The sequence below is a fragment of the Pleurodeles waltl genome, chromosome 6 (genome assembly GCF_031143425.1).
Source record: "Pleurodeles waltl isolate 20211129_DDA chromosome 6, aPleWal1.hap1.20221129, whole genome shotgun sequence".
Lineage (NCBI taxonomy): Eukaryota > Metazoa > Chordata > Amphibia > Caudata > Salamandridae > Pleurodeles > Pleurodeles waltl.
Genome location: NC_090445.1, coordinates 1,453,120,312 through 1,453,264,490, shown reverse-complemented (window position 1 = coordinate 1,453,264,490; position 144,179 = coordinate 1,453,120,312). Strand labels below are relative to the sequence as shown.

At 45.8% G+C, this 144,179-nt stretch overlaps 1 protein-coding gene and 1 long non-coding RNA gene across 2 annotated transcripts; both read left to right on the top strand.

The window, feature by feature from the left end:
* Positions 1–61,216: 61,216 nt before the first annotated feature.
* On the top strand, positions 61,217–130,743 carry LOC138300966 (uncharacterized). Its single transcript, XR_011205047.1, has 3 exons — positions 61,217–61,483; positions 71,283–71,379; positions 130,472–130,743. It is a non-coding gene; the product is annotated as an uncharacterized lncRNA (long non-coding RNA).
* Positions 61,482–64,236, top strand: ADO (2-aminoethanethiol dioxygenase). The gene has a single exon (XM_069240907.1). It carries the CDS (start codon positions 61,578–61,580, stop codon positions 62,385–62,387), a length of 810 nt encoding a protein of 269 aa, XP_069097008.1. The 5' UTR covers positions 61,482–61,577; the 3' UTR covers positions 62,388–64,236.
* Positions 130,744–144,179: the final 13,436 nt, after the last annotated feature.

Below are 144,179 nucleotides of genomic sequence, written 5' to 3'. Positions count from 1 at the left end.
CTTGGCCAGTACCGTTGCCATCGTCTCCTGGGAGTGGTGGTATGCTCCCATGATAGAGGAGAGGGCCTCGTGGAGAGTGGGTTCCCTTGGCCTGTCCGCCCCCTGTTGCACAGCAGCCCTCCCAGTTCCCCTGTGTTCCTGGGCCTCCGTTCCCTGGACCGTGTGCCCACTGCCACTGCCCCCAGGTCCCTGTTGTTGTTGGGGTGGTGGGTTATCCTGGGTTCCCTGTAGTGGTGGACACACAGCTGATTGACGTGTCCTGGGGACGGAGGTATGGGCCCGCTGGGTGGGTGCTGTGGGTGTTTCCAGAGGGGGGAAGGTCTGTGGTGGCCTGTGCCTGTGTGAGGGGAACCGACTGTCCCGAGGCCCACGATGGTCCGGGCTGGTCATCTAGATCCAGGTGGACAGAGGTGCTGTCATCACTGTGGGCCTCTTCTGTGGGTGGAGTGGACATGTCTGGACCCTCCTGTCTGGTGACATTGGGTAGTGGTCCTGCAACGGTGGAAAGGCATGATTATTGCATCTGTGTGTGTCATGGTGTGCAATGGGTGGGTTACTGTGTACCCCAGTGGTGGCATTCCTGTGTGGGAGCTTGTGTGATGATGGTTTAGGGGGGTGAATGGGTATGTGCAGTGGGCATGCTTTAGGGATGGGAATCCATGCGTTGTTGTTCCATGCAGGGCTTGGAGTTGGGATGTGTGGTTTGTGATATTGGTACATTTGTGAGGAGTTGGAGTGATAGGGGTGGGGGCGAGGGTGGGGGTATGTGATAGCATGCAGGTAGGGTGGGGGATGTAATAGTTAAGATTTGACTTACCAGAGTCCATTCCTCCACCGACCCCTGCGAGGCCCTCAGGATGCAGAATCGGCAAGACCTGCTCCTCCCATGTTGTTAGTTGTGGGGGAGGAGGTGGGGGTCCGCCGCCAGTCCGCTGAACCGCCGGGTGGTGTCTTGAACGCACCTTCCCCCGTAGGTCGTTCCACCTCTTCCTGATGTCCTCCCGATTTCTTGGGTGTTGTCCCACTGCGTTGACCCTGTCGACTATTCTTTGCCATAGCTCCATTTTCCTTGCAATGGAGGTGTGCTGCATCTGTGAGCCAAATAGCTGTGGCTCTACCCGGACGATTTCCTCCACCATGACCCTGAGCTCCTCCTCCGAGAACCTGGGGTGTCTTTGCCGTGCCATGGGGTGGTGTAGGTGATGTGTGGGGTGGTGTGTGTGGTGATAAGTGTGATGATATGTAGTGGTGTGTAGTGTGAGGTGCCTGGAAGTTACGTGGGTGATGGTGTTGTGTGCCTGTGGATGCTAGTTTGTTGATGGTGGTGTCACTCTCTGGCCTTCTCTCTGTAATTGTGGTCATAGGGGTTTGTGGGTAATGTGGGTGTGTGTTTTATATTGTATTGGGTGTGTGGGAGTGGTGTGTGTATCAGGTGTGTGTATTTCGAATTGTCCAATGTGGCTGTGTTTTGGAGATGTGTGTGTATTTTGAGTGCGGCGGTGTGTACCGCCAATGGAATACCGCGGTTGAAAGACCACCGCGTGGATTCGTGGGTCGTGATAGTGTGAGCGTATTTTTGTTGGCGTGATGGTGGAGGTTTTGTTTTCGCCAGTTTATCACTGACCTTTGGTGTGGCGGACTTGTGTGGGTGTCTGAATTTTGTCGGATTCCGAGATGTGGGTCATAATAGCTGTGGCGGAATTCCGCGGCGGTGTGTTGGCGGTCTTCTGCACGGCGGTAAGCGGCTTTTACCGCCAATGTTGTAATGACCACCATAGTTCTCTGCTTCCTCACTATGACCAAAAACGTATGATTCAAATCTCAACTTCTCAAACTTTACACAAATGTGACAACACTGTTCTTTAGCCATTCAAATGTAAGTGTTTCGACCATGCTCTGTTGTTGCTACTTAGGTTCAAACTTATAGAAGATGTATATGGTCACAGCAGACAACCTATCAGAGATGTCCATTGTCCCTACTGCTACCAGCCCACTGCAAATGCTTGTACAAGTAACTGCATGCTGGAAATTGCTAAACTAACTAACTACTTGCCCATCACATTTCTGAACAAGAACAATGTGTTTGTGTAAACTTACTTCAGCTCAGAATACCCTTATTTACATTTTAAGTTCATCCAATCCGCTACAGAGTATGACAAAACACTGAAACCGTAACTACTTAGTCAGCGAGAGAGAAATTCTTATTCTTCATTCAAATAGTTCCCTTAGAGGCACTAGGGGAAGCAATTGAACCCTTTAAAGAATTAGGGTACTTAAATGGGACATGTTAGAAATGGGGTCTTTGGTTGACAGTCAGGTTACCCCCTGTTCAAGCAAGGACCCTCACTCTAGTTAGGATAAAAGAGAATCACCCTCAGCTAACCCCTGCTTACCCCTTGGTAGCTTGGCAGAGCAGTAGGCTTAACCTCAGAGTGCTGGGCATAAAGTATTTGTACCAACACACACAGTAACTTAATGAAAACACTACAAAATGACACAACACCAGTTTAGAAAAATAGGAAATATTTATCTAGACAAAACAAGACCAAAACGACAAAAATCCAACATACACAAGTCAAGTTATGATTTTTAAAAGGTTTCAAATAAAAAGAGTCTTTAGGTCGTTGTAACAACCCACTAGCGCTGCTAGCGTGAAAATGTACCTGGTTTGCGGCAAAAATAACCCCGCACGGGCGGTGTGCGTCGAAAATAACCCGGCACGGGTATATGCGTTGAAAACAGCTCGGCTCGGCGAGGCGCGTCGAAAAAGCCAGCCACGCGACGGTCCGAAGTCCCGCGGCGCTGATTGCGATCTCTCAGCCTTCGTCAGCGATGCTGCGCGTCGTTTCTCCTGCTCCGGGCGTCGATTCTCCGGTCGCGTTTCCAGCGGCGTCGTTTCTCAGCTGCGGAGCCGGCGTCGCGTCGTTTTCTCAGCCGCGATCGGATTCGCGTCGATCTTTTCTCCGCACGGTGCGCGGTGCGTGTATTTTTGTCCTTAGGCTGCCAGCCTCTCCTTTCAGGGTCCCAGGAACTGGAAGGGCACCACAGAGCAGAGTAGGGGTCTCTCCAGAGACTCCAGGTGCTGGCAGGAAGAAGTCTTTGCTATCCCTGAGACTTCAATAACAGGAGGCAAGCTCTACATCAAGCCCTTGGAGATTTCTTCTTCAAGATGGAAGGCACACAAAGTCCAGTCTTTGCCCTCTTACTCTGGCAGAAGCAGCACTGCAGGAAAGCTCCACAAAGCACAGTCACAGGCAGGGCAGCACTTGTTCCTCAGCGATCAGCTCTTCTCCAGGCAGAGGTTCCCCTTGATTCCAGAAGTGTTTCTAAAGTTTGTAAGTTTGGGTGCCCTTCTTATACCCATTTTAGTCTTTGAAGTCACCTTCCTTCAAAGGGGACTCACACCTTCTTGTGAAATCCTGCCTTGCCCAGGCAAGGCATCAGACACACACCAGGGGGCTGGAGACAGCATTGTCAGAGGCAGGCACAGTCCTTTCAGATGAGAGTGACCACTCCACCCCTCCCTCCTAGCAGAGATGGCTAATCAGGAATGCAGATCACACCCCAGCTCCCTTTGTGTCACTGTCTGGTGTGAGGTGAAAAACAACCCAACTGTCAACTGACCCAGACAGGGAATCCACAAACAAGGCAGAGTCACAGAATGGTTTAAGCAAGAAAATGCTCACTTTCTAAAAGTGGCATTTCCAAACTCACAATCTCAAAATCAACTTTACTAAAAGATGCATTTTTAAATTGTGAGTTCAGGGATCCCAAACTCCACCTGTCCATCTCTTCTCTAGGGGAATCTACACTTTAATCATATTTAAAGGTAGCCCCCATATTATCCTATGAGAGAGAGACAGACCTTGCAACAGTGAAAACGAAATTGGCAGTATTTCACTGTCAGGACATATAAACCACATTACTATATGTCCTACCTTATCCATACACTGCACCCTGCCCTTGGGGCTACCTAGGGCATACCTTAGGGGTGCCTTACATGTAAGGAAAGGGAAGGTTTAGGCCTGGCAAGTGGGTACACTTGCCAAGTCGACTTTACAGTGTAAAAATACACACACAGACACTGCAGTGGCAGGTCTGAGACATGATTACAGAGCTACTTATGTGGGTGGCACAACCAGTGCTGCAGGCCCACTAGTAGCATTTGATTTACAGGCCCTGGCACCTCTAGTGCACATTACTAGGGACTTACTAGTAATTCAAATATGCCAATCATGGATGAACCACTTACATATAATTTAAACAGGAGCACTTGCACTTTAGCACTGGTTAGCAGTGGTAAAGTGCCCAGAGTAACAAAAACAGCAAAATCAGAGTCCAGCACACATCAACAACCTGGGGAACAGAGGCAAAAAGTTAAGGGAGACCACGCCAAGGATGAAAAGTCTAACACGTGTCCCCCCCAGCTAAAAGTGGGGAGCAACTACCCAACCTCATGGGAGTTCTCATCACTAAGGCGGAAGAACCTGGACAGACCATCAGCATTGGCGTGTTCTGTACCGGGTCGATGTTCCACCGTAAAGTCCATCCCCTGTAGGGAAATGGACCACCTCAACAGTTTTGGGTTCTCACCCCTCATCTGCATTAACCATCTGAGGGGTCTGTGGTCGGTCTGAACTCGGAAGTGAGTCCCAAACAAGTAGGGTCTTAGCTTCTTCAGTGCCCAGACCACAGCAAACGCTTCACGTTCTATGGCACTCCACCTACGTTCCCTGGGTAGTAACCTCCTGCTAATGAAGGCTACGGGTTGATCTAGGCCCTCTTCATTCAGCTGTGAGAGTACTGCTCCAATACCATGCTCTGAGGCGTCTGTCTGTACAACAAACTCCGTGGAGTAGTCAGGTGCCTTCAGCACAGGTGCTGTGCACATGGCAGCCTTCAGGGCATCAAAAGCGTTCTGGCAAGCCTCTGTCCAGATCACTTTCTTGGGTTGCTTCTTAGAAGTCAACTCAGTTAAGGGGGTAACAATGGTACCATATCCCTTAACGAACCTCCTATAGTATCCTGTGAGACCTAAAAAGGCTCTCACTTCAGTCTGGGTCTTGGGAGGCTCCCAAGCCAGAATCGTGTCAATCTTAGGCTGTAGGGGTGCCACCTGGCCACTCCCCACCTGGTGTCCTAAGTACACAACAGAACCCTGCCCTATTTGGCACTTGCTCGCCTTAATAGTGAGGCCTGCCTTCTGCAGGGCCTCTAACACTCTCCAGAGGTGTTGCAGGTGTTCCTCCCATGTGGAACTAAACACAGCAATGTCATCCAGGTAGGCGGCACTGAACTCATCCAGTCCTGCCAACACCTGGTTGACCAACCTCTGAAAGGTGGCAGGGGCATTCTTCATCCCAAAGGGCATCACATTGAAGTGGAAGTGCCCATCGGGGGTAGAGAATGCTGACCTCTCCTTTGCCCCTTCAGTTAAGGCAATCTGCCAGTACCCAGATGTTAAATCAAACGTACTGAGGTACTTGGCAGCTCCTAACCGATCAATGAGCTCATCAGCTCGGGGGATGGGGTGTGCGTCAGTCTTGCTGACCGCATTGAGACCCCGGTAGTCCACACAGAACCTAAGTTCTGGAGTGGCACCAGGAGCAGTAGCCTTTGGGACCAAGACCACTGGGCTGGCCCAAGGACTGCTGGAGTGCTCAATAACCCTTAGGGCTAACATTTTGGAGACTTCCTCCTTAATGCAAGCCCTCACCCTGTCAGTCACCCTGTAAACCTTATGTTTAACAGGTGTACTGTCCCCAGTGTCCACATCATGTGTGCACAGGTGTGTGACTCCTGGGATCAGGGAAAACAGTGAGGCGAACTGTCCCAGCACGTGGCGACAGTCCCTCTGCTGTTCCTCAGTCAGGGAGGGGGAGAGGATCACTCCCTCCACAGACCCATCTTTCTCTCCTGCAGACAGGAGGTCAGGAAGAGGCTCACTCTCTTCCTCCACCCCGTCATCTGTCGCTAGGAGCATGGATAGCTCAGTTCGCTCAAAGTGGGGTTTGAGGCGGTTGACATGTAGGACCCTCAAGGGGTTCCTGGGGGATTGCAAGTCTACCAGATAGGTGACCTCGCTCTTTCTTTCCACCACCTCAAAAGGCCCAGTCCACTTATCTTGGAGAGCCCTAGGCTCTACTGGTGCCATGACCCACACTTTTTGTCCAGGCTGAAACTCAACCAGAGTGGCATTCTGGTCGTACCACCGTTTCATGTCCTCCTGGCTTGCTTCCAGGTTCTCCTGAGCGAGACGCCTGAAGCGGGCAGTCTGGTTTCTTAGTGCCAGCATGTAGCTAAATACATCCTGGGGTGGTTTACTAGGAGCTTTCTCCAAAGCCTCCTTCACCAGACTGAGCGGTCCCCTCACAGGGTGGCCATAGATGAGCTCAAAGGGGCTAAAGCCAAGTCCCTTTTGAGGCACCTCCCTGTAAGCGAACAGAAGGCATGGCAAGAGGACGTCCCACTTACGCCTCAAGGGCTCTGACAGGCCCTGAATCATGCCTTTCAAGGTGCGGTTGAATCTCTCAACCAGACCGTTACTTTGGGGGTGGTAAGGGGTGGTGAACTTGTAGGTTACCCCACACACCTTCCACAGAGACTTCATATAAGTGGATATGAAGTTTGTACCCCTATCAGATACTACCTCCTTGGGGAACCCCATGCGGGTAAAAACCCCCATCAAGGCACGTCCCACCACGGGGGCGGTGACCGTCCTTAGAGGAATAGCTTCTGGGTACCGTGTGGCATGGTCCACCAAGACCAGGATGAACCTGTTGCCCAGGGCTGTCTTGGGATCCAGAGGCCCCACAATGTCAATTCCTACCCTTTCAAAGGGAGTACTGACTACCGGTAAAGGTTGGAGGGGAGCTTTGCATTTCCCCCCACTCTTGCCACTTGCCTGACAAGTCTGACAAGATCTACAATAAGCAGCTGACTGCTTGTTCATCAAGGGCCAGTAAAAGTGGGAGACAAGCCTCTTGTAGGTCTTGTCCTGCCCTAGATGTCCTGCCAAAGGCACATCATGAGCCAAACCCAGTAGGAAGGTCCTGAAGCCCTGGGGTACCACCAGCATACGAGCTGACCCCGGCTCAGGAACCTTAGGCTCACTATACAGGAGGCCATCCTCCCAGTAAATCAGGTGAGTACCTGGCGCTCCGCCAGCCGCCTGGGCTGCAGCCTGCTGCCGCAGTCCCTCAAGAGTAGGGCATTCCTTCTGCGCTGTGCAGAATACTTCCCTGGTGGGTCCCCCTTCCTGCTGCCACTGCGACAGCTCAGGGACCTCCCCCAGTTCAGCCACCTGTTCCCCTGTAGGTTCCGGGGCATCACCCTCAGGCTCTGCCTCCTCCCGGACCGTGGGAACTTCTGGGGCGGGTTTCCCGCGCCTCCTGCCTTTCCTCTTCTTGGCGGTCCCCTGGGCCACTGTTTCAGGCTCCAGGGGCTCTTGACTACCCTGATTGGCTGCCATAGACCGGGTGGATACGCATACCCACCCAGGCAGACCCAACATCTCCAAGTGAGACCTGTGTTCCACCTCCTTCCAAGGGGAATCCTCCAGGTCGTTGCCTAGCAAACAATCAACAGGCATGGTTGGACTCACAGCGACTTTCCAGGAACCTGAGACCCCCCCCCATTCAAAGGGAACCTGCGCCACTCTGCAGAGGCGCTCAGAGTTGTCTACTGCAACTACTTGGTGAAGTACCCGGGGATCAATCTGCTCTTCAGACACCAGGTGACTCCTCACTGTAGTCACACTGGCTCCTGTGTCTCTCAGAGCCTCCACCCTCTGTCCATTGATGGTCACCCATTGCCTGTACTTCTTAGTGTTATCAGGCACTAGGTTTCTCTGGACCATCTCACTGTCCCCTAGTGAGACAAGGGTCATTTCTGCTGGTTCCCACCCACCTGAAACCAACTCCTCCCCAAGCGCTACACTGGCCAAACCCTGGGACGGTGCACCAGTGGGTGCCGGTGTACTTTTGGGGCATTTGGGGTCCCCCCTCACATGACCCACCTGGTCACATGAATAGCACTTACGTAGGGGACCACCTGCCATTGGCTTCCCTTTGGAGAACCATGGCCTCTTTTCACTGGGGGGTTGGGAATCCTTACCCTGGGAATCAGTTTGGGGCCCTTTAGAGAACTCATCCTGTTTGCCCTTACCCCCCCCTTTCTTCTGAGAGGGACCCTGCCCACCCTTGGCGTGGTCTCCCCCATACCTCTTTTGGACCCTGGTGCTCTCCCAGCGGTCCGCTTCCTGTGCAAGCTTCCTGGGGTCAGTCAGCTTGCTGTCAATGAGGTGCTGGCGCAGCTCTGGAAAACATAAACTGTACAAGTGCTCCCAAGCAATTAAATTGTAAAGCCCCTCATACGTGTTTACCTTACTGCCCTTCACCCAACCATCCAGTGACCTGCAACAAGAATCAACACATTCCAACCATGTTTGGGATTCCTTTCTCTTGTAGGATCTAAACTTCTCTTTGTACTGCTCAGGGGTGAGACCATACCTGGTAAGTAAGGCCTCCTTCATGGCAGGGTAGGTGAGACTCTGAGCATCCCCTAAGGCCGTCAGTGTGTCCCTCCCCTCTGCCTCAAAATGCTTCCACAGGGCTGCCCCCCAACGAGCTTCAGGGACCAGGTTCATGTGGAGAGCTGATTCATAACCCTTGAACCACAAGTAGATATCATCCTCCCTCTTATAATCCCTCACAAGGTCTTTTGGGATGTGTACCCTTCTCTCAGGCTGCACTGTAGAATTGCTGCCACCATCCCTACTGGACTGGCTTCTATGATCTATCTCTTTCAAGCTAAGCTCATGAGCCATTGTTATCTTCTTCTCCTCAAGGGCTAGCCTTCTCTGCTCCAATTGGTACTCCCTTTCTGCCTGTCTGTCCTGTAACTCTTCAGGTGTCAGACCCTTGGAGGATACACTGCTACTTGCCCTAGAGATTCTCCCCTGAGACATAGCAGGCCCACCCACTACATCAGTGTGAGTGACTTGCAACTCCTCTTCCCCCTCTGGCTCCTCCTCTGTGTGCCCCTCAGCTGCTTTGGCTGCCACCCAGGCCCTCAGCGCCTTTTGCAGCTCATCCTTCTTGGATGAGCTCTCAATGGGACAGCCAACATTCCTACAAAACTGCTTCAACTGAGCCACCTTGTAGCTCTCCAATTTCTCCAACTCAAAAGCAGTTTCAGCTAGGGCATCTCCAGACTGAGACATGATGAGAGGTTAAAAAAATATGCACAGTTCCAAAAACAGAAAAGCAAGTTCTCAAATGAAGTTTCAGCAAAGTCAATCCCGGGATCAGTGAAAAAAAGAAACTGAATGCAGAGAAAAACAGTCCAAGTAAAAAAACAAAAATCACAAGACTAGTAGTATGTGGTCACGTAGTGGTCTGAGATCAAAACAGTAGTGTACACTTAATTACTGTATGTCAAGTACAAATACAAGTCCAAATCCCGACCGCTGGTCACCAATCTTAGAAATGGGGTCTTTGGTTGACAGTCAGGTTACCCCCTGTTCAAGCAAGGACCCTCACTCTAGTTAGGATAAAAGAGAATCACCCTCAGCTAACCCCTGCTTACCCCCTTGGTAGCTTGGCAGAGCAGTAGGCTTAACCTCAGAGTGCTGGGCATAAAGTATTTGTACCAACACACACAGTAACTTAATGAAAACACTACAAAATGACACAACACCAGTTTAGAAAAATAGGAAATATTTATCTAGACAAAACAAGACCAAAACGACAAAAATCCAACATACACAAGTCAAGTTATGATTTTTAAAAGGTTTCAAATAAAAAGAGTCTTTAGGTCGTTGTAACAACCCACTAGCGCTGCTAGCGTGAAAATGTACCTGGTTTGCGGCAAAAATAACCCCGCACGGGCGGTGTGCGTCGAAAATAACCCGGCACGGGTATATGCGTTGAAAACAGCTCGGCTCGGCGAGGCGCGTCGAAAAAGCCAGCCACGCGACGGTCCGAAGTCCCGCGGCGCTGATTGCGATCTCTCAGCCTTCGTCAGCGATGCTGCGCGTCGTTTCTCCTGCTCCGGGCGTCGATTCTCCGGTCGCGTTTCCAGCGGCGTCGTTTCTCAGCTGCGGAGCCGGCGTCGCGTCGTTTTCTCAGCCGCGATCGGATTCGCGTCGATCTTTTCTCCGCACGGTGCGCGGTGCGTGTATTTTTGTCCTTAGGCTGCCAGCCTCTCCTTTCAGGGTCCCAGGAACTGGAAGGGCACCACAGAGCAGAGTAGGGGTCTCTCCAGAGACTCCAGGTGCTGGCAGGAAGAAGTCTTTGCTATCCCTGAGACTTCAATAACAGGAGGCAAGCTCTACATCAAGCCCTTGGAGATTTCTTCTTCAAGATGGAAGGCACACAAAGTCCAGTCTTTGCCCTCTTACTCTGGCAGAAGCAGCACTGCAGGAAAGCTCCACAAAGCACAGTCACAGGCAGGGCAGCACTTGTTCCTCAGCGATCAGCTCTTCTCCAGGCAGAGGTTCCCCTTGATTCCAGAAGTGTTTCTAAAGTTTGTAAGTTTGGGTGCCCTTCTTATACCCATTTTAGTCTTTGAAGTCACCTTCCTTCAAAGGGGACTCACACCTTCTTGTGAAATCCTGCCTTGCCCAGGCAAGGCATCAGACACACACCAGGGGGCTGGAGACAGCATTGTCAGAGGCAGGCACAGTCCTTTCAGATGAGAGTGACCACTCCACCCCTCCCTCCTAGCAGAGATGGCTAATCAGGAATGCAGATCACACCCCAGCTCCCTTTGTGTCACTGTCTGGTGTGAGGTGAAAAACAACCCAACTGTCAACTGACCCAGACAGGGAATCCACAAACAAGGCAGAGTCACAGAATGGTTTAAGCAAGAAAATGCTCACTTTCTAAAAGTGGCATTTCCAAACTCACAATCTCAAAATCAACTTTACTAAAAGATGCATTTTTAAATTGTGAGTTCAGGGATCCCAAACTCCACCTGTCCATCTCTTCTCTAGGGGAATCTACACTTTAATCATATTTAAAGGTAGCCCCCATATTATCCTATGAGAGAGAGACAGACCTTGCAACAGTGAAAACGAAATTGGCAGTATTTCACTGTCAGGACATATAAACCACATTACTATATGTCCTACCTTATCCATACACTGCACCCTGCCCTTGGGGCTACCTAGGGCATACCTTAGGGGTGCCTTACATGTAAGGAAAGGGAAGGTTTAGGCCTGGCAAGTGGGTACACTTGCCAAGTCGACTTTACAGTGTAAAAATACACACACAGACACTGCAGTGGCAGGTCTGAGACATGATTACAGAGCTACTTATGTGGGTGGCACAACCAGTGCTGCAGGCCCACTGGTAGCATTTGATTTACAGGCCCTGGCACCTCTAGTGCACATTACTAGGGACTTACTAGTAATTCAAATATGCCAATCATGGATGAACCACTTACATATAATTTAAACAGGAGCACTTGCACTTTAGCACTGGTTAGCAGTGGTAAAGTGCCCAGAGTAACAAAAACAGCAAAATCAGAGTCCAGCACACATCAACAACCTGGGGAACAGAGGCAAAAAGTTAAGGGAGACCACGCCAAGGATGAAAAGTCTAACAGGACAATACAAAGCAAAGCAGGTGAGGTATAGGAAGTGACTAGTTACATGAGCAGAGAAGGAAAGGTTTTCTTTAAGGAGGTCCAGAAATAATATGAGTGGGTGCTATGAGATCCACAAGAAATTGCTATATCCAGCTATGCTTGGGTACTAGAATGATCAACTCCAAGACAATAAATCGTTCTTTTGAGGTGCTGTGGGTAGAAAGAGCCTGTGTGTGTATGACCTTGTTGCACTGCCACCGTTATTTATCTACAGGGTCGCAGCAAGGATGACACCCACAAGCACCTTTAGGATGCTGGCTAATAAGTTGTTGGCTTCATCAAGATGGTACAGGAATGATGCTATTATGACAGCTCTGAAGTCTGCTTCTAGTAAAATTGCCCCCACGCTGTGAAGTAGGTGAGAACAGCACATAGAAGACCTTCAGATGTAGCAGAGTATTGTGAGTAAAATTATGGTGGTTAATGTTCTTGTAGGATCGGAGGACTCCAATGGCTAGAAATAAAGACAGAAAGACACTAGTGACCAGCTGAGAGTATTGGGGAATGCCACCAGACACAAAGTCATGGATTTGAATCCTAAGAACTCTTCTGAATGAAGTGGGATATGTTTTTCAGATAAGACAAGAACCACTGCAGAACAATTCCTCTGAATCCCATTCTTATATTTATAGTTTAGTGGGGCCTATTGGTTCATGGTGTCAAATACTGTACAAAGAACAAGTTGGAGGAGGCGACAGATGTACTTTTAGGCAATCTAAAGTGAATGATCAATCACTTGTTTTTTGTGCAGCATTGTGACTGAGATCAGGGTGGTGTCTTTAAGAAAAGCACAGCTCTCGTTTCTCGTTGTGCAGCTGCTAGGAAGCTATGGGTCTCTTAATTATAGTTACCAGGAATGGCACGTGGTTGATTGGACAGTGGTTTCCAGGGTCTAGGATCTATTGTGGTAAAGGGCCAGTAGTAACACAAGCTCCCTTTTTGTGGAATGTACATTTACCCAATTTCATCCTACATAACATTCTCACCTAGAAACATAAATGTCACATAAAAACCCTCCAAGGCTCCTCTACTGTCTTGGGCGTTATTGAGTCCACCTATCATCCTACGGAGCTTGCAACGCTTTCTATCCCCAAAAAGCACAGCTCTGCATTTTAATGCAATGAACATCCATTGCAGTCTCCTCAACCACAGTGACAGCTTTTTAAAACACATGCCATGTTTCACTGAAATAGGGAAGTTTCACATGAACTGATCTGTGTTCTTCTGCAAATGAGTTTAAGCCGTTTTCTAATACCAACAAAGTAACTTAAAAGTGTGTTGTAGAATATCACTCAAACGTTTCATCCTTGTGCTGACAGATGGTCACCAACACCCTGCAAATTGACTCAACATAATAATATACACTGCTATCATTCAGCAAATTAAATTCCTAGTTTACCCACTGGGCTCAACACTCAACATGTTTATATTATCCTAACAATGAGAAATGAGAGGATGTAAGATCCTCTTCAATTCACTTGTACTGAGTACAATGAAAGCGGGACAAATAGTAAACATGCATGGAAATGTACAGTTGTGGTCGTCCTAGAACATTTATTTTTTCTTCTCCAGTAAACACATTTTAATATAAAACTTAGTAGTGGTGCTCAGAATGTAACACGGAGATTAAGTGATTTGCCTAAAATCATACACCTTTGCTTTTGAGGATGATATCACAATTACAATCAAGACCTGATTCAAAACCCAGTAGTTTAGCACTGTGGCCACATCTTTTCCCTCTAGGCTTGCATCTTCATTTGTTACAGTATTACAATTGCTTCAATGGAAGAAAATAAAACTTGAACTCATACAACGCATTCTGCTGTCAAAGTTGCGGCAAGGACTGAAAAACGTGTTGTGACCAAATTAATAGACATGGCGATCTTTTATTCTGCTCCTCCCATTTCTGTATTCCTTTACTTCCCTTTACAGTTTTTTGCCTATGCCTTAATTCTTCTTGATTGCCTTTCTCTTCTCCCTTTATCCCAAACCTAAGCTAATCTCCTGATTCCAATTAAAACGAACTAGGATCCACTACAGGGACGTCACACAGATATTTACAATGGACTGTACTGGGACATGTAGTGTTAATGTTTTTTTTCTTTTAAAATGCTGTTACATGAAAGTAAGGAAGTTGATGCATAATCGTTGGCTCTGCTAGCGCAGGTGTTTTAATGAATATTATTAATGAGGGTTAATGTATTTTGAATAATAAGTTTATGTAGAAAAAATAATAACGTAGCAAAATAATGCACGCATCTGAAAATGTGATTACGAAGAATGGACACCAATGTTAATGAAATGTACTAATCAATGATTTGATAATATGACATTTTGAATATATGTTTGAATAATGTAGTAATATGTCATACTGAGGGTTATGCAATAAGCTTTAGCTTTATTAATTGTAGTCCTTAACAAGTGACTTGGCCTACTTGCTAGGCCTCATGTAAAAGCTATATTTCTTAGCGTTTAATAAAATAGCTGACTAAGAAAGTTAAACTGTGAATTTCTATTGTAATGCTTAAGCTTTTCGTGTGAATCAACTGCTAGGAGATAATGTTCTTGCTAAAGCAACATTTTATTTGTAATGTGTGTGAGACTGTCTTTCTCAGGACAAGAACAATGAAGATACTGACTAGAATAGAAGCTGCAACAAGATTGTTACCTGACAAGCCGGATGATGAGGACATCGCAAGACGAACCAATCAACGATATATGAACGGAGAAATATTAGAATTCATAGATTTGGGATATTAGTTTTATTGGACAGAGTGCGATCATACGATTAATTGACCAATAGAGATTTGGGGTAGTTTAGGTAACTTTGGCTCAACGACACTGCACAGAGGGAAGAGACTAATTTAGAGAGAAGGCAGTTTTCTACCCATTTTTCCTGCCAAGAGGTTACCACTTCCTTATGTGTCTTGACAAGAGATGTGCTTAACTTTAATGCTTAAAGACTTTGCCTTTCTTAAATTCTGATGCTGAATCCTGATGCTTTGCTGATCGACTGATGTCCTGAGGACGAAGACGGTTTCTGCTTTGCTGATCCACCCTGAGGATAGTTATATATGAATTGTGATTATTATGCATATTTGCTTTTTCTTTCTAGGTACCACTTCGCTGTTTTGACAGAGCCATAGTTAGATGTTTTCCAAATTTGTGTTACTAAATTGTTTTGCATGAAGCCCAACATGCTGATGCTAATCTGATGTTAGTTAAGGATTCTCACTAATGACTTATGATAACAGGGACTAATGCTTGGTGAATTTCTCTGCTAGACTTCATGTATGTTATCACACTGACACAGTTGACTTTGATATTGATTTTCACCATAACCTTAGAATGTGTTGTCGTTCAAGCTTTGATTAGATTACGTTTGAACTGCCAGTGTTGTTTCTGTACGTTTCATTTGAGTTTGAGATTAATCTACATGACTTTAGCATTGTTAATATAGGGAAATAAACATTCTAAACTTTTACTAAAGGAGTAGTTATTCATGACTGAAAGGTCATGGTGCACGACAATTACTGACTCCATTAAAAGTTGATTACTAGTGATTATTGATTATTGTGTATTCATTATTGATTATTGTTAGAAATTGGGTCTTTGGTTGGCAGTCAGGTTACCCTCTGTCCAAGCAAGGACCCTCACTCTAGTCAGGGTAAGTCACACACAAACCAAATTATCCTGTGCCCACCCTCTGGTAGCTTGGCATTGAGCAGTCAGGCTTAACTTAGAAGGCAACATGTAAAGTATTTGTGCAATAAATCATACAATACCACCATATAGCACCACAAAAATACACCACACAGTGTTTAGAAAAATATATAATATTTATCTGTTAAGATGCAGATCAAAACGATTAAAATGCAATAAGTATATGTTGAGATATCACTGAAAAGTTATATAAAGTGTCTTAAGGCTTTTAAAAGCAAAAAAAGTCTCTTTCAAGCACAAAGTACCTGGTTTGCATGAAAAATCTCCGCAAAGAACCGGAGAGGAGGAGATGCGTGGAAAAAAAGGGGGGGGGTCGATTTCTCGGGCTGCACATGGCGATGCATCGTTTAGCTTTCATGCAGGGACTGCTGTGCGTCGATTTCCGGCGCTCGGTCATGGATCCTCTTCGGGTTGCGGGGTTTTCAGGCGCCCTGGGGACGATACGTGGATTTCCAGCGTGGCAGGACGACGTCACAGGAGCTACGTCGATCCGGTAGGCGTTGGGTCAAATATGCAGAGTCCTAAAACCAGCAAAAACAGTGTCCAAAAAGTGGAAGGAGGCAGGCAAAAAGTTAGGGGTGACCACCCTAAGGCTGTCAGGTCTAACAATTAGATTGTAAGGCACAGAAGGATTTAAGTGCAGATAAATGCCCACTTTCTAAAAGTGGCAGGTGAAGTTGGATTTAATATTAGTATTTTTTCAATATTGGCCTTGAGGGGCTGCACCTTGCCACCACCTACTAGGTGTCCCAAGTACACCACGGAACCCTGCCAATCTGGCACTTACTGGCCTTGATGGTCAGGCCTGCCTGTTGCAGGGCCTGAAGCACCACTTTGAGGTGGAGCAGGTGTTCCTCCCAGCTGTCACTGTAGACAGCAATGTCGTCCAGGTAGGCTGCGCAGAAGGAATCCTTGACAGCTAGGACCCGTTGACCAACCGTTGGAAGGTAGCGGAGGCATTTTTCAACCCAAAGGGCTTCACCCAGAATTGATAATGGCCCTCAGGTGTGGAAAATGCAGATCTCTCTTTAGCCCCCTCAATTAAGGCGATCTGCCAGTACCCTGATGTGAGATCAAAAGTATTGTGGAATTTGGCAGCGTCTAGCCTGTCAACTAGCTCATCAGCTCGGGGGATAGAATGAGCATCAGTCCGTGTGACTAGGGGCCAGATGTAGGAAAGTTTTGCGAGTCGCAAATGGCCCGAATCGCTATTTGCGACTGTGCAAAATCAGAAATGGGATGCAAAAACCCCATTTCCGACTTGCAAAAAGCGATGCGAGCTGTTAGCGACTCGCAAAATGAGCGACCCCATTTTGCGACCCGCAAATAGCAAGTCGCAATTTGCGAGTCGCAAACCATATGCAATTGCAACTCGCAAATTGCGACTAGTCGCAAAAAGCCCATTTTGCACTTGCAATTTACCACTAACTCAGAGCAGGTGGTAACCATAACCAAAGTATAAAAGGAGACCCAGAAGGCATCTGGGTTACTCAAGATGGCGGAGATATACCTGATAGCAGTGAGGAGGAGAGTACACGCAGCCCAGCAGAGGAGGAGGAGGGGCCACAGACAGGAGAAGATATATAGAACAAGGCAGACCCTTTTTCAGCAAACTGAGGAAGAGATATACGATAAATACCGCCTTAGCAGCGCAGCCATACTAGAATTAATTGATTTACTAAAACCACAGCTAGAACACCAGACTCTGCGCGGCTGCGCCATCCCTACGCGTGTGCAAGTGCTATGCTCACTGCACCTCTTGGCCTCAGGAAGCTATCAGGGGGTCATTGCTGTGGCAGGTGGGGTATCTCAAAGTGCAGTGTCAAGATTCCTCAGGGCATTCCTAGATGCCATACTCACACACAGGTCTCACTTCATATACCTACCCAGGAATGAGGCAGAAATCAACAGCACCAAGCTGGACTTTTACCGGATTGCCAACTTTCCCCATGTCATAGGATGTGTAGATGGGACACATATTCAAATATGCCCCCCTGCAAACCTGGAACATCTTTTCCGCAACAGAACGTGTACCCACTCACTCAATATTCAGGTTGTTTGTGACGCCCATTATGTCATCACTGACATTGTAGCTCAGTTTCCAGGCAGTACCCATGACTCCTACATTTTTAGGCACAGTGGGATACACCAACGCCTGGAACGTGGGGAGTTTGGAGACGGATACCTCCTAGGTAGAGCTGCATACACCTCGTAGACATGCAGACAGGTCACTGTGCACACCAACCAGGACTTTCTAACAGTGTAATGTTTGTGCCCAACAGGTGACAGTGCATATGCTCTACGGCCATGGATTATGACTCCGTTCTTAACACCCAGCAATGAATGTGAGAGGCGATACAACAATGCACATAAGAGGACCAGGAACCTTATCGAACGCACCTTTGGATTACTGAAAGCAAGATTCAGATGCCTCCACCGCAGTGGAGGTGCCATCCAGCATACCCCCATTACAGCATTCAAAATTGTGGTCGCATGCGCGATCCTTCACAATATAGCCACCCGACGTGGGCTATCTCTCACCCCTGCAGATCCTGAGGATGAAGAGCAAGAGCAACCACATCGCCATCATGGGGATCGGAGTATAGCTAATCAAGGCAGACTGAGACGGGAACACATCGCAAACCAATACTTTGGAAGGTACGTGTCAACTCCAACCATACTCACCTATTGACCAAAAACTCCATTTGTTAAGTGGAACAAAAAACTATTTAATTTGTGCAGAAATACAACTATTTACAAATAATAACTGTTCATGGTCATGTAAATGCAAACCATGCATGGGGCACATTGATGTCATGTGCCACATCATCAGGGACAGGGTTATGTCTATGTCCTACGGCGGCCCCTGCCAGCCTGGCTGGTCCCTGGTGGTTCTGCAGTGCTCTGCCTGGTACTCCCACTCCGGAGCACACTAGTGTCACTGGCAGGGACACTGCTCACTGTAGAGCCCTCCTCGCTGTCCTGGGGTGTGTCCCCTGTGCCCCTCGACAGATGTCGTGCCTCCATTAAGTCAATCACGTGTGTGATACGGCCCAGGCCCCTAGCCACATCTCCAGCAAAATGGCTCATTTCGACCTGGAGGCCAACTGTCCTTCTCGACAGGCCAGTGGTGTTCACAGTCAGTCTGCCGATTGATGTGGCCATCCTGTCAAGCCTCTGTAGGAGCTGACGGTCCCTGCGCCGCCCACCCTCGCCCTGTGCCAGTAGTACTGCCACTAGATCCCTAATGGACAGGGCTAGGTCCCCAGTGTTTGTGGCAATAACGTCAATTCTGGAATTTAGAAGCTGCATGCTGGCCTCGTTGTTTCTGACAAAGCGGTGCAGCACACCACTAATCCGCCCTAATATATTGTTTTGCAGGCGCTGACCACGCAGCAGCTGTGCCTCACTGTTGGTGGTAGGTTGACGGCCGGACGCAGCCTGCAGCCCTGATCTCCTGTACCTGCGTCGCCTGCGCAGCGGTGGCTGCCCTGTGTGCTCAACTGTGCCACTCCTGCCTGTTGCTGGCGCAGCCTGCTGGAACACAGTTGCAGCAGGTGTGGACATAACAGGGATTTGTTGGTCGTGCAGATGGGAGTGGTGGCGGCTCCTGTGCTATCCTCATGGGGCTGGCTGCTGTGGGTTGTGGTGGTGTCTTGTGGGAGACCTGTGGGACATGGGGAACACACTGTCAGTGTCTACTATCTGTTGCACACTTCCTAATAAACATTTGCCTATGAACTGCCTACTTGACTACATTTCCCATAATGCATAATTCTGGTGTTTGCAACCCTGAAATGGAGCTATCTTGGTTGAGCATGCCCCTGTGTACATGGTGGGTGGGGGTATGGCATTGATAGGGGTACAGGCATATCACATGGTACTCACCGGTTGATGTAGTGGGCTCAGAGGTGTCCAGATCTCCAAAATCCTGACACTGCCTCCTGCTCCAGGGTCTCCTCCACCCTTTCTTCCAGGGGTGTGGGTGGTGGTACTGATGATGGTCCCCCTCCTGTGCCTCTCATCTCCGGAGCCTTTCAGCCACCCTCTCCTTGGTCCGGGAGCAGAGGTCATACCACAGTTTTTTAATCTCTTCCACACTCCTGTCGCTCACCCCCAGGGAGTTGATTTTTTCCTGGATCTCCTGCCAGAGTTGTCTTTTGGTGGCTTCTGGCACATTGAGGGCTGCCTTTCCAAATAGTTCATCATAGTGCTGACAGCATTCGTCTGTCAGCAACTCCAGCTCCTTCTCTGAAAATTTTAGTTTTCTTTTTCTAGGAGTTTCTTCCATTGCAGCTGCTGTTCCTCCTGTGTGCAGTTCAGCAGTTTAAAATGGGTGTGGTCCTCCCTCCTCCCAGGTGTATTAGTTAACTTCCTGGCTGTGATGTCATCATCATGTGCCAGGAAGTGTTTCCAGAGTGTTCTGGAGTGGTTTCTGGAGTGTTCTGCAGCACCTGCAATCAATTTACATGGTACTCGCAATTTGCGAAACCCACTCGCAAATTGCGAGTTTGTTTTTTGCACGGTTGCAAAAAGTGACCTCGCAAACAGCGGACTCGCTCTCTGCGTTGCGACTCCGGGTGCGAGTCGCAATTTCTACACTGACATTGTACCTGCATTTCTATTAGCGACACGCAATTTACGAGTCGCACTTACTCGCAAATTGTGAGTCGCTAATTTTTTCGTACCTACATCTGGCCCTGAGTTGAGACCCCAGGAGTCCACGCAGAACCAGACTTCTGGCTTGGCACCGGGTGCAGCAGCCTCGGGTACCAGCACCACAGGGATGGCCCAGGGACTACTGGATTTCTCAATAACTCCTAGAGCCAGCATCTTGGAGACTTCGGGCCAGATGTAGCAAAGGGTTTTTCCCATTCTGTGTCAATGGGAAAATGTGTTCGTACATATGGCCCTTCCTCCTTGATGCTGGCCTTCACCTTATCTGACAACCTGTAAATGTTGTTCTTTACAGGGGGACTGTCTCCTGTGTCAATATCATGGACACACAGGTGTGTGAGTCCAGGGGTGAGGGAAAACAAGGAGGAGTACTGTTCCAGTAACTGGTAGCAGTCCCCTCTCTGGTCTAGGGTCAGGGTTTCAGAGAGAATGACACCCTCCACTGACCCATCACCTTCCTTGGCAGAGAGGAGGTCGGGGAGAGGTTCACTCTCTTCCTCTACACCATCATCTGTCACCAGAAGCATGTTGAACTCCGTCCTCTCAAAGTGAGGCTTCAGTCGGTTGACATGGAGCACCCCTATGGGGTTCCTGGGGGTTTGGAGATCCACTAGGTAAGTGGCCTTCCCTTTCCGCTCCTTCACTTCAAACGGGCCAGACCAGCAGTCCTGGAGAGCTCTAGGCTCTACTGGCTCCATTACCCACACATTGTCTCCATGTTGAAACTCCACCAGGGTGACGTTCTGGTCATACCAGCGTTTCATTACCTTTTGACGGGCCTCAAGGTTACTTTGTCCATTTTCCAAAAGCGGTGCATCTGGTTGCAGAGAGCCAGCATGTAGCTGACCACATCCTGAGGGGGTGCCTTGGGAACTTTCTCCCACCCCTCCTTGACAATGCTTAAGGGCCCCCTGAGAGGGTACCCATAGAGAAGCTCAAAGGGACTGAACCCCACCCCGTCTGGGGTACTTCTCTGTAAGCAAAGAGAAGGTATGGTAGGAGGATGTCCCACTTATGCCTCAGGGCCTCAGGTAGGCCTGTGATCATGCCTTTCAAGGTCTTGTTAAATCTCTCCACAAGACCATTAGATTGGGGGTGATAGGGTGTGGAGAACTTGTAGGTCACACTACATGCATCCCACATGGACTTCATGTATGCAGACATGAAGTTAGTGCCTCTGTCAGACACAATCTCCTTTGGGAATCCCACACAGGTAAATATCCCCATTAAAGTTCTGGTCACCACCGGTGAAGTTACGGTCTTGAGAGGGATTGCCTCTGGGTAACGGGTGGCATGGTCCACCAAAACCAGGAAAAACCTGTTGCCTAGGGCAGTTTTGGGGTCCAATGGACCAACAACGTAGATGCCCACCCTTTCAAAGGGGGTGCCAATGACCGGGAATGGGATCAGGGGGGCTCTTAGCTTTTTCCCTGTTTTCCCACTGGCCTGGCAGGTAGGACAGGACCTACAGAAAGCATCTGAGTTTGTCCTCATCCGGGGCCAATAGAAGTGGGTGACAAGCCTGGCAAAGGTCTTGTCTTGCCCCAAATGTCCTGCCAGGGGAATGTCGTGAGCCAGACCCAGTAGGAAGGTCCGGTAACTGGGGGACCACCAGTGCACGCGCTGCCCCAATGGCCGGAACCTTAGGCTCACAGTAATGGAGATCATTCTCCTAATATATAAGGTGATCGCCAGAGGCTTCACCTGCTGCCTGGGCTGAGGCCTGTTGCCTCAAGCCCTCAAGAGTGGGACACTCTTTCTGCGCCTTGCAGAATTCCTCCCTGGTGGGCCCATTCTCAACTTGCCAGCCAGCAAGCTCAGTTAGGTCACCTAGGGCGGCAATGTCTTCCCCAGTTGGCACGGGGGCCTCCTCCGTGGGAGCTCCGTCAACCACCGTGGGAACTGCTGGGACTGGTTTCCCACGCCCCTTCCCCTCTTCTTGCCAGCTGTCTGGGCCATTGTTCCAGGCTCCAGACACCCTTGACTTCCCTCCCGGGCAGCCATGGACCCATTAAGGCAATCCCAACATCTCCAAGTAAGACCTTAGCTCTACCTCCTTCCAGGTAGTGTGCTCAAGGTCGATGCCTAACAGACAATCTACAGGCATGACAGGACTCACAGCTACTTTTAGAGTACCAGAACCCCCCCCCCCCACTCAAAGGGAACCAGAGCTACCGGTAGGTGGCTCTCACGATTGTCGGTGACTATGACTTGGTGGAATGTATTTGGGAGGACCTGCTCTGCTGACACCAGCTGACCCCTGACAGTGGTCATGCTGGCTCCTGTGTCACGCAGAGCCTCCACCCTTTGCCCACTGATGGTGACCCACTGCTTGTACTTGGAAGTATTGGCGGGCATATGGGCGTTTGGCACCCCAGGGACACTAGGGTTACCTCTATCTGCTCCCCAAAATTATCTGGGACCACCTCCTCCCCAAGCGCTACACTAGCAAACCCAGGTGTCTGCCCTCCTTTGGGGGGCTGTGCCCTCTTGGAACACTTGGAGTCGCCCTCAGAGTGCCCATAGTTATTAAACTCTGCACATTGGGGTACAAACCTCCCCGTCTTATGGTCAACGAACCCTCTCCTTTTGGAATCAGACCGGGACTGGTTACCACTATTCCCTTGGGAACAGTTTTGGGGGCCGTTTGAGAACTCCTTGTTTTGAAGTTTTCCTCCTCCCTCTTTCTTCTGATGAGAAACCCTGACCACCTTTGTGGGTGCCCCCCCCCACCCCCAGATACCTTTCTGGACACTCTGGTGCCAGTCCAGAGGTCCGCGTCCTCAGCTAGCTTCCTGGGATCAGTCAGCTTACTGTCTACTAGGTGCTGGTGCAACTCTGTAAAACAAGTACTGAGCATATGCTCTCTCAGAATCAAATTATACAATCCTGGTAATCATTTACTTTGCAGCCCACACCCATCCATTCAGTGACTTACTGGAAAAGTCAAAGAAATCTACCCATGTTTGTGTGGACTGTTTGGTGCTGTCCCTGAACCTCTGACGGTACTTCTCAGGGGTCAGCCCAAACTTGGCAAGTAAAATGGCTTTCATGTGTGAGTATGTGTTTTGATCCTTTGGGTCCAATGTGAGGAGTGTGTTCCTCCCAATTGCTGGCACATACCCTCACATAACTGTACCCCATTGCTCTTCAGGAACCCTGTGAGCCCTTCGTGCAACTTCATAAGCATCTAGCAGCCGTTTATCAATGTCATCTTCCACCACAAAACTGGACACCACATTTTTGGGTATACGAACCTTCTTTTCTCCAGCAGGTCCTGCATGTATGCTACACCAATTACTGCTGGACTCAGACTGCTTCTCCTTAAGATCCAGCTCCGTGAGACTCAGTTCATGAGCCAACAAAAGCTTCTTTTCAGCCAAGGCTCTCTCAGCTGCAGCCTCAGCTCTCCTCTCCTCTGCCACTTTTTGAACTTTTCTTTCCTCTGCCTCCATGTTTAACTTTGCCATTTGCAATTGCAATTCTCTCTCCTCCCTCCTTTCCTCTGCGGTCAGGCCATGGCTAGAGACACTGCTCCCTGGTTTGGCAGGGGGCACAATTACAGTGGTAACTTCCCCCACTACTGGCAAGAAATCCTCTGAGGGGCCATCCTCTGGACCCTCAATGTCAACATCTTCCTCTGAATGGGCTTCTGCCCAGGCCCACAGCGCCTTTTGAAATTCCTCCTTTCTGGAGGCGCCTTAAGTGGGTACTCCCATCTCTTGTAGAACCCCTTCCACTGTTTGACAGTATATGTCTCCAGCTTGGCTAGGTCAAAATCTTCAACTCCTGCTTGAGACCCAGCCAAAGACATGTTGAATGAGGATTTAGTTAAAACCCAGGCAGAAAAACGTAATTGCAGAAAAAGGAAAAAATCAAGTTGACCTTCAACTGTGGGCAGGTAGTGAATACTTAGCTACCGTATGTCAATGCACAAATACAAGTCCTATCCTCACCGCTGATCACCAATGTTAGAAATGGGGTCTTTGATTGGCAGTCAGGTTACCCCCTGTCTAAGCAAGGACCCTCACTCTAGTCAGGGTAAGTCACACACAATCCAAATTATCCTGTGTGCACCCTCTGGTAGCTTGGCACTGAGCAGTCAGGCTTAACTTAGAAGGCAATGTGTAAAGTATTTGTGCAATAAATCATACAATACCACCATATAGCACCACATGAATACACCACACAGTGTTTAGAAAGATATATAATATTTATCTGATAAGATGCATGTCAAAACGATTAAAATGCAATAAGTATATGTTGATATATCACTGAAAAGTGATATAAAGAGTCTTAAGTCTTTTAAAAGCAAACAAAATCTCTTTCAAGAACAAAGTAACTGGTTTGTGTGAAAAATCTCCGCAAAGAACCGCAAAGGAGGAGATGCGTGGAAACAAAGGGGCGATGCGTCATTTAGTTTTCATGCAGGGACGGCTATGCGTCGATTTCTGGCGCTCGGTCTTGGATACTCTTCGGGTTGTGGGGTTTTCAGACGCCCTAGGGACGATGCGTGGATTTCTGGCACTGGCAGGACAAAGTCACAGGAGCTGCGTCGATCTGGTGGGTGTTGCGTTGAATTTTCTACTGCACGGCAGGCGCTGCGTCGATTCCCTTCTGGAAGTCGGGCTGCGTCATTCCGGCTTGGCTGTGCATCGATCCGGTGAGGCCGTGCATCGAATTTCTGGTTGCTACGCTGGCACTGCGTTAATCTTCTCGTTGTGAAGTCGGGCTGCGTCGTTCCAGTTCGGCGTGCAGTGATATTTTCACTGCAGTGAAGGCTGTGCGTCGTTTCTGGCAGGCTGTACGTTGAATTTCGCCTCACAAGGGGCCCTTCTTGTAGAGATTAAGGCCCTCATTCCAACCCTGGCGGTCTATGACTGCCAGGGTGGAGGGCAACGGAAGCACCGCCAACAGGCTGGCGGTGCTTCCAGGGCCATTCTGACCGCAGCGGTAAAGCCACGGTCAGAAAAGGGGAACCGGCGGTTTCCCGCCGGTTTTCCCCTGGCCCAGGGAATCCTGCTTGCAGCGCCGCCATGGGGATTCCGATCCCCCTTCCCGCCAGCCTGTTTCTGGCGGTTTACACCGCCAGAACCAGGATGGCGGGAACGGGTGTCGTGGGGCCCCTGGGGGCCCCTGCACTGCCCATGCCCCTAACAGGGCCCCATGAAGATTTTCACTGTCTGCTTTGCAGACAGTGAAAATCGCGACGGGTGCTACTGCACCAGTCGCACCCCTGCAACACCGCCGGCTCCATTCGGAGCCGGCTTCTATGTTGCAGGGGCTTTCCCGCTGGGCCGGCGGGCGGCCTTTTGGCGGTCGCCCGCCGGCCCAGCGGGAAAGCCAGAATGGCATCCGCGGTCTCCTGACCGCAGAGCTGCTATTCGGCGGTGACCGCATGGCGGGCGGCGACCGCCGCCCGCCGCGGTCAGAATGACCGCCTAAGTCTTTTTGGTCCGGAGACTTCAGGGAACAGGAGGCAAGCTCTACCCAAGCCCTTGGAGAGCACTTCTTCACCACAGCCAGAAAGCAGCAAAGCAACAGGGCAACAGCAAGGCAGCAGTCCTTCACAGAAAGCAGACAGGTGAGTTCTTTGAGCAGCCCGGCAGGTCTTCTTGACAGGATGCAGGTTCTGGTTCAGGTTCTCTTCTCCAGGAAGTGTCTGAGTTGGTAGGGGCAGAGGTCTTGTTTAAATACCCAAATGTGCCTTTGAAGTGGGAGAGACTTCAAAGAGTGGCTTAGAAGTGCACAAGGTCCCCTTTCAATTAAATCCTGTCTGCCAGGATCCCAGTAGGGGATGTGGCAGTCCTTTCTTTGAGGGCAGGCTACTCTCCTTTGACATGCAAGTGTCAGGCCCTCCACCCTTCCAGCCCAGGAAGACCCATTCAAAACGCAGATGTATGCAAGTGATACTGAGTAGCCTGTGTTTAGGGTGTGTCTGAGTGAATGCACAAGGGAGCTGTCGCTGAACCTAGCCAGACATGGATTGTAAGGCACAGAAGGATTTAAGTGCAGAGAAATGCCCACTTTCTAAAAGTGGCAGGTGAAGTTGGATTTAATATTACTATTTTCTCAATATTGGCCTGGAGGGGCTGCACCTTGCCACCACCTACTAGGTGTCCCAAGTACAACACGGAACCCTGCCCAATCCGGCACTGTCTGGCCTTGATGGTCACGCGTGCCTGTTGCATGGCCTGAAGCACCACTTTGAGGTGGAGCAGGTGTTCCTCATAGCTGTCACTGTAGACGGCAATGTCGTCCAGGTAGGCAGCGCAGAAGGCATCCTTGACAGCTAGGACCCCGTTGACCAACCGTTGGAAGGTAGCAGAGGCATTTTTCAACCCAAAGGGCATCACCCGCAATGGATAATGGCCCTCAGGTGTGGAAAATGCAGATCTCTCTTTAGGCCCCTCAATCAGGGCGATCTGCCAGTACCCTTAAGTGAGATCAAAAGTACTGTAGTGTGGTTAGTTTTATGTATCCTTTGCGCATTAGCTTCAGACTTTAGGCCTTTGTGCACTTTGCCCTGGATGTATTTTTATTCATTTGCTTGCAGCTTAGAGCCTCTGTGCACTTTGCTCTACATGCTTTTTATTAGGCTTCGTATTGTTATTTTTCAAATAGCCAGTTCTACTGTCTTGTTTTATATTCATATCACACTGTTTAGCCTACTTCAGCACTGGAGTTCTCCATAACACATTCCTGTTCACTCTGTGCTTCAGTCAAGGATACAGTCTGGTACATTGCCGATAGACGTGGTAGGAGTTTAGTCTTTGGCATTCCTGCGTAGGGACATTTTGTGATCACGCTGACATGTTAGTTATAAAAACACTTCCTTGTCCCAATACACGCAAGAGGGAGATTCCGACCAGGGAACCACAACTAGACGCTGACTGCCTCGTTGCAGATGCTGAACCAAGATCACAGGCCTTTGCTCAGGTATGAGGGCTGATGTCTCCCCAGGGATTCAGAAAGGCAAGTTAGAAGCTTAACATGTTGTGCTCGAAATAGACCAAGCAGAGGGAGAGTAGAAACTATTAGACACCATGATAGCTTTGTTCTTATGTTTTACTCTCCTGGTGACTATTTCAATCCTACTGTGTTGTATGGTTCTGGTTATTGCAGCTCACGGCTTATTATCTAAAATGCAGTCGTTTTATTAAAACATTATATAAAACTTATACTGCCTTTGTCATTTGTATATGAGATCATACTGTAAATGAGAGAGTTGGTTTGGATCTGAGTGACCACGACTTCCCTGAGAAGTTCCAAAGATGTCATGCGCTCGGCTGCCCAATCATCTCTTCCCCTTGGGAGAAATGAGGCACTGCTAGTTAGCCGGAGCAAAAACCGGATTTAGGGTGACAGAGTTCCTTACACGTGGAGACTCAGTCCCCACACTGTGATCGATCCTGCTGCCTAGAAATCCAGAAGTCTCATTTAGGATAATGAGAGCCCACGCGACATGGCGCCGCCAACGATTGGTCTGGCTCTAATTTATAGGTCCGGCTGACTCTCTCGGTCTCATATATATATTGACTCCTCGGTTCCGTAAGCGGAGACGTCCGTGGGGCTGAGGGTTTCCGCCACCACGGGATAGGTACATCCTATTACTTAGTGGTTGGTTGTTCAAGCTTGAACTTTGAAAGGAAAACCCGATATTGGTGTGCCTTCTCTGACCTAGTGCTGTTTTTTTACAAATGGCGAATCCTAACGGTACTTAGTGAATATAGCAATCAATATGCGACAACCGCTCACAGGACATCTGGTGGCACATGGCCTGACGGTCCAGGGGGGTCCGGTCACTTTTGTGGTGGACGCCCATGCAGCCTATAGAACAGAACTTTTTTATTCTTGGGTCGTATTTCCAGCAGTTGTTGGGGGTACAAACACTTTTCACGAATACACTGTTGCGAATGTCCCTGGACAGTACAGGGCATATGCATACTTAGAGATACCTTTATCTTATCAAGAACACCATAATTGGCTTGATGGCGCCCTCCCACACACAGTAGCACAGGTAAGATTAGGTCCACTGAGTAATGATGGTCCGACCTGGCCTTTATTGGCTACTTACACACCATATCCTGCGGTTGCTAACTTGGCAGTGGCTGACGTTCGTCGTTTATATATAGACTTGGCAACTACATACAGAAGACTGGTTCAGTTCGTAATGCAGGCATTAACCTCTTAAGTGCGGGCGTCGGCCACTGGCCGACGCCCACACACCCTCCCTGGTGCGGGTCACGACCAGTGGCCGACACCAGGAAGGGCATTAATAAATCCTCGGTTGCGTCGCACCCGAGGATTTATTTTTTTTGTTTTTTTTTCCCCCCCGGGAGACACGGAAGCTACCGTGTCTCCCCCCGCCCCCCACCAGCCCCTTTGTGACGTCAGCGCGCCCCGAGGCGCGCTGACGTTGCAAAGGTGTTTTCCCCATGAAAGCAGGAAGCAGCCTTGCGGCCGCTTCCTGCTTTCATGGGGGAAACGGCCTTTTACACGTTCGGGAAGGCCTCGTAAGAAAGGGGAGAGTCTCCCCTTTCTTAAGAGGCCTTCCTGAAAGTGTTTCCTGGCCCCCGATCGCAGCACAGCTGCGACCGGGGGCCAGGAAACACTTTCAGGAAGGCCTCGTAAGAAAGGGGAGAGTCTCCCCTTTCTTATGAGGCCTTCTGAAACGGTTTCCTGGCCCCCGATCGCAGCACAGCTGCGATCGGGGGCCAGGAAACCCCACTAGACACCAGGGATTTCACTTTTGGGGGGCGGCCCCCCCCGGAAAACGGGGCAGGGTCACCCCCTGTGGGGGCAATTTTTTTTTTAGATGTTGTAGGGTTTCCCTGGGGGCCATTTTGGCCCCCAAGGAAACCATACAACAACTAAAAAAATATATATGTATATATCTATATATATATATCTATGTAGATAGATATATCTAGGTACATGGATATATCTATAGATATATCTATGTAGATATATATTTATATATATATATATATATAGGTAGATCTGTATCAAAGAGATTTATAAAGCGCGCTACTCACCTGTGGGGGTCTCAAGGCGCTGGTGTGGGGACGGGGGGAGGGAAAGGGGCTAGGAGGTTCACTGTTCAAAAAGCCAGGTTTTGAGGCCCTTCCTGAAAAGAAGTAGGTTTTGGGTCTTGCGAATGTGGGTTGTGAGTGCGTTCCATGTTTTGGGTGCAATGTAGGAGAAGGATCTGCCCCCGGTGGTGGTGTGTTTGATGCGGGGGTCAGAGGCGAGAGAGAGGTCAGCTGAACGGACGTTTCGTGTGGGGGTGTGGAAGGTGACTCTCGTTGAGGTAGGCAGGGCCTGTGTTGTGGAGTGATTTGTGTGTGAGGATGAGGATCTTGAAGGTGATCCTTTTGTCAATGGGGAGCCAGTGGAGGGATTTGAGGTGTGGAGAGATGTGTTCGTGTCGGTGGAGGTCGAGGATGAGTCGTGCTGCTGAGTTCTGGATGCGTGTAGTTTGCACTTGAGTTTTAGAGTGGTGCCGGCGTAGAGGGCGTTTCTGTAATCAAGCCTGCTGCTGATGAGTGCGTGAGTGACAGTTTTTCTGGTCTCTGTGGGGATCCATTTGAATGTTTTTCAGTATACGGAGTTTGTTGAAGCATGAGGAGGTAAGAGCGTTGATTTGTTGGGTCATAGAGAGGGAGGAGTCTAGGATGATGCTGAGGTTGCGTGCGTAGTTGGCGGGGGTGGGTGCAGGGCCTAGCGTGGTGGGCCACCATGGGGGGTCCCAGGTTTTTTTGGTGAGGGCCAAAGAGGATTATTTCGGTTTTGCTTGAGTTGAGTTTCAGGTGGTTGGCTGTCATATATACATCACTTTTGTCAATATGTGTGTGGTTTCCCTGGGGGGAAAAGGGTCCGACTTGTCTAGTGGCAGTTTTAGTGCCATAAAGAAGCGCAGAAGGTTTATATGCCTACTGCAAAGAGCACATCTGTATTTTATGTAAATAGCTGAGTACATTAGTAAAGTCTATGGAGAGATGAAGGGCACTTTTGCTGGGTGGTAATGAGGGAATCCGAGGAGGAGGGAGTGGGAGCACCAATAATGATTGTTGGACTGGGCGCAGGAGGTGCTAAAGACTGTGACGAATGGTATGTGACAAGGTGTTTTTTGAGTGTCTTGAAAGTACGTGCTGATTGAGGGAAGAAGCGCAGGTAAGGTGGCCTCTACTGTTGCACGTATCTCACACACACCATCGATTTTGTGACTGTCTACGTAGGCTAGTGTTTTAGAGCAACAGTTTAGCCAATAGCAGAGATGGCATCTTGATGGATGACTGCTGCCTGCACTCGGGTTATAGAGGACCGCTCTGACATAGGATCAGAGACTGAGACATCAGATACTGAGACAGCATCTGGGGGATAGGACAATGGCGCAGACTCTGGGAGTGATTTTTCAGTCAGAGAAGTCCCATTCGAAAACTCCTCTTCCAGTACATTATGAGGGAGGTGATGAGGACAGTCCTGCTGTCCCTTCGCAAGCTGTTCGTGCAACTGGGTAATAGTGGGTTAGGCCAACCCAGAGAGCAGGTGAATGCGGCGGCAAGCAGAGAGAGAGTGCTCTCTTGGGAGCTCACCAATTTAGTTCAGCCCCAAATTCCACCACCCAAATCATATTGTGGAGACATCAAAATTGTCTATGGCAAAACAAACTGGTTTTGTAAGGCAGGCACCTGTGTTTTTGGTCCTGGATTCGGCGGCCATATAGAGAAACACACTAAACCCAAACATTTCTGGAAACTAGACATTCGGGGGAGTCCACAGAGGTGTGACTTGTGTGGATTCCCCAAAGTTTTCTTACCCAGAATACCCTGCAAAGCTGAAATGTTGAAAAAAAACTCTATTTTTCTCACATTTCTGTCACACAAACTACAGGAATATGCTGGGATCCACAACATTCCTACCACCCAGTGACTCCTCACCTGTCCTGATAAAAACACTACCCCACTTGAGTGCCTACACCTAGTGCCTGTGTCAGGAATGGATCACCCCAGGGTCAACAGCTGCCTCACGTAAGGACCAACATTGACCGTTGTGTGATCTATTCCTGTCGCGGGCACCAGGCCTAACCACACAAGTGAGGTATCATATTTATCGGGAGACTTGGGGGAACGCTGGGTGGAAGGAAATTTGTGGCTCCCCTCAGATTCCAGAACTTTCTGTCACCGAAATGTGTGGAAAACGTGGTATTTTAGCCACATTTTGAGGTTTGCAAAGGATTCTGGGTAACAGAACCTGGTCCGAGCCCCACAAGTCACCTCATCTTGGATTCCCCTGGGTTTCTAGTTTTCAAAAATGTGCTGGTTTGCTAGGTTTCCCCAGGTGCCGGCTGAGCTAGAGGCCAAAATCCACAGGTAGGCACTGTTTTCTATGAAAACATTTGATGTGTCCACGTTCTGTTTTGGGGCATTTCCTGTCGCGGGCGCTAGGCCTACCCACACAAGTGAGGTATAATTTTTATCGGGAGACTTAGGGGAACGCCGGGTGGAAGGAAATTTGTGGCTCCTCTCAGATTCCAGAACTTTCTGTCACCGAAATGTGAGGAAAACTTGTTTTTTTGGCCACTTTTTGAGGTTTGCAAAGGATTCTGGGTAACAGAACCTGGTCCGAGCCCCGCAAGTCACCCCTCCTTGGATTCCCCTAGGTCTCTAGTTTTCAGAAATGCACAGGTTTGGTAGGTTTCCCTATGTGCCGGCTGAGCTAGAGGCCAAAATCTACAGGTAGGCACTTCTCAAAAAACACCTCTGTTTTCTTCCAAAAATTTGGATGTGTCCACGTTGCGCTTTGGGGCGTTTCCTGTTGCGGGCGCTAGGCCTACCCACACAAGTGAGGTATCATTTTTATCGGGAGACTTGGGGGAACGCCGGGTGGAAGAAAATTTGTGGCTCCTCTCAGATTCAAGAACTTTCTGTCACCGAAATGTGAGGAAAACTTGTTTTTTTAGCCACTTTTTGAGGTTTGCAAAGGATCCTGGGTAACAGAACCTGGTCCGAGCCCCGCGAGTCACCCCTCCTTGGATTGCCCTAGGTCTCTAGTTTTCAGAAATGCACAGGTTTGGTAGGTTTCCCTAGGTGCCGGCTGAGCTAGAGGCCAAAATCTACGGGTAGGCACTTCTCAAAAAACACCTCTGTTTTCTTCCAAAAATTTGGATGTGTCCACGTTGCGCTTTGGGGCGTTTCCTGTCGCGGGCGCTAGGCCTACCCACACAAGTGAGGTATCTTTTTTATCGGGAGACTTGGGGGAACGCCGGGTGGAAGGAAATTTGTGGCTCCTCTCAGATTCCAGAACTTTCTGTCACCGAAATGTGAGGAAAACTTGTTTTTTTAGCCACTTTTTGAGGTTTGCAAAGGATTCTGGGTAACAGAACCTGGTCCGAGCCCCGCGAGTCACCCCTCCTTGGATTGCCCTAGGTCTCTAGTTTTCAGAAATGCACAGGTTTGGTAGGTTTCCCTAGGTGCCGGCTGAGCTAGAGGCCAAAATCTACAGGTAGGCACTTCTCCAAAAACACCTCTGTTTTCTTCCAAAAATTTGGATGTGTCCACGTTGCGCTTTGGGGCGTTTCCTGTCGCGGGCGCTAGGCCTACCCACACAAGTGAGGTATCATTTTTATCGGGAGACTTGGGGGAACGCCGGGTGGAAGGAAATTTGTGGCTCCTCTCAGATTCCAGAACTTTCTGTCACCGAAATGTGAGGAAAACTTGTTTTTTTAGCCACTTTTTGAGGTTTGCAAAGGATTCTGGGTAACAGAACCTGGTCCGAGCCCCGCGAGTCACCCCTCCTTGGATTGCCCTAGGTCTCTAGTTTTCAGAAATGCACAGGTTTGGTAGGTTTCCCTAGGTGCCGGCTGAGCTAGAGGCCAAAATCTACAGGTAGGCACTTCTCAAAAAACACCTCTGTTTTCTTCCAAAAATTTGGATGTGTCCACGTTGCGCTTTGGGGCGTTTCCTGTCGCGGGCGCTAGGCCTACCCACACAAGTGAGGTATCATTTTTATCGGGAGACTTGGGGGAACGCCGGGTGGAAGGAAATTTGTGGCTCCTCTCAGATTCCAGAACTTTCTGTCACCGAAATGTGAGGAAAACTTGTTTTTTTAGCCACTTTTTGAGGTTTGCAAAGGATTCTGGGTAACAGAACCTGGTCCGAGCCCCGCGAGTCACCCCTCCTTGGATTGCTCTAGGTCTCTAGTTTTCAGAAATGCACAGGTTTGGTAGGTTTCCCTAGGTGCCGGCTGAGCTAGAGGCCAAAATCTACAGGTAGGCACTTCTCAAAAAACACCTCTGTTTTCTTCCAAAAATGTGGATGTGTCCACGTTGCGCTTTGGGGCGTTTCCTGTCGCGGGCGCTAGGCCTACCCACACAAGTGAGGTATAATTTTTATCGGGAGACTTGGGGGAACGCCAGGTGGAAGGAAATTTGTGGCTCCTCTCAGATTCCAGAACTTTCTGTCACCGAAATGTGAGGAAAACTTGTTTTTTTAGCCACTTTTTGAGGTTTGCAAAGGATTCTGGGTAACAGAACCTGGTCCGAGCCCCGCGAGTCACCCCTCCTTGGATTGCCCTAGGTCTCTAGTTTTCAGAAATGCACAGGTTTGGTAGGTTTCCCTATGTGCCGGCTGAGCTAGAGGCCAAAATCTACAGGTAGGCACTTTGGAAAAAACAGCTGTGTTTTCTATAAAAAAAATAGGATGTGTCCATGTTGTGTTTTGGGGCATTTCCTGTCGCGGGCACTAGGCCTACCCACACAAGTGAGGTATCATTTTTATCGGGAGACTTGGGGGAACACAGAATAGCAAAACAAGTGTTATTGCCCCTTATCTTTCTCTAAATTTTTTCCTTCCAAATATAAGAAAGTGTGTAAAAAAGACGTCTATTTGAGAAATGCCCTGCAATTCACATGCTAGTATGGGCACCTCGGAATTCAGCGATGTGCAAATAACCACTGCTCCTCAAAACCTTATCTTGATCCCATTTTGGAAATGCAAAGGTTTTCTTGATACCTCTTTTTCACTCTTCATATTTCAGCAAATGAATTGCTGTATACCCAGTATAGAATGAAAACCAACTGCAGGGCGCAACTCATTTATTGGCTCTGGGTACCTAGGGTTCTTGATGAACTTACAAGCCCTTTATATCCCCGCAACCAGAAGAGTCCAGCAGACAAAACGGTATATTGCTTTCAGAAATCTGACATCGCAGGAAAAAGTTACAGAGTAAAACATAAAGAAAAATGGCTGTTGTTTTCAGCTCAATTTCAATATTTTTTTATTTCAGCTGTTATTTTCTGTAGGAAAACCTTGTAGGATCTACACAAATGACCCCTTGCTGAATTCAGAATGTTGTCTAGTTTTCAGAAATGTTTAGCATTCCGGGATCCAGCATTGGTTTCACACCCATTCCTGTCACTAACTGGAAGGAGGCTGAAAGCACCAAATATAGTAGAAATGGGGTATGTCCCAGTAAAATGGCAAATTTGTGTTGAAAAATTTGGTTTTCTGATTCAAGTCTGCCCGTTCCTGAAAGGTGGGAAGATAGTGATTTCAGCACCAGAAACCCTTTGTTGATGGCATTTTCAGGGAAAAAACCACAAGCCTTCTTCGGCAGCCCTTTTTTACAATTTTTTTGGAAAAAACTAAATTTTCACTGTATTTTGGCTATTTTCTTGGTCTCCTCCAGGGGAAACCACCAACTCTGGGTACCATTAGAATCCGTAGGATGTTGGAAAAAAAGGACGCAAATTTGGCGTGGTTAGCTTATGTGGACAAAAAGTTATGAAGCCCTAAGCGCGAACTACCCCAAATAGCCAAAAAAGGGCTCAGCACTGGGGGGGGAAAGGCCCAGCAGCTAAGGGGTTAAATACTAATGCAGCGCGTGCTGCTCCGGCGCATCCACAGGCGGTGGTTCCGGGTATCAATCCGGCCACTGTACACTCAGTTATGGGTAAAGTACCGGCTAAACGTGAGGAAACTCCATTTTGGCTGGCGCAAAAAATTAATACGCTGGAAGCAGTATTTCCCCATACGGGACCTCAGGATAAACATAGAATATTGACGATGTGTTTACCGTATGGGATGGTTCCTCCGGTGGACCTTTGTAATACCTGGGGCACGGTGTTTGCCGCGCTCTACACTACGGCACGCCGTACACCGACATTAGTTAATTTAGCGGAAGTGCTTAAACAAATTCAAGATGAATATGGGGCTGCCCCGCTTTAGATTAGGGCATGCAGTTAATGGGCAATTTTGCCGCAGTTTCTTCTATTATTTTGAGTAATCTCAAAGGAGAGGCAGTAGCGCTAGCAGTACGAATGCGTCTTCGGGACGTTCCGCAGATTAATCAAGAGCGGGAACTCCCGGGAATAATTGCAGAAACATATTCTAGTATTGGTCGTGATAGCCTAGGGGCTAGACCGCAAAAACCCCAATTACAGGGTAAAAATAATAAAGACAATGCTAAACAACAGCAACCTGAGGGTACTAAAAAGCGCTGGGAAAAGAAACAGCAAACACCTAAGAAAGATGGGGGACAGTCTCCGCAACCAGAGACCCCGCAGAATAGGTATAATCTCAGGAATAGGAATAATTTGAAGACGCCTGAAAGATATCAATATACTGATACACGCCAATCTCGTTCCTTTCAGGACTCCTCAGAGAAGAGAAGTGAGAGAGGTAGGCGGTCAGAGCGGAGAACGGAGTACGTGAAACCAAGACAGGATTCACAACGCTCAACGGATGTTTCTATTAAACAAGAAGAGAAACCGCTGCAACAAAAACAGCAATTTAAAAAGAAGAAAGTGGCAGCAGTCTCAGTTAGACATGCCGCTCAAGAAGAGAGTTCTCTTGACGAACAAGACATGGGCGTTGGCACTGTTAGACAGCGCGGCAGAGGTCACAATAGTTTGCCGGAGTCTTCTAGAGCATCTGGAGGTGAAAGCAACTGATGACTTCATACAAGTCGAAACGGCAGATATGCGAGTCTCTGATCCTGATAGAGTATATCAAGTGACTCTGCAATTAGAAGGGGACATTGACCGCATTATACACGCCATCTTTTGGGACCATGTGGTAAAATCATATGATGTTCTGCTGTCCGAACAAGATTGGCCGCCTGACTTTGTTCGCGACTGTCCAGTGGGGGAAGAGGTTATTGCACCTTCCTTCTCACCACTTGTTCCGGGAGAACTAGCGGAGTCCTATAGTAAATTATGGGCTCTTGCACAGGCCCCCGCTCTATATAGAAATAATGTGGGGTGGGATAGACAATCACCTTATCATGTAATTCCAATAAAGGGCGACCTCAGCCGCAGCCGCAGTATCCTATCAAATTTGAAGCAAGGGCATTGGTTAGGAATATTCTTACACATTTGGAGTACCAGGGTGTAATTGAGCCCTGTGTTTCGCCGATGAATAATCCCTTATTTCCGGTTGCTAAACCGGACCATTCATATAGGATAGTGGTGGATTACAGACATTTAAATAGTCATACACGCACATATGCAATACAGAATTCACATAGCGCAGCGCTTATGAATAATATAGTGCGTAAAAAATACAAAACAACGTTAGATATCTCAAATTGATTTTTCTGCCAAAATACAGCGCCCGAAAGTTGGGACTATACCAGTTTCAGTGCGTTTGGCTCTCAGAAAAAGTTTTGTCGTTTACCTCAGAGGTATAAGAATAGCCCAGGACTGTTTTCGGCTCGTGTAACTGAAATTCTGCACGAGTTGGACCCTGAAGCTTTATCATATGTTGATGACATATATCTGACAGACGATGAGATTCTGCAACATCGAAAGCGTGTATCGCGCATTGTTGTGGGGTTTGCTGAAATTGGCTATAAGTTTAATTTTAAGAAATCGAAGATTGCCTTCCTCAGCGTCATTTTCCTGGGATATGAGTTGTCGAGTGAGGGCAAGAGCTTGGCGCCACATTTTTGGGAGAAATGTGCTCAATTGCAGCCTCCTAATACGGTTCGGAAGCTCCAGTCATTGTTGGGGTTTCTGAATTTTGGCAGAACTTACATTCCTGAATATGCTACCCGTATAAAACCCTTATACGAGTTGATTCGCCCGAATTTTTCTAGTAGATTTTGGACGATTGAGCATACACATATCCTACGAGATTTGCAGACTGATCTCTTAGCAGTTAAACACTTACACACACGGGACAATAAGACACATTTAGTCATCAGGGTGATACCTGGGGCTGTTGGATTTACATATGTCACCTTTAATGAGGGTGAGACAGTCCCGATTGCATACAAGTCCCACTTGTATTCTGCTGCAGAACAACGATTTGCGCAAACTGAGAAAATACTCACTGCCGTACAGATGGCTGTGATTAAAGAAAGACCTCTTGCCCAGGGCCAACGCATTATTGTCGTTTCCCCGATTCCGGCCTTAGAGGCTGTTACAAAAGCGAGTGTCCCTAATTCGAAAGCTTTACAGCCGCGATGGATACAATGGGCTACGCCTTTGACAGCCACTGATGTCGATTACATATTTGACCCTAAACTGCAGACTCAAGAATTTCTTCAATATGAAATGGAGTACCCAGTTCCTGCTGGCACATTGCCTATTGACCAATATCAGGTGGTCATGTATACCGATGGCTCTGCGCAACCAGCGGTTGGGACTAAACAACAGTATTCTGCTGCATGTGCGGTGGTGAGCGGCACTATGGAGTGGGAGGTGTTCTGCCCCCGACATACTTATACTAAAACCTTGGGAGATTGCACGGCACAGCTGGCTGAGCTCAAAGCTCTATTGTTAGCGTTGGAGCACGCGGATCCGGCGATTTTAACTTTGCTGGTCTGTGACTCCTACTACTGTGTTCAGTCTTTCAATGAATATCTACACTATTGGAAGTTGAATGGGTTCAGAGATTCTAAGGGCAACACCATTAAACACAAATTTTTGTGGGGTAAGGTTGCGGATCTGAAAGAGACGCTTCCTAAGGTCCATGTTGTGCATACACTTGGACACCAGCGCGTTGGGATACACGTTGCTGGGAATACTTTGGCTGATGAAGCCGCGAAGTCGGCAGTGGCTGTTGCCACTGTGGCCGCAGTGACTCGTTTGAGTTCCAAACCAGACACAGAGATTTCGGCTGCCAAAGCTACGGCTGATGGGACGCCATTTCCTAAAGGATTTCCTTCTAAGTATCGTTACTGCTTGAGTAGTGCGTTCAATGCTGTTGTTAATATTCCAGGCATTGGTGTACGTGATTTACCAAATAAAATTGAGAGACCTCGATTAATTTCTGCAGCACATGAGGGGGCGGCATCTGCACATGCTGGTGTGGCTGCCACTATTTCGCTTTTACAGGCTTGTTACTGGTGGCCTGGTCTCTATAAAGGGACAAAGCAATATGTCCTTTGTTGTGATGTTTGTCAACAGATTAAAGCTTCGTCGGCTAGACGCCCGCAGCAGACGCCCCTTCTAATTTCAAACAAACCTTTACAGTGTGTGTACTTGGATCATTGTGGTCCGTTGACCCCAGACAGTGCATACAAATATATCTTGGTTGCTGTAGATTCGTGCTCCAGATTTGTGTGGGTCTGGCCACAACGCTCGGCTGACGCTCGGACTGTTATTAAAGATTTGCGCATCTTTGTCGATACATTTGCAGTTGCGGCTTTTCATTCGGACCAGGGCCCTGATTTTGCCTCTAAGGCATTCAGGGACACCATGGCTTCGTTGGGGGTCCAACTACAATTCTCGTCTCCATTTCATCCCGAGGGAAATTCTGTTGTGGAGCGTTTAAATCGTGATTTAAAGCAATCCTTAACGGCCAGGTTTATAGGTACGGGTCGTAGTTGGCTAGCCCACCTGTATGGAGTACAAAGAGCACTTAATAACTTGCCTAGAAGGTCACTGGGGGGTCGTACTTCATATGAGTGCCTGTTTGGAACACAAATGTATGTTCCCGATCTAGATGGTCCTGGTGTGGAGGCGGCAGATACGCCCTTTGACATAAATGATCGTGTCACTGTTTTGCAGGATTTACAACAATTCCGTGAAGATAACTCTTCTGCAAGTGCTGCCTCATCAGGAATTAAGGATGAGCCAGTAACTCCTACTGGTTGGATACCCAGGATTGGGGATCTAGTGCGTGAAAAGGTCGCAGTAAAGAAAGAATTTGGTCCTTCTTATCGAGCACCTGTCCCTGTGTTAGGGGTTAGCGGCACGAGAACCGTGATTTTACCGCCGCTACAAGGGGCCAAAGGAAATCGCTTTGTTTCCATTGATAATGTCAAGTTACAACATGTGGCCGATTCTGCACAGCAGACCAAGAGGGACACCCAGTAGTTCCGGAATCCCTCTCACTACTGGGGAAGAAAGTCCCGCTGCAGGTGATTTACACCGACGCTGTTTCCTCTCCGAGCTTGGGGAGGGTGGAAGATGATCTTGCGATTGTTCCACAGACGATTAATTTGGAATCTTTTGATCAAGTTGCTGTACGTTCTACTGATGTTTCTGAACATGTGGTTTATAGTGTGCCAAGGCGAGAGCCTCCATCTGCTTCTTTGTTCACAGTTGCACCTTTTGCAAGAACTGCCTCTGGCTGCTTCAACGACACTGATGATGCAGTGTCCGGCTCCTCGTCCTCGATGTCTTCAGTCCGAGGTCCACGTAAGCTGCTGTGTTGGCTTAAACGCACATATTTTGTTTTTCCTTGGAACTATTTGTGGCTTTTTATGGCTGTTATGACTCTTTTTTTGTGGTTGGGATTTGTGGTTACTTTTTTTCTAGTAATACATGGTCATTTTCTTCCTGAACGATCTGATATTGAGCACGTGGAGACTGTGTTAAAACCACATTTTTCGTCTCATATGGTTCGAAGAGACTTGTCCAATGTAAACATTTCTGCAATACCGATTCCAGATGGGATTGTGTGGGATAAAGTAATGTTTGATATATATGGTCCCACTGAATTAATTCAAATACCGTATGTCCTCAAGTTATCAATGAATGATATTGTTATACCAGGCATTGTTTCTGATAATTGGGATGTGAAGACAGTAGATTCTATTCTGACAGACTTGCAATATTATACTGTCTATGACAATGAAGATGTTTACCTATTTAGAGATAATCATGGTGACATGTTTTGCTACAACTATTATGGACACTACTTTATTCATAAAGCAAGTCGACCTAAGTCCATATTTGATTATGTGCAATGGGAACATTGCCCAACTCCTCCACAGGGGAGTTCAAAAACGTATTATGATAAATTTGCATACTTTTCTGGGAATAATCAACAAAATGCTAAGTCTTATTATTTTAAAGTTACTCCGTATGCTAATAAGCAAATGTTATTGACCGATACTAAATTACTATATTCAAATTTGTTTGTGTCTAAACTTTCGGTTGAGGGGTATGAATATTGGTTTAAGACTGTTGATTTGAAAAGTGTCTGGGGAACGAAAAATTGGCAAATGCAGGGCAGGGACACATTATTTAGAGCATGTATTATCCCTGTGCAGATGATTTTCCTCAATGACACGGTACAACAGACTAGCTGTTTGGGCTTGGCAACGATTAGAGAGTTAAATTTGCCTAGTATACCTGTCCCTTCCAAATTGAACAATTGGCAGTGATATGTTAATGCTACGTTTAGTGAGTTTACACACTGGGTCCAGAATGGTACGCTTAACACTTCATTGGTATATCCGGGCGGGTGGTTATTATGGCCTGTAGACACTAATAAGTGTCATCAACGTTTTGTCACCTCTTCAGGGGGGTTCAGGACTAGTAGGGTAGACCCTCGTTACATTTCACCAGAACATGCTGATATCATAACTACATACAGCGTGGGAAAGCTTTGTCAGCAATGGTTGAAGTCGTCCACGCTGGATGCAGTTAAATCACATCTCACGTTACTGTCTAATGATACTGACTTACAAGATTTTTTGTCAGGACCTAAGGTACCACAGAAGAAACGATTTTTATACGAAGTATATAATGAGATTTGGAAGCTTTCACAGCAGGAGGCAGCGTCCCGGTTGAGGCAAATTGATCAGGAAAACCTGATGCAGGCTTTGTCTGTTGTAGATAATGGCATGCATACCCTTTCTGACCGTGTTTACACAATTGACAGCATCGTTTCCTCTGCTATAGACATTATTAAATCAGATATGTCTTCTTTTTATCATGGGCAGGGTCAGACGCGGTCCATCATGCAGCTGGGTTGGACTCTTCAGACCTTGAAGGCAGGTCGCGTTCCGTGGCAGCACATTCGTGCCAGAGAGATCTTTGTCTCCTTTAATTTAACTCATCAACAACAGCTGATGGCTAAAAAGGAAGCAACGTATGTCATGTTGAATATAGAAAAATTGGAAAAACTGCCTTTCACGGTTGCTGAGATTCCGTCAGCTGAGTGCTTGATTCATGGGGTAATTAATCTGCCTATCTCCACTCTGCAATTTACTTCTTGTTTGAGGCACATTCCGGTGGGTAGATATGAACGGTTGGGAGACAGTTACATACACGAGGTGTGGGAGCTTCCCTTTCTATACAGATGCATTAATGGTTTGAGGGAGGTTTTTCTTAGCGGTAGTGAATGCGAAACTTCTGTCAGCCATTCCATGGTTTGTAAACAGCTGTCCTTGCACGGAGCGTGTAACGCTTCGATTGCTAACTTATCTTGTTATCTGAAGGGAGTTCCAGTCCCGGTTATTAAAAACACTTTCCAGGTGCTTTCTAACGGCAGTTACATTGTTCTTAACAGCGAACGCTGCTGTGGCATGCGTGCCGGAATAGTTTACGTTGTCGTTGTCACCAAGGCTGTTACGTGCTGCGGGAATGTGTTGTTTCCCCCGACTCAAATTAGGGAGGGAGAGGACATCTGGCCTCATATTGCTACTTCCAAGGTTAATTTCGACAAGTGGAGTCGACTGAAGGCTTTATTGTTTCAAAAGCATGTGGCCCTTACATCTGCTAGCGAGACCTACGCACTACAGGTGGCAAGGTCATCAGCGGAAATACAGTCCCTTTTGAATACTAACTTTCCGAGTCACTTTGTTGAACTTGTGGGACGTATATTTAATGCGTCTAGCACTGCTGGAATTGCACATTTTTTCAAAGCTGTTGGTTTTGGTTTTGCTCACACCTTCTCTTCCATATTCGGTTTAATACCTTCGGCTATACACTCTATTTTCGGAAGCATTTTTGGGGGTTTCCCGATTACTTTGGCTTTATTGGCTGGAGTCTTGCTATTGCTGCTGTTCTTCCGCAATGGCTGTCCCGCCACGGCGAGATCCTATATTGCTGCTCCCGTCAGCGCAACTGTGTCATGAACGCATGATGCAGCATTTTGGAGCGACACTCCTGGGACATTTGGAGTGTGATTGGTCTCTGTCATTCCGACCAGTTTTGGATTGTGTGCAACCCGTGTTTCTGTGCCTTTGGTGCTCGTTTGAACATTCACTGGCTTTCTGTCTCTCACTGCAGCGCCCTCCAGTAGTCGATACTGATCTGTTGATGTTCCCGATTAGGGCTCATTCCCAGACTTGTGCACTACGGTTGCGTTTGCTTCGTGAGTCAGTTTATGAGATTCCTTTCCTGGAGGAAGATGGTATTGTCTCATTCATAGGCCCTGCACGGCGTGCCACCCTGAATGGTTTTGGGGCTTTGGAACACACCTGCTCCATGGTACTTTGTGGTGGGGATCTTCCGATATTGACATATATCGAAGTGGAGGAGCTCCTGCTTTCTATTGCTTCTGTCTGACAATTGGATTATTATTATTTTTTTCCTCGAAAATTGACATTATATTGTATTTGGCTTTATCGTCACATGCTTCCCAAATTTATGACTTTGTTGTCCTCTGACCTTGTCGAAATATATATATTTTTAGGTATTGTTTATATCTGGGGCATATCTTTTATATTATTGGAACCACTTGCTACCGACAAGGGGAGGGTGTAGTGTGGTTAGTTTTATGTATCCTTTGCGCATTAGCTTCAGGCTTTAGGCCTTTGTGCACTTTGCCCTGGATGTATTTTTATTCATTTGCTTGCAGCTTAGAACCTCTGTGCACTTTGCTCTACATGCTTTTTATTAGGCTTCGTACTGTTATTTTTCAAATAGCCAGTTCTACGGTCTTGTTTTATATTCATATCACACTGTTTAGCCTACTTCAGCACTGGAGTTCTCCATAACACATTCCTGTTCACTCTGTGCTTCAGTCAAGGATACAGTCTGGTACATTGCGGATAGACGTGGTAGGAGTTTAGTCTTTGGCATTCCTGGGTAGGGACATTTTGTGATCACGCTGACATGTTAGTTATAAAAACACTTCCTTGTCCCAATACACGCAAGAGGGAGATTCCGACCAGGGAACCACAACTAGATGCTGACTGCCTCGTTGCAGATGCTGAACCAAGCTCACAGCCCTTTGCTCAGGTATGAGGGCTGATGTCTCCCCAGGGATTCAGAAAGGCAAGTTAGAAGCTTAACATGTTGTGCTCGAAATAGACCAAGCAGAGGGAGAGTAGAAACTATTAGACACCATGATAGCTTTGTTCTTATGTTTTACTCTCCTGGTGACTATTTCAATCCTACTGTGTTGTATGGTTCTGGTTATTGCAGCTCACGCCTTATTATCTAAAATGCAGTCGTTTTATTAAAACATTATATAAAACTTATACTGCCTTTGTAATTTGTATATGAGATCATACTGTAAATGAGAGAGTTGGTTTGGATCTGAGTAACCACGACTTCCCTGAGAAGTTCCAAAGATGTCATGCGCTCGGCTGCCCAATCATCTCTTCCCCTTGGGAGAAATGAGGCACTGCCTAAATCCGGCAAAAACCGGATTTAGGGTGACAGAGTTCCTTACACGTGGGTCCGACTCAGTCCCCCACACTGTGATCGATCCTGCTGCGTAGAAATCCAGTAGTCTCATTTAGGATAATGAGAGCCCACGCGACAGTACTGAGGAATTTGGCAGCGCCTAGACTGTCAACGAGCTTATCAGCTCAGGGATGGGGTGAGCATCAGTCCATGTGACTGAGTTGAGACCCCGGTAGTCCACGCAGAACCGGAGTTCTGGCTTGGCACCCGGTGCAGCAGCCTCGGGTACCAGCACCACAGGGTTGTTTTTGGTTTTGGTTTTTATTAGTGCTCACAATATTTTGCATTAGTTTGTGTGAATTGGAGAGAAGGAGGACAAGCCACAAGACTTTGTCAGTCGCAGTACGTGTGAGTGTGACGTTATTGGAGCTGAGCTAGGATAGGTTGGTTAGTGAGAAGGGTCGCATGGATTGGCAGCCGTCCGGGAGAGGCAATTGGTTGAGATTGTAGGTGAAAGGAATCTTGGGATTAAAAGTCACTTCCTGATTTGATTTTGAATAACAAAAACAGAGAAAAGATTACGTTTTTCAAAGCGTTAAAAAGTGCTCTAAGGGGAGATACGTATATTACAACGAGTGTGGGTGAGGCTACACCACCAGAAGGCACACCAGCTTACATTGTATAAGGAAGAGAAGGTTGTCGCGCCATGTCTTTGGCTAAAGTGATGGTGCAAATTGACAGAGAAAGATGGGAACTTAGCATTTCCTACAAATGGGACGTTCAATTTGAGGGTTTTGGAGCATTTGCAGATGGTGCTATATGAATCGAAGCCCCTTCCAAGACCAGCACAGTATGAGGCATTAGCGATTTGGGAGCTAGCAGCTAGACAGCAACACCAACTGAATTTTGAGATGAGGATGAGAAAGGCAGAAAAGACTCTAGCGGAGGCTAGATAGGACTGTGTTCAGAAAGCATGAGAATAGAGACTTTGCAGGGGATTAAGTTGTTTCCGGCAAATGCAGGAGAATGAGAAGGAAGGAAAGAAAGCTACTAGGAAGACTAACAGAAGTCCGTCCGGGAGTAAGGAGGTTAGAAAGTCTTCAACCACAGAGGAGGAATTGGTCATGATGAATTTATTACAGAGTTATTGAGAGATCGACCACCACCATATACAGTGCATGAGAATGGTCCAAGTACCAGTGTTGATCCGACAGCTCTGACGCAAGTTAATGGGACAGTGAGTCTGGTGCAGGTTAATGCTAGCCTGACACCGAAAATGGTCCAAAGTGGTCCTAATGTACCTACCACTCTTGTAGTGCAGACCCAGATGCAACCGCCACAGGTGCAGAGAATTTATCCTGATGTGACCATTATGGAAACGACTTTGAATTTAGTGGTGCCAACGGAGCAGGTCTTCTCGTGACCGATACTTGTTCAGACAGAGCCGACTTCGATTTTGCTGCCCCAAGTACAGCCGCAGGTAATGCCAAGATTTACTCCAGTGACAGGGACACTGTCAGATATGACTCAGATGATGAATCAAAATATGGGAGTTACTCTCCCACAGAGCGTAGGAGCCAGAACAGCCCCAGATGCTATATCGCTACCTATTACTGTTGGTCCAGCGGTACCATTATTGGCACAGAAGAAACCGACTGTAGGTGGACAAGGAGCAATGTCCCAAAACCTCATGAGGGGAGGACATAATGAACACCTCCAGGTAGTCTCTCCTGCAGGACAGACTTTTGACGGATCAAGATCATTGCTAGACCTTAGTCCATTAGTTGCACTCCCAGATATGGTGACAGGGCCAAACGTTAGCCAGAGTTTGAAATTATTGATACCACAGACTCCGAATGCAGTTGCACAGCAGGTGCCACCGGTCCAAGCAAGTAACATTTTGTTACAAGGTTTGACAGCTCAGCAGTTGACTGAATGATTAGACAAGCTGAATACCTCACAGAGTGCCCCTAAAAGAGAGAAGCATTTGAATTATACTAGGCTAGACATAGAAGCGGGTGAACTCATTGAGGGAACGATGGGAGTGAATAGGTTAGAATCCTACACAGAGGCAGGGTTGAGATACTTGTGCCCAAAGATTACAAGAGAGGTGAGCAATGAGCATCAGAGATTAGCAGACTTGGCAGAGAAGTATGGCATAGAAATAGAGAAAACAAAGCATTTGAAAAGGAGTTACAGATTTGATTGTGAGGCAAAAGATTTTGAACACATGAGATTTGCCGGAATGAAGGCGCACCTTAAGGAATTGCTTCAATGTGCTCAGACCTGGGGAGTATTAGACAAATGGGAAGGCAGGTGGGTAAAGAAAAGAGACAAGAGAAAAAGAGATTCTTTGGAGCTGACTGAAAATGTGCAGCAGAATAAAGATCCAGTAAAGGTTTTACCAATGAGAGAGATTCCAGGGGTGAATTTTGTTCACGTCCCTTGGAGCAGAAGTGCCATTCTGTCATTTTCAAATGATTATCCAAAACTGAGAAAAAGGCCAGTAGAATGGTATCAGCAGGCCGACAGGTTTGTGAAATTTGTGAAGTGTTTGTGGGAAGACATGAACACATTACTAGAGATAGGGGTTCCAGCTGACCTGTGGATCGGGTGCAAGAGGAGTCCAGATTGGCCAACAAGTGAACCGGAACGAGAGAAGAATACAGGTGCACCGTCTCCTGAAGTAATGAAATATTACTATAAGGTGATTGAGTTTCTGAAATTGAAAATTTCGCCCAAACATATTGATTGGCAGGGGATTGACAGGACAGTTAAGGAAGAAAAGGACTCGATACATGTGAATGATGAGAGATTGTTGCAGCCATTCAAGCATTACAGTGGTACAGAAACAATCGAGGTGAAAGACATGCTTCATTTTGTGTTCATATTTGTGGAGGGACTGAGACCTGAAATTAGCCAGATGAGTAAGAGTCATTTGATTTGCTGGTAAGCAAAACCGATTGATGAGGTGTTGCAGTATGCGAAATACTGTAGAGGTAAAATTGAGTTGAAGCAGAAAAAGTTGAAAGAGAAGGTGATGGTGATACAGATTAAAGCAGCTCAAACAAGAGTGCAGGGGAATTTTTTGCAGCAGTTACCACAGCAGCAGCAGGGAAACATGATGTTTCAGCCTCAGATGAGAGGTAGAGGTCGTGGAGGCAATATGAATCGCGGTCCAGAATTGAATACTGTAGTGGTTCAGAATGATATGCAGGGAATGAAGAAGCTATTGCCATGTCACATTTGCGAAGCTGTTGGACATTGGAAACGGGAGTGTCCAATGATGGTGCGGAAGGTGTAGTTCAGCAGAGTAACTACATCAATTAATTCCAGAATGTGAGAGGACCAAGAGTGAGGGGTCCTAATCCAAATGTTCAGAATAATGTGAATCAAGTTCAGAATTTCCAGCCCATGCAGCAGGTACAAATGCCCCGTGCACAAAAGTCACAGTTGCAGCTGATGCAACAGCAGGGTCCCATGGAACCTAGACAGCAAATTCAAATTCCTCAAGCCCCGATGGAGCAGCAACAGATGATGCTTTCTCAACAGGTCACAGGTCAGAAGCATAACAAAAGTAATAACACAGTGCACCCGTGTGTGCTTGCGACCTCCTTAGAAGTAGATCAAAGATGACCCTATGTGAAGGGAAAATTTATAGGTCACAAGGTTTTGTTCTTGGTTGAAACAGGAGCTACACGCTCTACAGTGAGAAATGCAGAAGTCCCAAATTTGCCCCTTTCAGGTAGAACAGTACAGATTGTGGGAGTAGCAAACTAGTATTTGACAAACCTGATTACAGATCCAGTTCAACTTGAGATTGGCAACTTTCAGGGATTGCATAAATTTGTAGTCTGAGATTCAAGTCCGGTATCCCTACTGGGATGAGACTTGTTATGTAAAACAAGGTGTTTGATTACTTACTCAAATGATGGAATTGAGATTCAGACGAATAGTGATGATGAAGAAGAACAAGCCCCAAAAATAGAGTGTGAAACTACAAATGAGGAGTATCCTCTGAATTTTTCCCGATGTTCGCAGTGAAAGAGCTTAATCCTGACTTGCAGGGAACGGTTAAGGAGAAGGTGTGGGATCTGAAAGGAAAAGAAGTAGGTTTTATAAAGGGAGTGGAGCCAGTCAAGGTTACTGTGAAGCTGAATTCATTTTTTCCTCAACTTCCACAGTACCACATGCCGCAAGATGTCCTTATGAAAGAGGTTCAGATAATTGCAGATTTTGTAAAACAAGGGGGTTTGAAAGAAGTATTGAGCAGTCCATGTAACTCACCAATAATGGGGTTAAAGAAGCCCTGTGGGAAGGTGCGGATTGTTCAGAATTTGAGAAAAATAAATGAAATTGTGGTCAAATGTTGTCCCGTGGTGCCAAATCCAGCTGTGATAATGTTCCAGATCCCATGTGATGCCGAGTGGTTCACTGTTATCGATTTGTTACAAGCATTCTTTTCTGTGCCTCTTCATGAGGTTAGTCAATATCTCTTTTGTTTCAAATTCCTGGATCGAGTTTATTGCTGGTGCAGAATTCCTCAAGGATTTTCGAAGTCACCTTCCATATTCAATCATATCTTGAAAAAGAATTTGGAGTCATTGGAATTGCCTTTCCAATAGACATTGGTGCAGTACATTGATGACTTACTAAGTGCATCCAAGACAAGGGATGAGTGTAAGTATGATACGATTGCCCTGTTGAACCATTTAGGAAAGAATGGTCACAAAGTGTCACCGCTGAAATTGCAGTACTGTCAGAAAGCAGTGAAATATTTGGGTCAACAGATTGAGAAGGGTTCAAGAAAGATATCCAGAGAAAGAATTACAACCATATTGCAGATAAATCCCCTGACTACACAGAGAGATGTCAGGATGTTTTTGGGAATGGTGGGTTATTGTCGCCAATGGATTAAAAAATGTTCAGTCATTTCAAGACCACTACAGAAGCTGACTCATAAGGAAGTCACTGATCCCATAGTGTTCGAACAGGATGAAATGATAGCGTTCACTGAATTGAGAGAGACTTTGTGAGGGGCTCCAGCATTGGGTATGCCTGACTACATGAAACTTTTCACATTGTTTTGTCATTAGCGTGATGCATGTTCTTTGTCTGTCTTGACTCAGGTCTATGGAGGTGTAAACCACCCAGTAGCATATTTTTCAGCTACTTTGGACCCAGTTGCACCAGCCTTACCGGGTCGTTTGCGCGCAGTTGCCGCAGTTGGTCAGAGCCTTACACAGTGTGAGGGTATTGTGATGGAACATCCTCTGACTGTAATGGTTCCTCACTCTATTGTGATTCTACTCACAAGAACGAAAACCCAATATTAATTGGGTGCAAGGTTGACTAGATATGAAATGAGTATTCTAGGATCACCAAATGTGTAATTGAAAAGATGTACAGTGCTGAACCTGGCAACCTTACTTCCAAGTGAAAATGCTGAAATTTAAAAGGAGGAAGATGTTGAGCATGATTGTCTTGAAGTAACTGATTTATGCACAAAACCGAGACCTGACATTAAAGATACCCGATTGGAGGGTAATGACCAAATTATCTTTGTCGATGGTTCTTGTCTGAGAGACAATACAGGGACACTGGGTGCAGGATATGCTGTGTACACAATTACAGGTACCTTAGAAGCTTCTTGGCTTTAAGGAGTGTATTCTGCCCAAGTAGCGGAACTGGTAGCGCTTACTAGAGCGTGCCATGTCCCTGCTCAGCTGAGAGTTACAATCTATACGGATAGCCAGTATGGATTAGGAACAGTCCATGATTTTGGTCAGCTGTGGTCACAGAGAGGTTTCCTGACCTCTTCTGGTTCACCAGTGAGAAATGGTGAGAGAATAAAAGAGTTTTTACATGCTATTCAAATGCCTGAAAAGATTGCTGTGGTGAAATGCAGTGCACATCTGAAGTTGCAGGACTATGTGTCATTGGGAAATGGATATGTGGATCAAGTCACAAGGTTTTGCGCATTGAACTTTATATCGTTCAAAGACAACTGGGAACTGTTACCCGAAGAAGACGAAACTTGTACAAGCTATGTATTGAAAATATTTGACACTTTGGAAGAATTAAAAGCGTTGCAGAATAATGTTGACAGGGAGGAAAAACGTTCATGGAGCAAAATGAAATGTGTGCAAAGACAAGATGAATTGTGGGTTTCAGAAGAGGGTCAATTGGTTTTACTAAATAGCCTGTGGTCTCAAATGGCAAGGTACTATCATGGCCAAGCACATATTGGGAGGGATGCACTGGTTCGTTTGTTCAAACATGATTGGTTTAACCCAAAGTTTAGAAAAGTTGCTGAAGCAGTTTGCCATTTATGTGTCATTTTCCAACAACTAAATACAGGGAAAGGGACAGTGGTTACTTTGAGCCACATTGGAAGAGCAGGAGGTCCATTCAGCAGAATGCAAATGGATTTTATTGAGATGCCAGTGTGTGGAGGTTTAATATATGTGTTGGTGCTTGTTTGTATCTTTAGTCACTGGATTGAAGCTTACCCTACACGAAGGGAACTAATACCGCGTTTCGTATTTCCGATCTCTTTAGAATCAGATAGGGGAAGTCACTTCAACAATGAAGTAATTAATTTACTGTGTGCAGCATTGAACATTGAGCAAAAGTTGCATTGTAGTTACCGTCCTGAAGCATCAGGACTAGTGGAACAGATGAATGGTACATTGAAGTCAAGAGTTGCAAAGATGTGTGCGTCAACAAATTTGAAATGGCCTGACACATTGCCTTTAGTGTTGATGTCAATGAGAAACACACCTGACAGGAAGACAGGATTGTCGCCACATGAGACCCTCATGGGCAGAGCAATGAGATTACCAGCGGTGCTAGCAAATGCACTTGTCAACAATACAGATGATATGGTGTTGGATTACTGCAAAGGTCTGGCTGATGTGGTTCGCTCTTTTTCTCAGCAAGTGGAGGCCACCACACTGCCACCGATCCATGACCCAGGACACAACCTGAGAGCTGGGGACTGGGTTGTGGTCCGAAAGCACAAGAAAAAGACGTGTTTGGAGCCTCGTTGGAAGGGACCTTACCAGGTAGTTTTGACAACTACCACAGCTGTGTAGCGTGCTGGAATTCCGAACTGGATTCATGAAAGCCATACGAAGAAAGTGGCGTGTACACTGGATCATGAAGAAGCATTGTTTAGAGTACCAACAACAGCAAGACAAGTCTCAGGGCTGGAAGGAGAACAAAGAGAAACTGAGACCAGATCTGAGCTCGTAAGGACGGTTCAGTCACTCCTGTGAGAGACAAGGGAGGAGACCTCCAGGAGGGCGACAGGAGAGCCTATCTCAATTGAGGCAGCAGGACAGCCTACTCAGAGGAGGGCATTCCCAGAAGCAGACGATCTTGAATGGCAAACAGAGCAACTGCCAGACCAGAAGGGGAAGGAGTCGAGGAGGATCAAAGTCACTGTGATCTGACTCCTCCTGAACCGGTTGCAGGTCCGTCAACAGAAAACACCACAGAACAAGGAGGAGGCAAGAGAACACTGACAAAGGGTCCACTGAAAGGAGATAAGCGGCCGGAGTCACAGGTGGAGAAAGGGAAAGAAGTGGTTGTTGAACCAACAATCGAAAAAGAAATAGATACCACAAGGAGAGAAGATCTAAGGGAAGGAGAGCGGAATGGTGATCGAAAATTTAAAAGAAAGAGAATAACAAGTCGAAGATACGCATGTCCTGAATGGGTGTATGCAACTACGAACGAATGGCAGCAGGAGTTCATGTCTTTTTGTTTTGATAGAGAAGTTCCGGGTCAGTATTTTGGCACGTGAAGGAAGCTACAGAACTGAACTGTTAAAATGATCTGAGTGAAATCTTTGAGAAAGAAACAGTTGAAAATAACCGGAAGAGACATTGATAACCTGACTTGACTTTTGAAACCTGATTTTGACAAAGCTACTAACCGATTTGACAAGGGATCCTGGAAATGAAACTGAACTGCTGAAAGAAGAGTTGTCTATTTTTGATTTTTGCTGCAAGTTTTTCTAAATTTCTTCTGCTTTCTGATTCTTTACAGATCATGAGCAACATTAGTCAATAAGGTAGAGATACTAGGCGCCGTAAATATATGAGCATTGGTTTGGCGATTATATGTGGGACATTGTTTGTGGTGTTGATTGTGGGTATGTCTGTTCTTGATAAGAGAAAAGCCAACCATACTTGCTTTTGAGACAACTACTGCACTAACGTCATTAGAGAAGTTTAGGTTCAATGAGAAATATTTGCATGAGGATACTAATGAGCAGGGATAACTTTCTTCTAATGTTTTTAATCGCTTATTGAGTGAATATGTTGAGACAAGGGATGCGAAGAATTGTTATGTGTGTACGCAGATTCCTTTGTCAGTCGTGGAAGGAGTAACCTATCTTAGTCTGCCTTTAACCTACGGGATAAGTTGTAGTCTGTTACTAACAAGATTTTATAACCAGGAGTACATCCTGTACTTTTATTCTAATTATGATGTAGTGTTTTCATTTGTTCCTATAATTAGATATTGGAGTAGAGTAGCTAAGGTTAATGACATAGTAATAGTTAGAGGTTTGTTTGAACCGACATTGACATTTGGCACAGCTTATGCACACCACAGTAATTTGACATGCTTGCTTACACCTTTAGAGAAAGCTTATTAGATCACACAGATGACAGGAGAAAGGCCCTAAAAGAGAAATTAGAAAAAGGCTTAGAGAAAAGGACTTACAAGAATGATTATGCTTATAGTGCAATTAAGACGCTAGGAAAATTAGCTTTAGATGCACAACACGTAGGGAAACATTGTATATACAGGCCTAAATTGCACACTGACACTTTATTTGTGGGAACGAGTGAATGTAGGCATGTGTTTTTGTTTCAGAGTAAATGGACATTTATGTTGAATGGAAAGGACCCTGCAATTCCAGGGACTTACTACATCTGTGGTCTTAATGCGTATTACCGTCTTCCAAGAGGATGGTATGGAACATGTTATTTGGGGATAGTTTTCCTAAAGATTTATCAAATGGAGGATATGAAAAGGTTTCCGAAAGTGACTGAATTACATCATAAGAGACAGAAGAGGGAGTCCTCTTACTATAGTGGGAGATATATTTGGAGCAGTGATTCCTTCAGTGGGAGTCATTCTGAATTTGATAAAGATTCGAAAGTTGTCTACTATTGTGGATAACATGCTGACAAATTTTTCAGGAGCCATAGTCCTGATCAATACTGAATTATCTGCTGATAGAGCTATGACTCTTCAAAATCGTCTAGCGCTGACATTCTTTTAGCGAAGGATGGCAGAGTCTGTAGAATGATTACTTCTAGGCATTGTTGTTCATATATACCTTTATAACAGTAAAGAGATAAGAGACTTAGGGCCAGATGTAGGAAAAAATCAAATTGCGACTTGCAATTTGCGAGTCTGTGCGACTTCCAAATTGCAAGTCGCAATTTGACATGCAGAAAGGTGTCTCAGACACCTTCTGCAACTCGCAATGGGGTCGCAAAGACCCACCTCATAAATATTTATGAGGTGGGTCGCAGTTTGCGACCCCATTGCGAGTATAGGCACTCGCTAACATGGAGGCCTGCTGACGTCAGCAGGCCTCCATGTTAGCGACCTGCCTTTTAAATAAAGGTTTTTTTTTTTTTTGAAGTGCAGCCCGTTTTCCTCACAGGAAAACGAGCTGCATTTCAAAAACATCCGAAACCTTTTGTTTCGGTTTTTTCAGGGCAGGGAGTGGTCCCTTGGACCACTCCCTGCCCTGAAAAAATAATTTGGGGTCCATTCACAAAGGGGAAGGGGTCCCATGGGGACCCCTTCCCGTTTGCGAGTGGGTTACCATCCACTTCAAGTGGATGGTAACTGCGACTCCATTTGCGACCGCGTACGCGGTCGCAAATGGAGTTGCATACCACTCCGACTCACAAATAGGAAGGGAACACCCCTTCCTATTTGCGAGTCGCAAATGCATATTGCGAGTCGGTAACGACTCGCAATATGCATTTGTGCATTGCAAACCCACGTTTGCGAGTCGCAAACGGCGATTTTCGCCGTTTGCGACTCGCAAAAGGGTTGCTACATCTGGCCCTTACTTACTAATCTGACTAATGCAAGTGCTGATTTGAAAGAATTGAAAGAACCAGGGGCCAGATGTAGCAAAGTGTTTGCGCCTCGCAAACGGCAAAAATCGCCGTTTGCGAGGCGCAAAAGCCACTTTGCCATTCAGAAATGCATTTTGCGAGTCGGCTCCGACTCGCAAAATGCATTTCCGACTCGCAAATAGGAAGGGGTGTTCCCTTCCTATTTGCGACTTGCAGTGGGATGCAATTCCATTTGCGACCGCGTACGCAGTCGCAAATGGAGTCGCAGTTACCATCCACTTCAAGTGGATGGTAACCCACTCGCAAATTGGAAGGGGTCCCCATGGGACCCCTTCCAGTTTGTGACTCGACCCCAAATTATTTTTTCAGGGCAGGGAGTGGTCCAAGGGACCACTCCCTGCCCTGAAAAAAAAACGAAACTAAAGGTTTCGGGTTTTTTGAAGTGCAGCTCGTTTTCCTGTTAGGAAAACGGGCTACACTTCAAAAAAAAAAAACTGCTTTATTGAAAAGCAGGTCACGAACATGGAGGTCTGCTGACGACAGCAGGCCTCCATGTTAGCGAGTGCCTATACTCGCAATGGGGCCGCAATTTGCGACCCACCTCATGAATATTCATGAGGTGGGTCATTGCGACCCCATTGCGAGTCGCAGTCGGTGTCTGAGACACCGTACTGCATAGCAATTTGCGACTTGCAAATTGCGAGTCGCAGGGACTCGCAATTTGCAAGTCGCAAATTGCCGACTTGCTACATCTGGCCCCAGGTGTTTGGGAAAAGGTTGGCAAGGGGTTTGCTTCAGTGGGAAATTGGCTCAGCAACATTTGGAATCGGATTCTATTGAAAATCTTGCAAGGGATATTAATTGTAGTGGTTTGTCTATTGGGAATATGGGGATTGTGTAAATTAAGCAAAAGGATTAAATTGAAAAGGTCAAAGAATAATCAGAGGAGGGAAGAAAAGAAAAGGGAAAAATTGTATAGGGAAAATTCAAAGGGGAAACAAAAGTATGAAGGGATTGAATTGACAGACTTTTAGATGGTGCGAAAATTTGTGGGTAACAGTGTGACGACATGTTTAGTCATCAAAGGAGGGATTGGTAGTGCAGGTGTTTTAATTAGGATAATTAATGAGTGTTTGTGTATTTTGAATAATAGGTTTATGTAGAAAAAGTAATAACGTAGCAAAATAATGTGTGCATTTGAAAATGTGATTACGAAGAATGGCTACCAATGTTAACAAAATGTACTAATCATTGATTTAATGATATGAAATGTTGAATATATGTTTGAATAATGTAGTAATGTGTCATATTGAGGGTTATTCAATATGCTTTAGTTTTATTAATTGTAGGCCTTCACCTAACAAGTGTGTTGGCCTACTTGCTAGGCCTCATGTAAAAGCTGAATTTCTTAGCGTTTAATAAAATAGCTGACTAAGAAAGTTAAACTGTGAATTTCTATTGTATTGCTTAAATGTGCTCATAACTGAAGCTTTTCGTGTGAACTGATTGCTAGGAGATGATGTTCTTGCTAAAGCAACATTATTATGTAATGTGTGTGAGACTAACTTTTCCAGGACAAGACCAATTAAGATACTGACTAGAGTAGAAGCTGCAACAATATTGTTACCTGACAAGCCGGATGATGAGGGCATCGCAAGACGAATTAATCAATGATATGTGAACGGAGAAATATTAGAATTCATAGATTTGGAATATTAGTTTTATTGGGCAGAGTGTGATCATACGATTAATTGACCAATAGGGATTTGGAGGTAGTTTAGGTAACTTTGACTTAACGACACTGCACAGAGAGAAGAGACTCATTCTGAGAGAAGACAGCATACTGCCCATTCTTCAGGACCGAGAGGTAACTACTTCCTTATACGTCTTGACAATAGATGTGCTCAACTTTAATGCTTAAAGACTTTGCATTTCTTTACCCCTTCGCTGCCAGGCCTTTTTTGGCTATTTGGGGCACTTCGCGCTTAGGCCCTCATAACTTTTTGTCCACCTAAGCTACCCAAGCCAAATTTGCGTCCTTTTTTTCCAACATCCTATGGATTCTATAGGTACCCAGACTTTGTGGGTTCCCCTGAAAGAGACCAAGAAATTAGCCAAAATACAGCGAAAAATTCATTTTTTTTAAAACAAATGGGGAAAAAGGGCTGCAGAAGAATGTTTGTGTTTTTTTCCCCTGAAAATGGCATCAAAAAGGGTTTGTGGTGCTAAAATCACCAGCATCCCAGCTTTCAAGAACAGGCGGGGTTTAATCAGAAAACCTAATTTTTCAACACAATTTTGGCATTTTACTGGGACATAACCCAGTTTTAAAAATTTTTGTGCTTTCAGCCTCCTTCCAGTTAGTGACAGAAATAGGTGTGAAATCAATTCTGGATTCCAGAAAGCTTTTTAAACACTTCTGAAAAGTAGACAAACTTCTGAATTCAGCAAGGGGTAATTTGTGTAGATCCTACAAGGTTTTCCTGCAGAAAATAACAGCTGAAATAAAAAAAATATTGAAATTGAGATGAAACAAACAGCCATTTTTCTCAATGTTTTACTCTGTAACTTTTTCCTGCAATGTCAGATTTTTTAAAGCAATATACCGTGCTGTCTGCTGGACTCTTCTAATTGCGGGGATATATAGGGTTTGTAGGTTCATCAAGAACCCTAGGTACCCAGAGCCAATAAATGAGCTGCACCTTGCAATGGGTTTTCATTCTTTACCGGGTATACACTAATTAATTTGCTGAAATATAAAGAGCGAAAAATAGGTATGAAGAAAACGTATGTATTTCCAAAATGGGCACAAGATAAGGTGTTGAGAAGCAGTGGTTATTTGGACATCTATAAATTCTTGGGTGCTCATACAAGCAGGTGAATTAAAGGGCATTTCTCAAATAGACGTCTTTTTTACACACTGTCTTACATTTGGAAGGGAGAAATGAAGAGAAAGACCAGGGGCAATAACACTTGTTTTGCTATTCTGTGTTCCCTCAAGTCTCAGAATAAATAGTTTTACCTCACATGCGTGGGAACGCCTAATGCTTGTGACAGGAAACGCAACATGGATACATCACATTTTTACATTGAAATCTGATGTGTTTTTTGCAAAGTGCCTAGCTGTAGATTTTGGCCTCTAGCTCAGTCTGCACCATGGGATACCTACCAAAAATGCACATTTCTGAAAACTAGACACTTAGGGGATTCCAAGATGGGGTGACTTGTTGGGCTCTCATCACGTTCTGTTACCCAGAATCCTTTGCAAACCTCAGAATTTGGCCAAAAAAAACACTTTTCCCTCACATTTTGGTGACAGAAAGATCTGGAATCTGAGAGAAGCCACAAATTCCCTTCCACCCATCATTTCCCCAAGTCTCCCGATAAAAATGATACCTCACTTGTGTGGGTACGCCTAGCGCCCGGGACAGGAAATGCCTGAAAACACAACGTGGACACATCACATTTTCCCAAAGAAAACAGCTGTTTTTTGGAAAGTGCCTAGCTGTGGATTTTTGCCTCTAGCTCAGCCGGCACCAAAGGAAACCTACCAAACCTGTGCATTTTTGAAAAATAGACACCTAGGGGAATCCAAGATGGGGTGACATTACCCAGAATCCTTTGCAAACCTCAAAATTTGGCCATAAAAAACACTTTTTCCACACATTTCGGTGACAGAAAGTTCTGGAATCTGAGAGGAGCCACAAATCTCCTGCCACCTAGCGTTCCCCCAAGTCTCCCAATAAAAATGGTATCTCACTTGTGTGGGTAGACCTAGCGCCCGAGACAGGAAATGCCCTACAACACCACATAGACACATCACATTCTCTCAAAGAAAACAGTCCTGATTTTTGCAAATGCCTAGCTGAGGGTTTTGGTCTCTAGCTCTGCCGGCACCTAGGGAAACCTACCAAACCTGCGCATTTTTGTAAACTAGATACCTAGGGGAATCCAGGATGGGTTGACCAGTGGGGCTCGCACAGGTTCTGTTACCCAGAATCCTTTGCAAACCTCAAAATTGGGCCATAAAAACACTTTTTCCTCACATTTTGCTGACAGAAAATTCTGGAATCTGAGAGGAGCCACAAATTTCCTTCACCCAGCGTTCCCCCAAGTCTCCCGATAAAAATGGTACCTCACTTGTGTGGGTAGGCCTAGCGCCAGTCACAAGAAATGCCCCAAAACACTATGTGGACATATCACATTTTCCCAAAGAAAACAGAGCAGTTTTTTGCAAAGTGCCAAGCTGTGGATTTTGGCTTCTAGCTCAGCCAGCACCTAGGGAAACCTACCAAACCTGTGCATTTCTGTAAACTAGATACCTAGGGGAATCAAGGATTGGGTGACTTGAGGGGCTCTCACCACGTTCTGTAACCCAGAATCCTTTGCAAACATCACAATTTGGCAAAAAAAAACTTTTTCCTCAAATTTCTGTGACAGAAAGCTCTGGAATCTGATAGGAGTCACAAATATTCCTTCCACCCATCGTTCCCCCTAGTCTCCTAAAAAAATGGTACCTTACTAGTGTGGGTAGGCCTAGTGCCCAAGAAAGGAAATGCCCCAAACATGTTGAAATTGAGGGGGAACCAAAGCGGGTCCAGAAGGGCAATTTGAAAAAAAAAAACATTTTTAGGCTGACAAGTGCAGCAGAATTTTTATCGGTATAAATGAGACAAAGCTGGATGGTAGGAATTTTGAGGATTCCTGCAGATTCCGGAAGGTTCCATCACAAAAATGTGGGAAAAATGTGTGATTTCCAGGTTTGCAGGGCATTGTGGGTAAGAAAATGGTGCGGTGTGCATGTGAAGCACACCACCCTGGAATCACCCAGATGTTTACTTTTCAGATGTGTCTAGGTCTTGTGGATTTTTCTACATGGCAGCGTCGCAAAGTCTAAAAAGTGCAGCCCTCACCATTCCAAGTGGGACGATTTTGATAGTTAGACAAGCTCTCATGGCCCAAATGTAAAACCAAAACCCAAAATAATCAAATGTCCTCTTGCTCGCCGTGGGATAACATGTTTTAGTGTGCGGGGGGAGAGCTGAAAGACTCTTACCCCCTTAAGGTGGTGTGGGGGCAAAACCAGGCCCATACTGGTTGGTAGCCACCACCCCACTATTTCTTTTTTTTTTTATTCCCTGGCATCTAGTACAATTTTTGCCCCCCTGGGTGTGGATAGGGGGGAATTACCCCATCTGCCCACTAGTGGGCAGAACAACTTTGGCCCCATTTATTTATTCTGGAAAAAAAATATTGCCTGGTCTCTGGTGGGCTTTCTATCCCCCTTGGGGCCAGATGAGCCTTCCAAGAATAGGCCGATCTGCCCCCAAGGGGGGCAGAATTGGCCAACAGTAATGTGCCCCTATGGAGAGCGGCCCTTTCCCAAGGGGCTGCCCCCCAAACAAAATACACATATACACACACACACCAATCCGTGGTGCCTAAGTGGTTTCTGCCTCACCCACCTGGGGAGATCGGCCTAAAAGAAATAGGACGATCTTCCCCCAAGGGGAGCAGAAATGGCCTAAAATAAATGTGCCCCCCAGGGGAGCGACCCTTGCCTAAGGGGTCACTCCTGTTGCGTGAAAATGACGCAAAAAAAATCCCTGGTGCCTAGTGGTTTCTGCCCCCATTGGGGGCAGATCGGCCTAATAAAAAGAGGCCGGTCTGCCGCCAAGGGGGGGGGCAGAAATGGCATAAAATAAATTTGCCCCACAGGGGAACGACCCTTGCCTAAGGGGTCACTCCCTGTGCGTAAAACTGACGCAAAAAAAAAAATCCCTGGTGTCTAATGGTTTCTGCCCACCTTGGGGGCAGATTTCCCTAACAAAAAGTAGGCTGATCTGCCCCCAAGGGGGGCAGAAATGGCCTAAAGACAATTTGCCCCCCAGGGGAGCGACCCTTGCCTAATGGGTCACTGCCCACATATAAACAAAATAAAATAAACACACAAAAAAATCCCTAGTGTCTAGGATTTCCTGCCACCCCTGGGGGCAGATCAGCCTAATTACAATAGGCCGATCTTCCCCCAAGGGGGGCAGAAATGGCTTACAACAAGTTTGCCTTCCCAGGGGAGCGACCTTTGCCTAAGGGGTCGCTTCCCTCACGTGAAACTGACAAAAAAAATCCCTGGTCTCTAGGGGCAGATTGGCATAATAAAAATACAATTTGTCCTTCTGGGGAGCAGCTCTTGCCCAAGGGGCCGCTCCCCTCATTCAATTACAACAACAAAAACTCCCTGGTGTCTAGTGGGCATTTCTGCTGCCCAAACGCATTGCGATCAGGCAGCAGAAATATAGAGGGAGACATGAAAGAAGAGGAAAGGACTTTCCTCTCCTTTCATGCCTCTCTTGCCCCCTCCACATGATCGGAGGAGAAATTAATTTGCATTTCTCCTCCGATCCGCAGAGGGGCAGGCCTCAGTGATGAAGTCAGCACACGATTGCGCGCTGACATCATCAAATGCCACAGGGGCGTCAGGGGGGTGGGGGTGGGGGTGGAAGGGGAACATTATTTGTTGATTACTAATGATTATTGATTATTGTGTATTGATTATATACTGGATCTATGGTAAGAACATCTTACTTGCGAGTCAAAAGTTTCATCTACCTATTTGCGTCCCCTTGTAAATTTACTTATTAAGGTCAGACGCGCTAACACCTCTGGGTCCTGACATACAATTTAGAGTGTGACACTGTATGTGATTCTGTGGCTTCGCTTGAGCATTCTGTTTAGGTCAGTTTGCTGTGGGCAGTAGAACTGTAGGGACGGGTTTCCTGTATATGGAGATCTTGCATTAAAGAATATATAATCTTAATTCTGGGCCGGTGGATTTACTTTGTGTACTCAAGAAAAAGGAACATAACAACAACAAAGTAAAAAAAAACACGTCAAACATAGTCTAGGATATTCCTTAAGGATTTTAAATTAAATAGATGAGTTTTACGAAAACTGTTTTAAAAAACATTTACTGGTTCAGTCAGAAACTTAAATCAAGAAAAGGCGGCCGGTATCTTAATTGGAGAGAGATGGTAACACTACTTGCGAATAGGAATTATAATCCAAACCACAACAAAATGTATGCTGGTCAAATTGAAACACAGGTGAAAATCCCTGCAGGGAGAGAAGAAAAAACTGACCAATTGACGTCTGTGGTTCCATCCCTTGATCACGCAGGGCGCGGACGTACGAACTGCGCGATGCATCATGGGACTGCTAGTTCTCATTACCCCGCTACGGAGAGCGATACAGAAGTGCTGTCTCTCAACGTACAAAAACAATTTTTTAGTCTTCTGTAAATTAGTTTAGAAAAAGTATAATGCGCAGTAGGATCCTGGTAAAGGTCGGTCTCAAGAACTGATGTTCTGTCAACACTCAAACATTTTGCAAGAATTACACGTCCCATGATGCTCGGGTTGCGTTTCATCACGCGCCTGCGCGAAGGGGCGCGCGGTGCGGTGGCGACGTGAGTTTGCAATTAACAAGAATGGATCCGGTAAGGACTGAACGATGCGGGGTTGATGTTGTCCCTGTAATGTGTTAGCCTTACGACGGCGTACCTGCTTAGGAGGCCGTCCAAGTTCTGGCCTATGCCGACTCACAGGGGTGCGAGGAAGATGCCACGGGATAACATGGTCTCCCTCATACAGAAGATCGCACGGCAGGCCCGGCTCACATTCTCTGGCGCAACAGCGGCGGCACCCTCAGCGGGCAGCAAGACCTTCTCTGACAACCTGAGCCAGCTGAAGAACCTGGTGAACCAGTTGCGGGTCGAGGACCTGCAGATCACGCCCCGGAGCTGCAACGGCGGCGTCCAGCCGGCCGCACCGCACAGCCCCCCCGTCACCTACATGCACATCTGCGAGACGGAGAGCTTCAGCATGGGCGTCTTCCTGTTGCAGAGCGGTCAGGCGTGCATCCCGCTGCATGACCACCCTGGCATGCACGGTATGATCAAGGTGCTATACGGCACGCTCAGCATCCGTGGTTTCGACCGCCTGCAGGAGGTACCCGGGGCCACGTCGCCCCCGCCATTCAGCCCGCCCCTGCAGCCCTTCCAGCGGGACGCGCTACGCCGAGCCCTGCGCCGTTCATTCGGCCTCTTCGGCCCCACCAGCCCTCCCTGCCTGCTCAGTCCGCACAGGGACAACCTGCACCAGATCAGCGCTTTGGACGGGCCTGCTGCTTTTCTCGACATTCTAGCGCCACCTTATGACCCCGAGGACGGGCGCGACTGCCACTACTATCAGCTGCTGCAGCCAGCCTCCACTGAGCCCAGCGCCCAGGCAGGCAAGGAGGATGAGGGTGAGAGCCGCGAGGTGTGGCTACTGGAGGTCCCCCAGCCGGCTGACTTCTGGTGTGGAGGAGAACCTTACCCGGGGCCCAGCGTGACACTCTGAGAGCATTGGTGCCCCGTGAGCGCCACCCAGGAAAGCAGGGGGAGGGGGGCACAGCCCTGCATGACTGGTATATCTTGTACATTGACAGATCTGTGCACCCAGACCTCACTGTGCGGACACACAACCCTCGGAGAGCCCCATCCGTCCAGCTTAGATTGTCAAAGTTACGAGGCAGGATGTAGCTCCTCATTACTCTTCGGCGCCGGATGTGTGACCCAGAACTGACTTGTTTATCAGTTATAGCTCTTACAAGAAAGTTACCGGTTAATGTAGTAGAAAGGTCTGTTCCATGATTTGGAGGTGACCAAAGCAGTAAAGTTTTAAGCCTGCAGCTGCCTCAGCCTTGTTATTCATTTGCTTTATAAATGCACTTGATTTTTGACAGCTGTGCGTCCTTGACATAGTTTTCGGTTCTATTTTTTTTTAGCTTGGGTGAAACGCGCATAATAAAGCATTCACTCTACAGTGAGTCTGTTGTATGCCTCCCCCCCCCTTCTCTTTTCCTAAAATCTCAAAGTCTGCCGCTGTTGAAATATATATATTTTTTTTTTTTTACCTTAATGCTTTTGTAACTCACCACGCGCCATTTAAAGTCGTGTATTATCTGACACCTAATCACATGTTCTAGTTCTCCATTTCCATTACATCGATTTCCTCCGTGGCTGATCTGCCAGAAGCCACCCCCTCCCCGTCTGCAGAAACCACTTACAAAGGTGTTTCCTTTGCGGCTGGCTGCCTTTTGTTCATTTTATTAAGTGCAGACAGGTAAAAACACAATTTTGACCTTTACTGATTTTTACTTTGACAATGGACGAATGGGATATGAAACCAGCGATTAACTGCTTGTTTTCATCGTTCAAGGACGTTCATGTGTATTATTTAAAATGTAATGATGAAATCTTTCCATGCCATATTAGAAATCGGGATTGCTTTTCATACGTTAAACGAATGTGTTCTTCGAAAGCCTGTTTAGTGGAATGAGTGGCAGATAAAGGCTTTGCTCTTTGCTACAACACGTATAACTCATTAATAAGAAAAAAACCACTTTGTTTAACGCAAGCAATCCCCGTTATAAACACTGGCCGCAAAGAAAATACAGTTGTTTGGTGAATACTTAAAATGGATCTCGGACTATTGGCCGTGGCTGTTCTGTTCCGTTTGCTTTGGGGTTTGATCTGTCACTGCGGCTTCTACGCTTGTCAAACGTTCTTTTATCCAGAGGCGGTTCATGGGAAGCAGAGGGTGAACGTGCTAGCCATCTTCTGTTTAAGGCTGACAGAGGTTGAAATGATTCGATCAACCAGTAGAAAAGGATTTGAACTGTTGACATAGATTAATGTTTCAGATTTCTCTAAAGGGCCCTTATGTTAAACACGTATATCATTCTAGCCGGTTGGTTATGGGAGCGCAAGGCCTTTCAAGGAGGGAGCTTGATTGTCGATATCCTGGTTTCATAGGTTCAACTCTTAGATATATATATATTTTTTTTGACTATCTCTGCCTTCACCCCAGTACTTTCCAGTCTCAGATCGAACTGTTTAACATTCTCCAACCCTCAAACGACCTGTTGCAAATTTGGAGCAGCCTTTAAATAGGGCTATGTTAGAGGGCGTTGTGCAGTTCTCAGTGCAAAGGAGTCGAGTTGGTTGTCACACCCAAGGTACAGCAGCTGTCAGAATGCGGATCCTGTAATTGGAAAACTGTCTTGACTGTTGCTGTGAAAAATGCATTTTCTTTGCATAATATGAGGTTGTTAGCATATATTGATGATTTATATATCGTTATAAATGGGTGAAAATGCTCATAAGCATCTGGTATTTCAAGATAATAAAACAATTGATCAGTCCAAGTGTCTCGTGTCCCTAAGCAACTGAAGACCTACGCATTCGATTACTTTACCTAGAAGTAACAGTTCCTTTAATTTCCTTCAAAAGAAATTTGTGTTCGACGGTAGAAAACAATTTGCAGAATCCAGTAATGGTTTCACAATTGACTTCCACTTAGCAGCACAGGCAAATAAGATTTCACAGGGCCATCTGCTCATAATGTTCTTTGTCATACACTACTCTGGGACGGGGAAGTTACAGTGAGGCTTTAATTTAAATAATATAGATTTTAACCAGTTGTACACATTATTAATCACACTGGTATATTAGCAGTTGAAAACAAGAACATTAAACTTAAAGTATGGCAATAAGGTCCTATCGTGCTATAACTTGCCCCACACCAGTAATCTGATTTGGCACAAAGGGGTTTGTGTGGCTAACTGCAAGCGAAGAATATGCCTTCTCTCAAAACCCAAAGTTTATGGAGCTCTCGAGGCTGTGTAGCAAAATTTGGGTGGAGGTGATCAATAGCTTTAAAAAAATAAAATACATATTTTACAAACCATACAGGTCTTGTCCAATGTTGGTTCGCAAAGTTAGATTTGCCCTCAGCCATCCCTAGCATAAGGCCTCATTTTTTGGTTGAAGGCGGTACCCCATGGTCCCACTAGAAAAGACTCCATCTCATTGCTGTGGTGGAGAAACTGTCCCTACCACCACACCATTATAAACTTGGGTGGGAGTATTTATTTTATCTGATTTGTAAGACCAAAGTTAATACGTGCCTGCTTAGTTTTTTTTTTGTATGTGAGACCAGAAATGCGATCTCCCCAGTGAAAAGCGAGTACAGGCTGTTTCCTCGTTTCAGGCATAGCAGTGTGCAAGCGCTGCTTTTCCGATGTGTTGGTATCTATGTGGGCTTTTAACCACGCCCATCACTTTCACTGGTTTATGGGCTTGCCTTTCAAAAATCCTTTGACATTGGTAAATGCTTTACGTATGTCACGCCTTTTTTGACTACCTTGGGACTAACCCTGTTACATAGATAATTGCACGTTTGCCGATATGTTTGACTGCAAGCGAACTTCTTTTTCCTTTTGTCTCCTTCGCGCTCATGGTGGCCGTGGCACTTTGAATTGACATGAGTATGTCAACTGTTCTACTTAAAATTTTCAATTTATGTGGTAAGAAAAGTACAGATAGGAGCTAAAAACTCTAATAGCTCTAACTCGAGCAAACACGAGACCCATTGCATTGCAAATGCTTGTTGTGGCTAGGCCACACACAAGTTGTGTGCGCAGACATCTAAGAACTTTCTCTGTTAAGAAAAGAGGTGATGTGCACACATACATATATATATATATATATATATATATATATATATATATATATAATATATATTTTTTTTAATTTTTATTTCTGTTGTGATTTCATTTTATGTATTTATTTTAACCAGCCTTGCTTTTTTTAAAAGATAAACTGTCGTTCAAGATGTGAGAAATATGCCCCCGCAAATAAGAAAAACAAAGAAAGGCTTTGTGTGTTTCATTTGATTCTTTATTAAAATAATCTGCTTCTTTGGTAAGAACCCCATAGACCAGGTCAACACCAGATATCTTTACAGTGTTAAAAAAAAAAACCTTCATTTGGGTGCTTTTCGGTCATCAAGTACCTTTTTATTAGTGAGCATAGTTATGATATACTTGCTCCTTTTTGGACAGGCATTTTGTATCCGTCTGCAGATGACTGCTACTTTTGGCTGTGAAGGGGTGAAGCTTGAAATATAGTGATATTTGTTTCACCAGTTACCAAGGGCTCTCAGCACATTAGTTGCCATGCTTTTATTCTGCACCTCTCATTTGCTCAGTTACATCACACTAATGGATGAGGGAAGTTGCCCTTATTTGATAAAGTTGGCCTTTACTATACTATATTAGTCATGCCAAAGGCAGAAAAAATGTCAATTATGTGTCGTGTTTACCATATGCATGCACTCGAGCTCACAGCCATGCTTATGGTAACCACCAAGGCCAGATATGCAACACTTGGCCACTGCAATATGCAGTCATTACGGGGTGCCGAATAGTTGCATTGAATGGTGCTCCTAGGCATTCAGCTAGTTTTTCAAAATGCCACTGCATCAAACATTAGCCAACTGTTTGGATTCTTTGATAATCACAAACAGTAGTACTTTACTGATAGACTAGTTGGATCTCAAGTGCAGATTTGGGGGTGCATCATTTTATTTTCATGGTACTGAGATGTAACTTTCAATGTAATCTTAGTGTGGAATTTACTGTGGCCCCGTGGACTGACTCATGACTTATTTTCATTAGAATAAAAAAGCAACAGCTGTTTCAAAACCTCAAAAGACAAGATGAGCAGCACGCAGGGAGGTTTCCATAGTGCTCAGAGAAGTATACACAGATAGTGTTTCAAAGAGCTGTGAAGGTTGTCTATATTGGCCCATATTAAGGAAAAGCCCAAAATTACAAATTCCCACTTTATCATGGCCGGTCCTCTATCCATGTCTGTGGCACATACAACTCATGTCACCACATCTTTGGTAGCTGGTGTTCAAACGTTTTCCACATCTCATGATAAAACCAATAAGTAAAGTTTTAGAGATTAAATCATGTGGGGGAGTTTCTGCCAGCCCTTCGTGTTGGCTTCTAAAAGTCCTGGTCCTACTGGTGGCAACCGACATAGGGCTGTTCCTGTCTGGGGTGGCATTCTCCTTGTCAGAAGAGGCAGTAATACAAAAAATATGGGTGGTGCATGGAAAAGAATGTTCTTCTGTTGTGACCCCACTAAAGCCCTGCACACCCAATGAGGTGACCTGGAGATGGAAGGGAAACATCACCATGCAGCAGAGTAGGCCATCTCACTGCCGAGGACCCACAATGGCCTTATGTAGACACTTGGAAGGAAGAGTAGCACCACTACAGCTGACACTAGCTGCAGCAGCCCAGTAAGGGGCTATGTTTGATTGCTGGTGTGGTCAGGGGAAGGAACTAACCATGCTTGCCACTTTGTGCTGTTTGTTATTTTGTTTTCCTCATGGAGCATTGGGTGGTTACTCAATGGATCTGGCAGCTCCTACTGGGAGCTGAATGAATCAAACAAACAAATTTGTAGAGCACATCTGCATCACCTGTGAGGATCCCGAGGTGCTGGGAGGATGAACTGACAGTTCTTCTATTGATTGAACATCCAAGTCTTGAGGTCCTTCCTGAACTGCTGGAGCGATGGTGAGGCTTTGAGGTCATTCCAGATCTTAGCTAACAGGTGTGAGAAGGAGCGGCTTCTGCTGTTCGTCCAGTGGATGCAATGCGTGGCTGCTAGGAAGAGGGATTTAGAGCAGAGTTTCCTAGTAGGTTGGTGGAAGTTCACGCGAGTAGTGAGGTAAACTGGTACTTCATTGTATAGTGTTTGTAAGCGTGGGTCAGAAGCTTGAACTGGCACATCTTCGCAACTGGTAGCCAGTGGAGTTTCCTAGTGTGAGGGGCAATGTGAGTCCATCAGGGGAGGTCGAGGATGAGTCTGGCTGCAGTGTTCCTGATAGTCTGGAGTTTTGTCATGAGTTGGTTGGTAGTTCCAACTTAGAGGGAGTTGCTGTAGGCTAGTCTGCTGGTGACGATGTTTGTGTGACTGTTCACCTGGTGTTGGGTGCGAGTCATGTGAAGAACTTTAGGAGGGTGAGAAAGCAAGCAGAGGAGACTGGGTTGATCTGCTCTTCATGGAGAGCTGGCTGTCCAGGATAATGCCAAGGTTGCGGGCGTGTTCAGTGGGTTTGGGGGTTGAGCTGAGCTCAGGTGGCCACCATTCGTTGTTCCAGAGGGTGTCCTTGCCTTTCCCGAAGATGAGTACTTCTGTCTTGTCAGTGTGTTGAGTTTGAGACTGTTGTTTTTCATCCAGGTTCCCACATCTTTCATGCATGTTTGGGACTTGTTCTTGGTGGTTGTAGTGTCGTTAGGGAGAGGATGAGTTGGGTGTTGTCCACGTAGGGGATGATGGTTGAGTCCATGGTTCTTGATGTTTGCTGTAGGGGACTTTCAAGACACACAGCCTGACTTCATAGAGGTGGTCGTATCCAATGGCACCAGCCTTCATACAGCCTGATTATGAGTGGGTCGGATAATTCTGCGGAATTACAAGTTAAAAGGTATTTAACGTATCTAACAATTATCCAATGTGTTAAATAACTCAAGCTTCATTAAATTTTGGCAGGGCAAACCTACTGAAATGTAACAGGGGAAGACGTACATATTTAAATGATCATGTGGATTTTGGTGCCTTAAACAAAATCCGTATGTTCCCCACAAAGTTGTAATATGTGCTATTTATCATGCCTGATAAATAAGATATACCATGGGATCCTTATTTATCATGTGCACTGAATAGTACCTACACTCGCAGTTGGGGCCTTGGTGTATCTTGGCTTGTTCTTTGGCACCTTGGTGGTACTTCAAAGTGGCAGGGGATTAAAGCTACGGCTTCCTTCTAGCACCAACATTGCTGTATCTTTGTTTCTGTGTTCCGACATAACAGTAGACTTGTTACATTGTGCCAAAGTTAATAGTATACCAAGCAGCACCTTTTATAGGAAATCTGGACTTTAAGCTATATAATCACTCCTTTATGTGGTACATGGGGGTGTGTAGAGTTTGATGTGGTACTTATAACTATAATTGAGGGTGGGGAGTAGCCTTGACTTGTGAATCCGTCTCAGAAGGTTTATACTGCCCCCTTGCTCAATAAAGGTAATTATTAACATATTCTGTATGTCTGCATAAAGGTATACAATGCTGGTCTTTAATCTGCACTAGTTAGTTAAAGAGCTACTTAAGCAGACCCACTGCACAGTCTCCTTGCATAGACCCATAGCTTGAAACTGAAGATCAAGTTTTTAAATGATGATCCATTTGAAGTTTGCACTGTAATAACTGAAGTCTAGCATCGGTCTTATATTTAGGTCAAGCTTTTGTTGGGAAATAGTTTATTTTAAATTTCTTTAACAACTTTGTTGCAGATTTGCATATATGCACAAAACTTTAAAGAAAAAAAGGTTCATCCACTTTGGCTCCTTCATGAAAAGATTTGCGCTGATCCATCAAGTGGGGACCAAGAAAAAAGGGTTTCCTAAAATGATTTCTTATTTTAATTCTCAAAAGAAAGTTTGCTCTCTGATACAGGAAAAATAACAGCTGATCTAAATTTAATCCAAATTTGTCTCAAACTTGGCTTGCACTTAGAAAGGGTGCATGTGTGGTTGCTTGCAAGGCTTTTTGTTTAGCATGCAGTGGGCTTTGAGCCAGCCCACTGCTTACCATTGGTTGGCTTCATCTTGCTCTCATTTTTAGGTCGAGCGCACAAGTGCTCTGATGTGTTGTAATCTATTTGTGGGCTTTTAACCAGACACACCCATCGCTATCACTCATTCATGGGCTTGCCTTTCAAAAATCCTTTGTCATAATTGGTAATTGGTAAAAGCTTTACGTTTGTCCCTCCTTGAGGCAGTTTTGTTACCGCTTTCACAATTGCCCATACCTTTTGACTGTGTCTCTCCTTCACACTCATGGCGGCCGTGGCGCTCTGAATTGACTTTATGTCAACTGTGTCACTTTTCATTTTCAATTTATGTAGCAAGAAAAGTCCATTTAGGAATTTACAACGCTAATAGCTCTTACTCGAGCAAACACGAGATCCATTGCATTACAAATGCTTGTCTTGCTGCTTTTTGATCAGCGTGTTCTTTGTTCACATCCTCTTCGTACGTTTGTCCCTCATGTGGTGCATAGCTAATGTATTTGTAACTTACCACTGTACGTGTTTTTAGAGTTACTTTTTGTTTATTTTAGTTGGAGCACTCTATAAGAGTTCAGGTTTGCAGGTTCTCTTCCCTCATGTGCTTCTCCAACTCCCACGTTTGCTTTCTTACCAGTGTGCATTCGGTCCCTCTCTGTATTGTTTTGTCTCCTCCGTGTTGTTGCTTTCCCCCATGTTGTTGCATGACCCCACTCACCCTCTGTTGTGCTCAGGGTTCGTCCCGCACCCTCCATTGTGCTGTCATTGCCTGCCCTTCATCCCGCTCTGTGTTGTTGCTTTCCCCCCGTCCTCCCTCCAGTCAAGCTTTGTGTTGTAGCTTGCAATTCTATTGCATTGTTTGTTGCGTGCCAGGTCCTGCATTACTTGTTACTTTCCCCTTGTTCTGTATAGCTTGTTGCGTCCTATTCTGTGGTGGCGTTGCTTGACTCTCCCACCCATCCCCCTCAGTGTTTTGCTTGATTCACACCCCTCCCCACTCCCCCCCCCCTTAGCCACACCTGCTTTCCTGCTCTGTGTTTTTGCTTGAACCACCCCTACATTTTTCTGGAAAATGTACTTTCAGGTGATGTTTCTTTTACTCTTATAGATTTTCTCTAAATCTGCTCAAATCACCTGGTTGTAAATGGCGGGCCCCAGTCTAAAAAAAAAAAAAAAACTCCCTTATGGGTCAGTGTGCCTACTACAGTTATTTGTATGTAACCTGTTCCTGCAGAATACAAGAGCATGAGGCCCTTTTGACTTCAGAGAATTCACTTCACATTCGGAGGGTTTGTGCACCACATTCTGCACTCAAGAACTGGTAATATGTCTTGCGTGGATAGTTATTTTTAAGGTCCTAAACAGGTTTTACACTGTTTTGCTCCTTGGGCGGCAGCAGCCAAACCAGTCATCGATCTTGTTGAAGAAATCCACGGAGTGCATGCTTCCCACATGAGGGCTGTAAGTACAAATCATTTTTGTTCAAACACTAGTTTAACGTCACAGCAGTGTCACCTGTGTTTACAAAATGTGACTTATTAAAGATTTTGTTGTTGTTGTTAATATATTTATTGGCTTCTGCTTCATGTGGTTTCCTTTATGCTACTTGCATTTTTATACTGCGGGCAGGAAGGTTAAGTTGGTGATTTAGGACTGTTATTAACAGTGATTAGAAATGTCGAATGTGCTGTGTGAAACACTACATACAAAGCTATTGTGTCGTTTTTATGCACATCTTGTGTTAATGGAAATATAATTTCAGATTATGTCTCAAATCGGAAAGGTGCGAAGGAGGACAAGACTTCTGCAGTGCACAGCTGAATGCAGTCCTGAGCGAGGAGTTGGACACCTGTTGGCGGGTGAGCAGAGGGCCTTGACCTACACTAGGCAGGCACCCTACAAATGGAAGCCGCCCTGACATTTATTAAGCTTAAAATGTGATTTTGAAACTACAAAACTACATTCAACTGATGTTATAGTTGTTGAAATTAGATAAAACCGAACACTTAAAAAACTCTGATTTGTCAGTTAAAGATTAGTGCACAGAGTAACTTGTGTCCCCCATCATATACTGCTTGTTACATTACTCATGACAGGCTAAATAACACTGATGAAATTATCCAGTAATTGTGACAGTGTACTAACTAGAGTGGATATGAACTTGAAATACTTCAACATGCTACATCTGTGCCCCTAGCTGTTAATTTACCCATATTTGGTGGATGTTAACCTATTTTTACTGTTGTTCACCCCCCTAACAAACAAAATGCCTCCATGTACTTTAATGGGTCACCCACTTATTAAACACCCTCTTAAAAAGTTTGTTTTATCTTAGTGTGATCACCCTCTTAAAAACTTCACATGGTTTCTAGTTTTAAGTCGAAAGGCTGAAAGATATGCATTAGCCGATGATAAAACACCTTCTGACCGGCTCTGTGCTTAGTCCTGCTTTAGTTTGTAAAATACACTACTTGCATTGCTGAGATGAGCACAATGGTATGGAGCCTACGAGCCAGGTTTACAATAACTCAAAGTTAAACTGTCTCTGGGTGGCTCACCCCTTTATTCTACATTATTAAATAATCAGCAGTACCTTTAAAATATTTAGTGAATTTCTGGAAATAAATATCCCAGCTTTATATAGAATTTGTCCATAGCACTGTGAAACAACTGTTTAACATGGGCATGCGGCCAGACAGCTGCTTGAGGATAATTTTTTGTGAACGGAAGCTTTTCTCACAGGTTTTTTCTTTCTTCTAGCACACTTTTGCATTAGATGACAACCTACTTTGATAAATGCCCCTGCAACCCATATCCATTGTATTTATCTTTTACCTTGTTTAACATGGAGTATGATTGCACCCAAAACTTTACTCATTTTAAACAGTGCACCACAAAACGTTCAGCCAGCTTGTCCAGGGGTCAAAAAATCCACTCGACCACTTGCACTGGCGAGTTTTATTTGATCAGGTTGAGCTATTTTTAATACTTAATCTCCCTTATGGTGAGTTGACGCTGAACAGGTGTTCTGTTCAGTTGAAAAGTGGAGGGGCAATAAAAGATTACTTTAAATCTTGTTCTTGTCACATTTGCTCCAAGTTCACAGACCGAGGTCAAAAGTCAGTTTTACTTACACTTAATTTTCCTTCTGACTGCCAGTTCCAGGACTATGTAAGGTGAACTGTGTGATCTGCTGCTTAGAATATAAAATAAAAGGTTATAGGGTGTCAGGTTTGTCCTAACTTACAACATTTAAATGACTAAGTCAACCTTTCAAACATTTCAAAATATATTTCAGTAGTTGGGAAAGCCCTTTTTTAAAATATATATATATTTCTGTGTGATGAAAAAAAATATTTTAATAGGATGAAAACAAATCGGAATACTTAACACGTTGGTGTGCAAAGGATATGTTTTCTGAAACCTAATTTTCACAGATTAATACACTATATAGTTTTATCAGTAAAGCTGCAAGTTAGTGGAGGGTTTTTTGGATATTTCTTGGAAAGTTACTATGTGTAGATGACAATATGTTACCACATCATAGTTTAGTAATATATTTATTAAAATTGATTGTTTAAACAAACTGAGTTACACTCCTGCCCTGATGTCAATGTTGTTAGTAAACTAAAAAGCCCTAGGTTATGTGGGCTAGATTCTTGTGATGCACGCAGCAAACTTTAGTCTACTTAATCAAACAAGAGGTGTTTTTTCTGTACTGCAGAAACGCTGAGCTTACATATTTGAAGGTGCAATCTTATGTGAGAATTACGTAAAAGGCGACTCTGTAAACTATTTGCCTAGGATCACACAATTTGAGACCTGTTTACGGGTCAATTACATTACAGTTAGGTCGAGTAGTTTATTTAAGTTACTCGACCTGCAGGTCTAGCAACATTTTTATGATTTTCCGAGCCCTGTTGTCCATGTTTGACTTCTTACCCTACCTCCTTTGTAGGCACGCACACGCACTAATTCTATCCTCTTTATTACTAAAGGGTATTTACCTCTGACTACGTTTTTTTAAAATGCGTTTTAAGGGTTTATAAAGTTAAGTGAATAACATTATCATGGATAATGCCACCAGTGCTCATTCGAGATTTCATGAGTGGCGTCATTTAACATTTTTTTGAGTAATGCAATATGTGAGGTTATAAGCAGTCCATGACGGGTGCAAATAATTGTTCACTAAACGATAACTAGTGAATTTCAGTAGTTGTTTAGCTTTAAAGTTAGGTGTGTTTTTTTTAATTTTTATTTAAGATCATTTCAACACCTGACCTTTACCACAGTACAATAACACCACATACCTGCTAGTAGTTCTGTGCTGCTCCTAAAGCGTCCAAGCATTGCAGATGGGGGAAAATCTAATCGGTGTACAACAACTGGTACCTTTTCATTCCTGCTCTTGGAATGGAAAGGGGAACTGGAACTGTTCTTACTGCTGGAGGAGCACCTCCCGCAAAGTGTGTATCTGCTTCATAAATGTTACTTGAACTACATGTTCTAATAGGTATAATTTACAAAAGCATTACTACAGTGTAAAGTGATTTGTATTTGAAAAAAAAAAATGTGAAAAAAGTTGAGTAAGAACCCTATAAACTTAGAGTGAGATGTACTTGAAAGGAGTAAGGTCGTGCAGAATGGCAAATTAACACGCTTGGTAAGTAATGTTTGAAAGAAACCGATTTAGGGGAAATGAATATTAGAAAATAACTCGATTGTAAAGGTTTGATGCAGGGACTTACTCATGTACAAAACATCAGAGCCACTGCACAACATGAAGACAGAAGGCATAACAGTACTGCCACAAAGTACATTGCAGAGTTAGGAGCAAAAACGAAACTGAAGGTTTGAGGAACTACTAGTGATGGTGCTGTGGGTGTTCACATCCCACTCCCTCGTCTGAATGAGGAGGCGGCACAACAGGAGCAAGGCACAAACAAGGGTAGGTGATTAAATTATGGGTGAAAGAGTGTCTCCTGTTTTTTTTTTTTTCATCCCTGTTCAGAAGCAAAAAGTTAAGGAAATAGGACGGAGTAAGTGGCAGATAGAAATATATATATATATATATATAATTTTTTAAGCATGTTTTTACCTGCCAATAGTAGTAATGATTCACACAAGTGTCTTACCTTGACAGATTTGTCTCAATTTATTTTGTACATAATTTTTGTTTGAGACTTTTTACATACAATCTAAATTGGCCAGACCATGCTCACTGAGCCTGCTGCATATAGGTAAAGGGACACAGTGCATAAGTGATAGTTGCGTGATGTGCCTGTGAAGCAGTACTTTTTTGCTTTTGAAAAGGGCTAATTTGGATCATTACAAAATTTCAAACGTTGACTGAGACTTTGGCTAAGTGCATGGTATGGTTTGGTGCTCTGAAGGCAAAGGTTTATATAAAAAAAATATAAAAAAATGCAATTCTAAAACAAATCTTAAGTTACATGAATATTATGGTTATAACAGAACACCTAAAAGAAAAAAGTGATATTAGCCGAGACATAATGAGATCCTGCTTTCATAATTTCTACGTTTTAGTACACTGCTTGGTCATCTTGTACTGGTCAATCTTTCTGTGGTGTTAGGGTGTAATTTAATCTGCATAATATTTCCCCCTGTTTTCAGGTTTTGCCTGTGCAGCACTAACTGTGCTTGCGAAATCTCTTATGAAGGGGGAAAAATCTTAAAAGGGGCTTAGAAGCCCCATGTTACTTACCATTGGTTGGCTGCCACATCACTCATTTCCTTGCTTCCTATTGGTTGGCACTGCCAGCTTTCTGCTAGGAGTCAGTCTTTGTGTACATGCCTTGGAGCATGGACCATTTACTGCTTCTTTTAGCTAGAGTCCTTGCACTGACTGCAGGCTCCTTTAGGCACCCGCTGACCCCTTCCCCTCCCCCACAAAAAAAGCCCTTGTTCTTTTTAGCCACTCACTCCTAGCCTTTATTTTCCCTTGTTCTTTTTAGCCACTCACTCCTAGCCTTTATTTTCTCAGCCTCCTCCCTCATGTTGCTTTTTTGCGTGTGTGTGTGTTTTTTTTTTTTTTTTTTTTTTTTTGGGCAGGTTTGTATAGCGCTATCTTGAGCCCAAGGTATTTGATCACTTTACATGAGCCCCAGTTATATTACAAAATAGCATATTCTCTTTTTTATTTGGCAGGGATGATCAGATTCAGTGACTTGGTCAGAGCCACAGGATGTTATGCCAATGCCAAGACACGTGTCCCCAGTCAGCATCTCTGACTGTTAACGCCACATCCTCTCCCCATAGGAGAGGATTGCTTACCACCTCAAACCCATGTGCTAACTTAAAGCAGATTGCGCAGCGACACGGGCTGCTGTGCAACATGTCTAAAAGGAAATAGGAACAAATACAGCGTTCAGTGTCGGCTGCTCCATAGTGCTTTGTTTTTATTTACTTAAAGCCACATTGCATAGCCTGTGCTGCTGTGCAATGTCTATAAAAATAATTAACAAAGCCAAATATCTTTACATTCACTTTTTTTTTATTTTTTTTTTTAAGATGTTGCACAGTTGTTCAGAATGACAAAGTAAACAAAAACCGTCATAACGTGGTCAACGCTGGCTGCACCATAGTGCTTTGTGTTTATTTAATTTGAGGCATGTTGCATATCAGCTTGCGCTGCTGTGCAAAATCTTAACCCCTTCGCTGCCACGCCTTTCCCCCTCACGTGCCAGGCCTTATTTTGGCTATTTGGGGCACGGCACACCTAGGCCCTCATAACGTTTTGTCCACATAAGCTAGCCACGCCAAAATTGCGTCCTTTTTTTTTTCCCAACATCCTAGGGACTCTAGAGGTACCCAGGCTTTGTGGGTTTCCCCTGAAGGACACCAAGAAATTAGCCAAAATACAGTGCACATTTTTTTTATTTTTTTTAATTTTTTTTTTAAATGGGGACAAGGGCTGCAGAAGAAGGCTTGTGTTTTTTTTTTCCCCCTGAAAATGGCATCAACAAAGGGTTTGCGGTGCTAAAATCACCAGCTTTCAGGAACAGACAGACTTGAATCAGAAAAACCAAATTTTCAACACAATTTTGTCATTTTACTGGGACATACCCCATTTGTACGATTTTGTATTTTTTTATTTTTGTGTGCTTCCAGCCTCCTTTCAGTCAGTGACAGAAATGGGTGTGAAACCAATGCTGGATCCTAGAAACCGAAACATTTCTGAAAAGTAGACAAAATTCTGAATTCAGCAACGGGTAATTTGTGTAGCTCCTACAAGGGTTTCCTACGGAAAATAACAACTGAAATAAAATAAATATTGAAATTGAGGTGAAAAAAAACAGCCATTTTTCTCTACGTTTTACTCTCTAACTTTTTCCTGCAATGTCAGATTTTTAAAAGCAATATACCGTTACGTCTGCTGGACTCTTCTGGTTGCGGGGATATATAGGGCTTGTAGGTCCATCAAGAACCCTAGGTACCCAGAACCAATAAATGAGCTGCGCCTTGCAGTGGATTTTCATTCTATACCAGGTATACAGCAATTCATTTGCTGAAATAAAAAGAGTGAAAAATAGGTATCAAGAAAACCATTATATTTCCAAAATAGGCACAAGATAAGGTGTTGAGGAGCAGTGGTTAGTTGCACATCTCTGAATTCCGGGGTGCCCATGAATTACAGGGCATTTCTCAAATAGATGTCTTTTTTTACACACGGTCTTATATTTGGAAGGAAAAATTGTAGAGAAAGACAAGGAGCAACAACACTTGTTTTGCTATTCTATGTTCCCCCAAGTCTCCCGATAAAAATGATACCTCACTTGTGTGGGTGGGCCAGGTGCCTGCAACAGAAAAAGGCCGAAAACTTGTAGAGATTGAGGGGATAGCACAGCGAGTTGATAAGCACATATTCTTCTTTTATACATCTTTAGGCCGACTCTGCTTTGGGGACCCACACAAGTGAGGTGTCATTTTACTTGGGAGACTGAGGGGAACGCTGGGGAGTAGGAATTTCGTGCTGGAGTGGTGATCCTACAAAGAAAAGTAAGGAAAATATGCTTTTTTAAGCAAATTTTGAGGTTTGCAGAGGAGTCTGGGTAAGAAAATGTTGGGGGGATCCACGCAAGCCACTCCTCCCTGGACTCCCTGGGGTGTCTAGTTTTAAAAAAAAATGTCGGTTTGGTAGGTTTCCCTAGATGAAGGCTGCACCCAGGACCAAAAACATAGGTGCACCTCCCCCCCCCCCCCCCCCACCCACCCAACCCACAGGTAGTTTTGTAATACATCATTTTGATTTGTCCACGTACGTCTCTGATGTGCCAAACACTAAAATTGTGAAAAGAAACGCATTTAAGTTATGTTAAAAAGACCCCCTCACCCACCAACAAAGTTGGTGGCATGCTTCATCATCGGGGTCCCACCTGGGACACCTAGCGTGTCACAAGTCTGCTGCGACGCCTGATTACAGCAGAGCGGGTTTTGTCATTTTTACCACACATACTGGTTGGATTCGGCACGAGGGTGAGTGATGGTTCAGTTGATCAAATTTTATTATCAAGAGATTTCACAAAAGTGAAATGCACTATTAATTACTGAAAGGCCAAAAAACTGAACCAATGACTCACAGCTCATGAGCTGTAAAGCCGCGTCAAGGCACCAACCGTTTTACAGTCCATTCACACACCTTTCAGTCATCACATGCACAAGACCATTCATGCCGCCAGCCACGGGACCAGCACATTACAACACTCGCACCGCCAGCCAAGCGCCACTCCACGCACAGCGCAAGCCAAGCGCCACCCCACACACACTGCCATCACTTTTGTTTGTTGTTTATAAACAACAAAGATACCACTAACTAATTATAAAATAAGTACAAAACTACAAACACTAAAGCTCTAACTAACTACATGACAGTAATGCCAACCGTGCAACGGAACATATGAAAATATAAAATAGGCAGCTTACGCTCACAGTATTTCCCAAACATTTTTCTTCGTGTGGTAACTTCTGAAACAGCTGGCCACACACAGCCCAGGCTTTATAGGGCAATTGGAGCAGTACATGCTGTCTCCCTCCAGATACCTCTTCGGGCACATACTCTACATTTCTTAGTGGGCAAGTCTTTTTTTGGGAGTGGGAGGAATGTGATCTGGAAAGTGGCGATCTTTCAATCTAGCCACATCCTCCACCACTGCTACTCTAGGAACTCTTGCTAGTTCCACCACAATAAGGCTCTCTCGCTGACTCCTGAAATTTAACACATTTTATCCTTGACTCAGGTGAACAATCCTTGAACACAATAAAAGCATTAAAAGTTGCCAAATGAAATAAAAGTAGGGCCAACTTTTTATACCACACGTAAGACTTACGAAGGGCAGTGTAAGGTTCCAACCTCAGATCTACTCTATCAACACCACCCATGTGCCTGTTGTAGTCCAAAATGCACGCAGGTTTGTGCTCTTAGGCAACCTGACCCCAAACAGTCACAGGGGAAGTACCCTCATCATGTATGGTAGATAGCATGTACACATCCCTCCTGTCTGGAAATTTCAGAGCTAGCAGCTCATTATTCCGCAAGGCACTTCAATGTCCCCTCTCAAGTGTGTTTTTTTTTTTTTTTTACAGACAAGCTTCCTTGGATAGCCTTTCCGGTCAGAACAGATTGTGCCACAAGCAACAGTGTCCACTCTAAACAGCTCCTTGAACAACTGCACTCCAGTGTAGAAATTATCTACATACAAATGGTGACCTTTGTTAAACAGTCGTCTACCAAGTTCCCACACAATTTTCTCGTTAACTCCAAAAGTGGGCGGACAACCAGGAGGGTCAATACTGGAATCCCTACCAGTGTAGACCTGGAAATTATACACGTATCCTGTACTACTTTGACAGCATATACACTTTCATTCCATACCATGCCCTCTTACTAGGAATGTACTGCTTAAAAACTAAACAGCCCTTGAAAAGGACCAAGGACTTGTCCACACTTATCTCTTAGCCTGGAACGAAGACCTCTGAAAACCGATCTACAAAATGATCAAGGACAGTCCTAATCTTAAAAAGACTGCCACAATCAGGGTGACCTAGTGGCAAGGCTAAGCATTGTATACAAAATGCAGCATACGAAGAAGCAAATAGCAATTATGTGTCATAGTTGCAGGAAATATAGCTGTTGCCATCAAGGGACTAGTAGACCAATAAGAAGCCAGTGACGGCTTCCTTATCAACCCTATCAAAAACATTTTCATCTCTTCCAGATATGTGGGAACACACTGAGTAGCTCTAGACTGAGGCCTAAGTCTGGCAACGTTGTCCCTCAAATATTGCTCCGCACACAAATTAGTCTGCTCCACAATCTCTTCCAAAAATACATCGTCCATAAACAAGTGAAAGAAATTGACAGGCAAAAAGGTTTCCGTATTGACTCTACACCCTGGGAGACCAGTAAGTGCAGGTAACTGTGGCTGCTCCATGTTTGGGGCAATCCAGGTGTCAGGTCTTCTAATGGGAAACTCTTCAGACCCAGGCTGCTGCACTCTTGGCACATCAATGTCCTCCTCTAAAACAGGCCCTTCATCTGTACTGAGAGTGGCTTCCTCATCAGAAGAATCCTCTTGGACAGAAAACTCACTGCCAGAATCTCTCACTTCCTCCTCTGCTTCAGAAGCTGAGTCAGTCTCATAATCATGGTCTGAAGACGACTCAAAAAGCATGCCAGCAAACTGCTTGAGCGGTCACTCTGCGGCTAGCCATGATCCTTTCTAACAACAAATGGATTGCCTACAACAACCAGCACTAAAATAAGTAATAAACTAAGTGTAGCTTTATCACAAAGAGTTATGTACTAAAAAAAAACTATACCACTCACTTGCCTGAAAAAAAGCTACTCACCAGCAACTTCTCCCCACAGACACAGCAATCACCAATGATATCCCACTAAAAAGAAAAAAAAAGCAAATTAGACATATGACAACACAAATATCATTGTGCTCAAATCTAAGGACAATTTCACACACAATCCTGCGGTTAGTACACCACCTACAAACATGTCATTCATGCATGTCAACAATACTCCTTTGGAGTAAATTGCTTTTACTTACCTAAAATATGCAACTATGCAAACCGCAGGACAACTACTGCCAAAACGGTAAGGATCCACAGCAAAGGAAGCAAAAGCTTTGAACTAGAACAAAAAGAAGAAATAAACTGTTATAATCACAAATACTTTGCCAGTTGACAAGCACCCCGCCACCAAGAACTTAGAAATTGTCCCTGGTGCCAAAGGGGGCAGAAATGGCCAACAGCTCTGTGCCCCATTTAGGGGGAGACGTGACCCTTCCCAAAGGGGGGAAAGTGGGCACTCCCAGCACAAAACAAAAAAGGGGAACAAAAAAAAAACACTGGCGTATTAGTGGTTTCGGGGCAAAAAAAAAGTAGGCCCTTGGGGGCAGAAATGGCCAATACTAATTTTCTCCCCTTTGGTGGAGGTGACCCTTGCCCAAGGGGTTCCCCCAAACACAAAACACACACCCACCCCACACAATCCCTGGGGTGTAGTGGCCGATCTGCCACTGGGGGGGGGGGGGGGCAAAACAGGATTTGAAATTGCACCCCACCCCCCTCCCCCCGGGTAGCGACCCTTGCCCAAGGGGTCGCTCCCCAAAATAAAACTAAAAGGGAATCCCTGGTGCCTAGTGAAAACAGGCACAGGGGGAAAGGAAGAACTCTTTCCTTTCCCCCTTTGTCTGTTTTCCCCCCAAAACCCCCAAAAAGAGGACGACTCACCTTTTTGACGTCCTGTCTCTAGACGCACTAGAAGCAAATGACTTCCAGCGCGTCCTCAGCAGCTTCTGATGACGTCGGCGCGCTCGCCCTCCGTTTTGACATGGTGAGAAACCAACCAGCCACTGAATTTTCAGAGGTTTATTATGGGTCGGTAGCCTCCATACCTTTCCTCCACCAGAAACATATTGCTTAAGAAGCCTCATGGTTGGAGAGAAGAGTGAATGGCAGCTCCTTTGTTATCTCCATATCTATAAGAGTGCACTGATTGTCTGAAAATGTCAGCCGCCTGGAATTACCAGGTTGACGCAGGGTACCGTAGAAGTATATGTCGGTGGTTCCCAACCTTTTGACTTCTATGGACCCCTACTTTATCATTACTGGAACCTGGGGACTTCCACTGAATTATTGTTGGAATCTGGGGACCCAACCCCTCCCTCTGAGTCATTACTGAAAGCTGGGGACCTAATCTGTTAATATTATTTAATTTTCTAAGCAGTTGCGGACTCCTTGAGGAGCCTTCGCTGACTCCCATGGTTCCCCGGACCACAGGTTGGGAACCACTGGTCTATGTGAAATCCCCGGAATATCTGAAGAACCCATGCATCTGAGGTTAAGTCTTTCCTGTTTGTGGCTGAATAGGGCCAACCTGCCTCCCACTTCCGGTTGAGAGCAGGTAACTGATTGGCTTCAGTGGGTTTGTCCTCTGAATGAGTCTCGGCCTAGGCCCGTTTGTCCTCTCCTGAAGGGAAAAAACGTATTTTGTTGTGACTAGTCTTGCAGATGGGGCCGTGGAGCTGTTGGGCCTCTGGAGGGGGACTGTGTGAAGAAGCAGCCGGTCGAGCGCCGCCTGCCACGACCGACCTTGACAAATATGTGTGACTGGAATAATTTATTGATGGAAGCCTGCGCCTTGTCTTAAGACATGAACATGGAGACGAACTTACCCAATTCTCTAATGAATGGGTCGCCAAGCAAGCCTCCTCGGGCCTGACTCAGTGGAAGCCAAATCCCCCAGTTCGGGTCCACCTCAATAAGCAGGGAACATCTCTCTGTTGATACCACACAATTTACGTTCCGTAAAAATATGATCACACGTTGTGCCCATCCTGATAGGGATTCCCAGTCAAGTGGGGCCTCCTCCGCCAGTGCCAAGATTTTTGGAAAAGGGCTCAGCACATCGAACAGTTTGCTCTGGCATGCGCGTCAGGTCCATCTATACATTATTTTGGGGTCCCTAATGTATTTGGAAAGATCAGTGGCCATTTTGGGGTCAATTTCTGGGGTAAGCACTACCTTGTCTGCCAAGGCCGGATGTGGGAATTTGACCCGGAGGCAATTTGGAGGAGGCAGCATTCTAGGAGCGCTATTGCTAAGGTCATCGCTTGCTGAATAGAAACATCCATCGCCTTGCAGAACTTTTCTATTGCAAGACTGATATTAACTCCTCCTCCATACGTTCCTTAGGCACTATGCAAAGCACAGAAAGCAACTACCAATCGGGCAGAAGAGAGGTTGGGAGACCAAGGTCTTACAAATATGGTATTAATTAGAGTGGAGCAATTCAGTGTGGCAGACACCTGGGGCCATATTTATACTTTTTGACGCAAAACTGCGCTAACGCAGTTTTGCGTCCAAAAAATTAGCGCTGGCTAACGCCATTCTGAAGCGCCATGCGGGCGCCGTATTTAATCAATGACGTTAGCCGGCGTTAGCTGGCGGCGCTGCCTGGTGTGCGTGAAAAAAAAACGACGTACACCAGGCAGCGCCGGCGTAGGGGGATATGGAGCTTGGGCGCCAAAAAATCGGGCAAGTCAGGCTGAGGCAAATTTTTCGCCTCAACCCGATTTGTGCCATTTTTTTCGACTCCCAACCCCCATAGAAATGACTCCTGTCTTAGCAAAGACAGGAGTCATGCCCCCTTGCCCAATGGCCATGCCCAGGGGACTTCTGTCCCCTGGGCATGGTCATTGGGCATAGTGGCATGTAGGGGGGCACAAATCAGGCCCCCCTATGCCACAAAAAAAAAAAAAAAAACGACCTTAATGTCCCTGGGATGGGTCCCTCCAGCCTTGGGTGTCCTCCTGGGGTGGGCAAGGGTGACAGGGGGTGTCCCTGGGGGCATGGGAGGGCACCTCTGGGCTCCTTCAGAGCCCACAGGTCCCTTAACGCCTGCCTTTTTAAGGCGCTAAAAAACGGCGCAAAAGCGGCCGTACGTCATTTTTTTTGACCCGCCCACTCCCGGGCGTGAATTTTTCCCGGGAGCGTAAATACGGCGCACATGCCTCGGAGTAAATTTTTTAGACGGGAACGCCTACCTTGCATCTCATTAACGCAAAGTAGGTGTCCACGCAAAAAAATTACGCAAACTCCATGGACTTTGGTGCTAGACGCGTCTAACGCCAAAGTATAAATATGGAGTTAGTTTTGCGTCGGAATTGCGTCAAAAAAAACGGCGCAATTCTGGCGCAAACGGAGTATAAATATGCCCCCAAGTGTCTCAGTATGGCGCTAAGCAGAAGCTAGCTTGATTTTGGGACATTAAGGGGCATATTTATAATCCGTTTGCGCCGATTGTGCGTCAAAACATTTGACGCACAATCAGCGCAAACGTTGCCCCATATTTAAACTCTGACGCCCGCGGACGACAAAATTCCGCCGTGTGCGTCATTTCTTGGATGCGCCAACCCGCCCTGCGTTAATGATATGCAGGGTAGGCGTTCCCGTCCAAAAAACAACGCAAACGGCCGTGCGTCGTATTTATGCTTCCGGGCAAAAATGACTCTTGGCCGGGAGGCGGAGCAAAAAAATGACGCACAGCCCGATTTGCGGCAAAATTTAACGCCTGGGTCAGGGCAGGTGTTAAAATGGGGCAAACACACCTGTATTTAATCAGAACACACAGAACAAACAGCAGAGCAGCAACAGGGAGACATGGAGGTGATTTTTATCCAGCGTGCACGTAGACGCAGAGCCCAGCAGCAACAACAGCAGCTACAACAACACCAGCAGGGAGCCCAAAGGCAGCGCAGAAGGCAGGAGAGAATATTCCGCCCAAGAACAACCCTGCATGGCCTCAGGGAACACAACATCATACAGAGGTACCGGTTGAACTGGCAGGCCATTCAGAAGCTGCTGCGCAACATTGAACCGCAGTTGGCCCCCACTTTAGTGACACCCGCACCATCCCAATAGAAACAAAGCTGCTTGCCGTAGTTCACCTGCTGGCAAGTGGCTCATTTCAAACAACTGGTGCCCTGGTTGGCGGAATATCACAACCATCATTCTCCGCCTTTCTGCCAAAAGTACTGGATGCCATCATTCGCCTGTCACCCCTCCACATCTGCTTCCCTAACACACTGCAGAAGCAGCAGGAAACAAAACAGGGGTTCTACGCAATCAGTGGCTTCCCACACGTCCTTGGTGCAATCGACTGCACACACGTACGCCTTGTGCCACCTGCTGCAACAGAACACCTCTACCACAACAGGAAGCACACACATTCAATCAACGTGCAGACCATAGTCGGTCACCAGGGATTAATCAGCAACATCGTGGCTAAATATCCTGGGAGTGTACATGACTCATTGATCTTCCGTCACAGCACCATCAACCAACACTTCCAGGATGGACGGTATGGCAATGGACTACTTGTTGGTAAGTACAGAAACCTACTTATATACACACTGCACAGCAACCCTCTAGGACACACAACACATACACCACAACAGCAACATCTAGACAGGAACACACTGAGGTCCTTACATCACTAGCCATGTTTCTTAAGTCACCATTGAACCTGTCACACATTGGAATTTACTGTACAGCCTAATGTGAAGACATTAATGAGTGTGGTTGCCTAAATGTCACCTTGCAAATTGTAAGTGTCACAATGACCTTTACATTAATACATTGCATAAGTTTCAAGGTATGGGATGTACAGGGTACTTTGATATGAACGTGTTAACAAGACTTCCAAATTTAAATGTGCATGGAACTATCATCTCACCCTCAGTGAAGACACACGGACACCTGTATCACAAGTCGCAATGCTAGGGAGGGCACACTGTACTGCACATCCCAAAACATACTGATGACAAATGGTTAGCAGACAAACACTTGATCCGCCAAGGAAACAACACAATGCAGATGGTACAGCCTACGAGTATAGGATGTCACATTAGTACACAAAAGAGTCACAGACAACACAAGACAACTACTGCCATTAAAGGTCTTTTCAATAGTGCCAGCTACATCTACATGATCCCATTCTGTGTTTTTGTTTCAGCTGATCAGGGGTATGGCATCCAGCCATGGCTAATGACATCATTTGGGAACCCAAGTACTGCTGCAGAGCAGGCATACAACGACGCCCATAAGAGGACACGCAGCATTGTTGAGCGCACCTTTGGGATCCTCAAGTCAAGGTTCCACTGCCTTGACATCACTGGCGGGTGCCTACTATATTCCCCCGAGATGGTCTGTAGGATCATACTCACATGTGCAATATTGCACAACATTTGTGTAAAAAGGAACATTCCCCTCCTCGAACCAGACCCATACATGCCTGAAGACGAAGAAGAGGAGGATGCTGGCCTGCAACAGGAGGGGTAACAACCAAACACGGCTGCTGGAGTGCGTAGGCGCCAACAGATTGTAAATAATTTATTTTCATAATTGTCACCATCACCACTTAATGCACTATTGTAAATAAACACTGATAACAAACACCACATCCTGGTTTGGCCTATTCATTTCTGCCCACCTTTAGCTTGAACTATCTGAAGAAGAATGTCGTCTCATTGAGCAAGAATGATATAACACTCATGACACAAAAAAAACACCACAAATGTAATGGCCACCATACAATGGTCAAATACACACACAATGTAAATGACAGACATCCTGTACAGTTCACCTTTGAAGGGCAATAGCTGAGGACCACACATATGACTCACATACATGTAGTAATCATGGATCATCGCAGCAGATGGCACACAACTAAAACACCATCACTCAACTAGGGGAAAACAGGCCTCATACATCAGGCAGTTCACATGCTAATGCTTCAGGAACAGGAATGTAGTACTAGACTCTTGCCAACAGTAATTCCAACTACTTACTATCATTGCAATGACTATCTGTCACTAGAGTTACACATAAGCAGAACATACACAGCACAAGTGCTACACCTATGACAAGCATCCAGCACATCACATCCCATCTACATGTCCGCCCTTTTCTAAAAACATTACACACACTTGCAGCTGCTCACACCCCACCTGTCTGAAGAGGTCCCTGGAATGCCGATTTGTGTACACTGAGATTCCCTCATCTACACACACACACTCACAAGAGTCATCCAGTGTGCCACACCCTTTCCTATGCCTACCATTGTCATACTACCATCTCACTGCATGGAACTCAGCTCATATAATACACTGGCTTGGAGTTTATAAGGCCTGGTATCACCTGTAGATTGATTCTTCTGTGAAAGGTACTGTAGGCAATTTATCAGCAAATCCCATCTGACAGGACTAGTGAGACACAGATGGAGGCCACACCAGTGATCCCCTCCATGCACACCACCCAAATGTACATGCCCCGTCCCTGCTGATGCCTCCTACTGCATACATGTTTGAATTTGAGCTATCACATCATTAAGCTTTGACACTAATGTTGCCGTAGAAAACTTTATCAGGGTTCATGTGTCACCTTCAAAACAACACAGGACATACACAGTGTGACATCTCAACTGTCTACTGCTCCCTCTGACCAGTCCTAGTCAGAACACGTGATCATGTAATTACTGAAAGAACTTGCTCCTGATTGACCCAGCATCCTGTCAGCCTGACTGGCACCTGTCCGTGGGTCACTCTACAGATACCTGTGGTCCACCTATGGACCACACGTGCTGTCCAAAACCTCTTGTACCTCAGACACTAATTTGTCATTAGCCTCATCAATGTATACTCAAATACATAGTATTGCATCATCTGACTGTTATTTGCATCCGATTTGTGACAGTGCCCTTGAATAGCCAAATCTTGGCCCTTCCGTTGTCTGGCCCTCATTAATGCCTAAACTACAAAGTGTGACAGTGGAACAGGACCATAGTGTATGATGGTGTAAATGGCCTCCATCAAAGCCAGCAACCTCAGATAATGTCCATGAAAAGGTAACACATATGAGGACCCTGACTGTTCAAACGCTGAGTAACATTTTTCAAATGATAAAGATGAGTCGTGTGTTGAATACCAGCCATTTACTTCTGCACAGAGGCTATGATGTTTCCTGATACATTACCATCCACAGGGGCCAACTGGAGTAGAAATGTTGCAATGACACATGCCGGATCCAGACACCTGAGACAGTCTCTCACTCAGCACACCAAGGTTGCCCAGTTGAAAGTCTCATTACACGTTTTCAGTGACAGGGTGGGACCATCCATGTGTAGGTGACCATGTCCTCAATGGCTTCTCTCAAATTTTGCTACAAACAATACCCAATTGAAACAAGATTAGCTGCCACTAACTCATGAGGAGACCTGGAAGTTACAGTGACAACATACACCCTGACAGTTGATACTGGATCAATATTGGACCACACACATAAACATGTACCATCCAATCAACAAAATATTTGCAAGCAGCCGATCACAGTAGTGTCCCAGTTGTAACCTAGCAGGAAGAATGAAACATGCCACTAAACCAGGTAATGCATAAAGGGCCACATACATCAACAACCTATTTGCCATCAGGACATGAAGAACGTTGAGATTTAGCAAAAAATATCAACGCAAAATGGTATGTCAGATTTCTCCAAAGAATCAATAGGGCAAACATCAAATGGGCAAATGGGATTACAGAATGGCAAACAGTGAATCATACCCTATTTGCTTCCATGAGCCTGCTGCTGCAGGTTTAGCATTACTGAATTTGGGAAAACCTTGGATAAATTTGCAAGTCTGGAAGAGCAAACCCTAGGGTGCTGGGGGCCTAAGTCCACCTCTACTGCCCCCCAAATAGACATTATATATGCACATGTAAAGCACACACACGCATAAGGCGCATGTGTGGCCTACGTGTCAAAAGTAAAACACATTAAAGATACATTAACTCGTAATTAGGACATGGTTACCCACTTAGTGTAGGCGACAATTGCACTACCTATTTGGCCTTTATATAATTTTGATTACCGTGATAAATGTGGACACATTTTTGCTAAGGAATACATCCTGGTATCCCATTCATATTTTGAAATTAGCCATCAGCAATTACCCACATATGTGTACAATTATGAGTAATATCCATTCTGACCAATCATTACTATTGCACTGTGAATACCTTCTATACATCCTATAAGGGACATTTGCCATAGCTAACCCCAAATGTGTTTCACTTAGCACCGTTTGGTCATGACAAAATTATTTTCACAATTTGACAAATGAAAGACATATTTGTCATAATGCGTCATATTTCCACGCATACAGCTTGTGCGTCATAATTTTTGACGCAGAGGAGTGCAGATAATGCTGAGTCAAAAAAATATCTTAAAAATAGATATAATACTATCCAGCATTACATGGCCACCATTTTTTTCCATAATGCGTCATATTTCCACGCATACAGCTTGTGCGTCATAATTTTTGACGCACAGGAATGCAGATAATGCAGAGTCAAAATTATTTTTCATATTTAGATATCATAATTGCCAGCAGCTTAATTTTCAACTCTAGAACTGTAAAATAAGCCTCAAACAAATATAATGGACCAATGATGAATTTTATTTTGACTCTGCATTATGTGCACTCCTATGCGTCAACAAATATGACGCACAAGCTGTATGTGTGAAAAAATGACGCATAGCGGGAAAAAACTGCGGCCATTTTATGCAGGATGTGATGTAATAGGATATCCTGTTTACAGAATCTGTACAGTGGGTGTACTTTCACTTTGCAGTCTCAGATTATTCTAGACTGTGTGGCTGTGTGGAAAGTGTTGTCCTGTGTATTAGTGCTTTTGTGTCCAGTGTACCTTCTCAATTGTGCTTTTGTCATCATTGTCTTGTTGTTGAATACTGTCTGAGTCTGTGTTGTATTATTTTGTCAAGTCCAGTGTTTCATTTATTGTCTGTGGGAGTCTGTTGTGGGTACTGTAATATAGGGGTTAGTTGGGCTCTTCTTCTTAAGTTTTCTTTGTTTTTCACCACTCTACCTTTCCCCATTTCCCCCTTTTCCTTTTTCTCCAACTTTTTCCCCTTTGTCAGTGCTGACATGTCTGGTAGGCCACGGCTTGCCAGGATGGGTGAGGAGGAATTGGGTGGATTTATATGGCTTGTTTGCCATTTCCTCCCACTCATGCTGGAGGCTGGGGGTAGGGTGATACAGGGGTATCACACGGAGGCCCGTAAAGTCCGGTGGGGGAAGGTGCGCCATCACTTGGTCCGTGTATATGGTAGCCTAAGGAATGAACATCAACTGAAGCACCGCTGGGCTGATCTGATATCCAGGGAGCAATATCTGCTGGACCACCTGGGAATCAGGATTGGTGGCCATGTTGGTGAGTACACATCAATTACATGTGCACAATTTAAAGCTGTGTGGCGACATGTGATGATTGTTACCCAATCTGCCAGATAAGTAGCTGACTGTGTGTAATGCTAGGGAAACCTACTGGGTAATTGTTGCACAATGTGAAGGAAGACAAATGCTAGCAGTCAGGTAGCTCATGTTTTCGACACATACCGGTTGCCTGTAGCAGTATGTAATGTAGTGCTGCCTTTGTGTCAGACAAGCAACACGTTAATGACTCAATTACAACACTACAGGTCACAATAGCCAGTGAAAAATGGATGTTGAAACATCATACCTACATATGTAGACGCCATAGCTAGACTGACATTTGTAAACCCAACATGATGCTATAAATGAGTGCTGCCTACACGTCAATTGAAGTCAGAAATGTTGTCCACACATATGTCACATGTGTGTCTGGTTGGTGTGTAGGGAAAATGACCACATAGGCTGTTTGAGTTTGAGAGGTCATGCAGTCCTCAAGTAACCAGCTTTTGGATGTCTCTCTTGGATGCACATGATGAGATGAATGCACCCCTATATTGTTGGGGCATACTAATGGAGGTGCATCTTTGACACCACATGACTGTCCAGGCCACTGCACGTGTGTAGTAGGGTGTGTAACTGTAGCAGGACACTCATCCAATGTAAATGTTGCTCAAGAATAATTCCATGCAGTATGAGCATGTGTGAAAGTGTTTCATTACTCATGTCATATTCTCACATTGTCTTTGTAATTGCAATTGTTTGCCAGTGCACGAATTCTGAGTATATTCTTCCTTCCATGCTTTACAGGTGGACCTGCACCGTACACTGTGGGAGAGGTGGCTCATTTTGCGGACCCGACCCCTACAGTGAGTGTTGCATGTGTGCTATTTTTAATGTTTGCTGGTGATGCATGATGGACTACTGTGTGTTCAACAGAATTCAAGGTTTGATGCGCTGCCCATTCATTAGTATTGTTCCATTAGTGGGATTTCAATTATCACTTCATTTTGAGTAGACCTATGCTTATCCATTTCTCAGATTTTGGGTCTGTAGGCCATTCCAGTAGGGCCCGCTATGGGGAATGGGGTGAGTCATGTGGAATACACTGGTAAATATAAGAGTTGCTCTGGGACTTGTCTCGGACTGAGTCTGCATTTCAGACTGACATTCTCCCAGATAGCTTCTGCAAAAGGCTTGTCTGAAATATGCTGCTTCCCTAGTTAACGATGGACTGAGTACACTGTAGGTTGGATCTTCCGGGGGCATGTATTTCCACAAGTTGAACTAGAAGTGTGTGGGACTAGAGTGCAATGGCCTAGGTGTACATTCTACTCATGATCATGGGTGTTCTTGCTCCTCTGTGTGTGTAGTAAAATATGCCTCACTGGTAGTATGTGATGTTGGCCTAAGTCAGTACATTTTGACATGTGTGGACCTTGGATAGGACAAGGTTTAGCTGACTCTAATTTGTTGCTAGGCCTTCACTGGTGTTGTGTGTGTGGAGGCAAAAACTTGAGCTTTCTAGACACTCCTGGGTGTGTATTGATTATGGGATTGTTGGTTGTTCTTCCCACCCCACCCTCAAAGACTGCCATGTGTTAGGGTACCTAGGACTGTAGCAACCAGTATGTTACACATACTTGTGACCATTTGCAACTTTGTTTTGAACCTAGTGTACACACTCGGTTATGGCACATGAGTTCTATACTAGCAAAAACAATTACAATATTGAGGGTTGTGATTGTTATCACATAGACTGACATATGTAGTCAAGGCAATAGGCAGAGGAGGTGCAGCCATAATGTCAGCTGCATTACCAATTATTTTTATGAGAAGTTTAGGCTGATGTCACCCATCATGTATAGACATGTATATGCTAGGTGTGAGATGCCCTTTTGTATGCAGGCTTCCCATGTACTTCCTCTGAGACTTTCAATGATCTATGTGGTGAAATTAGCTGTTACAACTACAGTAAAAGTAATTTCCAATTGACCCATTGTGCTATTCCACCCAATGCATTTCCTATGGTAAATAGTTGCCCTTTCTCTTCACAGCTGCAAACATGAGTGCCGCACAGAGGCATGATTTTGAAAGGCGGGCAATGAGATACCGGCACATCCTGCAGGTGCAGTCGGGGTTCCGACGGATGGCCCGAAAATACCAGGCGGATCGGGCCTCCGGAGCATGGTGGGCCTCACCACAGGGTGGCCCAACGTTGCCCACTACAGCCACCACCACCACATCCACCAGTTCTCCCCAAGTGGCCCCAGCAACGGCGGGGACAGTTGTCCCTGCCTCTGCAGCACGACCTGGACCCAGCAATTTCAGAGCTGCAGGACAGTCCAGTGGGCTACAAACAACTCCCACACCGAGCACCTCTGCCAGCACACAGACAGCAGCAGCACCTCCAATTGACCCTGCGGCATTCCAGGCTTTAGACCGGAAAATGGACAAGTTCATTCGGAAGGTGGACAAGCTGAGCCAGGATGTGGCGTACATTAAGAAGCGGGTCAGGTCCATCAGGCGGACCCTACGGAGGGCCAACCTCTAGGACTTATTTGGTTTATTTAAATTTATCCCTCCCCTCTCTCCTCTTTCCTTTTTATCATGATAGGTGGGTTTTGGGGATTAGTGTTAGGTTAGTATAGGTTGTTAGCTTAGTTAGTGTTAGGGAGGAGGGTGGGGGGTTCTTATTCTTTCTAGTTTTCATTTTTGATTGTGTGGGTGGGTGGGGGTCAATGTTGGGATTCCTGTCTGTTTAGAAAAAAAAAAAAAAAAAAGAAATTTAATTAAAAAAAAAACACAAAAATGTATGATTGTTTAGGATAGTATAGTATGTGTGTAGGTTAGTATGTGTTGTCCTGCATGTGTCCTGTCTCATAATGGTGGGTGGGGGGTTGATATTTAGATCGATTCGTTATATGTGTAGGGTAAGTTTAGATTAGTTTAGTTAGGGACAGTTGTGGGTAAGGAGTAGTCAGGTTAGATTAGTGTAGGTATGACTTTTCCCTTAGTTGCCTCTGGTGTGAATACATATGAATAAATATCTAGTTAACCCTTTGCATTATGTGTTAACTGCTACTTGATCACGGCCTTGACATCAGTGTAGGTGATTGTTTTTCTATGACATTTGTGTCCTATGCTACACACCGAAGAAAATAGAGGTTTAAAATGGCAGCTACCCCTGTGCTAACTTGGTAAGTAGCCACCATTTGATAGAACCACCATTTGTAGTTTACATGGATCACCAAGGAATTGTGTTGATGAGTATGTTTTCTACATCACAAAGTGTGCTTCCAGACTTGGTATTGTGGGTAATTTATTAGGTCGGACTGCAGTGTGATGTTCAGGGATATCTTTGTAGATGAGGTGTTGTTAACACTCTTGTCTTGTTGTCTTCATTGCTGACATAGATCATGTGTGCAAAAATTCAGCATTACTTCCCTTCATGGAAGTATACTCAGAAAGGGTGATTGATGCTATGTTTAGTTGTGTTTGCTTAGATTATACTGCATAATTTCATGTTTTAGTATTGCATGGTGCCCACATTTATCAGCCACTATTAGTTGACTTTGATTGCTATTGATGGAGCATTATTCTGTCCAACACAGCATGATTGTGTGTGGTTTCTCCCTTCATCAGTTATTCTCCTCAGGATGGTCAGGCTATGATGCAATCCTGGCCACTGCACAGATGTCTCAGACTACATGATGTCAGGACAGTTGTATTGACAAGCTACATGGTTGTCACACAGGCACTTTAGAGTTATCTACTGCACAGTTGATGTGTCAAATAACACAGAGACATATTAGTTGGGCAAGTGCTATTTATTGATAGGTGCTGTAGTGCAAAATGTACATTGTCCATGTTTGCTGAGTCCTTTCTAGTGCATTCTTACATGGTGATCCTACAGAAGGGGTGTGGATGATGCTCCTGACATGCTGGGGTGATGTTACAGACAGTGCAGAGGGACAGGATTTGCCGATTAGTAGGAGAGAGACATTCACTGGCAATGTTGACAAGTCATACAGTGGTTAGCAGAACAGTCATTGAGTATAGTTGTACTGAGACTGGCAATTGACAAAACGTAGGACCTTGGTCAAAGTAGGCCATGGTGCAGGGACTAGTGCTTCCGGGTACTCTTCCGTGTGAATGTGATCTGTTCCATGTCTTCTTCTTCTGATGTGTGTGTTGCCTGCTTTGTCCTTGTTGTTGTGGGTTGTGAAGGGGCAACACACACCTCAGTGTTAGAAGACGTGGAGTCAGACATTCCGGTGGCTGCTCCCTGTGAAGTTCTTAATGGCAGTACTGCAGCAAGGAGGGCATGCTGGTTTTTTAGAATAGCAGCTACATCACGATGGAAGGCAGCCAGGTCGGCCCTGAGAGAGTCATGATTGCATTTGTGCATGCAGTGGAAAGTTTGGGGTGCGAGGTGTTGTGGCAACTCCCTTACTGCAGTGGTGAATTCCTTTATAGTTTCTTGTAGTCCTTGCAGTATGGATGTTAGGGCTTGCATAGCTGCTGCCTGATCTGCAGATGACATCATGCACGAGCGCACCCCCTCAAGGCTGGCTGCCATAGTTTGCATCCCCACCCGCACCTCCTTGGCCAGCTCCCGCTGTACTCCAACTACAGTTCTTTCAAAGCTGGTGCCAGTGTCGTCCGAGTCCTCAGCTGTATTGGAGCTGGCAGGTCTTGCAATTGGGGTGGTGGGTGGTTCGTCTGTGATGGCTACTTGTTCTGTGCTCCTCCTTGTGACTGAAGGTGGGGTCTGGAGGGTTTCAAGGACCTTTTGGGTGGTCTCCTGGGGAATGTTTATGGGCTCGTCATCCATGTCATCAGGGAAATCAGGGACAGGCATATCGGCAGGAGATCCATGTTCCTCTGCAATGAAACAGGGTACAATTAGTGTGTCTGTGTTGTGACAATTTTTACGTAACATGCCAGCCTTTTGATGAATTCACTTTGTGATCTTGTTTGGTATTGGTATCTGCTGTCCTTCATATGGGCATTGTTATAGGCCTATGGCCCACCTGTGTGTCACATGTATGATATAGAGTTATCTGACTTGTCTGCCTAATCACCTCTAGGTGTTGCTTTGTACCAAATAGGGAATAGCCATCTTGTTGTCCTACTCGACCCTCCGTGTATATCTATTCTTATGGTGAGACCTTTCACTGGCTGTGGGTGTTGTGATTGCTCTGGCAGCACACTTGCCTCTCAGGACCTGCCCCAATCCCTGATTGTTCACATTGACTTAATTGTAATTGACATGTGGCATATCCTATGCCTGGCAATGTTATGATGTGATATGGATGTAGACATTGTTAATGTGTCCAGCTGATGTTGGGCAATGTGTGTTTAATTGGATTGCCCTGTTTATCGTATCAATGTCCTATATGGTCCTCTGACTGTGCAGGTGTATTTCAGTGACCAGTTGCATGTGTCCCCTCCTCAATGCTGCTGTCTGAGCAGTATGACATTTGTGATGTTGCCTTGTTAGCCAGGCACGTGAAGGACCCTGACATATGCAGCATGTGTGTGTCCTTATTGCTGTGTGGCTCCTATTGCTGTTTACTTTGGCTGATGTATGTGATAACTATGGGCATTGACATATGAGTGTACTGTCTTGTTTCAGGAGATTGTTGCAGATGTCATCCTCACCCCCTAATTTAGGTATGTATGTTCCATGGGGAGGTTACTGCCATTGGCTACTTGAGCTGCACAGAGATCAGAGGTGTTAGTGTCAACTGTTGTCGCAGTTAAATTGCAGTTGTTGTTTTGGCTACTGGATTACTGATAGGGCCCTAGTTGATGTAGGAGATATTTTGGCTGACGAGTGCCAGGATGTAAGTTTGACGTAGTGGCCTTCCCTCCTGTCGAGGCTTTCCCTTAGCTCCATTGTTGTCATGACAGGATGCCCCCATGGGACTGTTGTTGGTGTTGTGTAATGTTGTGCCCCAGCTTCTGTATGTGCAGGGCATGCCCCCCTGCGGTGCCCCTTTACCCATGCCACTCCATGTATATGCTGACTTACATGCAATGTGTAGTGGTATTTCCCCCCCTGCTTACAGTCAACATTATTGCATTATAATTCCCCATGTGACTTACCCTGCATGTGCGTTGTCTCGTGGTAGTCTGCGCTGTCCTGTCCTTGAATCCCTGTGACGATCTCCTCAGGGATGACGGCTGCGGCCATCTCCTCCATGTGGTCCAGGGCCTCCTGTTGTGCTGGACTCCCCCCTCCAGTCTGCAGTGCTGCCTTCCTGTTCCTGGCCATTTTTTCCTTTGTCCTACGTTTGCAGTCATGCCAGCGTTTCTTACACTCGGTGCCTGTTCTGCGTACTTCAGCCACACTGTTGATCTTGTCAACAATTTGTTGCCATATGGCCTCTCTCCTACTGATTGGCAACTTAGAGGTGAGGAACGGTTGGTGCTGGTGTTCCGTCACCTCTTTAACCAGGATTTCCTGCTCCTCTGCACTGAAGCGACACTTTCTTTTTTTTCTATATATGTCCTGGTTCCTGTAGGGGTCATCCTGGCTGGTTCCTGGTCTGCTGTCATCTTCCTGGGGTCTGTACTTGCATCTGGGATCCATTTTGGCTCTCCTCTGCTGAAAGGGCAGTGTTCGCGGGTATTTTTGACGCTATTGCGTCCCAAAAAACGGCGCTTTCCGTAAATCGACCCACAGTCAGTTACGTCGCGTTAACGTCGTTTTCCTTTACGACTTGACGCCGCGATGTGCGTAAAAAAAAATGACTCCCACCTGTTGGTGGCGCCGCCGTGCGTCAAAGTATAAATTTGACGCCCGCACGGCGCATCGAAATGGCGTTAGCCGGCGGTAAAATTTTTGACGCAAAACTGCGGCGGCGCAGCTTTGCGTCAAAAAGTATAAATATGGCCCTAAATGTGCAACAAAGTATGTTGTGGGCCCTAAACACCCTACATTTCTCAAGGCTATGCAACCATCAAAATACCTGGGGTGGGCCTTGCAGCGACTTAATCTGTGTTGCGCTACCAGAGCTAGAGACCCATGACAGTATAAATGGGCATTGGGATTTTATTATACAGACCCGTATGTACACTAGCATCTGGCTACTGACTCCCAAATTAATAATTCAGACATACCGGGGGCATGCTTGGCTTCCTGGGGAGGCACCATGTTCAACAAGGCTCCACGCTTCTGGCACGTTCCTTTGATGTGAAGTGAGTCTGGAGGGGAGCAGTGAGATGTCCATCTATAGCTTGTCTCAGGGTAGAGGCTACCTCTAACGGGCCTTTGGTGTCACTGCACTCGCGGGGCCCCGGTATTAACAGCAAACTATTTCTGTCCGTGAATGGAGCCCTAAGGAGCACTCCTGCGGCCCAATGATCCTCAGCAGTCATAAAAGTGAAAAAAATGAGTGAACTGAGCAGGAGAAATATTTACTTATCTCGTCTGCTGGAGCAGAAAGGAAAGATGAGCTGGAACAAATGGCCGTAGATAAGGAATTTAAAGGGTTTACATTGGTTAAAGATTGTAGTTTTCTCCTTGTGAACCATAGGAAATGTAGTTTTATGATTGGTGAAGTCTGCTAAAGTGAACTTAAAAGGAAAGAATAGGCATAATCCTTACCTCTAGTCCTGACATAGAATGGGGCTGCTATGTTGCAGGTCACTGCATGCAATATAGGCAAAGGAACTGCTTCACACACTGGAAAAAGTGTAGTGTGGGGGAATTTTTACGCTTTGGTGTGCTACATCCTATGAATGGCATGCTAAAAACTCCAGATTTCAGACTGGAAGAACAACTAGGAAGAGTTTCCTGCCACCTTTATTAGAAGTGTCTGCCAGAGTATTATTTAATAGCTGTCCATAATCCTACCTGAATTGTATCCCTCCAGGACCTAATTGTGAAATCTGGAAGTGCCAATTTGTTAAAGTGCTCCACAGGACCATGTAAACCATTCCTGCTTTGGAGGTCTGCCTGCCAGCTGCAAATGCGTGGCTCATGAGTCTGAAGTCCAGAAGGTCTGGTGCCTGACAAGAATAGTAGACCTTCACAGGAAGTCGGTGAACTAGTATGCTATTGGAGAGAAAAAGGTGGGCATATACCCGTGTAAGGTGAGGGAGCAAGATTCTAGAGGGCAGCTTTGGAACTTCATGGTACTAATTGTATATTTAAAACTTTTTTGCTTCATGCTTACCTGATTTGCAAGGAAAATACATTTTATTTGCTGGTTTCAGAACACTGGGGTGAGGCATGAGCATCCATAACCTTGTTGGACAGTGGCACCTTCTTATCTGTCTGTCGTTTTGTTTCCCGCCTAAGCTATAAATTGGAGCCTTTTGGTAAGCCAACCTCATGGGCCATTCCTAGATGCACCTTCTCTCACCAGATCCTTTTAAACTTGTGAAAAAGTGGCGAGTTCAACTACAAAAACCTTGACTAGTACAACCATTCCCTTGATCTGGCTTTGAGTGTTGGATGACCTCCTACTCGTGGTCCCATTGCCCCGCTCTGGATTCTTTTCACTCCATGATTTGTGCTCATCAAGGGTTTCTATTTTGTATGAGTGTTTTTCCTCAACAGCTAGTTTGGTCCTTCTTTATTCTTTTTTTTTTTCTTTTTGTTTTTAAATATTTCTATGTACAAAGAAAGGCATCTTGGTCCAAATATTACCCTCAATCCAGCTTCTGATTTGACCTTTAAGGTGCCTGACCGTTCGATGGCCCTCTAGAAATTTCTCTGGGTATTGATCTTTTTCTCAATTGACTTTTGACTTTCAGTCAATTTTTTGGCATTTCTTTTCACTGGGATAGTTTTCTTTTTCAGCTTCACAGTTTAACCATCCATTTTTATTTTTTATTGACATACTTATTTTTTTTATTTTTTTACTGTGGACCTCTTCTTTTATTTTACTTATTTTGTATTTTACTACAGAGGACACGTTGCAATGTTGTGTCTGAGAAGGACCCTGCTGGTAAAATCAAACCACCAAGGAGGGCCATTTTTTTATATTTATGGAGCAAAGTTCATCCACATCTTGCAGCAAGACTGTGTCCTGCCTCGCCCATAGCCTGCACTACTAGTGGATTTTCTAGCAAAGCAATAGCGATGTCTATGTAGGATAAGACCATGGTCCTAAACTCTAGACCTATTGGTCTGTTGTCAGTGAGCACCACTTTCTGATCCAAGCTGTACCATTTCCTGAACCTGCAGAAACTGCTTGTAGGAGGGTGCATATGTCGTTGAGATGCTAATCTAACAGTGTACCCAGAGTTGTCTTCAACAAGTCCCCTGGATAAGTGATTGTTATTTAAGGCTAATGTTCTTTGCTGGGTGTAGGTCTTATCTTTGTTAATAACTTTCATGGAGTTTGTCTTCTTAGCTGCCCTCTTTAAACTTAAAATCGATGAATCTGAATGTTATTTTTTAAGCACTTTTAAGGAACGGCTGGCATTCTAGTGAACACTCAGGTTTTTTTCAGCTTTTTTGATTCACAGAATAAAAAATGTCTTTGTGGTAATCAATGAGTTCTGCAATCAAAAAAGCACTGGCTGATACACGTTTGTCCCCTCTGCCACTCAGTCTCTTAGCAGGGACTCTATAACAAACTGACCAAAGATGTTTCAATCAGAGATCATAAATTCTATCAACGTATTTTCACGAACCCACTTTTCGAGACCACCCTAACTGAGAGTAGTTTACTCCTGCTGCGCCAAAACTTCAGCCCCTGCTCTGCATTTACCCATTGCCTTTGCCATTTCCACTTCAACTTAATCTGCATTTGACCATCTCTTCCTTCTTTGTCTCCAGCATCTTTCAAGGAATTACTGCCTCTCCCATGCACTTCAGAAATGTTGGTCATATTTCAAAAACACTCCAAATTTCGGGAAGGTTGCAAATCAAAAAACATAAATCATCCCCATCCTCAATAATTTCTGTATATTATGGCCTTCATTAGGACAGTGGTGTTAAATGACGCCTACCGACACGCTGACGGCCGCCAATCTGACAGAATACAGCCACATACACAAATCCGCCAGCCCTAAAGGTCAGTGATAAAGTGGCAGTCCCAAAACCCATACTGTTACGCCAACAAAACAACGCCCACCACATTATGAGCCACGAATCACCACAGCGGACATTCAATGGCGGTAAACCATTGGTGGTATATACTGCTGCGCTCAGAATGGACACCCACGTACAAAACACCACCACATTGGCCAATACCCAAAAAAATATATACACCCCCCCCCTTATAAAACACTAACCCACATTACCCGCAAACCTTTACGGACAACAATTACTGCCAGGAGAGTGACACGAACAGCACAGACACAACTAGACACACACACCACAATCACCCATACATCCCTCACGCACCCCACATTACACACCCCACCACATTACTTAACACACACTCACCAACATACAACACCCATGGCATCAGAAAGGCTTAAAGAGTTAAGGGTCATGGTGGAGGAAATCGTCAGGGTAGAGCCACAGCTGTTTGGAAGGAAGATGGAGCATGCATGGGAGGAGCAAGTACTGGCAATACTGCATCCCGAGGGACTCGCTGGAGTAGCCAGAGGACTGGACACTAGTCAATATTTACTACGTCTCAACCCTCCCCCCCCCAATACCTGCATGCCATCACATTCCCTCACCCCTATCACTCCACTCCATCCCACACACTGCACCTACACACATGACTAACCACAATGCCAAGCCCTGCATGCTATACCAATGCATGGACACCCCTCCCAGCCCTGCCTGGACACCTACCACTAAGGCATGCACAGCATAGGGAAACTAACATTCCCACAATACATCACCATACACAAGCAAAAGGTGGCAGGACAACACCAACGATAGAGGGGAAGCCAGGGATGTACAAATGTCATACACATGAAGCATAATACATCACTTACATTCCCACAGGTACCCCAACCAATGTCAGTGGAGAGGAGGTACCATGACTATCCAGTCCCCCAACAGAAGATGCCCCCAGTGATCACAGTAACTCTGGACAACCTACCTGGCTCATCAGGGACCACTGGACAGCTGAATACCCAGGCCCACTCACATACCACCACAGAGCCTCCCCCATCAGGATCCAACACCACAGCACCCACCCACCCAGCCCACACCTCTGTCCCCAGGACACGTCAATCAGCAGTGTGCCCACCCACACAGGGACCCCAGGCCACACCTCAACCCCAAGACAATCAGGGACCTGGGGTCAATGGCAGTGGGCACACCGTTCAGGGGACAGAGGCACAGGTAAACAGGGACATTGGAAGGACCAGGGAACCAACCCTGCAGGAGGCATTCTCCGAGATCCTGGGAGCCTACCAACATTCCCAGGACACGATGGGCCAGATCCTTGACAACGTGCAGAAGACCAGGCCGCTGCAGGAGGGACAGGATCAGGGAGGACCTGCAGGCCATTAACACCACACTGATCTCCATAGCAGGGGTGCTGGCAGACATGGCCAACATCATGAGGGAGGCAACAGCACACCAGCAGGCCCCTACCACTAGCCAGTCCATTGACCAGCCCTCCGTTGCCGCTAGTGGGCAGGAGGCCATGCCATAGGACCCACAGGCCACCAGCATCCCTCCCCCTGCAGAAGGTGAACCACCCCCTCAAACAATCCCTGTGACCCATACAGAAGCCAGACACACTTGCTAAGACCAATGCCAGGAATTGAGACTCTCCTGATTGTCCCCCTTGTGTCCCACTCAGTCACCTTTTCCACCTTGAACTGCTGTGTTCCCCTTCCTATGGCCACTTGGACACTGCACCTGTGCTACAAACAGACTGGAACAAACCCCTGGACTTTCCTCCATCATCAAGCCAATCCATTGCACTTTTCCCTCAATTTGTTAGTATTAAAATAAACACCCTTGCACACAACTCGAATACTTGTATGTCATGTTGAAAAAGTGTATTTCTAGAAACCGTTACATCCATTGCAAATGAACTGTACATTGTGAGAGCATAGAAATAATGACCTGTAGCTGGCTGTAGACAGCACATCAGTACACAGTTGTCATAGCACCAACATATGTAAAATGCTAAACAATAGGTGACAATAAGTAGAGGTAAAAGGTAGTTGATGCCATCATGCCACAGCCACCTAGAATACACTAAAAGACATAGAAATGTGAAGTTGCACCACCTTACCTGTGTCTCATTGGAAGTACTGATGGATAACTGATGTTTTGTTGTCCTCATCCTCATCTTCAGCCTCTTCATCCTCACTGTCAACAGGTTATACTGCAGCCACAGGGGCATCTCCTGTCTCCTCCTGCAGAAAAGGTACATGGTGCCTGAGGGCCAGGTTGTGCAATATGCAGCATCCCACGACTACCTGGCAGACCTTCTTGGGTGAGTAGCACAGGGAGCCACCTGTCAGATGGAGGCACCTGAACCTGGCCTTCAGGTGGCCAAAACTTCTTTCGATAATCCGTCTGGTTCGCCCATGTGCCTCATTATAACGTTCTTCAGCCCTTGTCCTAGTATTCCTCACAGGGGTCAGCAGCCATAATAGGTTTGGGGAGTCACCTGCAGGTATTGAGGGACAAAATGTAGCCACACACTATCCTATGAGGTTAACACCAGAGACATACACTAACATACACTGGGTGGGGACCAAGGCTCACCTATTTGCCACACCCTGTGCCTCTGTAGTTGGGCCATAACATTTGGGATGCTGCTATTCCTCAGGACAAAGGCATCATGAACCGACCCAGGATACTTAGCATTGAAAACACTCTTGCCAGCATGATTGAGAACATTGGCTGTGACATTCCTGCTGCCAAGCCCACTGTCACTTGGAAAGAACCAGTTGCCAGGAAATGGAGCCCTGATAGCACTTGCACAAGAGAGGGGAATCCCAGTCGGATGACGGATAGATGAGATCAGGTCTGGCTCGAACTGGGCACACAGCTCTGTGATTGTGGCCCTGTCCAGTCTATAGGTGAGTATAATGTGCCTGTCCAGTGGTCTGTAGACGGGGGTATGTCTCCACCTCCTATTCATCTGCAGCGGTAGGTATCTAAGGGGCACAAGATTGAGTAGGATGTCACAATTTGAATAACAAAACCACAAGAGCAGCCCACGTGGTGCACTTATGTATTGGGACAGTGTTAATGGCGAAGTATGTGCCAATCTATTCTGTGACATAGCAATTGTCGATGTGCCTGTCCCCCCCCCTTGAAATGTCGACCGCCTGTCCTGTATGTAGGTACAGGTGGAAATGAGCTAACTCCACCGACGTTGGGCGACGTGGCGGAAGGCGGTCTTGCACCGCTATGCAATTCCTCATTGAGTAAAATGGGGCTTTATGGAGTACAGTGGCCAATGGGGATCTACACCAGTGGTGACGGTGTACACTGCCGCGGACGTGACTGCCATTTTCTATCTCAATCCTCACTTGTTTCCCGACCTTCAACAGAAGACCTATACTGTGTGTGCTGCTGTGACCTGTGTCTGGAACCTACAATGGCTGACTGGGGAAAGCCTGCCTTCACTTCGGAGGAGTTGGAGCGACTGGTGGATGGGGTCCTACCCCAGTACAGACAGCTGTATGGGCCTCCAGACCAACAGGTGAGTACACTTTGGCCACAATGCATGTGGCAAGGATGCATGGAGATGTGTGTGCAAGCATTGTGTGTGGGTGGGGGTGGAGGGGATTGTCTGTTGGCGGTGTACATATTGTGCGCTGGGCTATGTGTGTGCTAATGGTGCTGGAAACAGGTATGGTGGGCCATTTGTGTGACCAGCTGGAATGTTTGTTTAATGGTTTTCTCCTGTCTGTATTGCCTCTGCAGGTCAGCACCCATCAAAAGAAGCGATTATGGCGTGCCATCGCCAAGGACATGCGGAACCTGGGGGTCTATGACAGGCGGAGCACCCACTGTCGGAAACAGTGGGAGGACCTGAGACGCTGGGCATTGAAGACCGCAGAGGCCCAGCCTGGAGATGGCCTCCCAACGAGGATGGAGTGCCTGTCGGACCCTGACCCCCCCCTGATGGCCCGCATACTGGCGGTGGCCTACCCTGAGGTGGATGGGCGCTTGAGGGCATCACAGCAGCCGCAAGAGGGTGAGTACAGTGGGTATCAATACATATTTTGGCTGGTGGGGTGGTATCCGGGTGGTGGATGTGTTAGTGGGTGTCCCCAAGGCCAGGCCAGATATTGCAGCGTGGGTCATCTGAAGGGTAATGGGTGTATGGCAAATAAAGGTGACCTAGCTTGTTAGCAGTCCATTTCAGGCAGGGCATTATGGGTCCCAGGAGTGCTGCAGTTGGCGGGGTTTGGCCCTCATCTTGCCTTAGTGACTAGCCATATCCTTGGTAGTGCAATGCATAGTGCTTAAGCCTGTTCCCTGTGTGTGACAGTGATGTGTATGCCAAATGTGGTGTTGGTGCAGTCATTGACCCAGTGTATCCTTTGTCTCTCTCCCCCCCTTTCTTGTTTTGTCATCCCGTCCTTGTGTGCACTAGCATCATCTGGCGGAGGAGAAGGGGCACCAGCGACAGAGGGAGCTGCATCCCACATGGCCCATGAGGCAGAATCCACCGTCGCCGAGGGAACCAGTGGGATGGAAGGTGAGGGGAGCACCACAGCGGGGACTGGAGGAGACAATACAGACTCAGATACCTCCTCCGATGGAAGCTCCCTGGTGGTGGCAGACACCTCTGTGACCACCCCAGCTGCAGGTACAGCCAAAACCCCCTGTACGAGTACCACCCTCCCAGCAGCTCCTCAGCGAGTTTCCTGTTCCCGCTCACACCAGAGGTTGGGCATTTCCTTTGCCCCAGGCATCTCAGGCCCTGCCCCAGTGAAACCTGCTGTCCTGAGTGAGGAGGCTATTGACCTCCTGAGATCCATCTCTGTAGTGCAGTCAACAATTGTGAATGCCATCCAGGGGCTGGCATCCCAGATGCAGCAATGCAATGCATTCCTGGAGGGCATCCAAAGTGGATTGGCGACCCAACAGAGATTGATTAAGGTTCTGGCCTCCTCTCTGATGGCAGCCATTGTCCCTGTTTCTACCGTCCCCCCTCCAACTCCAACTCCCACTTCCCAGTCCCATTCTCCTCAACCCCAACCCATCCCAGGCACACATACAGATGAGCATGCACACAAGACAACACCCAAGAGTGGCACAGGCACCACACAATTCATCCCACAAGCACTCACGCAACCACCAGACAGTTGCAGAGACAACAACCTCTGTCTCCTCCTCCTCCACCACCATCACCATCACCTCCCTCCCAGTCACATCCACACTCACACCTGCATGCACTACATCAACATCCCCACTACCAGCCTCACCACACCAAGCAGAACACACACCTCACTGGCAGACACCTCCACAACAGCCATGCACGCGCCCCCTCTTTCCTCTCACACCCTGTCTGTCCCCACCTCCTAAAGGACACAAATGCAAGCACTCACACACCCAACCGCCATCCAGCTCACATCAGCATACAGCCCATGCACCTGCACCCAAGTCCAGCAGACAAACACCTCCAACAACCGCTCCCTCAACCTCCACTCCCATTACTCCTCCCTCCTCCCGCCCCAACTTCCCTAAAAAGCTTTTTGTTTCCCATCTTGACCTCTTTCCTACACCTCCCCCGTCCTGCCCTATGAGCTGGGTACCAAGTACCCAGCTCAGCACCTCAGCCAAACAGTCCACATGGACAGTGATAGCACCACCTACTTATGGTGGTAAGGATACCACATCTCCATCGAAGAAGGGGAAGGAGCCTGCACCACCAGGGAGGAAGGGGAAGAGCCCATCCACCCCTGCCAGGAAGGGTAAGGGACCCACCCTCCATGTACTGGAGGAGACAAAGCCCTCTACTCCAGCGGAGGCTGTCAGGGTGACACCTCCACCACCAGCTGTCACAGGGCCCCCACTGCCAGCTGATGAATTGCAGCCATCAGAAAGTGCAGAGGCTGCCCAGGAGGCTCCTTCATCCACCAGCACACTGCAGCCGTCGCCACCAGCGAAGCCACACTCCAGCGTAGGCCACACTCCAGGGGATGCTGTGCAAGTTGACTTCTCCAGAACCAGTGGGGTAGTCACCCACTCGAGAGACTGTGTCCTTGCACTCCTTGGCACAGAGCAAAGGGCATGGAGCCCCCTCCAGAACCAGTGGGGTAGTCACCCACACAAGAGACTGTGGCCTTGCACTCCTCGGCACAGAGCAAAGGGCATGGAGCCCCTCCAGAACCAGTGGGGTAGTCACCCACTCGAGAGACTGTGGCCTTGCACACCCCAGGACAGATCAAGGGGCATGGATGCCCCTCCAGAAACAGTTGGGTAGTCACCCACTTGAGAGACTGTGGCCTTGCACTACCCAGGACAGAGCAATGGGCATGGAGCCCCCTCCAGAACCAGTGGGCTTGTTCCAGCACCCGGCTGAGGTGCCCCCCCTCTTCCCCCTGAGGTGCCTGCCTATTTGCAGACTGATACCCCTGCTGTGTACTATCCGAATTTGGTCAGGATTCGAGTTGGGCGTTAGGCTGTGCCCTGTGGCAATGTGGGCCCTTTGAACATTGGACTGGGCAGTGTCCCTTTGTGTACATGTGTACATATCTGTTTCATTGACAAATCAAATTATTAATTTGGATTTTGGTTTGAATACAATCACTTTCGTCCATTCCTGTTGTCCTTGAATTATTCTGACATTTTTCAGGGACAAATTGTTTTTCGTGTGCAGCTGGTTATGTGTATGGTGTGTGTGTGTGTGTCACTCTTGTTTTCCTCCCCCACTCCCTTGTGTGCTAGGCGGCTGTATTCACCGTTGCCGTCGTCTTCGTCGGCGTTGGTGTTCCATGTGGAGCATAACGTAGAAGATCATTGGAAAGACTTGCAGTTCAGGTTCCAAGGTGACGTAGTTCTTCCCTGTGTCTCCGATGGTGAGTCCTTTCTCTCCAGTGATGCGTTTCCGACAGGCTTTTGACGGCGTTGGTACTGCCCCGGAAAAGGTGGCGGAGTGATGTGTCTTAATATGGTGGGCAGTAATTTGTCTTCCGCCTGGCTGTTGTTGGCTACCGCCGTGGTGAGGGTTGTTTCCGCCCTGGCGGTTGGTGTGGTACATTGTCTGTCTATGGGAGTTATCATCGCCATGGTCCTAATTTTACGGTACTTACCCCCAACCTGTTGGCGGTATTACTGCCACTTTATCACTCACCGCCAGGGTAATAATTAAGGCCTATGTTAGTGTACCAACTCCAGACCTAGCTCCGATATTCCCGCCTTTGCTTTTCTGCTGTTGTGTTGAGATTGTCTTCTGTGTGGTAATATAGCATCAACCCCTGCAGTCACATCTGGTATCCTGACTTCTGTTTTGACCAGTGTCACACGTAGCATGTGCGTAGAGGCCTAGATCTTCTCTTCACAAATGCAAGGTCCAAGACAAGATGACGGTCCTGGAGGGATGTACCAAGCTTGTCCTCGTAGTAGGCAGAGGACCTCTTTCCCTGTCCTGGGTAAAGTGGTGAATTTATGAATCCCTGGAGTGGAGTGACCTTTTTGTCTGTCAGTGCGTAGGACGCCTACAGATGCCTGTCATGCAGAGTTCTGCGAAACCCAGAAATGTGCGAGGATATGTTGTGTAGCACATGTTTGTATAGTATGTGCCTTATATATGCACGGTAGTGGTACTATGTGAGTAAATCTGAATACTGAAGCCAGTGGATTTAGTTCGATGTCCCTAGTTTCACATGTCACAAGACTGAGAATAAGCCTAGCTTTCGCTGACAGTGAAGTATGTTGCCTGCCTTGCTATGTATCTAGACACTGCAGGGAAATTGAGGCAGGGCTGCCGTTATAAATTCCATAAAGACTGTTAGTAAGGTGCTGCTGATAAATTATTCCTAAACAAACTGATATTTGGTTGATGTTACGGGTGTGGTGGTTAGACCAGGTGCGGCCCGTCCTTCAGGGCGGAGGGGCCACCCCCCACACCTTTTGCCCCTCATGAAGAGTGTCAGGCTAAACAAAAGTCAGCCTGACACACTCTTCATGTTCAGGTCAGGCAACCAGGAGCAGACATGCACCATTTGCGCAGACTCCTGGCTGCCTGAGCTGAACTTTGCTGGGCTGAGGAGGTCACAGCTCCTATGGGCGTGATCTTCTTGGCTTAGCAATGGTGCCTTGAGGCCCTCCCCCAGGTGGCGGGGAAAGCGTCACCCATTGACTTCGAACTGGGCGCTTCAGGTTTAAGCCCTGAAGTGCCCAGGGCGAGTGTCAATCAGTGACACTTCGTCACAGCGTGGGGTGGGGTCAGCAATCTCACTGACCCCATCCCACTCTGTGACGAGGCTGGGACTGCTGCCTTCTTCATTGGCCGACCTAAGGTCAGCCAATGAGGGAAAGCAGCATTCTCAACCCTCCTGGCACCTCTGAGGCTGAAGGTAAGTGTGTGCATGTGTGAACTTTTAAAATTAATGTTTGGTGCGTGCATGCATGTTTGAATGTTATGAGTGTTGTTAATGGTTGTGCATGCATGTGTATGTGTGTGTGTGTGTGTGAAAGAATTGGTGTGATCTTTTAAAATGAATGTTTGGTGCATGTTTGAAGGTTATGAGTGTTGTTAATGGATGTGCGTGCTTCCCGGCCACCTCCTCCCTCCCAAAGCTGCAGGCCGCCTCTGGGTTAGACTGCAGTTTTTGTTGTGCAAGAGGAAGACATTTTGTGTTAAGCCTGCCCTTTTGTCTGTTTCTGATTTACTCTTTAGGAATGCTGATAAACACCAGGCACAGAAGCTTCACAATGTATTGTACCCATGTTGTACTGCTCCAGTTTGGAGACCCCTGCATTACTTAAAGGCTGTGTCAGGAGAATGTCTCTTGAAAGAGAACCATTCCAAACTAGTTTTGAATGGTGAGACGACAGATCCACATCCCCTGTCTACATAGTGTTTAAACATGGGGCCCAAACCACCCCAATTTGTTACAATTCTAAGTTATTTATGACCTAGGAAAGGTGTTTTCTGTAGAGTACCAGAAAGGCTACTATGCAACCAGTGTGTGCCTGACAGACAGCCTCCCAGAGACGTAGGGACATTCCCAGAAGTTTACACTTTATGCTGTAAGAGCTGCTGATCTGCCTAGTAGCCTGCCTGCTCAGAGCGGGAAGGTGTCTGTTTACCCTGCAGTTGGAGAGTCTGTCCATGAGAAGAAGCTTATTGTGCTGCTTGCCAAGAAACATCCACAGGAAACCCACTGCCTGAGAGAGCAATGCCAGGATGGACCTCAATCAATCATTCAATCAATTTATAAAGCGTGCTACTCACCCGTCAGGGTCTCAAGGCGGAGGGGGGAGCTATTGGTTGAATAGCCATGTCTTGAGGCATTTTCTGAAGGCCAGGAGGTCTTGGGTCTGGCGTAGTTGGAGCGGTGGGGAGTTCCAGGTCTTGGCAGAGAGGTAAGAGAAGGATCTTTCTCTGGTGGTGGTGAAGTGAATGCGGGGGACGGAGGCGAGGCTGGCGGAGCGGAGCTGGCGGGCGGGGGTGTGGAAGGTGAGTCTGTCGTTGGGGTAGGCCAGACCTGTGATGTAGAGGGCTTTGTGTGCGTGAGTGAGTAGTTTGAAGGTAATCCTCTTCGATACGGGTAGCCAGTGTAGCTCTCTGAGGTGGGCAGAGATGTGGTTGCTGCGTGGGACATCAAGGATGAGTCGGGCGGAGGCGTTTTGGATACGTTGCATTTTCTTTTGTAGTTTGGCCGTGGTTCCTGCATAGAGCGCGTTGCTGAAGTCCAGTCGGCTGCTGACTAGGGTGTGGGTGACTGTTTTTCCGGTTTCGACAGGAATCCATTTGAAGATCTTGCAGAGCATGCGGAGGGTGTTGTAGCTGGAAGAGGAGACTGCGTTGACCTGCTGAGTGCTGAGTCAAGGATCTCTGATGCAGATGGTCATCCGGTGACTCCGCATGGTACCCAGTGTCAACCACACTGGCATAGGTTGGGCTGCAATTTCTGTTAGTCATCACCACCCTGTTTGTGGGTGCAACTGCCCTGGGTCCTGCACCAGGCTGGGTTGCAACTACTGTATTGTGCAAATCCTGCCCAAATCCATGTCAGGCTGCAGATACTGTGCTGCGTGACTGCACTGGCCTGTGGTCAGCGGGCCCTATTGTATTGTGTGTATGTTGGAGTTGGCCAAGAAGCCGGTTGCATTTTCTGAGAACACCAAAGATACTGAGGGGTCCCTGCCTGCTCAATTGAGAGTCTGCACACCGATGATCTGAGCTATGCTCAGCCTTCCAAGAGAGCACATGAAGACTTGCAGGCCTCTGCTTGAGGTGAAGAGCCAGTGGCAGCACAGTGATGAAGTAAGCCTGCGGACTTGAGACTGTGGCCATACATGCTACAAAGTAAGGAGTAAGAAAAAGACTGAATTGGTTGCGTATTTGAGCTGTGGGGTGAACGGAATCTGCACCTGGGCCGCATCATGCTTCTTCCACACTTCACTGCAGATTTAACCAGATAGGGTCACCAAGCTGGGAAAAGAGTACAGAGGGGGAAGAGGAGTGTGTGGCCCCGCCAACGGAATTGTGACCAATTATCTTGTGTACTTCATTTGAATTGCTGGGTAGTATTGTAGTGTGATTTAAATGTACTTTATTACCACAAATACAAGCTGTACTCAGGACAGTCTTTTGTTTGCTGGTTTTGTTTATTGGTTTGATCTGAGTGTGTGCCCTCCCCCATCCCCTACTTAAACAAAAAAACTGACATTGCTCCCCCTGCTAGCCTGGGAGTCAAGTACGTAAAGGAGTGTACCTGACCCAGTTTGCAGAGCCCCAGAGGAATGAACCCCAGTGGCAAATGACCTCATCTACCAGAGTCAGGGCTTGGTAGCGCCTGTCTGAATTTTGGCCTCTGAACATTGTCTGACAACTATCGAATTGAACCTTGAATCAAATATTGCTTCACTAGAAGCACACTGCCCCCTCAACCTGACCTAAGTAGAAGTCTTACCAATGAAAAATTGAATCAGTCTTAGTCCCTTGTTTATCAAACAGTAAATGGTGTAAAAGAGAAATCAAGAAGCATCTCTCAAACAATCTTGAAGAAACAGACACCCACTGCTGCAGAAGCTTAAGTAGTACCTTGTCCACCTTGTCCTGCCTGATACCCAAGGGATCCTGTTGTTTCCCCGTCCAAGACAGTGAAAATCTGTGATGTAATCATAAACTCAGAACTCTCTTTAGCACCCAAAACATGCTTCTGCCATTTGCTCACCTTACTGCACATACTTGTATCCCAGACATACACTCTGAAACTATAGGACATAATTTCTCTCATTCCCTTTAGATCACACCTAAACCTTTTTCACAGGTCTCTTGATATTCCTTACAGGAAGACTCCAAAGGGTTTAGAATGTTTAATTCAGACTTTCTACTCCTTAACCCTTTGTCTGGCAGTCACCTAAAAAGTCTAATTGGAATCTGAATTGCACATGCAGGCCTAAATTGACAAGTTGAGAGAAGCAGAGAGCAGAACCTGAATCAACAAGGGTGTCAGTGCCCGAGTCTTAACAAGAAATTTAAATCCCCAGTAATAAGGTAGTGGACATTTCCTAGGGGTAAGGAGGTTAAGAAGCCATATAAATAGGAGACAAAACAAGTTAGCCCTGGCATGCGATATACTGATAGGCTAAAATGTGAACAAAAAATGAAACCAAGCAAACCAAAGCCAAAAGGCTCAGCATACTTAAATGGGTTAACAGATATAGAAGAGACGGCTAATTAATGCTTATGCCTGACCACCAAACCACCCCAGGTCCTCTGAGAATGAGGAAGATGAAGAGAGGGACAAAGAGGAGTGGAAAGAGCATGTTTGGGGACAGAACACACATGTCCAGGATTCAGCAATAAAAATATCAAGTTTATGTTGTAGAATGAAATTGTGTATGAAGCACATGTTTCATAAAAGAACAAGCATTAATCTTACTGCAGTTAAGATATGGGAGTCGAACCCCAATAATCATCTGAACCCCACTTTCAAATACCCCAAATTTTACGTAATTAATTTGGCACCAGAATCTACAATACATCTTGCAGTCAGATAGAATAAATGAGGAGGCGCTAATAACGGAGTTCTAGGTCAAAAATAGGACAAAAGATTTATTACAGAATTTTAGAAATTATGGTACAGAGAACATGCATGCAATGCAATGAAGGCTTTATTACAAAATACAGATTCATAAAATGTAGCCCTAACTAAACAACTTTAAGCAAAGTTGAACTCCTTAAGAGTACTAATGTAATCCCCATAAGAAAATCTAAATCAAATGAACACAAACAGCAGCCCCAGAGATCACTGTAGAAATTAAACCCACAAAGCCCAAGAGTTTTAATCACCAGAATACACATTCTGTTAATAGATTCTGCAAATTCATTATATTATGATCGCAATAGCAAACCAGAAACAGCAATGGAATTTTTTAATTCTTTAGCACTAACCATTTTCTTAAAGTAAGAGAAATCTTTTACCTTCTCTCTCAATAACTGCACGCCAAACATGATCAGCACAAAATTAAACATTTCTCAAACAATAGCTCAACTTAGCACAACCTCAGCACCTTCAGCTGAACTTCCAGGGGAAGTCCTTGAATATGATACTTTGGGTACCTGATGGAAGCTTCATTCACAATACACACTTTCTAAGACAATAGTTCACTTTTGACTCCTTAAAGTCATTCACCTACTGCTACACGGAAAGAAGAGGAGAGATGGTTTGCAGCGGAACATCAATTCAGAGGGGGAATGAGCACGAGAGAGAAGAACAAAGCACCAGAAGCTGCATCCATATTGAAATGCATGGCATTAGTTAAACCTGTCAGCCTTGGGGTGGTCTTCCACCAAACCTTTTGCCTCCTTGCATTACATATAAGTCACCACTAAGGCAGGCCCTAGCTAACCCATAGGGCAGGGTGCAATGTCACTGAAAGGTAAGACATGTACTTTTAAGTTTTACATGTTCTGGTTGTGAAAAGCTCCCAAAGCTGTTTTTCACTAATGTGAGGCATAGCCCTCTCATAGGTTGACATCAGGAATTCCTTATTACTCTTTTAAGCTGTAATTTGTGATTGGAAAGGAGTAGCTATGTTATGTTTCATACCATTGGATGGAAATGATAAATCCTCTTTCCTGGTAAAGTTGGGTTTAACATTGCTATTTTAGAAATGCCACTGTTGGAAAATGTGCATTTCTCTGCTCTTACAGCTCTGTGTGCCTGCAGCCTGCCTATTGTGTTGCTGTGTGAATGAAATACATGTTTGGGTGGATGACAGCTACACTTTGTGCAGTCCCTTAAGACAGCCACAAACACAGGAAGATTAGGTCTGACTGAGCACTCATCTGCAGTCTGATGGCTCTTCCTGGGCCAGAAAGGATGGAGGGGCCGACGGTCACATTTGAATAGATAGTTGTCTGACCCCACAAAAAGGGCTGGTTATCCCTCACGAATATTCTGGAGCCAGGGCTGAGTAAGAAAGGATACTTGTGCACTTCAAAGACCCTTATTTGAAGTAACCCCCACTTCAGAGGCACATTTAGGTGTAAGTACTGGGTCTCTGACCCCACCAAAACATGCACTTCTGGGCCTACAACTGTACTCTGTCAGAAGAACTGCTGTGCTGCAACAAGAACTGTCATTCTGCTGGACTGACGACCTGGAAGGACTGCTTTTCTGCTGTGCTGCCCTGCTGCACTGTGACCCTGCTGATGTAGAGCTAGACTCTGTCTTGCCGCTGAAGTGATTTCAGAGGGCTTGCTGGCTTGCCTCCTGTTGCTTGAGACTCAGGGATACCAAAGTCTCTACCCCTGCGCCCGGGCCACAGGAAGTGGACTCAGATGCTTGCACCAGTGAAACTGACACATCTTCTGCCTGCTGAAATTGGCAATCGATGCATTGACTCTCTTGCAGAAGTAAAATCAGCACATTGCATTTGGAGCCTGAGCAGCATTTTTGGAACCAGCACATCGACCGACGCACCCCCCTGATGGAAGTGGCACCCAGTGCATCAGCATTGACACAGCACTGAAACCACTGCATCACCGGAATCGCTGAAAGACGATCACCGTGTCCCTTCAACAGTGTGGGGAAATCTGCCACAAGCCTGATACAGTTTAGCACTTTGCAGTTGCTCTAAATTGGGGTTTAAATTGTGTGGTGGTGAGGATAAAGCTTATCACATTATCACATAAAACATCAAATCCTAATCTGCCCCAGATATGGGTTAGAAGCCACTGGGAAAATTAACATTTATAAAAAGTAGCAAGCTTTAAAAACTTAAATGAAAAATAGGAACTACGAGGTAATGTTTGGAATTGTCTACCCTAAAAATCTAAACTGCATTTAAATGTATTAACCGACATATTGGTTCAAATAAAATTTGAATGTGGTGCAATTTTCTGTGAGGACACAATAAAGATGCTTTAAGAGGAGGCAATGCAGCTGGCCTTGCCACACTAGCCTGCAAACACTAATCCTCCCAAGATGGATGTCAGATACAAAAGAAATCAAGCAAAAGACTGCGTTAAGGAGGGTGATGAGCATGAGGTTCTACCTCACTACATACACTACACATTGTATCCATTTCACATGGTTTCTCTCAGTTAAAAAAAAAACATATTCATGCAGCAACACAATAGACCATACACTGCACCCTTGGCATCTCAGGCTACCACACCCATGTTACGTTGTACGCCATTCAACACCGCACAAAAAACAGTAGGACCACTATATTACCCTGTATTCACCACACTGCAGGAATCCACACATTGATACTGCAGGACAAACCACTTGGTCCCTAAAAACTTCCGACACCTTTCCATCACAGCCACATTACTCCATATTAGACAGCTTGACACTGTGCTTGTCAACAATGGGACTCAATAAAAATCCTCTCCTCCACTTTTTTTTATATGTTGGTCTTAAATGCCTAAATTTCACACTAAGCACATTAGTAAAGATTGCAAAAAAAATACTACCAACCTATCCCACAATGCTGGTACCAAATCACCATAGAAACCAATCTTAGGCAAAGCTATGGACGTTATGAAAAATTATAAGAACAATGTCTCCTTGTTCATTGGGGCGGGTGATCGGCTGATTAAAGATGATGTTGTACATATGGTAGATCCCTGTTGTGCATGGGGGGCTAGGCTGGTGGGTTGGACTGGGGATATTACAAATAACAATTGTCTGTGTGAGAGACGAACAGGGGTGAGATATACACTGGACTGAACACCCTGCGGTACCAATTTCTAGTATGCAGCAGGTTGTTCCCCACAGTACGCCACATCGCATATCGAGCTGTCTATTTGGGATGCAGGTCGATGCCCCCAGTGTACTGCCATTCTGTGCTTAGTCAGAAGTAGCAATATTGCTGTTAAGTGTCGGACTCCACTAGGAACGTCCTTCATATATCCCAAGATGGTTATTATTGGGGACCTCTGAACGACAATGATCAGTAATCGTGACTATTGCTTCATAAATGGAAGTCCTGAAATAGGCCGGTGTAGGTCACTCCCATGCCAGGTGGAGAAACAAGATGTTCTCTTGTCTGCATCTGCGCTGAGAGGCCCATTTGATGCATCTGGGCAGGGATACATTATATTTTGTGAAGGAGTTTAATGAGAAGCAGATGCAATCTATAGTTGGGGGAGATTGCTCTAGCCGCACAACAATATTTACATTGTGCTGCGGCAAGAGGAGGTTTGACCTCAGCATCCCAGCTGAGGTAGGTCCTAGGGGTGCAAATAGGTGATGTGTCCTGCTTGATCACATATAAACGTGATCAGTTTTCGAGGAGATGAACCTTTGAGGAACATGTCCAGTGTGTGAAATAAGGGGGTGGCGGGGGCAGTTGGAACTTATCAGGTACAGAATGGAGTGCCACACAGAATCTGAAAAATGTGAAAACATCAAGCAGGGTGTGCTGTAGATATTCCAATATGTACTGCACCAATAAACATTGCCTCTCCAGATATAAAACACTCAGTGTGAGAAGCTGCAGTAGGGCTAAGTGATGGCATACTCCATCGTCAGTGGCCGCTGAAGGTAGTGGTTGGCCGCACAGGGAAATATTAGCTGAGTATAAGTTGTTTAAGTATTTAAGCAGGCTTTAGGGCAAAGGCTATCCCACGCCCAAGTTGTGCAGGTTACGGTGTCTGTTTCAGTACGAGGATGGCAATCAGATATATAAATTGCAGTACCCAATGGGCAGTGACTGGGCCATCTTCCTCGATGACCATGTGTGACTAAAAAGGAGGTGGGTGTATCCAGTAATGGGCCAAGTAAGCTTGTGCACAATAGTAGTAAAGTTCAATTTCTGGGGCTCCCTATTCAAAGGGGAGGGTCAATATTTCCCAGAAGACCCTCGATTGCTTGCTGGTCCAGTCCAATGCCATGGGATGTGTGTGGAGCTTTAGAAAGAAATGGATCCATAGAGTATGGAAATACTCATAAACAAGTATTGTCATTTTGGAACGGTAAGCATCTTGGCGATGGCAATTCTCCCTGCCATGGAAAGTTGCAGTTGGGCCCAGACTGACATTCAGCTGTTCAACCATGTCATTTGTGTGCCACTGCGTCTCCACTGAGCCATATTCCCAGTAAACGAACCATTCCATTAGTCCACTGTAGTAGGTATTCACGAGTGAAACTGCTGCAATAGTTAGAGGAAAAAGGGCAGATGTGGACTAATTTATATGAATACCTATGAGGCCACCAAAGTGAATAACTTTGTGGATCTCAGCAGATATTAATATGAGGGTCCTCCAGATGTAGGGTAATACTTTCTGTGTACATAGGGACTACGTCTAGCTTAGAAGGCAAGTCTCATATCTGAGTGACATTGGCATAGGCAGGCCGCCAAGGACGCTTTTGCAATAGCAAAAAGGAGGGATGGTAGTGGGGACTCCTGCCCAGTTCCCCTAGATATTGAAAGGGGAGGCAGTGACCGCACCATGGATATGCAACGTAGCACATGTCTCCGGGCATACTTTGAATCATCTGGACTATATCTTCAATGGTGAATGGGACGTCCAGATCGCTGATTGGCATTCTCAAACTAAAGGAGCTGGACTGAATCATGAGCTATTGTGGAGATATAGAGGTTGGTGTAGAAGGTGGTCATGGTAATGGTCATGGTACATAGTAGCCCACCTGGGACTGAGTGCGGAGTTTGTTGGTCATCGAGTAATTCCATAATGTAGGTGCTGGCCCAGCATCAGCAAAGCAGTTTGGCCATGTCCTGGCACACCCTGTCCCCCTCCCCATTGTGCTGTGCCACCACTTTCTTACTGAGATAGCATGTTTCCTGGGCTGTCTCCTCAGCATATTCACTGAACTTTTGCCTTATTTATACAAAAATGCTAGCATCACTGGAAGCAAAAAAGGCAAGCTCGAGGATGTGAATTTCAGACTCTAGTCTGGTCAGCCGCCCTCTTATTGCCCGCAATACCTCAGCCTGCTTAGCTATACATACGCTATGAATAACTACTTTAAATGCCTCCCACAGCGGAGAGGCAGAGGCTACTGATGGGAGTGGATGGAAAAGTATTCCATGATATTTGATCAGACCTCATCATGGAATACTGGGTCATAGAGGGCATTTGCGGGAAGGCGCTAGGTGTGTGCGTGTCCTGGGGAGAGAAAGTTTGAGAAGGATCAATACATGGTGCAAGAGTGTCTTGGGAAGGTGTATCATCAGCCAGAGGTCTAAATCTTTTGTTGCCAGCCAGTTGTCTAGCCTAGAGAAGATGTTGCATATGACGTCCATGCAATTACCCTCTCTATCTTGGGGATTCCTCTGTCTCCATAGGTCAATGAGTCTGTGGCTTTCCTGTATGAGATGTAATTGAGCAGTGGTCTTGTATGACTAAACTGCCAAAGTGTTGGTCAAGCACTACATTAAAGTCCACCCTGCTCGACTCCCGAACAGATTCTCCACCCACAGGACAGTTATCCCTCCTACATTGTGGATCTGTTGCCAAATTCTATGAAGGGTCGGGACAATCAATGTTAGGTCCATATTCTGAGGCCAGAGTGAATAGGTGGTCCAGAAGTGTGCCACAAAGGATTACATATCTGCCTTCCTTGTCACATTGACATGCCTGTATGCCACTGAAGGACTTTGCAATGAGAATAGCAACCCCTTGTGCATAGTTAGAATAACTATCATGTGTGTTTCTATGATCTAGACGATACACAAATTAGTGTGTGAGGCATTAGTTAAATGGAGTGCCTTTGCGCAGCACATGACAATACAATGCAGTCAGAGATACGCAAACACTATGCGGGCCTTACAGTGGTCATTTAGCCCGTGGATGTTCCAGGTGAGACATCTAAGGGTAGTCGTTGCAACAAGAGGGGTTACAAAGTCTGGCGTCATAGATTTTGCTAAATACTCTGGGCATAGTGGAAAGCCACAAGCGTGTGGCAAAGAACACGTGTATGTAAGCTCTTGTAGCTGGTGGTCTTGTTTGTGGTGAACTTTGAGTCTATACTATTTTCAGTTGTTCTCTCTTTTTATTTCAGTACTTGGACAATTTTAAGGGTTACACTTTTTATTCTCAGCCTTCAAGAGTGTTCCTTTGCAAAACTAACAGCCTGGTTAATTTTAAGTCCCTAAAAATATTTTCTCTTCTATGTAAATTGATGTCTTGTATTGTTTTCTTAGATTTCTCACACGTGGTAAACTGGCTGGATGGCTTTTCCAGAGCATTTTGACTTTTGTCTGCATAATTTCCAATTCAAGAATAAAATGACAATTGCATTTATGTTTTTTGCCCTCCTCTCAGGCAGTCATGTCGTGTGTCTTCATCCTCCTAGTCAGACAACATTTTATTAAGCCAGGTAATTATTTTATTTTATGCCCATTTCTGGACCAATTATATGCCTTCAACATCAAATTATCCGAGGAAAGATCTTTCAAGTTTTTCCATCAATTTATATGGAGCTTAATGTTGTTCCCCCCCCCTTTGTTGGGCTGAGTAATGTCAAATGAGATCAAAAAGATCCTTCCAGTCCACCTCTCACTACAACTTAATCATTTTATAGCCAAGAGTACACTTATGGACGTGAGAAGGGTTTTACATTCTTTGAGGTAAAACCAAGCCCATAGTAGACATCCAAATGTTGAACACAGTGCATTTGAGTGGGTCCATGAATTTCAAGTTTGTCACCCGGTAAAACGATTTTAAACATAGGCAGCATTAATGATAAAACCAGATCTAATAATTCACTTTAGACAACATTTTTTGTATGTGGGTAGTATTACAATATAATTCATCCTGTCCCCGTGTCAGAAATATTTGTGTTACATACCATGTGTTTGCAAGTTCTCATGATTTGTTTTAAAATATCTAGGCCCACTTCCTGACCTCCTGGTCTAGGTAGTTTCAAAATGGTGTGGATGTTTGCAACAATTAAAGCCAAACTCACCCCAGATGTATTATCCATCCATGTTTAACAGAATGCCTATATGGTTAGTGTTAGAAATGGGGTCTTTGGTTGGCAGTCAGGTTACCCCCTGTTCAAGCAAGGACCCTCACTCTAGTCAGGGTAAAAGAGAATCACCCTCAGCTAACCCCTGCTTACCCCTTGGTAGCTTGGCAGAGCAGTAGGCTTAACTTCAGAGTGCTAGGTGTAAAGTATTTGTACCAACACACACAGTAACTTAATGAAAACACTACAAAATGACACAACACAGGTTTAGAAAAATAGGAAATATTTATCTAAACAAAACAAGACCAAATCAACAGAAATCCTCAATACACAAGTCAAGTTATTCATAAAAATGCAAAAACAGCCTTTAAGTTGTTTTAAACACACACTAACACTGTTAGCGTGAAAATTTACCTTGGGTGCGTCAAAAATAACCCTGCACGGGCGAGTGTGCGTCAAAAAGGGCTTGCGATGCATTGATTCCACTCACGAGTGGGACCTTGCATCGTTTCTCCTTTCGTCGGGTCGGGCACATTGTTTCTTCTCTCCGCAGGAGAGCAATGCGTTGATCCGGTAAGCACTCTCGGGTCTGGGCAGGCCTTGCTTTGTTTTTACATGCCCAGCGGTACTGCGTCGGAAATCCAGCCGCACGATGATCCCAAAACCACGCAGCGTGGGTTGCGATCTCCCAGCCTCCGTCAGCGATGCTTTGTGTCGTTTCTCCTGCTCCATGCGTCGTTTCCGATGAGCCTCGATTTTCAGCCACGGAGCTGGGGGCGCGTCGTTTCTTCACCCGCAGATCGGAGTCTTGTCGATCTTTTCCCGCACAGCGCTCTGTGCGTGAATATTCTTTTCTTTAGGCTGCCAGCTTCTCCTTTCAGGGTCCCAGGAACTGGATGGGCACCACAGGGCAGAGTAGAAGTCTCTCCAGAGACTCCAGGTGCTGGCAGAGAGAAGTCTTTGCTGTCCCTAAGACATCAAACAACAGGAGGCAAGCTCTAAATCAAGCCCTTGGAGAGTCCTTCTCAAGATGGAAGGCACATAAAGTCCAGTCTTTGCCCTCTTACTCTGGCAGAAGCAGCAACTGCAGGATAGCACCACAAAGCACAGGCAGGGCAGCTCTTCATCCTCAGCTCTTCAGCTCTTCTCCAGGCAGAGGTTCCTCTTGTTTCCAGAAGGGTTTCTAAAGTCTGTGGGTTTGGGTGCCCTTCTTATACCCAATTTCTCCTTTTCAGTAGGCCTACTTCAAAGTAAAGTCTCTTTTGAATGTGAAATCCTGCCTTGCCCAGGCCAGGTCCCAGACACTCACCAGGGGGTTGGAGACTGCATTGTGTGAGGTCAGGCACAGCCCTTTCAGGTGTGAGTGACCACTCCTCCCCTCCCTCCTAGCACAGATGGCTCATTAGGATATGCTGACTAAACCCCAGCTCCCTTTGTGTCACTGCCTAGTGTGAGGTGCAACCAGCCCAACTGTCAAACTGACCCAGACAGGGAATCCACAAACAGGCAGAGTCACAGAAATGGTATAAGCAAGAAAATGCTCACTTTCTAAAAGTGGCATTTTCAAACACTCAATCTTAAAATCAACTTTCCTAAAAGATGTATTTTTAAATTGTGAGCTCAGAGACCCCAAACTCCACATGTCCATCCGCTCCCAAAGGGAATCTACACTTTCATCAGATTTAAAGGTAGCCCCCATGTTAACTTATGAGAGGGACAGGCCTTGCAACAGTGAAAAACGAATTTAGCAATATTTCACTGTCAGGACATATAAAACACATTACTATATGTCCTGCCTTAACCATGCACTGCACCCTGCCCTTGGGGCTACCTAGGGCCTACCTTAGGGGTGTCTGACATGTAAGAAAAGGGAAGGTTTAGGCCTGGTTTAGGCCTGGCAAGTGGGTACACTTGCCAAGTCAAATTTACAGTTAAAACTGCACACACAGACACTGCAGTGGCTGGTCGGAGACATGATTACAGAGCTACTTATGTGGATGGCACAACCAGTGCTGCAGGCCCACTAGTAGCATTTGAATTACAGGCCCTGGCACCTCTAGTGCACTTTACTAGGGACTTACTAGTAAACCAAATATGCCAATCATGGATAAACCAATTACATACACATCTTGTAAAGGAGCACTTGCACTTTAGCACTGGGTAGCAGTTGTAAAGTGCCCAGAGTAACAAAAACAGCAAAATCAGAGTCCAGCACACATCAACAACCTGGGGAACAGAGGCAAAAAGTTCAGGGAGACCACGCCAAGGATGAAACGTCTAACAGTTAGAAATTGTCACCTGATTCAATGACTTGAACAGTAATGGACAGGAATAAATCAATACATCTATACCTGTTTGGTCATTGCGTACTTTAAGTTTATCTCTTGTGGTACTCTTTCAGTTTGCCTAATATTTAGGCACCACAAATAGTTCTGTTTTGAATTGTAGGAACAAAAGTATCCTGGTGGCTCAGGCAGGTGATAGTAGAGACTCAATGTGACTTGTCCAAGTATTGATGTTTTGTAAATTTTTCTAAAATGGACATTCTTGAGAGCACACATTTATACAGATAGTCCCTTTCCAGTACATTTTATTTTTTCAGTCTGACTAAGCAATCAGTCTTCTCAAGATAGTCTGTCATATATTTAGCCACGACCCTAACAGTATTAGATTTTGCCGTTCAAACATAGACACAGAGGTGGAAGGAGTGACAAATGGCAAAGGGAGTGAGACAGACTGGTGCCAACAATGATTGCTCACTGGTGCCATTCTCTCTATTGAAAATTGGGTTCCACTGGGGAACGTCTAGATGGTTAATAGGTAGAATAGAACCTACACAAACTTAAAAGCACTTCTTACTTGCTTCATCACCTGTGGACTGAAAAGTGTTTGCCAAAACTTGGAGAACTGATTGAATCACCAGAGCTTGTGTACTTTTTGTGCTGCCAATTAATACCTGTGTCTCCGTTTCTGATTGTTGATCAAGTCTATTTAATCCTTGTTAATGGCGGTGGATCCCGGTCCCCTGCGACCACAGGGGACCAAAGGACCGGTAAAGCAAAAGCAGATACAATCTTAGGAAGATATAACAAATCCGAAATTGAATCCATGTAAGGCCAGAAAAGAGTTGGACTCTAAAATGTGAAGCTCAGAAAAATACCTTTCAAACCTTAGGAAGAATAGCAGAGAAAACACTCCACTCACGGAGGAGATAACTCAAAGCTTTATGCTGAGGGCACAGAAGGACCAAGACTCTACTGTCACATGCTTGTTTAATTCTCTACTGCAACTATGGTCATCGGGCAACAGATTGAAAATAAGCAATGTAAATGAGAGAAAACAATTGAGCAAACCCTTCTGAGAAAATTGCAAATTTGCTAAATGGCCTTTAATATTCTACTCAAGAAATGCAATACCCAAAACAGAAATGGGCACAGAAAAAAACTGAATTAATCTGAGAACCTTGCCTCCTGGTTAGGCCTGTGGAATTACTTGATACTGATAGAGAGCATTGTCCTAATTGGAATAACCCTTCACTATGTGTTCACATGAAGTCAGTCTGAGGTCAGTTAATCCTCATCAGGCTCCTTCCCTGATCTTCTCCAACTAGACTAATATTTTCTCTGCATTATAGACCATTTGAGAGTCGACAAGGAGATACCAATTCTGTGGATTCAGTGGACACATATAGACGTTTGTCCTAAAACTGTACATATCCTTAGCTTTGTTTTCACCATCACAAGCTAACCTCTCTGCGGGTCTTCTGTTGAGCCAGTTCAAGCTTTTGAAACCACTCCTGACACTGTCTGCGACCCGGAACTGGGTGCGTGTTTTGAATTCTATGTCAGGACCGGAGGCTCAGATTATGCTTCTCTTTCCATGCTTTATTTTTAACAGCAGCCAATGAAAACCATGGAAAGTAAAAAACTACATTTCCCAACATTAGTAATATCACGTGATGAACCATAGAGGAGGAAGCCTATAAAGTGTTGCATCACACCCAGCCACTACTCTTTCTTTGCTGCTTCGCAGCCAGTTAAGTGGTTTTCCCTTTTTTTTCATGATTACATATCTTTAATTAAATTGTGGTATGAGCGGTATATTCCCTCCTTATAAAGCGTCCTTTGGATCGCTTTTGCTTCGGTGGGGTGGGAGCAGGGGAGCGAGGACTCGCGCGTTCCACGCAGTCCTCTGTTTATAGCCGGTGTGGTGCCAAATTTTATTGCCTTATTTGATTTATGACTCGTGCTCTACGCGAGTGCGTGGTCCAGAGCTGTGCAGCACATGTGCACGCCTCCCGAAGCGTTATTCTGCCTCGGAGACTGCTGCGTGTTACACAGCTCTTCCCCGGGGGCCTGATTTCACTCGCGTCCCGAGCGCTTCCTGCCGGGCCGAGTTTGAAGTGTTTACTTTGCCCCAGGGGGCCCCCTTCAAGTATCGATTGCGCCAGAGTGCGTTTTCTAGCATATTTAAGATTGTTTCAAGGCATTTCTCGCTCGCATGAGCGTTTACCCTCCAGGAGTCTCTCCTTCATTTGATTTAAGCGCAAGAGCGCTATTTATTACTATATTCCTTATTTTCACCGGCTCAGCTCCCCACCTACACCCCAGTGCCTGGACACTGGGGTTAAAATAAATTATTATTCAGGCTGGGCTTGCTTACAAGGGTGTAATTAACTCTTTACAGGGCAGCTCCCTCCACGTCCTATTTGTTTTGTGTTTTTCTGCCCTATTTTTTGCCTCACCTGTCTATACTGCTTCTTTGGAGCCTCTTCTGCTGTTCAACAGTATGGCTGGCTATGATGATCAAGCCGAGGAATTGTATTATCTTGAGGACAATTCTGGTCCTTTTGACCAGGATTTAGTGTATGCTCTTGACGCAGGAGTGCGCCATTCAGTCAATCAGGCTTTAGCTCAAGCCATTCAACCCATCAAGCACCATCTTTTGGGGTTGGTAGAGCAACAAGGCTGGGTTGCCCCGCCGGCCCCCCAACCCATAGGGGAATCTTCCCTTCCAACTAACACCCAGGCTGCTAAGCAGGTTTCTAACCCGCATGCTGCGGACTTTGAATCCCTTCTAAGAAATATGGCAAGGGAGCATGACTATAATGCAGGATCGCATAAGAAAGCGGTTAGTGACCCAGTTTCCTCTTCTTCTGAGCATTCGTCCGAGCAGGGTGATGACCCCCCTCGTAAGCGAAAAAAAAAAGTTCATCACCAAGAGGCACCTGCTCCTAAGGTTCTGACATTCGAACTGGAGGATATTATCCAGCCCAGATCTTCGCTTTGGCTACCACCCCCGGAGGTGGCGGATTATGTGGAAGCCCACATTAGACAGAGCTTTGTCAAGGATATTCGCTCTAGGCTAAGGTCTGAGTGCCCCAGGCCAGATTTTCCCTCCAAGGTTACCGAAACCCCCGAATTAGATCCAACTCTAGTCACTTTCCTCAAGAAATCTGCAAAGGACCCAAAGAAGGGTATTGATCGTGCCTGGCGTGGATGCCAGGATAAACTGTTGGACATTTCCGGTCCCTTAACAAAAATTTTAGAGTTAGCCTTTCAGGCCAAGGAGTCGGGTGAACCGATCGGACATTTTAGTGGGTTGGGCTCAGAGGGCTCTTCTCTTCTTGGGCAATGCCAATTGCACCATATCTTCAGAACGTCGCAGGTCGGTACTGATGAAGCTAGACCCCAAGTTGGCGGACCTCGCTGCATCTGAATCTGGTCCTGTGGCTCAGGGTTTACTGTTTGGATCCCGCTTTATGAAGGAACTGTCCAAGTTTGTTTCCACCTACGCCAGTTTGGACAAGGCACAAGGATCCATCAGGAGAGTGCTATGTCCACTTTTTAGAGGGGCCGGACCATACAGAGGGCGTGCCTTCGGCCGCTTCAACCAACAAGGCCCTCAACGTGGCTTCTACCAGCAAGGAAGAGGAGGTTATCAGGAGTACGATTCCTCCTCTTCTACCTTCTACCCGTCGAGACCAAGATCTGGTTGAGGCAGGTGAGCTTGATTGTAAGTTCAGAGGTAATGCTGGGGGGGCAGAACTCAGTGTTTTTTGGAGGCTTGGCGCCTGATTTCTTCAGATGTTTGGGTCTTAGAGACCGTGCAGGGGTTCAAGCTAGAATTTTACGAGTCCCCACATCAACACTGCCTTCCCAGGCAAGTATATTTTTCCCTTCAAGAGCGCAGTCACATTTCTGCTGAAATTTCAGCTCTAGTAAAGAAGGGCGCCGTTGTCAAAGTTCCTCTTCACCCTTCAGGTTTTGTCAGCCCAGTATTCCTAGTGAACAAGAAAGGTGGCGGTTCTCGCCTGGTTCTAAACTTAAAAGACTTCAACGGTTTTTTGCTATATCGCCATTTCAAGATGGAGGGTATTCATTTGCTGAGGGACGTTCTCCAAGAGGGAGACTGGCTGGTCCGCTTAGATCTAAAGGACGCTTACCTGACCATTCCTATTTTTCCTCCACACCGGAGATTTCTCCAGTTCTATTGGGAGACCGAATACTACGAGTACAACGTTCTCCCCTTTGGTCTGTCTTCGGCCCCTTGGTGTTTCACGAAGGTAAGGCGCCCAGTCGTGGAATTCCTTCGCTCTCAAGGGGTCCGGTTAATAATTTATCTAGACGACATTCTGATCATGGCTCAAGACTGAGACCTTCTGTTGTCCCATCTGGAATGTTCAGTGTCTCTACTTCAGAGTCTGGGTTTCATTATCAATGCCCAGAAATCCATTCTGGATCCCTCTCAACGGATAGACTTTCAGGGTTTCCAGATAGACTCGATACAATCTCTATTGATTCTCCCCCCCGGGAAGATTCATTCAATCAAGAGAGAGTTGAGGTCTCTATTATCCAAACAGACTGTATCATTGAGGGCGATTGCTCGCATGGTGGGCCTACTTTCTTCTTCGATTCAGGCGATTTTCCCAGGTCCCTTGCATTACCGAGCCCTTCAACGTTTGAAGATATCTCATCTTCAGAAAGGTCTCAGTTATGCGGATCAGGTTCCCCTATCCGAGGAGTCCCGTTCAGAGATGAATTGGTGGTTGGATCATATGGAAGCATGGAACGGCAGGGCCATCTTCAGCTCTTATCCAGACGTAGTGATAGAGTCCGACGCCAGTCGTTGGGGCTGGGGAGCCCGGTGCGGATCAGTGTCCACGGGAGGCAGATGGTCCAGCACGGAGTTGGATCTACACATCAATTGTCTGGAACTCCTAGCCGGCTCATTTGCAATCAAGAGTCTTTCTCCCATCAGAGCGAACTGCTGTATTCTCCTTCGCATGGACAATATCTCGGCTGTGAGATATGTCAACAAGTTGAGGGGAACTCGTTCCCACATTTTAGCGGAGATAGCCAAGGAGTTTTGGCACTTTTGCCTTCAGCACAGGATTTCAGTTGTGGCAGAGTACCTTCCGGGGGCCAACAATTTGGTGGGGGACTGGAACTCTCGTCACCTGAGAGACTTCAGCGATTGGAGGTTACATCCCAGAGTTTCCAGAGCTCTTTCTGCACGGTGGGGTCCTTTCTCAATAGACCTGTTTGCGTCTCGTCTCAACCGACAGATAAAACACTTTTTCAGTTGGAGACCAGATCCAGAAGCATTAAAGACGGATGCCTTTCTTCAGGACTGGTCTCAGGAGCAGAGTTATGTTTTTCCTCCATTCTTAATGATTCCCAGGGTCTTGGCTCAAATCAGACGTCAGCAAGCGGAGTTGGTCATGGTGACTCCTCCTTGGGGATCCCAAGCTTGGCTCCCGTTGGCAATGGAGTTGAGTTGCGATCATCCGATCCTTCTTCCCTTCTGGGAGAATCTTCTCCAGGACCCTCAGGGTCTGTGGCATCCATTAATCCTGTCGGGCCAGCTATCCCTCGTGGCTTGGCGTCTTTCAGGGAAAGATGGAGCATCCCAGGGCTTTCGCAAGAGTCTTCCGAGTTCATTGCAGGTTCCTGGTCCTCCAGTACTCACAAGAGATACGCTTCGGCTTGGAAGCGATGGAGCTTTTGGTGTAGTTCTCGGAGTGCGGATCCTTCTTCAGCAGGTTGCTGTCTGGTCTTAAATTTCCTTTCTTCTCTAGCGGCATCAGGTCTGGCTTATCGCTCTATCAATAACTATCGGTCTGCTATTTCAGCAGGCCACTCTCCTGTGGAGGGTAAACCCATTGGCGAGTCCCCAATTGTGTGCAAATTAATGAGGGGTATCAGATTGGCCAACCCCCCTTGCCCTCGTTATTCTTCCCTTTGGGATGTTAATGTTATACTTCTTCTTGGCCATCTAATAGATTTTTTGTCTAGAAAACTGTTACCTGCTAAACTCACTATGTTATTATGTTTAATCTCCTGTAAGAGAATCTCAGATGTCAAGGCGCTGGATTTGGCTGGGTGAGTTTTTTTTCCCAGATGGGGTCTCCTTTTCTATTTCACGTAGAACTAAATGCAATCTGAAGACTGTTTCTTATCTCTGTTTTGTGGACAATCCCAACCTTTGTGTGGTGCAGTGCCTCAAGGCTTACGAGGTGAGTACAGAAGAGTTTTGTTCTGATATGGGAGGGCAATTGCTTATTTCTTTAGTTAAACCTTATCATCCTGTTTTGTCAGCCACCCTCGCTAGGTGGGTACGTTGGGTGCTGAGTGAAGCAGGCATTGATATTTCTAGATTTGGTGCTCATTCTGCCAGAGAAGTCTTTGGCTTTGGGTTCTCGTTTAGAGGACATTTTAAAGGCAGCAGACTGGTCTTCCCTTTCGACTTTTAAAACGTTTTATTATAAACCTATTGTTGACATTGCATCTGTGGTGGTGAATCAGCTTTGAACAAGCATAATCTGAGCCTCTGGTCCTGACATAGAATAAAAAAAAATCTAGCATTCGCGCTAAGAATTTTTCAATTCTATTAAGGACAAGGAGGCGAGGATTATCCGGCCGCACTGTTATATATGTTTTGTGGTACATATTATTTTCATTAATTTCATGTACAAGTTACTGTATTTCAGTGCTATCCCACCCTGTTTAGTAATTGTTATAAGAATCTACTATGATATTCAGTTTTTATGGCCTGAAGTTTTTCCCTTTTTCCTAGGAAATGATGAGAAATAGTTTGTCCATTCTGATATCGATCTACTTCCAGTCAAGTGGGATTCCAGTTCTTCTGTTTTCAGGATTTTCGTTTTCAAGTTCATGTTAAGACTTTGGTTTTTTCTGTTGCGAATTTTGGACAAAGAAGGAGGAGTGGCTGGGTGTGATGCAACACTTTATAGGCTTCCTCCTCTATGGTTCATCACGTGATATTACTAATGTTGGGAAATGAAGTTTTTTACTTTCCATGGCTTTCATTGGCTGCTGTTAAAAATAAAGCATGGAAAGAGAAGCATAATCCTCGCCTCCGTGTCCTTAATAGAATTGAAAAATTCTTAGCGCGAATGCTAGAAATTATTTTACTCCTTCTTTATTCCATGTTCCCCTTAGCTTTTGTAACTAGACAAATTTCCGCCCATCCTCAGACCTACTTTGTGCAAGCAGCTCTGCAGTCCATTAATCACAGGCTTTCCAATACAGATCCATAGGATCACTTAGGTTTCCTAACTTTACTTATCCTCCTGTAGACTTGCATCAGCTGCCATTGGCAACTTTTGCTGCAAAGATCCCTTTCCTTTTAACTGGTGGTGTTTAACCACATGTTCTGCAATCTGTGCTCTTTCTTTAGTTTTGTCCTGCAGTGGCTTTAAAAAGAGGGATCTCAGAGCACGTTTATAGGTAAAAAAGAATACTCACTTTAAGTAATATCAACGAAAACGTAAAAATGTGCAATGCGTCACAATTATACTGCGAAGCGCTGGGTTTATTGTGCAAGTCTTAAAAACCGACTTTAATGAGCACTCGAACTAAACATCATACTGAAGAGGAAATGTCTTTCAGTAGTCCTTCAAAGGCCCGGCTTTCTTGTTTATTGTTTGAGCAGCCATTTTGCAACCAGAAAGGGTCTGGTAGTCCAAACTTCATTCTGTTACGAGCTTACGCGAAAACTGTGTCAAGGAAGCAGTATCCGGAAAAACGCGCAAACCTGCACGTCCTGAATTTGACAAAGTATAACTTTTTTGCAAAATTTGAAATTAAATCGAATATTATTTGTATCCGAATATAAATATCAGCAAAGTGTTTGATGCTGCATTTTGCATTTTTTTTTTTTTAAACAAACTCTAGTTTCACCGAAATTTCCGTATTAGCTTCTAGAGACCTTACAAAACTGGTCCCAGCATTCCTCTTGCAATCTTACAAGAAATATTAGCCGAATTTAACCAGGAAATGTTTTTTTCTATAGCAATGTTTATTTTTGGACAGGGTTTCCCCTCAAAGCACTCAAGTGAAGTATGGCACAAGTGACTGCTGTGCCAACTAATTCCGGACTCTCGTTTTCACAAAAGTTGCATGTACATCTTTAGAAGAAAGCTGTTTATACGGCATATATATCAAATTATTTGGGGGGTTTATTTTTTTGCCAAAGTTAACACAAGGGTATATTCTTTTATTTGCTTTTTAGCACGTACCACTTGGAGGGATCTTCATTTGCACACGGTTTCTTGGCACAGAGCCAAGCTACAGCCCCGTACATGTGATGTTCTATGTGGCAATTCTGAAAAGAGAATTTCATACTTTGATCCTTTTGATTTTCATTGATTTAGTCAGCTACATACTGTAGTGTTGCTTTGCTGCTGGTATTTGTGGGGATGCTAGTGAAGTGAACTGTATGTACGTATGCGCTCTTTATGTAACACAAACCGAAATAAAAGATAATTGTAGGTACAAAATGGAGATTTGAATTGTATACAGCACTTATTCTGTAATTCAGTTGCAGTCTAGAGAATCATACATTTTGTTAAAATCAGAGAACAAACTTTTTTTTTTTTTGGAACAGGCATTTATTTGGTTCCGTGTTTTGGGGTGTGAGATATAGTGTTTCTGTGCCGTTCATGTTTTTTAAAAGATTGAAATGTTAACCCTGTAATTTCCTGCCATGTAAGTCTTCCTATTAAGGTAGCGCATTTGAGCTGAAGTTTTTTTTCTCAATAGAACAAAGCGCATTTTTACTTCGGAGGCACAGACATTTGTATTATGAATCACTAACAGCTGTGCTGTATCCACCTCCCCCTATAGCTGAGGAACCCACACGCAAGCAAAGACGTCCATCCAGACACCATGCAGGACCTGATGCCAAGACTAAGACTACTGCCAGGAAATGACCCTGTCCTGAACATTCTCCCTTGTCTGTCACTGACACACCCTGTTGACTGTCCACTGTCATGTCTCCATTTCCCCAGGACCCTTTGGATGCTGGTCCTGGACTACCTACAGCTGGGACAACTACTCTGATGATTACACCCACCATGACTCCACTCATCACTCATTGCACTTGTGAATAACATTAAACACCTTTGAGTACAGCTACTGCCTGTGTGTCTTTATTGTAACAAGTAAGATCTTCTGGTGTATAACATGTCACCACAGTCAAACCATTGTCCTGCAAATGTCAGTGAGATAGACAGAAGGGTGAGCAATATGCAGCAAGGTTGCTGGTAGAGCAGACATATTCTGGATACTTGTCAAGGGAGCCACCAGCCAAGACAGTTACCAAAGTTGCACCACACAAATGTCCTGCAAATAGACTGAGACAGGGACAACTATCACAACAGGAGTCAGTGTAGGCCACTAATCACACATCCTGGACAATGTTACAATCCCTAGTGTGATCTGGCAGGTGTAATCACTAACCATATGCCCATGTCAGATCTACATTTCCAAGACATCCATACCCAATTGTACTTCTCCTCACTGCTGACAAAACTCAACTAAAGGCATGTGCCACAGTCAGTAACAGTTGGGTCACACATTCTCCCATTGTGGACTGTGAGGATTAATAGCAATACTGATGGCATCACTATCTTGGGTACTACAATTGCAGTTGACAAAGCAATACAGGGAACATAACACATGGACAAAAAATTGCATTAGTGATGTTACACAACAGCAGAGTGAAAATAGCACTGACATTTGAACAGTAATATTTCTTCTGATGGGAAAAATGCCCCGCCAAACCCACCCAGAGGGAGAGCTGCTCTCAACACCTTTACTGATGACAGCCAATAGAATGAGCTATCTCACAAGGCAGACAGGAGTACAGGCCACAAGCAGAACATTTGATACTTGTTTCTCATGGGAAGTATTGTTGAATTAACTCTGCCCTAGAGCCAGCTGCATCGTCATCATCTTCCTCCTACTCACTCACTATGTCCCCTTTAACAGCCACTAGACCAGCTGCCACCTCCTCTAGGTCAGGAGTAGCACATGAACTATCACACCATAAAACATGCACTTGTGAAGGGGGTGATCAAGCATTATTCATATTATTGTTATACAGTAATAACCTAGTTAAGAGCAGTTCCTCCATGGGTTCTACAGTATTCTTAGGGGTGCGTCTTAGTGAAATTAAGGGATTGGGACTCTATCATTTCCCATTGGCTTAAAAGAGGAATCCAGGTATAGAAGGGGTGGCAGCTAGAGGGAGGATGATATTCTGGAAAACCAACAATAATTTGGAAGCTCTTCAAATCCACTGAAGCAATGAGCACCAGAAACACCTTGTGATTGTTATGGCTAGTTGGTTTTAAGCAGCAATTGGTCTCTGCCTCGTATGGGCAAAATAAAAAAGCAACAATTGATTCACATTAGTGCAATTAGAACTATAACTACAAATTGTGTTTGTGGCTCCCTGATATAAATTCTGGAAGGCCTACCATTGTTCTGTGATTGCTTTATGTTTAGGATCTTTTAACCTTAAGGTTGTTCAGGCATTGTATATCAGAAGTGCCCTTTTCTGGAAACAATTAGTACTGTTTTTATTTTAACATTTATTCCTATGGGGTGCTATTTTATATTTCTTTCTGTGTGGTGCTATTTTATATTTTAGAACTGCTGTTTGTGAGTAGCAATGGTCTTACACTGTTGTGGATGTGTGTTTGCATTAGCATATCCGTCCATAAACTAGGAAAGACAGGGGCGGTCGTCTCTGCCTTTAGGTTTGTGAATTGCATTTTGTAGTACCAGAGTAGTATTACTGCAGTTTGTGAATAATCCTATTGTAACTAAATTAATTAACTTGGGGGAGATGTCTGAGATCTAAGGCAATGAGCAGCAGACTTTTTCAAAGTACATATCTGCAGCCAAAACAGTAAATCATTTCCAAAGCCTGCTGAAAAAGGGGGATGATTTAACTGTGGAAAAAAATTTCAAATAAAAAATCATTATACCTTACCGTTATCACCACAGAAACTGAAAAAGAAGAGACGGATTCTACTTTGCTGGTAGAGGGGAACAATCCGTTGAGAGCTATATTGATAAAGCTATTGCTGCTAGCCAAACGAGGGACCTCTCAGAGATACAGGAACAGAAAGTAAGCAGTCCACGTTTAAAGTCTTCTGTTGTGCGTAGTGTGCTGACAGTGAGTGTTACACAGCAATGAGACTACCGGATTTATATTTGGCAGAGGGTATCTCTTTAACAAAGACATTTAAAGGTATAATAAGATTTCACGGTGAGAGGCTTATGCTGACTGGAACCCAGCCCGGGGTGGGACTTCATCCCCCAGGCTCCTCTTCTCTGTCTGGGCTATAAAACAACACGCCTCTTACTTCGCGTGGGACGACGAGAGGCTTTTGCTGACTGGAACCCAGCCCGGGGTGTGACTTCATCCCCCCGGCTCCTCTACTCTGTTTGGGATATAAAACAACGCGCCTCTTACGCTGTGCGGGACGGTGAGAGGCTTTTGCTGACTGGAACCTAGCCCAGGGTGGGACTTCATCCCCCAGGCTCATCTACTTTGTTTGGGCTATAAAACAAAGTGCCTCTTACGCCACGTGGGACGCACCCAGAAGCGTGCCCGGGCGAAGACGGGCCCGTCTTTTCCCAATAGAGGCCAGGCAGGGCATACTCTTTGACTGTATGAAGTAAGTGTACTGAGGATTTAAATTTTGGTGCCACGGGGTTGTAGTGAATCCAAGTTTGTTTTAATGGGATAGCAAGAGTTAGCTTAGCCTCTGGCTTGTAGACTCGTGCCCCCGTCACCTAGTGACTTTTAACCTACTTAGCTTGCTCTGTCTTAGCCCATTTAATTATTTATTTATTCTAAGATGGCTGCCTTGTTTATAGTTAGGCCACTTGTTATGAGTTACATTATCAGTGTCACCGCGCCAAGGCATCAAGATCAAGCACCAAAGACAAACAAACAGTAGGTGTTCACACTTAGGGATTTTCCCTCTCTATACTTTCGAGGGATTGTTGATATTAATTGCCGTCCCAAGCATGCCTGTTATCTATTGTTTAGGAATACACTTACGTCAGGGGACCTTGTAGATCTGTATAAATACATCACACTTTAGACAGATAATCAGAGGGATTCCGACCAGAGGGCATCGCCACCATCGCTGATACCGATGCTGCAGTCGTCTTGACGCTGACCCAGTCTTCGTGTCCCTACGGAGTCTGAGATAGAGACCTCATTCCAAGGTAACGAGGGTTGGGGGCTCCTCTCATGGACACGGCTTTGGCAGATTAGGTTTAGCAAACCCAGCTCTCCTTTAGGTAGGAGGTTAGGCATATTCACTTGAGGGTAATAGGGCATATTCCATCTTATATATCTTTTTCATGTATTGCAAAATGTTGGGGGTCTTCATAACAATGACTCTCTTCTTCACAATACTGTTACTTGCTATATTCATTATCCTAATCATTGCAGTCCATGCAACTTATCGCAAATTGCAGTTATGTTAAATAAAAAGCTATTATAACTTTACTGCATCTGTGTCATTGCCTGTGTTTGTATGAGACATAATATATCTGTGAGAAAAGGGTAATCTCCGTTTAACCACGACATTCCCTGAGATATCTTATTTTGAGTCCATGCGTAAACGACTGCCATAAATCACCTTTTACTATTGTGTTTCTGGTGAGGTGCTGCTAGTGAGCCGGTAAGGTTGGAACAACAGTTGCGACTTGTTGTAGGAAAGACTCAGTCGCCTACAAACAAAAGTACTGTTATCCTTAAACCAGCAGTCTTGCTCAGAGCAAGAGTCCAAACTACGACATGGCGCCACCAACGATGGTGTTTAGGCACTAAGGTGGTCATTCCGACCTAGGCGGGCGGCGGTTGCCGCCCGCCCGTCGGAAGCCGCCTGAATACCGCCCCGCGGTCAATAGACCGCGAGGGGTATTCTGACTTTCCCGCTGGGCCGGCGGGCGATCTGATTCAGATCGCCCGCCGGCCCAGAGGGAAAGCGCCTTCCACAAGGAAGCCGGCTCGGAATCGAGCCGGCGGAGTGGAAGGCGTGCGACGGGTGCAGCAGCACCCGTCGCGCTTTTCAGTGTCTGCATCGCAGACACTGAAAAGCCTAGTTGGGCCCTGTTAGGGGGCCCCTGCCGTGCCCATGCCATGGGCATGGGCACGGCAGGGGCCCCCAGGGGCCCCGCGACCCCCCTACCGCCATCCTGTTCATGGCGGCTTTCCCGCCATGAACAGGATGGCGGTAGGGGGGGTCAGAATCCCCTCGGCGGCGCAGCGAGCTGCGCCGCCTTGGAGGATTCTAAGGGGCAGTGGAAAACCGGCGGGAGACCGCCGGTTTTCCCGTTCTGACCGCGGCCAAAGCGCCGCGGTCAGAATGACCAAGGGAGCACCGCCGGCCTGTCGGCGGTGCTCCCGCCCCCATTGGCCCTGGCGGTAGAGAACCGCCAGGGTCAGAATGAGGGCCTAATTTACGGATACCCTGACTATCACTGTCTCACAGACAACAGGTACCCTAAGTACAGTAATACAGAGATGTCCGTGGTCTTTGGGAGATTCCTCCTCAGCTGAACAGGTAACACCTGATTAAGCTGTAGGTTGTTCAAGCTCGAACTCAAAAAAAGGAAAATACTTCCCCCATCTGTAGTTCAGTTTCTCTAAACAACTATGGCTAATACCATAGATATCAACAAAGGGAGGGACTGGGAGATTAGTTGGTCCAGTGTACGGTCTCCCAATTAACTGAACATACAAAAAAGGTGTGCACTGTTCCAAATAGAAAAATATAATCACTAGGGGAACATTAAAGTTCAGGAGCAAGAGCCCTCACACATCCGAGAGGATGTCATGCTTCATCATCGGGTAGCTCCTCATCAGACCGGCGCTGCAATGTCTGACGGGCTCCCCGTAAGGGGGCTCTTTGGCAGAGATCTTTTAGGTAGCAGCCGTGGTAGCGGACACTACAAGACCTGGTGTTGCGGTCAGGCGCTAATCCTGGCAGGAGAGTGAAAGGTAAAATTGGTTCCCAGTCTTAATAGGAGCGAGTCAATTTAATTCATCAATGGAATAAGACCGGGATCCAGATTAAAAACAGAAGGAAAGTGTAAAATGAGGAATAATGCTCAACCACTTTCTGCATGGTGCTGGAGCTTAAGGAGATTATCGTCGGGCTCCTAGGACATGGTCAACATGTTTCGCGTACAGTGGTCTAACAAGATCCTATGACACTTCTTCAGGACCAATACATAATAAGACTTCTCCTGTCTATATTACCGAAAGTTTGCAAAAATGTCAAACAAATCATATAGTCACTTATATTGAAGTTCACTAATTGTCAGAAACCTCTAATGGTCGCCCATCCCTTGGTACATGGGGGGCCCCTTGGGAAGTAGCATGCCGAAAGCGGTCACTATTTGTGGAGGACGGCAGTCTGCAGGGGAAACTACCCTGACGTGCTCTCCCGAAAAGACTCTTTTTCCATAGATATTCCTGCAAGTGCTAGACATGCACTTACACAACATTTATTAGCGCATGGCCTTACAGACGAGGGCGGGGATGTTACTCTGATAATAGAAGCAACTGAAGCATACCAAACAGAAACGTTTTACTGTTGGGTCACCTTTCCTGAGGTTGACCAAAGAACGCACACATTTCACACGTATGAAGTTGCGAACGTACCTGTACGGTACGAAGCATACCAGTATCATGAAATATCGCTCACATATCAAGAGCATCAGAACTGGTTTGAAGGCGCCCTACCACATGTACTACGAAGAGTGAGGTTAGGGGCCAGATGTAGCAAACGTTTTGCGACTCGCAAACGGCAAAATTTGCCGTTTGCGAGTCGCAAAACGCGTATCCCAATGCAGAAATGCATTTTGCGAGTCGTTACCGACTCGCAAAATGCATTTCACACTCGCAAATAGGAAGGGGTGTTCCCTTCCTATTTGCGAGTCGCATTGGGATGCAATACCATTTGCGACTGCATATGCGGTCGCAAATGGCATCGCAGTTACCATCCACTTCAAGTGGATGGTAACCCAATCGCAAATTGGAAGGGGTCCCCATGAGACCCCTTCCAGTTTGTGACTGGAGCCCAAAATATTTTTTCAGGGCAGGGAGTGGTCCAAGGGACCACTCCCTGCCCTGAAAAAAAACCGAAACTAAAGGTTTCGCTTTTTTTTAAATTGCAGCTCGTTTTCCCTTAGGGAAAACGGGCTACACTTAAAAAAAAAAAACTGCTTTATTTAAAAGCAGGTCGCTAACATGGAGGTCTGCTGACGTCAGCAGGCCTCCATGTTAGCGAGTGCCTATACTCGCAATGGGGCCGCAATTTGCGACCCACCTCATGAATATTCATGAGGTGGGTCATTGCGACCCCATTGCGAGTTGCAGTCGGTGTCTGAGACACCGTACTGCATAGCAATTTGCGACTTGCAAATTGCGAGTCGCAGGGACTCGCAATTTGCAAGTCGCAAATTGCTTTTTTCGTACATCTGGCCCTAGGTCCCTTAAGTAATGAGGGACCTACATGGCCTATGTTCGCCACATATACACCTCACCCAGGCATACAGAATATGCCGATAGCAGATTTACGAGTTTTATATAATGAATTAGTGGCATTATATAGACGATTGGTTCAGTTCGTAATGCGTACATTGAACACAACACCAGCGCGTCCAGCACCACCAGTAGCTGGTGGTTATCAATTGGCTACTGGGATTATTCCACTAACAGTACATACTATTATGGGTAAAGTGCCCACGGAACGGGAAAAAATACCGTTCTGGATAGCCCAGAAAACGAATCAGCTGGAAGCTGTGTTTCCCCATACGGGACCACAGGAAAAACATAGATTGCCCACGATGTGCTTGCCGTTTGGGATGGTTCCCTTGGTGGATGACTGTGCCACATGGGGTACGGTCTTCGCTGCCGTCTATACTACCACACATGGTACCCCGACACTTGCCAATTTACCGGAAGTGTTAAAACAAATACAGAATGAGCATGGGGCTGCACCAGCCCTGGATCTGGGGATGAAATTAATGCGTAACTTTGACGCCGTCTCCTCAATAATACTGAGTAATATTAAAAGGGAAGCGGTCGCACTGGCAATACGCCAGCGTCTCCGGGAAACTCCAAATTTGGAACAAGAGAGACAGCTACCGAAAATAATTTCCGATACCTATACTAGTATAGGACGGGAAAGTTTGGGAGCCAAACCTAAAAAATTGGAGTTACAATGTACCACCCATAAGGAGGGTACGAAGCTGGCACAAGAGGGCTCTAAAAAGCACTGGGACAAACAAAAAGGTTTAAAAGAAAGAAGAAATAAGAGAGCTGATTCTCCACACCCGGAGAACTCCGAAAGGAGGTATAATCTCAGAAATAGGGAGAGCATTAGAACTCCAGACAGATATACTGATTCACGTCCCTCTCGTTCCTTTCAGGACGCACCGGCTAGACATAGCAAGAGAGGGGGCCGTCAAGATCAACGTCCGGAATACATGAAAGAAAAGAAAGACTCACCACAGTCTACCATTAAAAAAGAAGAAAATACTCCTCAGCAAAAGCCACAGTTTAAAAAGAAGAAGGTGGCATCACTGACAGTTAAAAATGTCAGTAGTATTGAGAACGCTGTTGAGGAACAAGAGGTGGGCAGTGACTCTGTTAGACAGCGCAGCAGAGGTCACGATATGTCGCCAGAGTCTGAAAGATCATCTGGATGCGAAAGCAACTAGCGATTACATCGCGGTTGAAACATCGGACGGCCGCGTTTTTCCCCCCGATAGGGTTTATGATTTAATAATTCAGATAGAGGGAGTCATGAAACGCACTATTAGTGTGATATTTTGGGATGAACTTACTAGTGATATCCTATTGGCCGAGAGAGGCTGGCCACCTGAACACGTCCGCAAGCTCCCGCATGGGGAAGATGTCATTTTGCCTTCTTTCTCCAATCTTGTTCCGGAAGCAGCAAAAGAAGCCTATGCTGCTGAATGGGCTTTAGCGCAGGCACCTGCACTATACCGTAATCATGTAGGTTGGGACAAGGAGTCTCTTTGTCATATTATTCCTGTTAGGTCTACACCCAAACCGCAGCCACAATACCCTGTTAAACATGAAGCAAAAGCTCCGGTGAAGGAGATACTATCACAACTTGAGTACCAGGGAGTAATTGAGCCCTGTACGTCTGCGATGAATAACCCATTATTCCCCGTTGCAAAGCCAGATCATTCATATAGAATAGTGGTTTATTATAGACATTTAAATAGTCATACACGCACATATGCTATACAAAACTCACACAGCACAGCACTGATAAACAATATAGTGCGTAAAAAATATAAAACTACATTGGATATATCTAATGGATTTTTCCTCCAGAATTTAGCACATGAAAGTAGGGACCTAAGTGCATTTTCATTTGGCTCCCAGAAACGCTGTTGTCGTTTACCTTAAGGCTATAAAAATAGCCCAGGCCTGTTTTCAGCCCGTGTGACATCAATTTTGCACAAGATTGATTCCGATGCATTGTCCTATGTGGATGATATCTATCTCACTGACGACGCCCTCGACATTCATCTTGCGAGGGTCGATCGGATCATTTTGGGGTTTGCAGACCTAGGTTATAAATTTAATTTGAAGAAAAGCAAGATAGCCTTTCTTAGTGTGTTGTTCCTGGGATATGAGCTATCAAACGAAGGGAAGAGCCTGGCCCGCACTTTCTAGAAAAGTGTGCTCAACTACAGCCTCCCAACACACTTAAGAAATTACAGTCATTACTGGGTTTCTTCAATTGTGGCAGAACATACATTCCAGATTATGCAGAACGCATCAAGCCACTGTATGACTTAATTCAGCCCAATTTTTCTAGCAGACGATGGACGATTGAACACACACACGTCCTTAGAGACATGCAACGGGACATGTTAGAAGCAAAACACTTACACACACGTGACAATAAAACAAATTTGCTCATCAGAATAATTGCTGGTGCCCTTGGATTTACTTATGTCACCTTTAATGAGGATGACACAGTGCCGATAGCATATAAATCACATTTATATTCAAATGCTGAACAACGTTTTGCACCTACAGAAAAAATTCTGACAGCAGTTCAGATGGCCGTCATCAAAGAGAGGCCACTTGCCCAGGGGAAACGCATTATTGTTGTCTCCCCGGTGCCAGCCTTAGAGGCTGTCACTAAAGCGAGCGTTCCGAACGCTAAGGCATTACATCCACGCTGGATTTAATGGGAAACGTCTCTGACAGCCACTGATGTCGATTATGTATTCGATCCAAGACTTCAGACACAAGAATTTCTCCAGTATGAACAGGAGTACCCCGCTCCTCTAAATATTTTGCCACTGGACAGTTATAATACTATCATTTATACTGACGGATCGGCACAACCGGCAGTAGGTACTAAACATCAATACTCAGCAGCTTGCGCAGCCGTGTGCGGAGTGATGGAAGATGGAGTTTTCCACCCTCACAGTACCTACACGCAGAACTTAGGGGACTGCACAGCCCAGTTGGCTGAGCTTAAAGCTCTTGTTCTAGCGCTCGAGCATACAGAGGCAGGAAGCCAGACTTTGATAGTCTGTGATTCATATTACTGCATCCAGTCATACAATGAATACCTCAATCATTGGAAACTGAACGGGTTTAGGGATTCTAAAGGGAACACCATTAAACACAAAATATTGTGGGGAAGGGTGGCTGATCTTAAGGATAAGCTACCATGTGTCCATGTAGTTCATACATTAGGACACCAACGTGTAGGAATACACGTTGCCGGTAATAGGTTGGCTGATGAAGCGGCCAAAGCATCGGTAGCTACGGCTTCTGTGGCTGCAGTGACTCGTTCTCGGACGAGGTTGGATAATGAAATACTGATTGCCGTTAAAAGCTTCGGCTGCAGGCAAGACCCTTCCGAAAGGTTACCCTACAAACTATACTTACCATATCAGTGCACAGAATGTTGCTTATACAACAATTCCTGGGGTTGGAGATCGAGTGATCCCCAATGAAGACCAAAGATTAGAGCTGATTACAGCCGCACATGAGGGTGTCGCTTCTGCACATGCTGGTATACAGGCCACAATAACAATTCTACAGCAACGATACTGGTGGCCTGGTCTATGCAGACGAACTAAGCAGTATGTCCTTTGCTGTGACATATGCCAGCAGATTAAGGGCTCTAATATCAAACGCCCTCCGCAGACATCACTCTTAGTGTCAGACATGCCACTTCAGTGTGTGTACCTAGACCATTGTGGTCCCTTACAGCCTGATGGTGCATACAAATACATTCTAGTGGCTGTGGATTCCTGTTCTAGATTCCTGTGGGTATGGCCACAGCGGTCGGCTGACGCCCGGACTGTTATAAAAGATTTGTTGATCTTTATCGGTACATATGCGGTTGCGGCATTCCATTCGGACCAGGGCCCTGCATTTGCCTCTAAGGCATTTAGGGACACCATGCGGACGATGGGTGTTGAACTTCATTACTCCTCACCATACCATCCCGAGGGAAATTCGGTCGTGGAGAGGCGGAATCATGATCTAAAGCAGTCCTTAACAGCTCGAGTATTAGGTTCAGGTCGCAGTTGGTTACACCACCTATATGGGGTCCAGAGAGCACTGAATAATCTGCCAAGACGGTCCTTGGGGGGAAGATCTCCATATGAGGTTCTCTTTGGGATACCTATGTATGTCCCAGATCTTGATGCCCCTGGTATGGTGGCAACAGAAAAACCATTTAACATAAAAGAATGTCTCACTGTTTTACAGGAGCTTCAACAATTTCGTGATGATAAATCATCTGCAAGTGCTGCCACCTTAGGAATAAGGGAATTGGCGAAAACTTCGACTGGCTGGATTCCTAACGTTGGGGATCTGGTTCGTGAGAATATCGCTGTAAAGAAGGAGTTTGGTCCATCATACAGAGCACCTGTACCAGTCTTGGGAATAAAAGGCACCAGGACTGTCATCTTACCACCACTGTCTGGTTCTAAATCGAACAGATTCATCTCCATTGATGACATCAAATTACACCATGTGGCCGATCCTTCACAGTAGACTAGGAGGTCCCTAGGGTGGGTCCCGATCCCCTCTCACTACCCAACAGGACATCCATCTACATGGTAGGATGAACATCACTACTGACTATGCAACTATGTCAACTGCTGTTCCAGACACTTCCTCGACCATGCGGAGGGCGGAAAATGAACTTTTGTTGGTTCCGATCACATCTTCAGTGACCACCCCGCTTCAAGATTTGGCTGTATTTTACACGAAAACTTCCACCACTAATGACGTTGTCTATCAAGAGCCTCCACGTGCGATGGATCGAATGTACCGGCTCCTGTGTTTGCAGAGACTACCTCTGGCTATTTCGTTGACATTGATGATTTTTCTTCGGATTCATCCTCTACAGTGATTGACAACATTTCAAAAAGTAGTAAGCTGTATCAATGGCTTCAGAAGAACTATTTGATCTACCCATGGAACTATTTATGGTTCTGTTTGACATTTATTGCATAATTTTTATGGATTGGTTTTGTGACTGTTTTCTTTTTGCTTATAAATGGTTACTATATTCCTGATCGCTCCTCAGTGGAGCCTGTTGATGAAATTTTAACACCACATCATTCTTCACATCAGGTCCGGAGAGATTTGTCCCCTGTAAATATTACAGCAATACCAATTACTGATGGGATTATGTGGGACAAAATTCCATTCGATATATACGGGCCTACAGAGATTATTCAAATACCATACGTGTTCAAAATTTCAATGTCTGATGCTATTACACCTAATGTTGTCTCTGATGATTGGGATGTCCAAAAGGTTGATTCCATGCTAACTGAAATGAAGGACTATTCCGCTTTTGAAAGTGATGATGTATATGATTATACAATGAATTATAGGGAAATGTTCTGCTATAACAATTGGGGACATCACTACCTACACCGTGCCACTAGACATAGGCCTCTCTTGAACTACACACAGTGGGAACACTGTTCGACACCACAGGTGAGGAGTCCAAAGTATTATAGCGATAAATTTACATACTTTTCTGGGCATGATCCAAAAAAAGCAGAGTCGTATTATTTTAAAATACCTCCGGCACAAATTAGGAAAATTTTGCTAACAGATACAAAACTGATTTATTCAGATCCCTTTGTTTCCCGGCTCTCGATTGAGGGTTACGAATATTGGAAGAGCACTATTGACTTGAAAAGTGTATGGGGAACACAAGATTGGCAGATACAGGGTAGGGAGGGTTTGTTTCGAGCATGCCTGATTCCTGTGCAAATGATTTTCTTAAATGATACTATTGAGCAGACATCCTGTCTGGGGTTAGCAAAAATTAAAGATCTAAACACGCCCAGTATCCCTACTCCGACAAAATTTTGAGATTGGCAACACTTCCTTAATATCACAGAGGACAGGCTAGATGCAATGGTTAAGGCTGGTACCTATAATTCTTCACTTTCCAGTCCCGGCGGGTGGTTGGTATGGCCCACCGATATTAATGAGTGTCAAAGGCGTTTCTTGAACTCTTCGGTGTTTTTTTTATATAAATAGGCCTGACCCTCGCCTTCAAATCAGGTCAACATACAGGTATAGTTACAACATACAGTGTGGGTAAGCTGTGCCAGCAATGGGTGCAAACAAACACGTTAACAGCGGTTAAGAAACACCTGAACACTCTTTCCGACAGTATAGACTTACAGGATTTTCTGCTAGGTCCTAGAAAACAGCGCTCAAAACGGTTTTTATATGCTATGTCCAATGAAATTTGGAAACTTTCCCAGATTGAGGCTGCTGCGCGTTTAAGGCAACTAGATAAGGACAATTTGGAAAAAACATTAGCTGTTGTCGACAATGGCATGAACACGCTGTCCAACAGGATTTATTCACTATCGAATATAGTGTCGTCTGCTATTGATATCACTCAGACTGACTTATCCCGGTTATATCATGGGCAGACACTGCTACGTTCCATCATGCAGCTGGGTTGGACATTGCAGACACTAAAAAGTGGCCACATTCCATGGAGGTATATTAATGGGAGTGAATTCTTCACTGCTTTTAATTTTTCCAGGGAACAAGAGACAATGGCTAAAAGGGAGGCTACTTTCACCCTGCTTCAAGTAGAGAAATTAGATAGGTTGCCCTTCACGGTAGCAGAGAGTCCTTCAACTATCTGGCTCCTACACAGCATTATTAATTTACTGATTTCGACCTTTCGTTTCTCGAGCTGCCTGAAACATCTTGCAGTGGGACGATATGAGCAGCTAGGAGATAGCTCTATTAAGAAAGAGAGGGAGTTGCCCTTTGATTATAGATGTCTGAACGGTGAAAGAGAGGTCTTTCTTAGCGGAAGTGAATGTGAGACTGCTGTTCGTCATTCTAAGATATGCAAACAGGTGTCTCTTCACAGTCTTTGCAATGCGGGAGTCGCGAATTTGGCCTATTTTCTGAAGGGTACTCCCGTCCCCTTGATTCGTCCAGTGT

Coding starts and splice junctions, on each gene's coding strand:
- ADO (XM_069240907.1), top strand. CDS start 61,578: ATGCCGACTCACAGGGGTGCGAGGAAGATGCCACGGGATAACATGGTC.